General features: G+C 44.6%; 1 protein-coding gene and 1 long non-coding RNA gene across 3 annotated transcripts; one reads left to right on the forward strand and one right to left on the reverse strand.

Annotated features, from left to right (window-relative positions):
- Positions 1 to 27,894: 27,894 nt before the first annotated feature.
- LOC149985617 (uncharacterized) lies at positions 27,895 to 106,573 on the reverse strand. The gene is made up of 4 exons (XR_016496619.1): positions 105,971 to 106,573; positions 58,002 to 58,068; positions 32,250 to 32,298; positions 27,895 to 29,716 (listed from the first exon to the last, which is right to left on the reverse strand). It is a non-coding gene; the product is annotated as an uncharacterized LOC149985617 (long non-coding RNA).
- LOC110527114 (alpha-2,8-sialyltransferase 8F) lies at positions 50,212 to 65,107 on the forward strand. Of its 2 annotated transcripts, XM_021608274.3 has the most exons (7): positions 50,212 to 50,531; positions 50,968 to 51,048; positions 52,216 to 52,302; positions 57,850 to 58,107; positions 58,331 to 58,414; positions 64,402 to 64,684; positions 64,823 to 65,107. In XM_021608274.3, the coding sequence occupies exons 1-7, from the start codon at positions 50,440 to 50,442 to the stop codon at positions 64,997 to 64,999; spliced, it is 1,062 nt and encodes a 353-aa protein (XP_021463949.3). In that variant the 5' UTR covers positions 50,212 to 50,439; the 3' UTR covers positions 65,000 to 65,107. The 2 variants fall into 2 exon arrangements, with proteins under 2 accessions (XP_021463949.3, XP_090093687.1); XM_090237561.1 differs by lacking the exons at positions 50,212 to 50,531; positions 50,968 to 51,048; positions 52,216 to 52,302; positions 57,850 to 58,107; positions 58,331 to 58,414 and adding an exon at positions 62,885 to 63,206.
- Positions 106,574 to 142,142: the final 35,569 nt, after the last annotated feature.

Raw genomic sequence — 142,142 nt, forward strand, 5'->3', positions numbered from 1 at the left:
TAGGCCATCAACTGACTCACACAATGATTAACACTCTCCAAACATGTTTGCCCAATGCCAGTGTTTTACAATAGACTACCCACACACACACACACCGCTATCCCGCACACAGCCCAGCCGCCCACAATACAGCCATGGGCCCACAATAGATTACCCAGACAGTGCTGTGTGCCGTCCTCCCACAATACATTACAGTAAGTCATGCTGCCCTATCCCTTCAATAAACTAGCTTCATACAAACCATGGCCTGGAAATGTCCTTCCTCTACTGCTGCCCAGCCCTAGTCTTAAGCCCTTAGCTAGCATTACTCTCTTAGCCATTCACCCATATTCATACTGCCATTCTAGAACAACATTGAGCTCAAAAACCTGTCCAACATTGAATGTGAACTATTAATGATGGATGATGATACCGCAATACAATGCTTGAGGTTTGCCTTAATCACAGATCTAGGATCAGATTGCCCTATCCTCCGTTTCTAAAAAAATAAACATTATGGGATGACAAATATCTGACCCAGTATCAGTGGTTAGTAACTCAATTCATAGTAGGAACCATAATATGGTGATCCTCCCAACAAACACAGACCCTCCTGCAACTCATAGCATCAGAGGCTCTCTCCCAGTATCTGAGTCATTCTTGAACTGTGTTGTCATTGGTGTCATTTTCCGTCAATTCAATGTGTACATCATTTCAAGGAGATACGTAAAGGTTAATGGTAATTTGAAGAAAGGTTTTGTAAATGTTTTTAAAAAACGTAATCAGGTATGTGTAAAGGTGTATTGTGCAACACTTTTCTAATTGTACGATCCTGTTTTTGTTGGATCGTCAACAATATTTGAAGGCGAGTCATTAATATGTAATAATTATATCCTTAAAATGTTTGCTTGGGAATGATGTTACAATGAGGTTGGTAAAAATACGGTAACATATTGAAAACACCAATAACCTGTGCTTTCACACTGCACATAATGTAACACTGATGACTTGACACATTATTATTCGAAGCAACTTCAATCATGTATGACATATTTTTTTTTAAATGCCATGAAATATGTTACAATTCCTCTCCCGACACCCAATTGAAATGCAAAAGTCCGATTTTTGTATTTTCCCTGTATTGTCTGTGTTGCTTCTGTTTCCCTGCTGCACATCATTTGTTCATACCCGACAAAAGTAATACCGTAGGATTTGGTTAAGGTATATCGTGAGGCACTGTTATATTACACTTTAACAATACTGAATGGTTGTGTGTTGATAACATACCTGTAGGAAGTTTGATAACCACTTACATAGACAAAAAGGTACTGATAGTCACCGGAGTTGCCAGCAGGAGCAGTAACACCGTTAAGGAGCATTAACACCGTTAAGGAGCATTAACACCAATGATGGTAACACCAGTGAGACCATTATTTTCATCAAGAGTTCATCAATCATACAAAGATCTATGAATTGCGGGATTTCACTCATTGTTTTTCCTCATAATTATATTTTCCTTTACACAAAATGGACAAACACCAATGACACATTTGATTTAGACACGTGATATTACCAAAGATCTCTTTAAAATGGTAGTATATTGGAAAAGTGTGCAGACTCAGCATGCACCTCCATAAAGGTGGGTGTACCTCAGCCACGCTCAAGGTTCTAAATGACATCATAACCGCCATCGATAAGAGACATTACTGTGCAGCCGTATTCATCGACCTGGCCAATTCTTTCGACTCTGTCAATCACAACGTTCTTATTGGCAGACTCGACAGCCTTGGTTTCTCAAATGATTGCCTCGCCTGGTTTACCAACTACTTCTCTGATAGAGTTCAGTGTGTCAAATCGGAGGGCCTGTTGTCCGGACCTCTGACAGTCTCTATGGGTGTGCCACAGGGTTTAATTCTCGGGCCGACTCTCTTTTCTGTATACATCAATGATGTTGCTCTTGCTGCTGGTGATTCTCTGATCCACCTCTACGCAGACGACACCATTCTGTATACTTCTGGCCCCTCTTTGGACACTGTGTTAACTAACCTCCAGACGAGCTTCAATGCCATGCAACTCTCCTTCCGTGGCCTCCAACTGCTCTTAAACGCAAGTAAAACTAAATGTCGTCTTTCCTTCCAGTTCTCTGCTGCCCATGACTGGAACGAATTGCAAAAATCTCTGAAGCTGGAGACTCACATCTCCCTCACTAGCTTTAAGCACCAGCTGTCAGAGCAGCTTACAGATCACTGCACCTGTACATAGCCCATCTGTAAACAGCCTGTCTATCTACCTACCTCATCCCCATACTGGTATTTATTTATTTTGCTCCTTTGCACCCCAGTATCTCTACCTGCCCATTCATCTTCTGCACATCTACCATTCCAGTGTTTAATTGCTATATTTTAATTACTTCGCCACCATGGCCTATTTATTTCCTTAACTTACCCCATTTGCACTCACTGTATATAGACTTTTTGTTTTCTTTTGTTCTACTGTATTATTGACTGTACGTTTTGTTTATTCCATGTGTAACTCTGTTGTTGTATGTGTCGAACTGCTCTGCTTTATCTTGGCCAGGTCGCAGTTGTAAATGAGAACTTGTTCTCAACTAGCCTACCTGGTTAAATAAAGGTGAAATAAAAAATAAACATAAAAAAAAAAGCCGCTCCTTGAATGAACTATTTGCCACAGGAGGTTTTTAAAATAGCTTATTTTGTAATGACAATAACACCAATGATATTGAAGGACACGTATTCATTTTAAATTATTAAAAACATATTTTTTGTTGTTGTGGTTGATCTATTCAGTAAATGTAATGCTTTTGTTCAGTTCATGGCACTCAAAGTAATATACACTACATGTCTATTGATTTACTCAAAACATGTAACTACACATCACCATTAGGACAAGCCAATTTGCTTGCCCCTGGTATTTTCTATACCTTTTGCAGTATGAATGACATATGTTTTCTTTTTAAATAACAGTTTCATTTCTGATATTTGAAAGTGTTTTACATGGTGCCAATGGTCCAGGGACACCATTCCAACCACAAGTCAAGAATGATCCATCTCCTCTGATAGTAACTAGTAACTGTCAATGTGTCGATAGTGACGTACACAAATAGATAATAATATTGCATCTAATAACACTGTATCTAGACCCTTTTATCTTATTTTCAATCATTCTATACGGCCCACTTCTTCAAACAACTCCAAAACGACTGATAAAGGAGGTCTGTGTGGCTTCTATTGTCCTCAGTTCCTGCAGTAGTTGAACTTTCCCTTGTTCCCATTCATTCCCATTGTTCTTCAGATTGCGTTCACCCGATAACCTGCCCGTGTGAGAAGTTCACCTCTGGAGGCTACTACAGTAACACCCTGCCTCCGTCCCAAATGGCACCGTAGTCCCTTTGTAGTGCCCTACTGTAGATGGGCCCTGGTCACTCTAGTGCACTGTGAAGGGAACAGGGTGCCATTTGGGATGCATACGCTGTCATGTAAGAAGAGTGGATCTCAGTGGGAGAGACTTTGTGTCTACTCCAGGGGAGAGGAGTTGAGAAGAGCTGACCATAAACACTGAACAAAAATATGAATGTAACATGCAACATAAATGCAACATGAATTCAATAGGCCCTAATATATTGATTTCACCTGACTGGGAATACAGATATGCATCTGTTGGTCACAGATATCTTTAAAAAAAAGGTTGGGGCGTGGATCAGATAACCAGTCAGTATGTGGTGTGACCACCAGACATCACGCAGCGAGACACAACTCGTCCGCATAGAGTTGGTCAGGCTGTTCATTGTGGCCTGTGGAATGTTGTCCCACTCCTCTTCCTTCAATGACTGGGCGAAGTTGCTGGACATTGGCGGGAACTGGAACATGCTATTGTATACATTGATCCAGAGCATCCCACACATTCTCAAAGGGTGACATGTCTGGTGAGTATGCAGGCCATGGAAAAACTGGGACATTTTCAACTTCCACAAATTTTGTACAGATCATTGCGACATGGGGCCGTGCATTATCATGCTGAAACGTGAGGTGATGGCGGAGGATGAGTGGTATCACAATGGGCCTCAGGGTCGTGTCACGGTATCTGAAATGCATTCATATTGCCATCGATAAAATACAATTGTGTCCGTAGCTTATACCTGCCCATACCATAACCCCACCACCACCATGGGGCATTCTGTTCACAACGTTAACATCAGCAAACCGCTCGCACACACAACGCCATACACACTGTCTGCCATCTGCCCGGTACAGTTAAAACCGAGATTCATCCTTGATATGCATACTACTCCAGCATGTCAGTGGCCATCGAAGGTATGAAGTCGGTCATGACGCCGTCAGGTCAAGACCCTGGTGGGGACAATGAACATGCAGATGAGCTTCTGACCCACAGCAAACCCACAGTTTCATCAGCTGTCCAGGTGGTTGGTCTCAGACAAACCCACAGTTTCATCAGCTGTCCATGTGGTTGGTCTCAGACGATCCCGCAGGTGAAGAAGCCAGATGTGGAAGTTTTGGGATGGCGTGGTTACACGTGGTCTGCGGTTGTGAGGCCTGTTGGACGTACTGCCAAATTCTCTAAAACGACGTTGGATGTGGCTTATGGTAGGGAAATTAACATTCAATTCCCTGGCAACAGCTCTGCCGGACATTCCTGCAGTCAGCATGCCAATTGCACGCTCCCTCAAAACTTGGGGGAGCGTGCAATCTGTGGGATTGTGTTGTGTGACAAGACTGCACGTTTTAGAGTGGCCCTTTGTTGCCCCCAGCACAAGGTGCACCTGTGCAATGATCATGCTGTTTAATCAGCTTCTTGATATGCCACACCTCTCAGATGGATCGATTATCTTGGCAAATGAGAAATGCTCACTACAGGGACTTAAAGAATGTGTGCACAAAATTTGAGAGAAATAAGCTTTTTGTGCCTATGGAACATTTCTGGGATCTCAGCTCATGAAACATGTGACCAAAACTTGTCGCATTTATATTTTTGTTCACTATACATAAGTGTCTCTGTAGGAGGACATTGAGGCTTGTAGGGGAAAGTTCAAAGTGTTTTTGCCAATGTGTTTGATGCAACAGACACAAGCTCCATAATGTCTTCCTCAGCTGTTTCTGCTGTCCAGGGGCTGTATGGTGGTGGGGTTAGGAGGGGGAAGGAAGGGTGGTGGGAATTGGGGTTCACCACTGCTGAATCCAGATTCCTTCACAGTGGCCTCTGAAAGGTTGTGTGCATGCATGGAAATATGTGTATCCACATGTACACACACACACACACAAAGTCATGCAGAGCCACGCATATCAGCCATGACCAGGTGCACATGGGGCAGACCAGACAGAGTGCAAAGCTGCAAAGAACACCAAGTCAGGTACATAGGGGGACGGCAGTAGCTTTGAGGTTAGAGGGATGGACCAGCTGTGGGAAGGTTGCTGGTTTAATCACTGGGCCGGGCGACATACGAATGGAACTGAAACTGGCAGATGCAAGGCTTCTCATCCATTACACCATCTTTTGCTGTTGTGCCCTTAAGCAAAAACATTTAACACAACACAATTGCTCTCCATCCATGGGTGCAGCACTGTGGCTGACCCTGTGGCTCTCAATGTGTGTGTGTGTTTGCACATCTGGTGGACACTGGTGGAGTTGGGAAAGGCAGAATGCACATTTTCATTCTAATCAATAGGCAAAAGTCATACAAAAAAACAAAACATGCAGGACAGTCGGACACACACACACAAAACATTTCCCCATGTCATTGGATTTAGGTTAAACTTGGGTGAAAAAAAGACAACTTTCCTTTATGTTGATGACTTTTTGCATCAGATGGCAGGCATCAGATGGCAGGCTGCTGCTGGGTCTTTGTCTGTGTGTGTTTTGGCCAGCTACTGTTATTACACTGATAGAGGGGAACTGGGCCGGGCAGTATGTGGTGTGTCTCCTGACAGTGACACAGGTGTGTTTGATCACACTCCTTACGCTGGCCACCCACAGACCCCACCTGGCAAAACAGACAGGAGATAGAGAGATATGGTGGGAGATGGGAATATTAGTTTCTTCTTGTTGATCGTCTGGACATCATTCCTCTATCGCCACTTCAAGGAGGTTTGACATCTTTTTTAAATTTGTATTTATTTTACCCCCTTTCTTCTCCCCAATTTTCAATCTTGTCTCATCGCTGCAACTCCCGAACGGGCTCGGGAGAGGTGAAGGTGGAGTCACGCGTCCTCCGTAACATGATCCGCCTAACCGCGCTCCTTAACACCCGCCAGCTTATCCCGGAAGCCAGCCGCACCAATGTGTCAAAGGAAACACTGTTCAACTGGCGACCAGTGTCAGCACACTGGCATCCGGCCTGCCACAAGGAGTCACCAGAGCTCGATGAGTCAAGTAAAACCCCACCGGCTAAACCCTCCCCTAACCCAGATGATGCTGGGCCAATTGTGAACCGTACTATGGGACTCCCAGGCACAGCCTGGAAAATGAACCCGGGTCTGTAGTAATACCTCTAGCACTGCGCCACTCAGGAGGCCCCTTGAATTATTTTCGAAAGAACCCCAATTATGGATCTATCTGCGTTTTTTGTAAACATTTTATTATTGACATTAGCCTTGTTCTGTTCAATGTTCTCTACCGATACAGTACCCACATTCATGTTGTTAAGTATTTTTAAAAGTTTTAAAAAACATTGCTGACACCATTCAAACCAATGTTTCGGGAACTTTAAAGCCAATTATCTCAGAATTATATTTTTTGCATTTAGAACCTTACAGTCCCAAGCTCTCGAAGTCTCTCAGTGATTTAATTTGATTATTTGGGTCAGAACACCAAGAACACAATATCAACACACCAAAGGTAAAAAAAAGGAGTAAACATCAGGTGTATTCGGATGACAAAACACAGGGAGGGAGAGTGTCATGAGGAAAGAGGAAGAAAGAAATACAGAGACTGCAAAGACAGAGAGAAATGGAGCATCCAGAGTAGAGACCTCGGTGTAACGCTCATTCCTTCGACGATAAACGCAAATCCAACCATCACCCCGCGACTCGTCAGTGAAGAGCACTTTTTGCCAGTCTTGTCTGGTCCAGCGATGGTGGGTTTGTGCCCATAGGCGACGTTGTCGCCGGTGATGTCTGGTGAGGACCTGCCTTACAACAGGCCTACAAGCCCTCAGTCCAGCCTCTCTCAACCTATTGTGGACAGTCTGAGCACTGATGGAAGGATTGTGTGTTCCTGGTGTAAATCTGGCAGTTGTTGTTGCCATCCTGTACCTGTCCCATAGGTGTGATGTTCGGATGTACCGATTCTGTGCAGGTGTTGTTACACGTGGTCTGCCACTGTGAGGACAATCAGCTGTCCGTCCTGTCTCCCAGTAGCGCTGTCTTAAGCATCTCACAGCATGGACATTGCAATTTATGGCCCTGGCCTCATTTGCAGTCATCATGCCTCCTTGCAGCATGCCTAAGGCACGTTCATGCAGATGAGCAGGGAGCCTGGGCATCTTTCTTTTGGTGTTTTTCAGAGTCAGTAGAAAGGCCTCTTTTATTGTCCTAAGTTTTCCTAAGTTAATTGCCAACCGTCTGTAAGCTGTTAGTGTCTTAAACCTCTTTGGGCTAAGATCCCGCTAACGGGATCAATATGACAACAGCCAGTGAAAGTGCAGGGCGCCAAATTCAAAACAACAGAAATCCCATAATTAAAATTCCTCAAACATACAAGTATTTTACACCATTTTAAAGATACACTTCTTGTTAATCCCACCACTGTGTCCGATTTCAAAAAGGCTTTACGACGAAAGCAAACCAAACGATTATGTTAGGTGAGTGCCTAGTCACAGAGAAACACAGCCATTTTTCCAACCAAAGAGAGGAGTCACAAAAAACAGATATAGAGATAAATTAATCACTAACCTTTGATGATCTTCATCAGATGACACTCATAGGACTTCATGTTACATGTATGTTTTGTTCGATAGTTCGAAGTTCATATTTATATAAAAAAAAATCTCAGTATACATTGACACGTTATGTTCAGTAGTTCCAAAACATCTGGTGATTTTGCATAGAGCCACATAAATTTACAGAAATACTCATAATAAACATTGATAAAAGATACAACTATTATGCATGGAATTATAGATACAATTCTCCTTAATGCAACTACTGTGTCAGATTTAAAAAAAGCTTTACCGAAAAAGCACACCATGCAATAATCTGAGTACAGCACTCAGAGACCAAAACAACCCAAACAGATATCCGCCATGTTGTGTAGTCAACAGAAGTCAGGAATAGCATTATAAATATTCACTTACCTTTGATGACCTTCATCAGAATGCACTTCCAGGAATCCCAGTTCCACAATAAATGTTTGATTTGTTCGATAAAGTCAATAATTTATGTCCAAATACATCCTTTTTGTTTGCGCGTTTAGCCCAGTAATCCAAATTCATGACACACGATCACTAGGTGCAGACGAAAAGTCAAAAAGTTCCGTTACAGTCCATAGAAACATGTCAAACGATGTATAGAATCAATCTTCAGGATGTTTTTAACATAAATATTCAATAATGTTCCAACCGGAGAATTCCTTTGTCTGTAGAATTGCAATGGAACTCTATCACGTGAACGCGCGTGGTCAGCTCATGCCTCTCCTGCAGATCTCTGACTCATTCCCCTCTCATTCGCCCCCACTTCACAGTAGAAGCATCAAACAAGGTTCTAAAGACTGTTGCCATCTAGTGTAAGCCTTAGGAAGTGCAATATGACCCCATAGACACTGTGTATTCGATAGGCCAAGAGTTGAAAACTACAAACCTCAGATTTCCCACTTCCTGGTTGGATTTTCTTCTCAGGTTTTTGCCTGCCATATGAGTTCTGTTATACTCACAGACATCATTCAAACAGTTTTAGAAACTTCAGAGTGTTTTCTATCCTACTAATAGTATGCATATATTAGCAACTGGGCCTGAGTGGCAGACAGTTTACTCTGGGCACCTTATTCATCCAAGCTACTCAATACTCCCCCCAGCCATAACAAGTTAACAACTCTTCCACAGGTGCATGTTCATGAATTGTGTATGGTTCATTGAACAAGCATGGGAAACAGTGATTAAACCCTTTACAATGAAGATCTGTGAAGTTATTTGGATTTTTATGAATTATCTTTGAAAGACAGGGTCCTGAAAAAGGGACGTTTCTTTTTTTGCTGAGTTTATATCTCATCTCTCTCCTGTGGTGCCAATTGTGATGGTCTGGTGTGCTCAGCTGAGGGGCAGAGCAAGTTTTTTTTTAAATCAGTTACTTGTGACTATGGCGTCTAATGTAGTTAATTTACGTTCCTTCAGAGGAACTGTTAGAATGATGTACTAAAGAACAGCTGTTGAAGATAGCTGAACACTACCAGATTGAAATGAGTGATAAATGTCTAAAACATTCTGTTAGGATGATATTGAAGGTCAATCTGATGGAGTGGTATACTCGTTGGTACCACTGGGGCAGCCTCTGTCGGACTCGCCACCTCCCCAGCCGTCTCCCTGTTTTGTTACAGTGGCCACTCTGTCTATTACCCCTAGTAGTCTTTATTTTGAACAGCAGCAAGAACTGCTTCTGTTACAGCTAGAGCACGATCGCGTATCAGCTAGAGCACGATCGTGTTACAGCTAGAGCACGATCGTGTTACAGCTAGAGCACGATCGCGTAACAGCTAGACCATGATCGTGTTACAGCTAGAGCATGATCGTGTTACAGCTAGAGCATGATCGTGTTACAGCTAGAGCACGATTGTGTTACAGCTAGAGCAGGATCACGTTACAGCTAGAGCAGGATCACGTTACAGCTAGAGCAGGATCGCGTAACAGCTAGAGCACGATCGCGTTACAGATAGAGCAGGATCACGTTACAGCTAGAGCAGGATCGCCTAACAGCGAGAGCACGATCACGTTACAGCTAGAGCAGGATCGCGTAACAGCTAGAGCACGATCGCGTTACAGCTAGAGCAGGATCACGTTACAGCTAGAGCATGGTCGCGTTACAGCTAGAGCATGGTCGCATTACAGCTAGAGCATGGGCGTGTTACAGCTAGAGCAGGATCACGTTACAGCTAGAGCAGGATCACGTTACAGCTAGAGCATGGTCGCGTTACAGCTAGAGCACGATCACGTTACAGCTAGAGCACGATCGCGTTACAGCTAGAGCAGGATCGCGTTACAGCTAGAGCACGATCACATTACAGCTAGAGCACGGTCGTGTTACAGCTAGAGCAGGATCACGTTACAGCTAGAGCATGGTCGTGTAACAGCTAGAGCCCGATCGCGTTACAGCTAGAGCACGGTCATGTTACAGCTAGAGCAGGATCACGTTACAGCTAGAGCAGGATCACGTTACAGCTAGAGCATGGTCGCGTTACAGCTAGAGCACGATCACGTTACAGCTAGAGCACGATCGCGTTACAGCTAGAGCAGGATCACGTTACAGCTAGAGCATGGTCGCGTTACAGCTAGAGCATGATCACGTTACAGCTAGAGCACGATCGCGTAACAGCTCAAGCAGGATCACGTTACAGCTAGAGCAGGATCACATTACAGCTAGAGCAGGATCGTGTTACAGCTAGAGCACGATCACGTTACAGCTAGAGCATGGTCGCGTAACAGCTAGAGCACGATCACATTACAGCTAGAGCACGGTCGTGTTACAGCTAGAGCAGGATCACGTTACAGCTAGAGCATGGTCGTGTAACAGCTAGAGCCCGATCGCGTTACAGCTAGAGCACGGTCATGTTACAGCTAGAGCAGGATCACGTTACAGCTAGAGCAGGATCACGTTACAGCTAGAGCAGGATCGCGTAACAGCTAGAGCAGGATCACGTTACAGCTAGAGCACGGTCATGTTACAGCTAGAGCAGGATCACGTTACAGCTAGAGCACGGTCATGTTACAGCTAGAGCAGGATCACGTTACAGCTAGAGCAGGATCACGTTACAGCTAGAGCAGGATCACGTTACAGCTAGAGCACGATCACGTTACAGCTAGAGCACGATCACGTTACAGCTAGAGCACGATCACGTTACAGCTAGAGCCATTGTTACTTGTATATAGTTTACTTTACAATTCTGTGTTTCCAACAGTTTGGGGAAGGCCCTTTCCTGTTTCAGCATGACAATGTCCCTGTGCACAAAGAAAGGTCCAAACGGTAATGGTTTGTCGAGATTTGTGTGGAAGAACTTGACTGGCATGCACTGAGCCCTGACCTCAACCCCATCGAACACATTTGGGATTAATTGGAACGCCGACTGCGAGCCAGGTCTAATCACCCAACATCAGTGCCCGACCTCACTAATGCGGCTGAATGGAAGCAAGTCCCGGCAGCAATGTTCCAGCATCTAGTGGAAAGCCTTCCCAGAAGATTGGAGGCTATTATTGCAGCAAAGAGGTGGCCAACTTCATATTAATGCTCATAATTTTGGAATGAAATGTTCAACGAGCACCCAACAAGTGCTCAGCATAAGTGGGAACTCCTTCAACACTGTTGGAAAAGCATTCCAGGTGAAGCTGGTTGAGAGAATGCCAAGAGTGTGCAAATCTGTCATCAAGGCAAAGGGTGGCTACTTTGAAGAATCTCAAATATAAAATATATTTTGATGTGACATTTTTTAGGTTACTACATGATTCTGTGTTATTTCACAGTTTGATGTCTTCACTATTATTCTACAATATAGTAAAAATAAAGACCCTGGAATGAGTAGGTGTGTCCAAACCTTTGACTGGTATTGTACATTACCTCCACTTGGCCATGCTGCCATTATGAATGTACCATTGGAAGCTGCTGTGGGGTGGACGGCTGATAATAATGGCTGGAATGGAGTCTTTGGAATGGCATCAACCACATGGAAACCACATGTTTGATATCATTCCATTGACTCCATTTCAGCCATTTATTATGAGCCTTCCTCTCCTCAGCAGCCTGCAATGGAATGTACAGCTCCTCAGCATTGTCAGAGTTCTTTTGAATCAGAGTCACAAATCTTTACTGCCATTAGCCTACATTCAACACACATCCAGATAAAATACAGATAGAACCACAAGTGCATACCCATTCACGCACCATCTCACACAGTGACTGGAACATTGCCAGTGAATGGAGTACGCTACAGCCATTTCCCTAGGCGCAAGAGTAATGAGGACGTTCGGCCATCTACCACAGTATGTTAGTGCCCCCTAGTGTTTGGACTGACCTGGGAGTTAGTCTCCACCGTCCGTCTATGGGCTTATCTAACAGGTAGTATTAGACAGTCCCATTGGCCTTGAGTGATTCTAGCAGATGTTAAGGTGATAATGACTCAAACTGTTTTTCCATGGCTGAAGAGATTTTCCCAGAGTCTAAATGCACGGTCAGCTAAAAAAAACAACAGCAGAGTCTGGGAAGCCAAATGATGTGTGCTGTTTGGTGTGAGACTGATGGGGTAGTTCTCTCATTGAGATTGATAGGAAATGGAGCCATTTGGTCCAAAATGGTGGGTTAGATCCCAAATGGACTCAAATGGACTCAAAGTTGGTCCTAATAACCATAGCTCTAGGATCAGTTTTCCATTTCTCAATGGGAATGAAAATGTATCTGATGATGTATTAGTGGTTAGGGGCAACTTCAGCCTATTTCAGTTTGGCAATGGGACAGCTTAGCAGTAATGGCGGGTATCGGGTGCCCTTTGCATGCCCTTGTAAGTGTAGAAGGATCAGATCCTGTGACCTAGGACATGCCGGTATGCTTATAGGCACAGACACGGCTGTGTGCCACTTTCCAGAACTTTCTTAGACTATTTTATGTATTTACGCAGACATGTTAGTTTACAGGACATACCGTTAAGAACTCTCTCACACACACACACACACACACACACACACATGCTCACACATACAACACAGCATGATAGACTCTCACCAACAGCACTGTGTGTCTTTTGACTGTGAAGCCACTGAATGTGCTGATGGACGTTAGATGAACAGAGGATTACATGACTGGGCTCGTTATATTTCACACAGCTGTATTATTCAATCGACCTCGGTTCAAACGCTGTCCATGTATTTGCTCAAAGCATTTGAAAAGTTATCAAATAGTATTTACCCCCAGGTCTAGTGTCAAAGAACTTGTGTATGTGCACTCACACACGCACACACACACGCACACACACACACACACACACGCACGCACGCACGCACACATTTAATGTCAAGAGTGTCACTCCTCCACACACACTAATGAAATGCAGAAATGCGGGTCTGAGCAGGTGTGATGTCATCGATGTTCATGTGTGTCTGTCTATTGCCTTTGGTCTATGTATGGTTTATACTGTTTAAAACCAAAACATCTTAATAAATTTTTTTATGAGAATCAAAAAAATGCAGTAGAGCGAACCGCACTGTGAGTGATATTAGGTAAGTTGAGGAATCACGAGTACTAGGATCTCCTCCATTCCTCAATTGCCATTGACCATTGCAAACCTGTGGTTTGAATTGAACAGAGCAGACCGAAGGATATCAAGGATCTGGAAAAATTCTGTATGGAGGAATGGTCTCAGATCCCTCCCAATGTGTTCTCCAACTCATAAAACATTTTAGAAAAAGGCTCAGTAATGTTATTCTCTCAAGGGGAGGGTATTCAAAACAGGTATTGGAAACAGGGTGTGTCAATCATTTTGACAAAAATAGATTACTTCTCTGAGCAATTGTATTTGTATTATTTATCGAGGGTTCCATTCATTTTGGAGGTGAATGAACACTGGAAAGGATTATACTGGGAAAATGTACACATTTTATATATAAAAAAAAACATCCTAGATTAAGAGCTTGAAGGTGTATCCACTGCATCTCTGGGACACAATAGTATACAAGTACTCAAGTATCGCATGTATTTGCTGAAGACGTTGTAGGCCTTATGAGTCATAACGCTACCTATGTATTAGAACACACAAGGTTTGCTTCTGTGAAAAACAACCACACCCTACCCTTTGATACCGGACTTAGTAATGCTATTCAAAGCAGCTACTTCACAGTCCTGTTGATTTAGCCATTAAAGGCTAGAACGGGTTTGAAATGAAAACCAGGGGGATTATTTGTCTTGGATTGGATGTGCCCTTTAAAGTATACACTTCAATTGGGTGAAACACTTTTCCCTGGGTACGTGAACAACCTTAGTCACATGCGCCGAATACAACACAACAGGTTATTGGTTGCCTCATGGAGGGTCCATGTGGATGAGAATTTACTGAAGCACACATACATACATACACACTTGCAGGCAGAGCGGGGTGTGTGAGCGCGAGCGCCCCAAACCATGGAGCATGTCGGCTCAGGAGAGCTCGCCTCAGGCCTTTGAGAGTGAGTGCGCACAACAGAGAGAAAGAGAGAGAGAGAGAGAGAGAGTGCGGAGCATATATTCCACTGGGCACGGACGTCAATTCAACGTCTATTCCACGTTAGTTCAATGTAATTTCATTGAAATGACGTGGAAACAAACGCTGGATTCTACCAGTGTGCACAGTGGGATGTGTTTAATTGCATTCACTGAGAACTATAAATATGGCAACGCTTGGGCCTGCCGGATCCCTTTTCTGTCATGTCATTTCCCCCGTGATTTCAACATTCCCTAATCTTCTTCTTTTCTCCAGGTTGTTATTTCAAACCTGAAGTCTGTTAAGGTATATTTATGATGTCATTTGATTTTGGGACAGATCGATACTGCTAAGTGGACACCAGTAGAGGTGTGTGGGTAAAATCACTGAGGAGGCCAAGCCAGAAAACAAGCCATATTACAACCTGTGTGTGGTGATAATTGTGTTGTTTGCTCTATAACCTGTTAGTTCATATGCCTTAACGCCGTGATAATGTATACAGGCCTAAAGGCCGAGACAATAAGGAGACACAGTGGCAGAATAAATTCAACCACACCTTTGTTTCAATCACAAAACCAGAGAGCAACCTCTGTCTGGTGAAGTCCACAAAGCATATTGCAGGTATCAAGCAGTTACATGACCTACAGCATAGTCAAGCAAGTTAATGTTTCTGACATTGTCAGACCACGCAACAGCTATTGATTTAGAACCACGGAGAGTTACCGCAAGTCAGAAAGAAAACAGGAGCTGCCTCCACTATTCCAGCACCATTTCAACATCATCAAATCACCGATGCTTAGTCTAATAATGACCACTAAAAGATACCAAAAACTACTATAATTAGTCCAATCAACGTAAGCTAAATATGATGTGGCTGTCCATGGTTCTGATTTGTGTGCGTGTGCGTTCATTCACACAAGTAGAAAAAACATGTTGATTCACCCTATGCCAATGCCATCTTCCTCTCTTTCAAATCAAATCAAATCACATTTTACTAGTCACATGCGCCGAATACAACCTTACAGTGAAATGCTTACTTACGAGCACCTAATCAACAATGCAGTTAAAAAAATACGAATAAGAATAAGAAATAAAAGGAACATGTAATTAAAGAGCAGCAGTAAAATAACAATAGTGAGACTGTACAGGGAGTACTGGTACACAGTCAATGTGCGGGGGCACCGGTTTCATGTTGGCTAAAGGGTCTATCACTCTGTCATACAGTGCACACTTTTATTTTTTGTTGTCCTAGGCTAACCTGGCTAAAATGCTTGCTCGCTAGGCTAACTTCCTTTCATGGGCAACAATGAGCCAGCTAGTTAACACTGGCCCACTATATCTGCAATAGCTGTATATTGATCTTCCATCCTTTCAGGCCAGGGGCACAATGCATGAATTATGGTTGGATCAGAATCGCTGTTATAATCATTGGCCAGTACGGAGAATTAAGTAAAAACAGAAGTCCAAATCCATATCTCCATCCATGGCTGATTTAGGAAAGGGACGATTTTATCCAGCTAGCCACTGGAGGACAATGACACAATGAGATGCAGCAATTCATTTTTTTCTATCAATAACAGTTTGCTTTTGATTTGATGTGATTGGTATGAAGCCAAACCCAAACTGGCTTCCCTTGACACTTTTTTTTGGTGTGCCTGGACAATTCACAGTTGAGCTCACTCAGTTTAGCTCAATGCAGATAGTTTAATTAAAAAAACAAAAATAGCCAAAGGAGGTGAAATGCTCGCTGGCTTCCCTTGTGTTCAATGGTAGGGGTGGCAACAATATCATACTCTTTTTAACCAGACAGCATCAGGTAGATAGGCTACACATACAGAGACAGGGGGGCGCTGTTTCGCTGAATGCTGTCTTCGGTGAGACATTCAGCCTCTTGTGAATTCAAGGAAAATTATGAAACACAGAGAGACAAAGGATGCATTATTTATTTATTTATTATTATTTATTACTTCGCATCCATGAATACACGACACTGGTACAAACACACACACACACCCAGGCAAACACACAAGCACGCACACATAAAATGCACACACACACACACACACACACACACACACACACACACACACACACACACACACACACACACACACACACACACACACACACACACACACACACACACACATACACACACTGATTGCTACACCCTATTACATCCAGTCATTTTTTTTCTCAACGGTATAAAGACATCTTGGCAGATTGTTGGAACGGTGTTTAAAGTTCTTCCAGATGGACTGTTGACGTTCCTTGAAAATAACTCCTTGTTTTATTGAGGACTGCAGACTGCAGTCCGCTCCAGTAAGGGCCTAGTAGCTGAGCTGAGGGAGTCAGTGGAGGAACAGGAAAGTGAACCTATGTCTTTCCCCAACCCCTTTTCCAACATACTGGTGAAGGCTGTCAAGTACTGTATATACTGAATGAATTGGCTATGTTGTTGTTATTGTGTTTCCCGGCACTAACGTTCTGAGACACATTTTGAAAGTCGCAATGAAGAGTTGTTCTGTAAAGTGAGCTCAGACCCAAGTAGCCGTCTGTAGTTTTCTGTCATGTCATTTGGCGCTGAAGATGGGGAAAGGGGTCTGCCTCTGGTTGCCTAACCAGGGGAGTGGAAACTAATGAAGCAGGAAGGTGTACGTTACAGGAACTGGTAGTCTTATCAACCATCTAGTCCTCCAGTCCACCCACATGCAGTTCACCTCTCCTCCTCCACTGCTGGTCTTCGCTATCTTGACAGAGCGATCATTAGCGTTCTCTCCGAGCCTGTTCTCCAGTGGGGCGGGGGGTGATGAATTGTCTATTTACCCGAGCTCAAATGGTAAAATAAGTACAGAATGAGTCAGAATGAGATATTCATCCATGTTTCTCAAACGTCAAATTTCGAAGTTGTTCCAGAGTTGTTCCAGACGTCAAATTCCTATGATTTTTAAGGTTAAGTTTGGGCATTAACTCCAAATCTGCCACCCCCCCATACCCTAGTTGCTCCTAGTGGCCGGTTTCCACGTCGTCCTCAGACATGGATAGACGACAAATACTGACTTGTATCACGGGTGACCTGGCTGAGAGACCCATCGCCCATAACTCAGGGCTGATTTAAACAGCTCGTCCAGGCCGGGCCCCTGTGCCCTCAGACTGGGTCACATTGGACAGAACATGCACATGGAGAGAAACAAGCAAAGGAAGGTGTTTTATCTTACTAATGTGTCGTATCCAGGGAGGCATTACAGGATCCTCCCTACACACACGCACGCACGCACGCACACACACACACACACACACACACACACACACACACACACACACACACACACACACACACACACACACACACACACACACACACACGCGGTCACTCGGAACATAGGCACTCTCATCAACTGTACATACAGCTATTCACAGGAAGATACATAAACACAGGGAGAACAACGCTTAAACCCTCCAGAGAATAAGGATTCCTCTGCTAATAGTTATGATGTTTACACTGTCTCTCCAAGTGCAGGGTAGTGATCAGAGGCTGATGTAGGATTCTCACACATGGGTAATGTTAGTGTGTGTGCGGAGAGAAGGGAGGACGTGGTAAGGGTCAACCTACTTAATAACGTGTATCTGGTTCACAGCTGTAGTACTACCAAAATAAATTGTGTTCATAAACATACCCACAAGTCAGCTTCACCTTAACTGTTTATTTTCATCATCATTCACACCCTGATGAATGCTATTTGCTGCTGTCTTTATTATCATTCCAGATGGGGGCAATTTTGAATAGAAATAACAGCACAGCTCACTGAGTTCATAGCTAAAAAAAAAATGGAGAGAAAAACGATCTGAAAAATAATATTTATTTTCAGTATCATGATTGTAGACCATAGCGAAGGTCTCTATTGAGCTTTTAAAACACAACAAAACCACAAATCAAACATAGACAGTAGGACAAGCACACACGCGCACACAGGGACACAGAAAACACACTCACAGAGAATGCGTCAGACTGCAGTAGTTGTTTAAAGCCGCTGGAGTGTAAACAGGAAATGGCTCTACTAAAGAGCCATAGATTCGTCATCAGGTCTCCAACAGCCTCTAGTACTGCTATGGAGAACAATATAGCTGGGCACTAAGCCACAACAAATACACACAGACGTTTGTCAGCATGTCAAGGCTATACCTGTCCTCTAAGTGCGTGTGTGTGAGCGTGTATGTGTTTCTTCGCACAGCCGGGTGTGTGTGCCGGTGGTGATGGCTCTGCAGGCTGTTGTGTATGTCTGTGGTTTTCCAGTGTCTGTAAGGAGGACGGCAACAAACAAACTTGTGGTTTCTCCCTAAGAATGGAGCAATTTCCTGGTACACAGCAGGACAAACTCCTGAACAAGTTTGGACAGTTGGGGAGACCCAGCCTTGTTCCACACAGCAAGGACATCTCCTCTGGCCTTACAGGAAATGACAGACACTGTGGTATTGTGAACTCTGTGACTTCTGGCCCTGGCTGCCACTCCCTGGCACTCTGAACAGTGAAACCACACTTGAAATAGAGAGTTACTAAAAGGCCTTGGCAGTCTTTGAATGGCAAAGCCGGATGGCAACAATATGATTCATATTATTTTGGCGTAGCAAGGGGAAACGAACACAGAACACTGTTTGTGTTTTGACTGGCTGTGAGTCGTGTCTGTTAAAACAGCAGTCAATCTGGATGTTTTAGAACCTTAGGGCATAGGTGACTCAGACAAGGATATGCATACATTCTGGCAAAAACAAACTACAGTACTGTAATGTGCCAAATTATTTATTTATTTATTTTAATTTTAAGTACTCTTGACCTTGTACACTTCATTTTCAATGGATTTGTAGTCCGGTTTTGTTGGTTTAGGAGTAAAGAGTCCTTTTTCTAGTGTATGAAACCTCCTACTATGGTCTATCCTCATCTTCCCCTTGGCGGGGAGTCAGACAACACAGGGATTTGAACTGGAGATCAACCCTTGATGTTCACACACACAGTGCATTGGGAATGTTTTCAGAGCCCTTGACTTTTTCCACATTTTGTTATGTTACAGCCTTATTCTAAAATGGATTAAATAAAAACAAAATCCTCAGCACTCTACAACAACACCCCATAATGACAAGCGAAAACAGATTTTTTGCTAGTTTCTTAAACAGAAAAACAGAAATACCTTATTTACATAAGTATTCACCCCTAAAAATTGAGCATAGGTGCATCTTGTTTCCATTGATCATCAGAGCAAAAAGCAAGCCATGAGGACAAAGGGATTGTCCGTAGAGCACCGAGACAGGATTTTGTCAAAAATGTCTGCAGCATTGAAGGTTCCCAAGATCACAGTGGCCTTGATCATTCTTAAATGAAAGATGTTTGGATCCACCAAGACTCTTCCTAGAGCTGGCCGCACTGCCAAACTGAGCAATCGGGGGAGAAGGTATATAGCCCATCTGTAAATAGCCCATCCAAATACCTCATCCCCATACTGTATTTATTTATTTATTTTGCTCCTTTGCACCCCAGCATCTCTACTTGCACATTCATCTTCTGCACATCTATCACTCCAGTGTTAAATTACTATATCGTAATTACCTTGCCACTATGGCCTATTTTATTGCCTTACCTCCCTTATCTTACCTCATTTGCACACACTGTATATATACTTTTTTCTACTGTATTATTGACGGTATGTTTGTTTATTCCATGTGTAACTCCATGTTGTTGTATGTGTCGAACTGCTTTGCTTTATCTTGGCCAGGTCGCAGTTGTAAATGAGAACTTGTTCTCAAATAGCCTCCCTGGTTAAATAAATGTGAAATATATGTATATATATTTTTAAAGGGCCTTGGTCAGGGAGGTGACCAAGAACCTGATGGTCACTCTGACAGAGCTCTAGAGTTCCTGTGTGGAGATAGGAGAACCTTCCAGAAGGACAAACATTTCTGCAGCACTCCACCAATCAAGCCTTTATGGTAGAGTGGCCAGACAGAAGCCACTCCTCAGTAAAAGGCACTTAAAAACTCTCAAACAATGAGAAACAAGATTCTCTGGTCTGACAAAACCAAGATTGAACTCTTTGGCCTGAATGCCATGCGTCACGTGTGGAGGAAACCTGGTACCATCCCTACGGTGAAGCATGGTGGTGGCAGCATCCTGGTGTGGGTATTTTTCAGTGGCAGGGACTGGGAGACTAGTTAGGATCGAGGCAAAGATGAATGGAGCAGAGTACAGAGAGAACCTAGATGAAAACCTACTCCAGAGCACTCAGGACCTCAGACTGGGGCGAAGGTTCACCTTCCAAAAAAACAACGACTCTAAGCACACAGCCAAGACAACTCAGGAGTGGCTTCGGGACAAGTCTCTGAATGTCCTTTAATGGCCCAGTCAGAGCCCGGACTTGAACCCGATCTAACATCTCTGGAGAGACCTGAAAATAGCTGTGCAGTATCACTCCCCATCCAACCTGACAGCTTGAGAGGATCTGCAGAGAAAAATGGGAGAAACTCCCCAAATACAAGCGTGCCGATCTTGTAGCGTCATACCAAAGAAGTCTCGATGCTGTAATCGCTGCCAGAGGTCCTTCAACAAAGTACTTGGTAAAGGGTCCGAATACTTATGCATATGCGAAATTTCAGGTTTTATTTTTAATAAATTAGCAAAAATTTCTAAAATCCTGTTTTTGCTTTGTCATTATGGGGTATTGTTTGTCGATTGATAAGGGGGGAAAAAACTATTTCATCAATTTTACAATAAGGCCGTAACGTAACAAAATCTTAAAACGTTAAGGGGTCTGAATACTTTCCGAAGGCACTGTACAGTATAAGACACATAAATCACTCATGAACCAAGGCCCCCATCCACACACCACCTTCATATCACCTAATCCATTACAGATCACTTCAGAGTAAACCCTCAGAACATTTCATTTGAAGTGCGGCTAACTCGTTTCAAAACAGCAAATCAAAAATATTTTTTACAGCTTATTTGACCACAGTCATGATTTAAGTCTTTCTTCTTTTCAAGACTTTATCTGTGAAAAAAAAAAACTTTTTCTGCCCAGTGAAACAAAGAGCCCCTGTGTGTCTAAGGACTCTGGCAATTAGGATGAACCCTTTTATTGCTGAGTAGTTATCAGGAGAGAGCGTTTGGATAGAAAGCAGAGGAAAGGGAGAAAACATTGCCTTACTTCTAGCTATGTCCTGGTGATGTAAACACAAGGTTTAATAGGTATGGAAACCCTTCTGAACTGTCAACAATACAATAGCTAATACCATGTGTGTGTGTGGCAGTGTTTGTGTTTGTATTTGTGTTTGTGTGTGTGTGTGACTGTGTGTTTGTGTGTGTGGCAGTGTTTGTGTGTGTGTGTGTGTGTGTGTGTGTGTGTGTGTGTGTGTGTGTGTGTGTGTGTGGCAGTGTTTGTGTGTGTGTGTGTGTGTGTGTGTGTGTGTGTGTGTGTGTGTGTGTGTGTGTGTGTGTGTGTGTGTGTGTGTGTGTGTGTGTGTGTGTGTGTGTGTGTGTGGCAGTGTGTGTGTGGCAGTGTTTGTGTGTGTGTGGCAGTGTTTTTTTTGGTAGTATTTATGTGTGTCAAATCAAATAGTGCCTAACAGTAATATCTAACAAGTAATCTAACAATTCCCCAACATCTACCTAATACACCCAAATCTAAAGGGGTGAATAAGAATATGTACATGTAAGTGTATGGATGTGTGACGGCAAAGGTGCAGTAGATGGTATAAAATACAGTATATAGATGTGATAAGATACTGTCTGTAACATTATTAAAGTGGCATTATTTAGAGTGCATTGTATAAAGTGACGAGTGATCCATTTATTAAAGTGGCCAGTGATTGGGCCTCAATGTAGGCAGCAGCCTCTCTGAGTTAGTGATGGCTGTTTAACAGTCTGATGGCCTTGAGATAGAAGCTGTTTTTCAGTCTCTCGGTCCCAGCTTTGATGCACCTGTACTGACCTCGCCTTCTGGATCGTAACGGGGTGAACAGGCAGCGGCTTAGGTGGTTGTTGTGCTTGATGATCTTTTTGGTGTTCCTGTGACATCGGGTGCAGTAGGTGTCCTGGAGGGCAGGTAGTTTGTCCCTGGTGATGCGTTGTGCAGACCTCACTACCCTCTGGAGTGCCTTACGTTTGTGGGCGTACCAGGCGGTGATACAGCCCGACAGGATGCTCTCGATTGTGTATCTGTCAGGGTTTTGGGTGACAAGACAAATTTCTTCAGCCTCCTGAGGTTGAAGAGGCGCTGTTGCGCCTTCTTCACCACACTGTCTGTGTGGGTGGACCATTTCAGTTTGTCCGTGATGTGTACGCCGAGGAACTTAAAACTTTCCACCTTCTCCACTGCTGTCCCTTCGATGTGCATAGGGGGGTGCTCCCTCTGCTGTTTCCTGACGTGTGTGTGTGTGTGTGTGTGTGCGTGTGTGTGTGTGTGTGTGTGTGTGTGTGTGTGTGTGTGTGTGTGTGTGTGTGTGTGTGTGTGTGTGTGTGTGTGTGTGTGTGTGTGTGTGTGTGCGTGCGTGTGCTTTGCACCACTCCATGACTTGGCCTCAAGTTCAGCAGAGAACAGAACACCAATTTCTCCCCCGTTATCTTTGTCTCTACAAGACAGTGTGTGGGTGTGCATGCACTATGTGTACTTATCAAGACTATTGTAACTCTGTAACCTGACTACCTTGTATCTTGCGTATGTCTGTGTTATGTTTTTTAAATTTTTTATTTCACATTTATTTCACCAGGTAGGCAAGTTGAGAACAAGTTCTCATTTGCAACTGCGACCTGACCAAGATAAAGCAAAGCAGTTCGACACATACAACAACACAGAGTTACACATGGAATAAACAGATGTACAGTCAATAATACAGTCAGTAATACATAATACAGACATACAGTAAAAAAGGTCTATATACAGTATGTACAAATCAGGTAGGATAAGGGAGGTAAAGGCAATAAATAGGCCATGGTGGCGAAGTAATTACAATATAGCAATTAAACACTGAAATAGTAGATGTGCAGAAGATGAATGTGCATGTAGTGATACTGTGGTGCAAAGGAGCAAGTTAAATAATTACATACAGTATGGGGATGAGGTAGTTGGATGGGTTATATACAGATGGGCTATGTACAGGTGCAGTTATCTGTGAGCTGCTCTGACAGCTGGTGCTTAAAGCTAGTGAGGGATATTTGAGTTTCCAGCTTCAGTGATTTTTTGCCTTTCGTTCCAGTCATTGGCAGCAGAGAACTGGAAGGAAAGGCGGCCAAAGGAAGAATTGGCTTTGGGGGTGACCAGTGAGATACACCTGCTGGAGTGCGTGCTACGGGTGGGTGTTGCTATGGTGACCAGTGAGCTAAGATAAGGCGGGGCTTTACCTTGCAGAGACTTGTAGATGACCTGGAGCCAGTGTGTTTGGCGACAAGTATGAAGCGAGGGCCAGCCAACGAGAGCGTACAGGTCGCAGAGGTGGGTAGTATATGGGGCTTTGGTGACAAAACGAATGGCACTGTGATAGACTGCATACAATTTGTTGAGTAGAGTTGAGTAGAGTGTTATGTGCCAGTGGCTCTAGGTGCAGGTTGCACACTAAAAAGTCTCGGGAGTGACAAAAAGAAAACACATATCTGTCGTATCCATCCACATACAGTAGAGTTATGCCTTCAGTATTGTCCTGGCTGTCAATGCTTTCCACGCCACACTTTACATTGGTTACAATGTGATGAGTAGAAAATGAGTGGAGAAACAGTAATCTGCTGTGACTGGTTCTATCAGAGTTCCTGTAAAACTTGTATTTCTTTGCCGTGTCTTCCTGAGGGGGAGACCCAGGTTGATTTATGAGCTCATACTGTGATTGCTCTGCTGGGGTATACGGGAATTCAGAGCAGCAGTGATTTATGCTCCGAGATGGATTCCAGTCTAATAAATGTACAGATTTGTACGATTCTTTTTTTTGTTGCTTTCCTTTGAACGGACTCGGTTGTAATAAACTCCAAATTCCACTGCAATTTCCCGTCTCTCTGGTTCTGACGCACCCGTAGGAGCAACCAGCCAGGGAAAGGTTCTATGACTGGGAGATGTTATCGGCGGCTTACACATACTGTACACACAAGTGCAACACGCATGCACAGATACACTACTGGTCAAACGCTTTAGAACACCTACTCATTCAAGTGTTTTCTTTATTTTTGACTATTTTCTACATTGTAAAATAATAGTGAAGACACCAAAACAATGAAATAACACATATATAACAAATAACACATATGGAATCATGTAGTAACCAAAAATCGCCTTGATGACAGCTTTGCACACTCTTGGCATTCCCTCAAGCAGCTTCATGAGGTAGTCATCTGGAATGCATTTCAATTAACAGGTGTGCCTTGTTAAAAGTTCATTTGTGGAATTTATTTTCTTCTTAATGCATTCGATCCAATCATTTGTGTTGTGACAAGGTAGGAGTGGTATACAGAAGATATCCCTATTTGGTAAAAGACCAAGTATATATTATGGCAAGAACAGCTGAAATAAGCAAAGAGAAACAACAGTTCATCCTTACTTTAAGAAGTCATGAAGGTCAGTCAATATGGGACATTTCAAGAACTTTGGAAGTTTCTTCAAGTGCACTCGCAAAAACCATCAAGCGCTATGGTAAAACTGGCTCTCATGAGGACCGCCACAGGAACGGAAGACCCAGAGTTACCTATGCTCATTAGGGTTACCAGCCTCAGAAAATGCTTCACAGAGTTCAAGTAATAGAAACACCTCAACATCCACTGTTCAAAGGAGACTGTGTGAATCAGGCCTTCATGGTTGAATTGCTGCAAAGAAACCACTACTAAAGGACAACACTAATAAGAAGAGACTTGCTTGGGCCAAGAAACATGAGCGATGGACATTAGACCGATGGAAACTTTTTTAAATCCAACCGCCGTGTCTTTGTGAGACAAGGTGTGGGTGAACGGATGATCTGAGTATGTGTATTTCCCACCGTAGAGCATGGAGGAGAAGGTGTTATGGTGTGGGGGTGCTTTGCTGGTGACACTATCTGTGAATTATTTAGAATTCAAGGCACACTTAACCAGCATGGCTACCACAGCATTCTGCAGCGATACGCCATCCCATCTGGTTTGGGCTTAGTGGGACTATCATTTCTTTTTCAACAGGACAATGACCCAAAACACCTCCAGGCTGTGTAAGGGCTATTTTACCAAGAAGGAGAGTGATGGAGTGCTGCATCAGATGACTTGGCCTCCAAAATACCCCGACCTCAACCAAATTGAGATGGTTTGGGATGAGTCGGACAGCAGAGTGAAGGACAAGCCGCCAACAACTGCTCAGCATATGCGGGAACTCCTTCAAGACTGTTGGAAAAGCATTCCAGATAAAACTGGTTGAGAGAATGCCAAGAGTGTGCAAAGCTGTCATCAAGGCAAAAGCTGGCTATTTGAAGAGACTCAAATATACCATATATTTTCATTTGTTTAAGACTTTTTTGTTTGCTAAATGATTCCATGCGTGTCATTTCATAGTTTTATTCTACAACGTAGAAAATAGTAAAAAGAAAGAAAAACCCTTCAATGTGTAGGTGTTCTAAAACTTTTAACCGGTAGTGTACAGACACACTATTACTTGAGCATGCCCCACAGAATGGGTTGAGTGCACTTGGCCTGATGTGACCTATTGTTCCAGCCCTGAGGGAATACAGGATAAGGTTGACCAGTGTGGCAGCAAGCACCCATGAAGACTATACCTAAAACCTGCTTCTTTGACAATACTGTTCATAGATGCCAAGGCCTGCATTTATAAAGCTTCTCAGAGTAGGAACGGTGCTGATCAAGGATCAGTTCCCCTTGTCCATATAATCTTATTCATTGTTGTCTAAAAGGCACAACATGGTCAGAGTAAAAATACATTCATCATCATCATGATCATATGATACCACTGTACTGATACTGGCTGTGCAGATGTGCTCCTTTTAATTTAAATAACTCGAAACGACAACGCAATCGAGCAGTCCAAGAATATCCATTTTCATTCGATAAAAGACACTGAAAATGACTGATGTCGCCAAACTTACTTCGCTGGAGTTGCATTTTTTGCACTACCCAGTGTGTGTTTGTGTTTGTCTATGTGTGTGTGTGGAAAAACCCCAGAGCAGTGTCATAGTGAGGCTGAAGAGCTTTCCAACTCCATCATTAAATCAGCATCAGACAAGAGCCAACAGGTGACTTCAGCCCAGCTGGAGCCTGAGGGACATTCCTTTCAGCTGAGTGTTGAGATCAGGCCTCGCACTGGTGCCTACTAGCTCACACACAGTCTTGGAGAAGAACACACACACAAACAGACACTGTAGAAGAAACACACACCATCCCCCCTTTCTCTGTTCCCCCCCATCTCTCTATACGTCAGAGATAATCCTCCCACCCACCCACACACACACACACACACACACACACACACACACACACACACACACACACACACACACACACACACACTTGTGCCCTGTCATGAGGATATCTGGACCACCTTTTGAAATGCGCCTTTTGTTAAGTAAATCAGGTATTAAATGAGGTGAAAAGGAGACTGGAGTATGCCTTTAAAGAGTTATATGTAAGGGCTGGTGTTGGAATTGTTATTGAACCTAGATTAGGTTTCACTTTTGACACCTTTGGTGATGTGGAGGGGTTTTCCAGAAAAAAACAGAGTGAACAGCACTGTTAGCGACCATATATATCCAAGGAACAGTATTTATTTCTCTACAGTCTCAGTTTGCCACACTTCAGTCGCTTTTTCTTCCACCATCTCCACCTTACCTCCCTACCTAGCTCATTCCCTCATTATCATCCGCTCACACACTGTCTAACTCCGTACTGTACCTTTCTCCCACCCCATCTTTCTCTCTCCTCCACTCATCTCTCTCCTAACCCCTGGCCTCTGATAAACAGAGCTGATCCCAGGCTGCTGGGGTGAGTGTGGACTGTTTGAAGGCTTGGCCTCCTCCTTACCCAGCCTTTGTTTACACAGCCCGTTCCCTGCTGCTGATGTTTAATGTCAATATGTGTGTGTGCGCACGCGCGCGCGTGTGTGTGTGAGTGTGTGTGTGTGTGTGTGTGTGTGCATGCATTTGTGCATTAGCGTGCATGCCAGTGTGTGTGTGAGATCTAGGGTTGCTGATTACATCTCTGTTAGGGGTGTGAGGAAAACCAGGCACTTCAACATCTTGGCACACACGGTTTGGCATTTCAGTTGGGTTCTGAAAGACCACAACATTCCCGTTCGCCAAAGCCTGAGTGCAAACAGGCCCAGTGTGTGCAGGCAGGGTGTTTGAACAGTGGGTTTTTGTGGTGTCTGAGTAACGTGTGAATAAGGTCTCTCTCTCTCTGTGTTTGTGTGTGTGTGTTAATAAAGTGTGTGCACTTGCGTGCACAGTGTGTGTAGGGTATTAGAAGTATACCAGACTTATAATCTGAGTTCTGACGGTTTAAATCCATAGTGGGAAAAGGGCTTTGTACTCGTGAAAAAGACACATGATCTGAATTTATTTCAATACTGTACATGTCATTAAATTAAAGAATGGATCATTTAATACCATTCATTAGGCCTGAATGGAAAATGTGAAATGGAAAAACATATGTCATGCCGAATAAGGGCCTCTGTTACAATAACAAACTGTTATATATTCAAGTCTCAGTGGTTTGGTCTCACGACAGTAATGCTGTCAGCTCGTTTCCCAAGTCGTCGCATTTCTGTAGCTCTGCACATAAAACTGAGTTTGATAAATCTTGGGATGTAGAAGCTAAGAGGTTACACTCTGGGGTTGCTTTTATAAAGTCCCAGAGAACACACACACACAGATATAACCATACGCACGCGTACGTGCACGCAAACACGCAAACACGCAAACACACACACACACACAAACACACACACACACACACACACACACACACACACACACACACACACACACACACACACACACACACACACACACACACACACACACACACACAGCGCAAACAACTCTCTAAGGTCTTCAGCAGGCCCTATTCACCCCCAGCGTCTGCTGACTTCACAAAGAATGTAATAGCCAGGCCACATGTGTTAGCCATTTCAGCTGTTGTTTTGCGCCTGGTTGGGCCAGCAAGTAGGACTGGACACTCTCTCTGGGTCCCCCCACCCTCCCCCACCCCCTCGGGTCAGGATATCATTAAGGGGGGTGGGGGGCAAGGGGGAAACCCATCCTCAATTTCACGCTCAAAGGACTTTATGGTCAACATGGTGCCAAACCTCTCAAGTGTATTACCATTTTCAACTGCTTCTACGGTCCCCTTCAGTCCCCTGTTAGAAAACAATGCCTCTCTTTTCTGAAGGATTACCGTTCAAATGGGAAACCTTGAAATGAAGCTCAGGAGGCCCTTTAGTGTTCATGTTAATGATGCGACTACATATGCATGTGGAAAACACGTGAGGGACTGAGGTGATAGATCGAGCAGATATTTGCGTGTTTTGTTAATCTCGCAGTGCGTGTCTTTGGGTGGGCTCTGTGTGCGTGCCAGTATGTTTCCACTGTGTCAGGCAGGGCCGAGAGAGATCTCTGTGGATGTGTTGAACGGAGATGGTCCATGTAACCACGGCATTTGAAATAACACTGAAGGACGAAGGAATCCAATTCAAAGGAGGAGATCCAAGATTTAGGTGTGGTGTGGCCCCTACGTAATCAGAAATGTGAGTGCGTGTTTGTGTGCGTGCGTGTGGTTTGTTTATGTGTGTCTGTGACCCTATATTATTTAGAGTAGCATGAAAGTGTGTGTGGTATGTGTTGAGGCCTGAATAGTCTCAAAGCCTTTTTAATGTATACAGTATCTGGCCCCAATTGAAAAAGTGTGTGTGTGTGTGTGGTGTGGTTCCATTGTAAACCACACAGCCGGGCAATCAGGGCTGATGGATAGGCCTACCCTTGAGAGCAGGCCTGTTAATGCAGAGGCCTTCTCTCCCCAGTATGTCTGTTAGCCTGGGGATTATACAGCTCAGTCATCTCCGTACTCATCCTTTTACCCCCCTCGCAACCCCCCACTCACACACACACAGAGAAGGCACTGTACGCTTCATGATGAATGGCGGGATGTATGTGGGTATTTCTATAAATAAATAGGCCAATGAGTGACTTCTGGGTCTTACAGCTTCACGTGTGTAGCTGCAGCAGTGAACGTCGAGGTGCCTGCACCAGTAGAAGGGATGTGGGACATTTTCAAGTAGAACTCTTAATAGATCTCAGGTACCGTACATTGTCTGCTGATGTCCATTTGATGCGTTCGAGATTGTATCTGTGTGAGAGAGAGAGAGAGAGAGAGAGAGAGAGAGAGAGAGAGTATAGTTTGGTCCTGAATGACAGAAACTACAGAAAAGTCACACATCAAAATATAAATCCAATTCGCAAGCAGAAAGACTAGCACTGTGTAAAAAAAACAAGCACATTAATCGGTAGTAAGGCCCTCAATTAGCTTTCTGAATTGCCCTACAGGCACCAGAACATCCAATGTAAGGGAACACCCCCCTGAAATGGACAAAAATGAATGGGAACTCATTGGCACTGGACAAACCATATACACGGTGTCCAATACCACTCAATTCGGCGTAATTTCGTTCAAAGTTGATGGCAAATGCCATATGGCAAATGCCAGTTGTAACACTTTAAAAATCCAACAGGTGGCGAGCGCGCTCCACCGTGGTTTTTCATATTGCAAATGCAACACAAGTCAACATCCAAAAGCAAAATTTTTAAAAAGTGAAAACCTAGCAACTCCTTAAAAAAGTGCTTTCTGGACCGTTTTTCGAAATTCTTTCGATTGTTTTGTCAATTACACATGTGTAAGAACTGTATGAATATACTTTTGTCCAATTTTATTATCATAATTTAAAAAAAAAATGTTTTACTTGTGCATAAGGCATATGTTTTGTCCATTTGCAAATATGATTTCATAGGAAGTCAAAAGTCAAAAGTCAAAAATAGCAACATTTTTGAAAAAACTTCACACACCCTTAAAAAAGTGCTTTCTGGACCGTTTTTCGAAATTCTTTCGAATTTTGTGTCAATTACACACGTATAAGAACTGTATCAATATACTTTAGTCATATTTTATTATCATCATTTTTTAAATGTATTTTACTTGTGCATAAGGCATATGTTTTGTCCATTTGCAATATGATTTCATAGGAAGTAAAAAGTCAAAGTCAAAAGTAACTTTTTTGGGGGCCAAATGCCATAAGAAATTTGACATGCTCAAAAATCCTGCAGAAATGCAAAATTGACTGGCCTGATGAACTCGGGATGGCCAGGTAGTGATAGTTGTTCCTTTCCATCACTCGTTGTGTTGATTTCATTATGTCCATTTGGTGATATTTTTTTCACTATAGAATCATATTGCAAATGCACGTGCATTTGCAATATGTTTCAATGGGCATTTACCATCACGAATTTGGCATGCTCAAAAATCCTGCAGAAATGCAACATATACAACATATACTTAGTTTAACCTGCATTCAATACAAATTTTAGGTCAATCATTTTTTTTTGTAATACCATGAAGGCAGGCTATGGTTCAGATAGAGCCTGGTCATCAGCAATAACATACACAACAGTATCCTCGGCATACAAGTGCAGGTAAAATATTTTTTTACAGACAAGTCAATACTGTTAATGTAAATAGTAAAAAGTACAGGACCCAGAATCGGCCCCTGTGGGACACCTTTCGTAATATCCAGGAAACCTAACTTAAAACCATCAGTAGATACACATTGAGTTCTATCTGTCAAGTCATTTTAAACCAGTTAAATGCAGCCTAGTCTAGGCCAATTGAGGAAAGCCTCTGAATTAGCAGTGAGTGATCAACAGTATCAAAGGACTTTGACAGGTCAGTGAAGAGGGCAGCACAATGTTGCCTTTAATCCATACAGTTAACCACTTCATTTATAACTAGGGACGCAGCAGAGATAGTGCTGTGACCTGGTCTAAAACCCGACTGAAGTACATTTAGAATATGTTTCATAGATATGAAAGATCTTAGCTGAGAATTAATCAAGGATTCTAATATTTTAGCTAGGCAACCGTTTAGAAATAGGGCGATCATTGTTGAGGTCACCAGCTCTGTGAAGAGGGAGTACATGGTCCACCTTCTATAATCCTCAGTTTAAAGTGATGGGTTAATGACTCAACAATCAGCGATAATGGCTCAAGCATATCAGCCCCAGTGGAATTTGTTTTTACGTCAGTCTTAAGCAAGGCATCTAGCACATCACAGATAGTAAATTGTTGAAATAAAAATGCTTAGGCAGGGAAGAAGAATTTGTACGCTTCAGTGCATTTGCTGTTTTCCAAAATTGGAAGGATCACCAGCAGAGTCACTTTCTTAATGGAGATAGTACATCTGTTTCTCAATTGTCTGAAAGATTGCCAGTCCGCTACAGAGTCAGTTGTCCTTGCTTTGGCACAGTCCTGATTTCTCATCTGAATGAGCTCAAAGATCTATCTATGAATTGTTTAAAAAGTTGTTTAAAAAAGGTGTGTTTATAGATAGAGGGAGAAATAGAGAGAGAGGGAGGGAGAAAGAGAGGGAGAGAGATATAGATAGAGAGTGTGAGAGAGAGCGAGAGAGCAAGAGAGAGAAAGAAAGAGAAAGAGAGAAAGAGAGTGAGTGAGTGAGTGAGAAGCGTGAGAGAGGGAGAGAGAGAGAGGGCGAAAGCGAGAAGGAGAGTATGTGACTGTGGTGTTTGTATAGTTCGGTCTGAATGTTCTTTACCACTTTACCTTACAGTATCTTAATGATAAAACCTGTTGATCTTGCTCTGTCCCCAACTCACCCCAACACTTCAGTTCAGTTGAGTTCACTTCAGTTCAGTTGCAGCATCTCTGAGAGGGAGAATGAGAGAGAGAGGGAGAGACAGAGAGAGAGAGAGAGAGAGAGATGGGGGAGAGAGAGAGAGAGTGAGAGAAGGAAAAATAGCGAGAGATGGAAATAGAGAGAGAGAGAGAGAGAGAGAGAGAGAGAGGGAGACATATCGAGAGATGTAAATAGCCAGAGAGAAAGAGAAGGAGAGAGAGAGCGAGAGAGCGAGCGAGGGAGGGAGAAAAAGATGGCTAGAGGGAGAGTGTGTGACTGTGGGGTTTGTAATAGTTCGGTCTGAGTGTGTGTGTGTCAGTCTGCTTTCAATGTCATGAAAACCTTTTGATCTTGCTATTGTCTGTCCCCAACTCACCCCGACAATTCAGTTCAGAAGCAGCATCTCTGAGAGGGAGGGAGGGAGGGAGGGAGGGAGGGAGGGAGGGAGGGAGAGAGAGAGAGAGAAAGAGAGAAAGAGAGAGAGGGGTATTTGTATTGTTCGGTCTGAGTTTGTGTGTCAGACAGGAGCAACATCTCAACTTCTCTGGGAGGAAACTAGAGAGTGTGAGAGTATTTGTGTAGAAGTAGTGTCGTAGGGTAGTAGTAGTGTGATGGTAGTGTAGTAGTAGTGTGATAGTGGTGTGATAGTAGTGTACTAGTAGTGTAGTGGTGGTGTAGTAGTCGTTTGATAGTAGTGTAGTAGTAGTAGTAGTGTGATAGTAGTGGTGGTAGTAGTGGTAAGATAGTATTGTAGTAGTAGTGTAGTGGTGGTGTAGTAGTGATGGGATATTAGTGTTATAATGTGGTGGTAGTAGTAGTAGTAGTTGTGTGAGAGTAGTGTTGTAGTAGTAGTAGTTTAATAGTAGTGTGATTGTAGCATAGTACTAGTGCAGTAGTAGCATGATAGCAGTGTAGTAGTAGTGTGATACTAGTGTAGTAGTAGCAGTAGTATTTGTGTAGTAGTAGTACTAGTAGTCGTAGTAGTAGTCATTTGATAGTAGTGTAGTAGTAGTTGTAGTGTGATAGTAGTGGTGATAGTAGTGGTATGATAGTATTGTAGTTGTAGTGTAGTGGTGGTGTAGTAGTGATGTGATATTAGTGTTATAATGTGGTGGTAGTAGTAGTAGTAGTTGTGTGAGAGTAGTGTTTTAGTAGTAGTAGTAGTGTGATAGTAGTGGTGGTAGTAGCGGTGTGATAGCTGTGTAGTAGTATTAGTGTGATAGTAGTGGTGTTAGAAGTGATGTGATAGTAGTGCAGTAGTAGTGTAGTGGTGGTAGTAGCGGTGTGATAGTAGTAGTGTGGTAGTAGTGGTGGTAGTAGCGGTGTGATAGTAGTAGTGTGGTAGTAGTGGTGGTAGTAGCGGTGTGATAGCTGTGTAGTAGTAGTAGTGTGATAGTAGTGGTGTTAGAAGTGATGTGATAGTAGTGCAGTAGTAGTGTAGTGGTGGTGTAGTAGTGATGTGATATCAGTGTTATAATGTGGTGGTAGTAGTAGTAGTAGTAGTAGTAGTAGTAGTAGTAGTAGTAGTAGCGGTGTGATAGTAGTGTAGTAGTAGTAGTAGTAGTAGTAGTAGTAGCAGTGTAGTTGTAGTAGTAGTGTGGTAGTGGTAGTAGTAGTGTGATAGTAGTGGTGGTAGTAGCGGTGTGATAGCTGTGTAGTAGTAGTAGTGTGATAGTAGTGTGGTGGTAGTAGTAGTAGTAGTAGTAGTAGTAGTAGCTGTGTGATAGTAGTAGTAGTAGTAGTAGTAGTAGTAGTAGTAGTAGTAGTAGTAGTGTAGTTGTAGTTGTAGTAGTAGTGTGATAGTGGTAGTAGTAGTAGTGGTGTAATAGCAGTGTAGTAGTGTGATAGTAGTAGTGTAGTAGTAGTAGTAGTAGTAGTAGTAGTAGTAGTAGTAGTAGAAGTAGTGTGATAGTAGTAATAGTAGTAGTAGTAGAAGTGGTGTGATAGCAGTGTAGTAGTAGTGTGAGATTGGTAGTGTGATAGTGGTGTAGTAGTAGTGTAGTAGTAGCAGCAGTAGTAGTAGTGGTGTGATAGCAGTGTAGTAGTAGTGTGAGAGTAGTAGTGTGATAGTGTTGTGATAGTGGTGTAGTAGTAGTGTAGTAGTAGAAGCAGTAGTAGTAGTGTGATAGCAGTGTAGTAGTAGTGTAGTTGTAGTGTGATAGTAGTAGTGTGATAGTGTTGTAATCGTAGCAATAGTAGTGTGATAGCAGTGTAGTAGTAGTGTAGTAGTAGTGTGATAGTAGTAGTGTGATAGTGGTGTAATCGTAGCAGTAGTAGTGTGATAGGGGTGTGATAGTGGTGTAGTAGTAGTGTAGTAGTAGTAGTAGTAGTAGTAGTAGTAGTGTGATAGTAGTGTAGTAGTGGTGTGATAGTGGTGTGATAGTAGTGTAGTAGTAGTAGTGTAGTAGTAGTGGTGGAATATCAGTGTAGTAGTAGTGTGATAGTGGTGTGATAGAGGTGTAGAAGTAGCGTAGTAGTAGCAGTAGTAGTAGTAGTAGTAGTGTGATAGTAGTGGTGTGATAGTAGTGTAGTAGTAGTAGTAGTAGTAGTGTGATAGTAGTAGTAGTAGTGGTGTGATAGCAGTGTAGTATTAGTGTGATAGTAGTGTGACAGTGGTGTAGTAGTGGTGTGATAGTGGTGTGATAGTAGTGTAGTAGTAGTAGTGTGATAGCAGTAGCAGTAGTAGTAGTAGTAGTAGTAGTAGTAGTAGTAGTAGTAGTGTGATAGTAGTGTAGTAGTGGTGTGATAGGGGTGTGATAGTAGTTTAGTAGTAGTGTGATAGTAGGAGTAGTAGTAGTGTAGTAGTAGTGGTGGAATAGCAGTGCAGTAGTAGTGTGATAGTGGTGTGATAGTGGTGTAGTAGTAGTGTAGTAGTAGCAGTAGTAGTAGTAGTAGTAGTAGTAGTAGTGTGATAGTAGTAGTAGTAGTAGCAGTGTGATAGCAGTGGATAGTGGTGTGATAGTAGTTTAGTAGTAGTGTAGTAGTCGTGTGATAGTAGTAGTGTGATAGTGGTGTAGTAGTGGTGTGAGAGTAATAGTGTGATAGTGGTGTAGTAGTGGTGTGATAGTGGTGTGATAGTAGTGTAGTAGTAGTGTAGTAGTAGCAGTAGTAGTAGTAGTAGTAGTAGTAGTGTGATAGTAGTAGTAGTAGTAGTAGTGGTGTGATAGCAGTGTGATAGTGGTGTGATAGTAGTGTAGTAGTAGTGTAGTAGTCGTGTGATAGTAGTAGTGTGGTAGTAGTGGTGGTAGTAGCGGTGTGATAGCTGTGTAGTAGTAGTAGTGTGATAGTAGTGGTGTTAGAAGTGATGTGATAGTAGTGCAGTAGTAGTGTAGTGGTGGTATAGTAGTGATGTGGTATCAGTGTTATAATGTGGTGGTAGTAGTAGTAGTAGTAGTAGTAGTAGCTGGGTGATAGTAGTGTAGTATTAGTAGTAGTAGTAGTAGTAGTAGTAGTAGTAGTGTAGTTGTAGTAGTAGTGTGATAGTAGTAGCAGTAGTAGTTGTGTAATAGCAGTGTAGTAGTGTGATAGTAGTAGTGTAGTAGTAGTAGTAGTAGTAGTGTGATAGTAGTAATAGCAGTAGTAGTAGAAGTGGTGTGATAGCAGTGTAGTAGTAGTGTGATAGTGTTGTAATCGTAGCAATAGTACTGTGATAGCAGTGTAGTAGTAGTGTAGTAGTAGTGTGATAGTAGTAGTGTGATAGTGGTGTAATCGTAGCAGTGGTAGTGTGATAGCAGTGTAGTAGTAGTGTTGTGGTCATGTGATAGTAGTAGTGTGATAGTGGTGTAGTAGTAGTGTGATAGTATTGTGATAGGGGTGTGATAGTGGTGTAGTAGTAGTGTAGTAGTAGTAGTAGTTGTAGCAGTAGTAGTAGTAGTAGTGTGATAGTAGTGTAGTAGTGGTGTGATAGTAGGAGTAGTAGTAGTGTAGTAGTAGTGGTGGAATATCAGTGTAGTAGTAGTGTGATAGTGGTGTGATAGTGGTGTAGAAGTAGCGTAGTAGTAGCAGTAGTAGTAGTAGTAGTAGTAGTGTGATAGTAGTGTAGTAGTGGTGTGATAGTAGTGTAGTAGTAGTAGTTGTAGTGTGATAGTAGTAGTAGTAGTAGTGGTGTGATACCAGTGTAGTATTAGTGTGATAGTAGTGTGATAGTGGTGTAGTAGTGGTGTGATAGTGGTGTGATAGTAGCGTTGTAGTGCTAGTGTGAAAGCAGTAGCAGTAGTAGTAGTTGTAGTAGTAGTAGTATTAGTAGTGTGATAGTAGTGTAGTAGTGGTGTGATAGTGGTGTGATAGTAGTTTAGTAGTAGTGTGATAGTAGGAGTAGTAGTAGTGTAGTAGTAGTGGTGGAATAGCAGTGTAGTAGTAGTGTGATAGTGGTGTGATAGTGGTGTAGTAGTAGTGTAGTAGTAGCAGTAGTAGTAGTAGTAGTAGTAGTAGTAGTAGTAGCAGTAGTAGTAGTGTGATAGTAGTAGTAGTAGTAGTGGTGTGATAGCAGTGTGATAGTGGTGTGATAGTAGTGTAGTAGTAGTGTAGTAGTCGTGTGATAGTAGTAGTGTGATAGTGGTGTAGTAGTGGTGTGATAGTGGTGTGATAGTAGTGTAGTAGTAGTAGTGTGATAGTAGTAGTAGTAGTAGTTGTTGTGTGCTAGCAGTGTAGTAGTTGTGTAGTAGTACTGTTATAGTTGTGTACTAGTAGTGTGACAGTAGTTGTGTAATGGTATTGTGATAGTAGTGTACTAGTATTTGTGTACTAGTAGTAGTAGTAGTAGTAGTTTGATAGTAGTGCAGAGGTAGTGTAGTAGTAGTGTAGTGGTGGTGTAGTAGTGTGATATTGGTGTTATAATGTGGTGGTAGTAGTAGTAGTAGTAGTGTGATAGAGTGTAGTAGTAGTAGTATTAGTGTGATAGTAGTGGTGGTAGTAGTGGTGTGATAATGATGTAGTAGTAGTATTAGTGTGATAGTAGTGGTGGTAGTAGTGGTGTGATAGTAGTGTAGTAGTAGTAGTGCGATAGTAGTGGTGGTAGTAGTGGTATGATAGTAGTGTAGTAGTGGTGTAGTAGTGATATGATATTAGTGTTATAATGTGGTGGTAGTAGTAGTTGTGTGATAGTAGTGTAGTAGTAGTGTGATAGTAGTGGTGTGATAGTAGTGTAGTAGTAGTAGTAGTGTGAAAGTAGTAGTAGTGGTGTGATAGTAGTGTATTAGAAGTAGTATTGTGATAGTAGTGTAGTAGTGGTGGTGTGATAGTAGTGTAGTAGTAGTGTGATAGTAGTGGTGGTAGTAGTGGTGTGATAGTCGTGTAGTAGTAGTGTGATAGTAGTAGTAGTGTAGTAGTAGTGTGATAGTAGTGTGATAGTGGTGTGATAGTAGTCTAGTAGTTATGTAATATTAGTAGTAGTAGTAGTAGTAGTAGTAGTGTGATAGTGGTGTGATAGTAGTTTAGTAGTAGTTTAATAGTAGTAGTGGTGGTAGTAGTAGTAGTAGTAGTAGTGTTGTGTGATCTGGAGAGCAAACACCACCTCCATCCCTATGAGCGTGCCACCCTCCTCCAGGCCATGGATGAGGCATGCAATGACATCATTTCAGACCTGCTGTATGCAAGGCTTGGATTCGCCACGCTAAAAGTTTTTTTTTCCACAGATGCATGAACAACGAGGACATTTACTGCACTGTTGATGAGAACCTATGGCCAAAAATGCTCAAGACAGGCTTGATGCAACTAGTGCCCTCTAAACGTTATGTTCGTTTCATTAATTTCATTTGATTACAGTACACCTATGTTGTAATTATATCTGAAGAATATATTTTTGGTTCAATGGTTTTGAAAGATGTCTTAAATTATCACACCTGTTAAGGTTTTCTTCCGGTGAATGAGAGGAGGACCAAAATGCAGCGTGGTTATTTCGATACATCTTTAATAAAAGATAAACACGAACAATACAAAACAATACAATAAACGTAACATGAAAAACCTAAACAGCCTATTCTGGTGCAAACAAACACAGAGACAGGAACAATCACCCACGAAAAACTCAAAGAATATGGCTGCCTAAATATGGTTCCCAATCAGAGACAACGAGAAACACCTGCCTCTGATTGAGAACCACTCCAGGCAACCATAGACTTTTCTAGACAACCTCACTAACTACAATCCCATAACCTACTATAAAACCCCTGGACAAAACACACCACATAAATAACCCATGTCACACCCTGGCCTGACCAAAATAATAAAGAAAACACAAAATACTAAGACCAGGGCGTGACAACGCCTTTATTTGCGCATGGGATGGAATTTTACATTTTTGATGGGTGATATTTAATGGGTAGTGCAAGTGTATAGCCTAATGTGAAAACAGGGTAGTGTACTGTCATTTACGGTACTGTTGCATACCACATTCAGATGATAATTTTGAAACTGGTGTCTTGCATTTATTTTGCTATTGGATTAATTGGTTGTTAAAACAACTAAATTAAGAAGATATCGTTATGTTGTGTTTTGGTGAGTTGTCATGGTATTGCACAAGAAACGTATCTTTTGAATCAATGGATGTGTGGTGAAAGATGTCTCCAAACAAAAAACGAATGAAAAATAAAAAAGTGTTCAATATAAGACTGTGTAACAAGTGTTACCAGTTTGGAGTGTTGTACTAAGGGTCTAGAAAACTTACCACATACTTGTGAAAATAGCACCAAAGCAATAAAGAAAACTGTAAAGTCCTGGTGTTGACGCTAAGAAGCGAAGAGAGAGAGGAGGGGGGAGAGAACTACTTGCACTTTGTTACAACACTGTACATAGCCAATAATAAAACATTTGAAATGTCTATATTCTTTTAATGCTTTAAGCTATGCCAGATAATATTGCAAAACTTTAAATGCGTTAACACTTCTAACAATATTGACTAAATAGCAAAAATAGTTCAATTACCTTAAATGCTCAGCCCCTTGGTCACTTTCCCGTAATCGGTATTCTCGCAGCTATGGCGCTAGATTCCGAATTCCAGTATCTTAATACCCTTACAACTCTGTGTATGGACTCAATATATTGTAACTGGTACTTTGCTGTTTCCTTGTATTGCCAATCACATCTGTACCTGATGTCTCACTGAGTGACTGCCACTTTGTCTGTATTCAAGAGGCGTTTAGACCTCTGTGTTTCGTAGACTCAGTCTCGGGGTCAATAAATTCAACCAAGTATATTCAGATAGTGATCCAATAAGTACTTAGGCAAAACAATCCAGTTCTCTAATATTGGTATAGTCTAACAAAAAGAGTATAGTACAATAGTACATTTACCTGTGATGATTCTCCATATGAAGTCTGTCTCATATGTTTATGAGGATCATACTGTCTTATGATCGCTGTTCTCTTTAAACACCTTTTTACAGGGGAAGTTCCCACTGGTGCTGTAGACCTACATAACCTTAGGCCTGTGTGTTAAACGGAAGCTTCCTATTATTACCATTTAAGGTCATGCACTACTGACTCTCACATTGCTGCTTCCGTGTTACTGTTGGCTGATTCGACTCAATCATACCAGCTGGTTGTTTCTACCACTGGAGGTGGCGTAGGTGGTATGTCAAGTGTCAGCTGGGAGAAGTCTATGATAGGTATCTCCTCTGCTTCTCCCTGTTGTCCAGTTTCCTCAGGTGTGGTCCATGGTTCCATGAGGTCCCGTGAATGCCCTGTGTTGTCCCCATTGCTTGATGGAGTGGGCAGATTCTTTTCATCTCTTGTCACACCCTCTCCAGCATCTGAACACTCCTTTCTCTTAGTTCCTCGCCTCATTATTCCCCCATCATAGCATACCCCTAACATTAGCCCATCTATTCTCTGTATCATGCCCTAGCTAACCTCCTGCCCCGTCTTCCATCTTCAACCAATACCTACTCTTGAGGTACTGACTGTCCTCCGTTACGGATCTAGCAGTTATTCTGCCGTACAATAGAAGGTTTACATATGACCCATCTTTGGGCCAGTCCTCTGTTTCATCTTCTGCATATGTACAGTACTTATACTTATTACGTGTTGCACCACAAAAGCCTTTGAAACGTATGTAAAAGACCTATACCCACGTCTGGTATCTCTAATTATTTTTCCTTTGGTTATGCTAGAACAACCCTCGCACCGATGGTTCCATCCTCCCCTGGTCCTGGCTCCATCCTGTGTAATATATTTCATCGTTTAGCCCTAATAACTCTATCTTCCTCGTTTGCCTGCCCATTCTATTTCTTTACCATTATATACAACCCTCAACTTTGCCTCTTCTCTTTCTTGGGTCATTTCCCAAGCCATCCCTCTTTTTACCATTACCCTCATTTTTGGCCAATCTCTGGCTTCCTCTAAGCAACCTAAACACACACTCTCCAAATCTTTCCCTCGCCAATTTAGCCTTCCATGTAGAGTCCCCTTTACACTAAATGCACACCCTCCACATAAGTCTAGTTCCCTGGTATTTTCCCAACACAACATATGCCCCTCGCAACAGTCATTCAGGTCAGGCCTATCCATTATTTGCCAATGTTCAATGAATGTCTCCATCCTAGCCATACACCATTCTCCTAGGATCTTTGCTTCCTCATACATCTGTTCTTCCTCTGAAGCTTTCTGATTCCTATAATTCAGGGAAGATTGGTTAGACCATTATGTTATTGTCGCCTGCCTTTCTTGGCCTTCTTCTTGCCCTTCCTACTTCTGGGGTTTACCATACCTATAAGTTCATCCCCAATGTATTTCAGCTCCCTTCTCAGATCTCCTGCTGCTGCCTCACACCTTACTACTGAACTAGTAAGATCTGCAATTTTGGACCAGTTAGGTCCCTCGCCCTCATGATCTGATCCATCTCCTTGTATGGCTTTACATTGTCTTTCCTCTGTTGCCTTTAGCGCCCAGATAGGTCGCCAGGCTGGCCCCTGCGCCGTCTGCCTCCTAACTCCTGCATCTAGCAGCCCGCTAGGGCCATTGTCTTTTGAGCCACGCCCAAACCATCCTTTCATTAACTGCCTACCTCTATCTTTCTGTCTTTCCTCCTTTTCTTTCCTCGATCTCTGATTATCCTGTCTGTGCCTTGGGGTATACCTTCTTAGTCACCTTATCTTCAAACCTGGTCACTCTCCATGTTCTTCCTTACTTTCTTCTATAAGGAAAGCCGGTTATTTTCCTTGCCCCTCTACCTTTTTCTGGGCCCGTACCTCTTCCTCAGTTAATCTCCTCCTCACTCCATGTTTACTAGCTCTTGGCCTATAGATATCTCCTAACATCTGTCATGTTGTCTTGTCTCTGTCCTTTCCCTTCACCCTGTCTCCCTCTGCTGGTCGTGTCAGGTTACCTTTTCTCCCCTTCTTTCCCCCAGCTGTTCCCTGTCTCCTCCTAACTACCCATTCACCCCGTTCCCCACCTGTTCCCTTTTTCCCTCTGATTAGGTCCCTATATCTCCCTCTGTTTCTGCTCCTGTCCTTGTCGGATTCTTGTTTGTTTGTTTGTGTCATTCATGCCTGAACCAGACCATCGTCGTGTTACTGTAACCTTGTCCTGTCCTGTCGGAATCTGCCTGTCCGTCTGAGCCTACGTTTTGTTTTCGTCATTAAAGTAACTCTGTTTTGTTAATTCGCTTTTGGGTCCTCATTCACGCACCTTAACAGAAGAATCCGACCCAGAATGGACCCAGCGACTTCGGATCCTCTCCACTCAGCCGTCGAGATCCAGGGAGCGATGCTAGGCAGACACGAGCAGGAATTGTCTGCTGCTCGACATGCCGTTGAGACCCTGGCCACCCAAGTCTCCAACCTCACAGAACAGGTTCACCATCTCCGCCTCGATCCACCGGCCACTTCCAGGGCTTTCGAATCTCCGGAGCCCAGAATCAATAACCCGCCGTGTTACTCTGGGGAGCCCACTGAATGCCGCTCGTTCCTCACCCAGTGTGATATTGTGTTTTCTCTCCAGCCCAACACTTACGCCAGGAGCACTGCTCGTGTCGCCTACGTCATATCTCTCCTTACTGGACGGGCTCGTGAGTGGGGCACGGCAATCTGGGAGGCAAGGGCTGAGTGTACTAACCAGTATCAGGACTTTAAGGAGGAGATGATACGGGTTTTTGATCGATCTGTTTTTGGGGAGGAGGCTTCCAGGGCCCTGTCTTCCCTATGTCAAGGCAATCGATCCATAACAGACTACTCTATTGAGTTTCGCACTCTTGCTGCCTCCAGTGGCTGGAACGAGCCGGCTTTGCTCGCTCGTCTTCTGGAGGGTCTCCGCGCAGAGGTAAAGGATGAGATTCTCTCCCGGGAGGTTCCTTCCAGCGTGGATTCCTTGATTGAACTCGCTATTCGCATTGAGCGACGGGTTGATCTTCGTCACCGAGCTCGTGGAAAGGAGCTCGCGTTCTCCGTTGCCCCCCTCTCCGCATCACTACTATCTTCCTCTGCCGGCTCGGGAGCTGAGCCTATGCAGCTGGGAGGTATCCGCATCTCGACTAAGGAGAGGGAACGGAGAATCACCAACCGCCTCTGTCTCTATTGCGGTTCTGCTGGTCATTTTGTCACTTCATGTCCAGTAAAAGCCAGAGCTCATCAGTAAGCGGAGGGCTACTGGTGAGCGCTACTACTCCTGTCTCTCCTTCAAGATCCTGCACTACCTTGTCGGTCCATCTACGCTGGACCGGTTCGTCAGCTTCCTGCAGTGCCTTAATAGACTCTGGGGCGGAGGGCTGTTTTATGGACGAGACCTGGGCTCGGGAACATGACATTCCTCTCAGACAGTTAAGGGAGTCCACTGCCTTGTTCGCCCTGGATGGTAGTCCTCTCCCCAGGATTCAGCGTGAGACGCTACCTTTAACCCTCACTGTTTCTGGTAATCATAGCGAAACCATTTCTTTTTTGATTTTTCGTTCACCTTTTACACCTGTTGTTTTGGGCCATCCCTGGCTAGTTTGTCATAATCCTTCCATTAATTGGTCTAGTAATTCTATCCTCTCCTGGAACGTCTCTTGTCATGTGAAATGTTTAATGTCTGCTATCCCTCCTGTTTCCTCTGTCTCTTCTTCACAGGAGGAGCCTGGTGATTTGACAGGGGTGCCGGAGGAATATCACGATCTGCGCACGGTGTTCAGTCGGTCCAGGGCCACCTCTCTTCCTCCACACCGGTCGTATGATTGTAGTATTGATCTCCTTCCGGGAACCACTCCCCCCCGGGGTAGACTATACTCTCTGTCGGCCCCCGAACGTAAGGCTCTCGAGGATTATTTGTCTGTAGCTCTTGACTCCGGTACCATAGTCCCCTCCTCCTCTCCCGCCGGAGCGGGGTTTTTTTTTGTCAAGAAGAAGGACGGGTCTCTGCGCCCCTGCATAGATTATCGAGGGCTGAATGACATAACAGTTAAGAATCGTTATCCGCTTCCTCTTATGTCTTCAGCCTTCGAGATCCTGCAGGGAGCCAGGTTTTTCACTAAGTTGGACCTTCGTAACGCTTACCATCTCGTGCGCATCAGGGAGGGGGACGAGTGGAAGACGGCGTTTAACACTCCGTTAGGGCACTTTGAATACCGGGTTCTTCCTTTCGGCCTCGCTAACGCTCCAGCTGTCTTTCAGGCATTAGTCAATGATGTCCTGAGAGACATGCTGAACATCTTTGTTTTCGTTTACCTTGACGATATCCTGATTTTTTCACCGTCACTCCAGATTCATCTTCAGCACGTTCGACGTGTCCTCCAGCGCCTTTTAGAGAATTGTCTTTTTGTGAAGGCTGAGAAGTGCACTTTTCATGCCTCCTCCGTCACATTTCTCGGTTCTGTTATTTCCGCTGAAGGCATTAAGATGGATCCCGCTAAGGTCCAAGCTGTCATTGATTGGCCCGCTCCTAAGTCACGCGTCGAGCTGCAGCGCTTTCTCGGCTTCGCGAACTTCTATCGTCGTTTCATCCGTAATTTCGGTCAGGTGGCAGCTCCTCTCACAGCCCTTACTTCTGTCAAGACGTGCTTTAAGTGGTCCGTTTCCGCCCAGGGAGCTTTTGATCTCCTCAAGAATCGTTTTACATCCGCTCCTATCCTTGTTACACCTGACGTCTCTAGACAGTTCGTTGTCGAGGTTGACGCGTCAGAGGTGGGCGTGGGAGCCATTCTTTCTCAGCGCTCCCTCTCTGACGACAAGGTCCACCCATGCGCGTATTTTTCTCATCGCCTGTCCCCGTCGGAACGTAACTATGATGTGGGAAACCGCGAACTGCTCGCCATCCGGTTAGCCCTAGGCGAATGGCGACAGTGGTTGGAGGGGGCGACCGTTCCTTTTGTCGTTTGGACTGACCATAGGAACCTTGAGTACATCCGTTCTGCCAAACGTCTTAATGCGCGTCAGGCGCGTTGGGCGCTGTTTTTCGCTCGTTTCGAGTTCGTGATTTCTTATCGTCCGGGCTCTAAGAACACCAAGCCTGATGCTTTATCTCGTCTCTTCAGTTCTTCAGTAGCCTCCACTGACCCCGAGGGGATTCTCCCTGAGGGGCGTGTTGTCGGGTTGACTGTCTGGGGAATTGAGAGGCAGGTAAAGCAAGCGCTCACTCACACTCCGTCGCCGCGCGCTTGTCCTAGGAACCTTCTTTTCGTTCCCGTTCCTACTCGTCTGGCCGTTCTTCAGTGGGCTCACTCTGCCAAGTTAGCCGGCCACCCTGGCGTTCGGGGTACGCTTGCTTCCATTCGCCAGCGTTTTTGGTGGCCCACCCGGGAGCATGACACGCGTCGTTTCGTGGCTGCTTGTTCGGTCTGCGCGCAGACTAAGTCCGGTAACTCCCCTCCTGCCGGCCGTCTCAGGCCGCTTCCCATTCCCTCTCGACCGTGGTCTCACATCGCCTTAGATTTTGTCACCGGACTGCCTTCGTCAGCGGGGAAGACTGTTATTCTTACGGTTGTCGATAGGTTCTCTAAGGCGGCTCATTTCATTCCCCTTGCTAAGCTTCCTTCTGCTAAAGAGACGGCACAAATCATCATCGAGAATGTTTTCAGAATTCATGGCCTTCCGTCAGACGTCGTTTCGGACAGAGGTCCGCAATTCACGTCTCAATTTTGGAGGGAGTTTTGTCGTTTGATTGGGGCTTCCGTCAGTCTCTCTTCCGGCTTTCACCCCCAGTCTAACGGTCAAGCAGAACGGGCCAATCAGACTATTGGTCGCATCTTACGCAGCCTTTCTTTTCGCAACCCTGCGTCTTGGTCAGAACAGCTCCCCTGGGCAGAATACGCCCACAACTCGCTTCCTTCGTCTGCAACCGGGCTATCTCCTTTTCAGAGTAGCCTCGGGTACCAGCCTCCGCTGTTCTCATCTCAGTTCGCCGAGTCCAGCGTCCCCTCCGCTCAGGCTTTTGTCCAACGTTGCGAGCGCACCTGGAAGAGGGTCAGGTCTGCACTTTGCCGTTATAGGACGCAGACTGTGAGGGCTGCTAATAAACGTAGAACTAAGAGTCCTAGATATTGTCGCGGTCAGAGAGTTTGGCTCTCCACTCAGAACCTTCCCCTTAAGACGGCGTCTCGCAAGTTGACCCCGCGGTTCATTGGTCCGTTCCGTATTTCTCGGGTCATTAATCCTGTCGCAGTGCGACTTCTTCTTCCGCGATACCTTCGTCGCGTCCACCCGGTCTTCCATGTCTCTTGTGTTAAGCCCGTTCTTCGCGCCCCCGCTCGTCTTCCCCCCCCCCCCCCATCCTTGTCGAGGGCGCACCCATCTACAGGGTCCGCAGGATTTTGGACATGCGTCCTCGGGGCCGTGGTCACCAGTACCTTGTTGATTGGGAGGGGTACGGTCCGGAGGAGAGGAGTTGGGTTCCCTCTCGGGACGTGCTGGACCGTGCGCTGATCGAGGATTTCCTCCGTTGCCGCCAGGTTTCCTCCTCGAGTGCGCCAGGAGGCGCTCGGTGAGTGGGGGGGTACTGTCATGTTGTCTTGTCTCTGTCCTTTCCCTTCACCCTGTCTCCCTCTGCTGGTCGTGTCAGGTTACCTTTTCTCCCCTTCTTTCCCCCAGCTGTTCCCTGTCTCCTCCTAACTACCCATTCACCCCGTTCCCCACCTGTTCCCTTTTTCCCTCTGATTAGGTCCCTATATCTCCCTCTGTTTCTGCTCCTGTCCTTGTCGGATTCTTGTTTGTTTGTTTGTGTCATTCATGCCTGAACCAGACCATCGTCGTGTTACTGTAACCTTGTCCTGTCCTGTCGGAATCTGCCTGTCCGTCTGAGCCTACGTTTTGTTTTCGTCATTAAAGTAACTCTGTTTTGTTAATTCGCTTTTGGGTCCTCATTCACGCACCTTAACAACATCATTTCTACCCATCTGTTGTCCGTCATGCAAGCCCCTATGTTGCAATCCAACATCTTCCACTTAAGGCCAAATCTCCTGACGGTTTTCTCCAGGACTTCTAAGTCCTCTTTGGTCCAAAATTTCTCCAAGTCCCCTAGCATAACTTGGGGCTCTCTCCTTGTGTCTCTTTCCATTGTTTTTTTATTTATTTATTGTTTTACATTTTTACCCCCAATTTCGTGGTGTCCAATTGTTGTAGTAGCTACTACCTTGTCTCATCGCTACAACTCCCGTACGGGCTCGGGAGAGACGAAGGTTGAAAGTCATCTGTCCTCCGATACACAACCCAACCTAGCCGCACTGCTTCTTAACACAGCGCGCATCCAACCCGGAAGCCAGCCGCACCAATGTGTCGGAGGAAACACCGTGCACCTGGCAACCTTGGTTAGCGCGCACTGCGCCCGGCCTGCCACAGGAGTCGCTGGTGCGCGATGAGACAAGGACATCCCTACCGACCAAGCCCTCCCTAACCCGGACGACGTTAGGCCAGTTGTCTCCGAATTGTATTAACCCATAATGTTTCCCCTGTACTGGTGCCACTTGTTGTATTACCACCACAGGTACCATAGACAACATTACTATCCGTCCTTTGGATAAACCAAACCTAATCACTGCCACTAGGGTGCTAAGTATTATTGCTAACAATGTTATAACCCCCTGACCCTGCCTATTTTTCCAACCCAACATTCCCCAAATCATAATCTGTAGTAGTTGACACAAGGTCATAGCTACCTTCTCCTGAGGGTCGCTTTGAGTCAGGTCCGTGTCCTCAAAGTCGGATTGGTTGGAGGAGTTGGATGCCATTTTCTTAGGAGGTTTTTGGTAGTTTCTATGGTTTAGAAGCTTTTCTTTATTGTGTTGTACTCAGGCTGCTTAAGTCGTTTGTGCCTTATTGTGCAGAAACAGCTACCCTTTATTCACCTTCAGCCAGTGCCCCCTCATGCACTGCCTACTTCCTTTACTAGAGCTGTGCATGTTCGCGGTTGACACCTCGGCGGGTCACAAATTCGTGACCTCTAGTAGGTCTACCCGTGTTCCATCTGTCTCCCGTTGCTCTAATCGGCCAGGAGATCTTTGACGTACTCTCTCGTATACCATAGTCCATATTATTACTCCTTTGCATATTTTCCACAAGAGTTTTAGCATTAACTTTAATAACTCTCTCAGTAGTCTAAGGGTTATTTTTATTATTTTAAATAGGAATAGCCACACCTTCCTCAGTACTGCATCTACTGGAACTCCCATCCTTTTGGCGTAGCTTAGGGCAATCATAAGCGCTATGAATATCAAGATCCCTACTGTAATACTTATTCCTAGCCAGAATCTTTCTTTTATTTCTTGCCACCATGAAGTGACTTCCTCCCATTTGTCATTTATGGCTGTGACCACCTTATTTACTGGTTCCACTATTATATAATTTGCCATTTTAGCCATCCCTGTGGTAAAACCTCCCCATGCTCTAATTAACCAGTTGACTCCTAAAACATTACTCATAGTGGTGTCCTCATCTCGATACCACGTTATGCCATCTGCTCCTTCGTCCCAGAACCTTCTCTTCAATATGTTACAGTAGTTTTCCTGCCCCATAGTTTTTAACAGTTCCAAATTTCGTTTAATTATACTGCACCCTTCTGATACCGTACCATTGTCAAATAACTGTTTACACGTGGACATATTCCAAGTCAGGGTCATATTCTTATCCCGGTCTGACCCTTTTCCCCATAGGTCTCCCCATGGTTCGTCCTGTTGTGGCCACATTAGCTTTATGCCCCATTCCTTATACACTCCCATCAGCCACCTGGCGGTCATGGGTTCAAGGGTATATCTAGCCCAATCTGCTAGAGAGGGATCTGTTCTAAGGGTCTGATCCCTGGTGCCAGCTATATCCCCTTGGTTTACATGGAATTTAATGCCTCCATAGCATGCTAATTGTACGTATCCTCCGGTTAACGGAGTGGGGTCTAACGGGCATTTATCCCATCCCATTGCTATTGGGTCAAATGTTTTGGACACCGTGGTACTCTTCATACTAGTGCTGGCTTCAAAGTTTGTAATGATTGTTAATGCCTTCCTAATCATTTTACCCATGGTTGTATTCAATTTCTGTAGCATTAATCCCTGCATCCATATAAGGGTATCAGTGTTCAATCTTCCTATTGGGGGGAAACTATTTCCAAATTGATGCACATGTTCCATTTTGTCATGTGCTCTTATATGCTTTAAAATACCTCCTCCAGCCAATACTCTGGAGTGGCACGCACCCCGTGCGTTTACCATGTCTACCAACTTTTGGTTTGCGTTCTCATTCCTGCCTGAGAAGGCCGGAGCTACCCCCAGCATTCCAGGTGAAAGATAATGTCCCCCTGACCATCTATGGAAGTGGGGGATTCCTGATTCTTTCAATATGCCATGGGCTGAGATGCAATGGTATCATGCCCAGGCCTCAGTTTAATTCGCGGGGGGTCTAACCCATTGGTCATAATACTGTTGGGTGGTCTTCCCTTTTTTCCTATAGAACAGGTTATTTGGTTCTTGTCCCCAGTTCCATAATGGGGCTTTAGCACACATTCTTTGGGCCATCTCAAGGCTTTGTTGATAATTTTCTTTCAAACTCCTAAGGTCCAGTGTTGTCCATGGGGTTGACCTGGGATAGGCCAACCCTGGGTTTGTATTATTCTGTGTCGTAAGGCATACCCATCCTGAGGTGGAATATTTTATCGTTTTTTCTCCTGGCCTGGCGGAGTGGGGAATGTCATGTCCCCACACTCCACATTCCATCCGGTGGAATCTATCTAGTAAATCCTGGATACTTATAGGTCCTATTTTTTGCATACGGTAAAATAATACCCTGTGTCCCACTTGTTGTTGATTCTTCACAAAAAAATACAGTTTTATATCTTTATGTTTGAAGCCTGAAATGTGGCAAAAGGTCGCAAAGTTCAAGGGGGCCGAATACTTTCGCAAGGCACTGTACCTGCCTCTTTGTCCCTCCCTCCCTCCCTCCCCATAAAGATCCACTATGAGACCAATCCAAAGCTATATAAAACTAGAAAATGCACGGCATGCTGCCAAAGGACTTACCCTGGAGTAAAGGTGTATTGCATGTGTGTGTAACAACTCAGTATTCGACGTCCATCCATTTCTGAGGACATCCGGATATGACTTGGAAACTGGTATAAGGATCAGCCTCTGGTGCCAAAGATTGCATGTTTGAATCCAGCGATAGAAAGCTGTTTTTGAGATTTTAGTTTTAAGCCTATCCCAAACCTTGACCATTCGGACTTAATGCCAAACCTTAAGATTTCTGAGTGAATACCGAAACTTAAACCTAACCATAAAAATGCAGAGTTAATGCCTAAACTTAATCTTAAGCAATTTTAAATTTGACATTTGGAACACCTTCGAAATTTTACGTTTGAGAAACAGGGATGAATGTCTAATTCTGACGCGGGACTGCGAGTGCTTGTTGGCATTACCGACTCAAGAATTTCAGATAGGAAGATGAAGGTGACCAGGTTAATGTTTGATGAATGTTCTCATAAACACAAAGAACATTTGTTTATCTCTTTCACTCACTCTCTCTTCTCCCTCTCTATTGCTCACAATCCCCGCCCCTCTCCTCTCTCTCTTTCTGTTGGTCTGATAGTGTTATACTTTATGGTCGTGTCTGTGCCTTAAATGCAAAATACATTTAAAATCTATGTATTAGGCGACAGATGTCTTGTTCATTATAGAAAATCTGTATCTACGAGGATTAACACCTCATTCTGTAGAACACCAACTTGAGAGTGAGAAGGAACTTGATGGTAATGAATGGTTGACTGGTTATTGTGGCAGTTGGCACCATGCGTTATAGTATATATCTGGTTCTATTCATTCTGGTATGCTCTACTTCTCTGCTGTCTGTCACACTCATAAGGAGATACTACCACAAAAGGTACGTTTCTTTATTTAACGTGATTAATACAATTAACTATGGGGCAAATTTCAGATGTAAGTGGTATTTTTTCGAACACTCTTGAGTAAGGACTTACCACGGTGTTTTACCAAGAAGGCTCGGGCTTTTGTGCTTCCACCTCTACGGCCCGGTTCTAATGTCACTGAAGCCATGGCCACAGTGGACCTGCTTAGACTTGGGGCAAAGGCTAGGCCACTGGTACTTTTCAACTGGTACTTTTGGTAGGCCACTGGTACTTTTCAACTGGTACTTTTGGTAGGCCACTGGTACTTTTCAACTGGCATTTACACAACAGTGGCTATCTGTGGAAGTGTTTTGTGAAATACCATATGAACTGTGTGTGTGTGTGTGTGTGTGTGTGTGTGTGTGTGTGTGTGCGTGTGCGTGTGCGTGTGCTTGTGTGTGTGTGTGTCAGGAGTGGTGGGTTTGACCGCCATGCAGCTTTTCTCTGTAACAGACTGAGACTCAAGTTCCTCACTCTCACTTCAGCCAAGGCGTAAGTTAACACACACCACACTCAAAGAGGAACATTATCTCTGTCTGATATACACTACCGGTCCACAGTTTAAGAACACCTACTCATTCAAGGGTTTTTCTTTATTTCTTACTATTTTCTACATTGTAGTTCAATAACACATACGGAATAATGTAGTAACCAAAAAAGTGTTAAACAAATCAAAATATATTTTATATTTGAGATTCTTCAAATAGCAACCCTTTGCCTTGATGAAGCTTTGTACGCCCTTGAGCGCCAGAGAGGGAGAACGGGAGCAGGCATGACAGTACCCCCTCCTCTAGGGGCGCCATCCGGTGTCCCACCTGGGCGAGCCTGACAGGCTGGCCGAGGCATAGGCTCTGGACAAGCCGGCTGAGGCATGAAAGCCCGATGATCCCGCTGAGGCGTGGGAGCCTGACAAAACCGACTGAGGCGTGGGAGCCTGATGGGCTGCCTGAAGCATGACGTGGGGTGGGTGCAGTCTCTCAAGCCAGCTAAGGCATGGAAGCCCGACAAGCTAGCTGAGGCAACCCTGGTTCCCCCGGCGATGGCACCCGGACCCGACGTCACCAACCAAAACTCCCTGATGCTTCTTTTAGTGGATGTCAGCATTCTGTAAGGGTTGACGCTGGCAGACGAGAAGCAGGTACAAAGAGTGAACATTTAATTACCAACGGACATGGAACCGGACAGGACAGCATCTGGACATGAACACATAAGGACAATAAAGCTGATACAGGGAACAAACGGGGTATCAGACAGTTATAGACGGGGAAATCAACAAAGGGAAGGAGTCCAGGTGAGTCCAATGAGCGCTGTTGCGTGTAATGATGGTGACAGGTGTGCGTAATGAAGGGCAGCCTGGCGCCCTCGAGCGCCAGAGAGGTAGAGCGGAAGCAGTCATGAAAATATGTGTTATTTCATAGTGTTTATGTCTTCACAATCATTCCACAATGTAGAAAATAGTAAACATAAAGAAAAAACATTGAATGAGTAGCTGTTCTTAAACTTTGGACCGGTAGTGTATTTTAACCGTAAAATATATCAGAAATACAGCACGCTCACACTTTGTTTGTTTCTCTTCTTTCTTTCTTTATTTTTCTCTTTCTTTCTTTCTTTTTCTCCCCCTCACTCTCTCTTCCCCCTCCTCACTCTCCCTCTCTAAAGTATCAACACGAGTACTCTAATAATGGACGTTAGACAGTTGATGAACTGCCCTCACAGACCCAACATCACCCAGAGAGAACTCTACAGGTAATGTTTGATCACTGTAGCCTATCTGAGATCTACAGGCAATGCATGATCACGTCTCTCTCTATTTGTGCTCTAAAGATAATGTCTGATCACGTCTCTCTCTGAGCTCTGTCGGTAATGTCTGATAGACATTGCTCAGTACCTGTTTACATATTGTCATCCATTCTCTAGAACCTATTTGTTTCATTCCATATCTCTCTCAGTTCAATTCAATTCAGTGACGATATTGCCAAAGCTTACTTTGGACGTTTAAAAATATGAACATAATTAATAATAATAATCAATATTGTCAACGGAACAACAGTAACAACAATAACCAAAGGTCAAAATAACCATACATTTAACAATAACAATAAGCATAAAGGACATGTGTAGGTTGGTTGGTCTTGTCGGACAGTGTCCCTCATTTTATGGCAGGCAGCAATGTAGTGCACTGCCAAACCACAGCTCTCTGCATCCTCCCCCAATAGGACAGGTAGCCTATCCTCATCAGAAAGGTCTTTGAAACCTTGAATAAGGGGAAATTACACCCTCTAATTGTTTTACATTTTTTTCATTTTGTCAGGAAATGCAGCTCTGTCTCGGGTTCTGCTGTGGTGTAGTGGTTGCAGTGGTTGCACAGCCTTTCCTGTCTACAGGGAGCCATGTTTTCTTGTGGCTTCTCAATGGCAAGGCTGTGCTTTGTCAAGGTTTTTCTAAGGTTTTGATCAGTAACCATGGTCAAATAGTTTGCCACAGTGTACTGTCGAGTTAGGGCCAGATAACACTCCATTTTGCTTTGTGCTCGTGTTTCCCAATAAGTAATGTAGTTTTGTTTTGACTGTGTTGTAATTTGGTTTGTTCTGATTGATCGGATGTTCTGGTCCTGAGTCTTCAGTGTGTTAGTAGAACAGGTTTGTGAACTCAGTCCCAGGACCAGCTGGATGAGGGCACTCTTTTCTTTGTTCAGCTATTGGTATTGCAGGGCTTGTTAATGATATGGTGGTGGGGGGGGGGGGGGTTACTCTATTTTAGATGTTTCCAAAACTTCATTGCTCTTTTTTGAGTTGTTATTATTAGTGGATAATGGCCTTTTTCCCTGCATGCATTGTTTGTAGTTTTCATCTGGACATGTAGGAGAATGTACAAGAACTCGGCATGCAGGGTTTCAATGGAGTGTTTGTCCCATTGGGTGAAATCTTGTTTTGCAGGTGGACCCCACACCTCGCTGCCATAAAGTGCAATTGGTTCAATGACACATTCAATTAGTTTTAGCCACATTTGAATAGGTATTTAAATTTCAGTTTGGCATAGAATGCCCTCCATGCTTTCTCTCTGCATCATTAAGGTGTCCAGTTGAGATTATTTTTAAACATAAGTAATTATAGTGTGTGCAGTACTCTATGTATTTTGTAGCAATTGAGAACATTGGTCTAATTCCTAGAGATCTGGATCTTCTCTGAAAAATCATATTTTTTGTATTTTTGGGGTTTACTGCCAGGGCCCAGATCTGGCAGTACTGCTCTAGCAGGTCCAGGCTCTGCTGTAGGCCATGTGCCGTGGGTGACAGCAGGCGTAGGTCATTTTTATTTTTAATTTCACCTTTATTTAACCAGGTAGGCCAGTTGAGAACAATTTCTCATTTACAACTGCGACCTGACCAAGATAAAGCAAAGCAGTGCGACAAAAACAACAACACAGAGTTACACATAAACAAACATACAGTCAATAACACAATATAAAATATTTATATACAGTGCGTGCAAATGTAGAAGAGTAGGGAGGTAAGGCAAAAAATAAGCCATAGAGGCAAAATAATTACAATGAAGTATTACCACTGTAGTGAAAGGAGGAGGAGTTTGTTGGCTAAGATCTCGAGATACATGCTCCCATCCACACAATACATGGCCCCATCCATCCTCACCTCAATACGGTGCAGTCGTCCTGTCCCCTTTGCAGAAAAGCATCCCCAAAGAATGATGTTTCCACCTCCATGCTTCACGGTTGGGATGGTGTTCTTGGGGTTGTACTCATCCTGCTTCTTCCCCCAAACACGGCGAGTGGAGTTTAGACCAAAAAGCTCTATTTTTGTCTCATCAGACCACATGACCTTCTCCCATTCCTCCTCTGGATCATCCAGATGGTCAATGGCAAACTTCAGACGGGCCTGGACATGCGCTGGCTTGAGCAGGGAGACCTTGCGTGCGCTGCAGGATTTTAATCCATGACGGCGTAGTGTGTTACTAATGGTTTACTTTGAGACCGTGGTCCCAGCTCTCTTCAGGTCATTGACCAGGTCCTGCCGTGTCGTTCTGGGCTGATCCCTCACCTTGATAGTTGATAACCCCACGAGGTGATCATGATCATTGATAACCCCACGAGGTGAGATCTTGCATGGAGCCCCAGACCGAGGGTGATTGACCGTCATCTTTTATTTCTTCCATTTTCTAATAATTGCGCCAACAGTTGTTGCCTTCTCACCAAGCTGCTTGCCTACTGTCCTGTAGCCCATCCCAGCCTTGTGCAGGTCTACAATTTTATCCCTGATGTCCTTAGACAGCTCTCTGGTCTTGGCCATTGTGGAGAGGTTGGAGTCTGTTTGATTGAGTGCGTGGACAGGTGTCTTTTATACAGGTAACAAGTTCAAACAGGTGCAGTTAATACAGGTAATGAGTGGAGAACAGGAGGGCTAAAAGGTCTGTGAGAGCCGGAATTCTTCCTGGTTGGTAGGTGATCAAATACTTATGTCATGCAATAAAATGCAAATTAATTCCTTAAAATTCATACAATGTGATTGTCTGGATTTTTGTTTTTAGATTCCGTCTCTCACAGTTGAAGTGTACCTTTGATAAAAATTACAGACCTCTACATGCTTTGTATTTTGGAAAACCTGCAAAATCGTCAGCGTATCAAATAGTTGTTCTCCCCACTGTAGATACTTTTGTACCTGTTTCCTCCAACATCTTCACAAGGTCCTTTGCTGTTGTTCTGGGATTGATTTGCACTTATCGCACCAAAGTACGTTCATCTCTAGGAGACAGAACGCGTCTCCATCCTGAGCTGTATGACAGCTGCATGGTCCCATTGTGTTTATACTTGCGTACTATTGTTTGTACAGATAAATGTGGTACCTTCAGGCATTTGAAATTGCTCCCAAGGATGAACCAGACTTGTGTAGGTCTACAATTTGTTTTAGTATATGTAAAATTCTGACCCACTGGAATTGTGAATACAGTGAATTATAAGTGAAATAATCTGTCTGTAAACAATTGTTGGAAAAATGACTTGTGTCATGCACAAAGTCGATGTCCTAACCGACATGCCAAAACTATAGTGTGTTAACAAGAAAAGTGTGGAGTGGTTGAAAAACAAGTTTTAATGACTCCAACCTAAGTGTATGTAAACTGTAGGTCTCCAGCTTCAGTGATTTTTGCAATTCGTTCCAGTCATTGGCAGCAGAGAACTGGAAGGAAAGATAGCCAACGGAAGTGTTGGCTTTGGGGATGACCATTGAAATATACCTGCTGGAGCAAGTGCTATGGGTGGGTGTTGCTATGGTGACCAGTGAGCTGAGATAAGGCAGGGTTTTACCTAGCAAAAACTTGTAGATGACCTGGAGCCAGTGGGTTTGGCTACGAATGTTTAGCGAGGGCCAGCCAACGAGAGCATACAGGTCACAGTGGTGGGTGTATATGGGTTTTTTTGGTGACAAAATGGATGGCTTTGTGATAGAATACATCCAGTTTGCTGAGTAGAGTGTTGGAGGCTATTTTGTAAATTACATTGCCGAAGTCAAGGATCGGTAGGATAGTCAGTTTAACGAGGGTATGTTTGGCAGCATGAGTGAAGGAGGCTTTGTTGCGAAATAGGAAGCCGATTCTAGATTTCATTTCAGATTGGAGATACTTAATGTGAGTCTGGAAGGAAAATTAACCGTCTAACCAGACTCCTAGGTATTTGTAGGTTTCCACATATTCTAAGTCAGAACCGTCCAGAGTAGTGATGCTAGTCAGAAGGGCGGGTGCGGGCAGCAATCGGTTGAAGAGCATGCATTTAGTTTTACTATCATTAAAAGCAGTTGGAGGCCATGGAAGGAGTGTTGTATGGCATTGAAGCTTGTTTGGAGGTTTTTTAACACAGTGTCCAAAGAAGGGCCAGATGAATATAGAATGGTGTTGTCTGTGTAGAGGTGGATCAAAGAATCACCAGCAGCAAGGGCAACATCATTGATATATACAGAGAAAAGAGTCAGCCCAAGAATTGAACCCTGTAGCACCCCCTTAGAGACTGCCAGAGGTCCGGACATCAGGCACTCCGATTTGACACACTGAACTCTATCAGAGAAGTAGTTGGTGAACCAGGCGCAGCAGTCATTTCAGAAACCAAGGCTACTGAGTCTGCCGATAAGAATGCGATGATTGACAGAGTCGAAGGCCTTGGCCAGGTCGATGAAGAATGCTGCACAGTACTGTCTTTTATCGATGGTGGTTATGATATCGTTTAGGACCTTGAGCATGGCAGAGGTGCACCCATGACCAGCTCGGAAACCAGACTGCAGAACATCAGCTGTTTGGATTTGGGTGAAGGAGAAGCGGGGGGGCTTGAGCAAGTTGCTGTAGGTGCTGCAGAGCTGTTACCTGGGGTAGGGGTAGCCAGGTGGAAAGCATGGCCAGCTGTAGAAAAATGCTTATTGAAATGATCGATTATCGTACATTTATCGGTGGTGACAGTGTTTCCTAGCCTCAGTGCAGTGGGCAGCTGGGAGGAGGTGCTCTTATTCTCCACGGACTTTGCAGTGACCCAAAACGTTATTATTTAAGATGGTGAGGAAAGCACTTCTCATCTGCGAAGAGCAGGCATTTACCCCTAGAATTGTGGAGACTAACACCAGGGGCTGAGGATTTTTCTGGAATAGTGGGCAATTCGTTGATGTAAATATTGAAGAGTGCAGGGCTCAGATTGCAACCCTGGCGAAAGCCCCGCCTCTGGTTAAAGCACAATGTTATTTTTTTGCCAATGTTGATGCTGCACGTATTGCCATTGATTTAATTATGACATATGTTTTACCCCCTACACCACTTTCAATAACTTTGTAGAGCAGTCCTGTAGGCCAAATTGAATCAAATGCTTTTTGGAAGTCGATGAAGCAAGTGTACATTTTGTTATTATTTTGGTTGACATGTTTCTCTATCCGGGTGAGTAGGGCGCAGATATGATCGGTCATATGATGTTTTGGTATAAATCCAATTTGGTTTTTACTCAAGACATGGTGCCTATTAAGGAAGTTTAGAACTCTTACATGTATAATACTACAGAAAACCTTCCCCAAGTTACTGTTCACACAAATGTCTGTTTTGATGTTAGGGTCAAATTTGTCTCCGTTCTTAAAGATTGGGCTTTTGAGTCCTTGATTCGAGATATCAGGGAAATAACCTACACTCAGGATCAAATTAAACAGTTTTAATATGGCCAATTGAAAATGTGCACTAGTGAGTTTGAGCATCTCATCTCTCTCGCTCTCTATCCCTCTCCTGCTCTCCCTCCCTCCTCTCTCCTCTCCTATCCCAGGGTGATCTTACGTTCCTGTTGTAATGCTACAGGTGAGATGATCCTGACCAATCAGAACACTAAGTCTGGCCAAAAGATCCACTATGAGACCAACCAAAAGCTATTTAAAACGGTCGACAAGAAACTACACAGCATGCTGCCAAAAGACTTACCTTGGAGTAATGGTTTGTTGGGTCATTGTGCCGTGGTGGGAAGTGGAGGAATCCTGCAGAACAACAGCTGTGGAGCAGAGATAGACCGTGCTGATTACATCATCAGGTAACCTTCATCATTTTCACCATCACCATCATCACCATCACCATCATCCTCAACAACATCTCTCTCTTTCTCTCTCCTCCCTCACTTCACTTCTCTCTCCCCCTCTCCCCCCTGCCTCCTCTCTCTCTCCTTCCCTCCTCTCCCCTCCCCCTCTCTTTCTCTCTACACTCTCTCTCTCACCTCCCTCCTCTCTCGTTCGCTCTCTCTCTCTCACTCTCTCTAGGTTTAACCTGGGTCCGGTCACCAACAGTAAGGATGTAGGGAACAAAACCCACCTGATGACCATCAACCCCAGTCAGATCAGAAGGTGAGAGAGAGAGAGAGAGGAAGGGGACCAATGACTCACTATATGAATGGACAAAGCCAACAATCACATGGCCCCATTCATTCCTAATTGAAGACTCAATAGCACACTTGAAGCCAAGAATTTCGCTTTTAGCGTCTAAGATGACGTCTCAGGGGGGAAACTTATGTAGACATAACAGGCACAGTTTGAGCTACTCCAGGAAGTGACGTTGCAGGCTAGCTCAGTGCTGCGCCCTCTCATTGAGTATCTCAAGTTCAAGGTCGTCTGGGTACTGTAGGTTGCCAGTAGCCACTGAATTATCCTTATAACTTCTTCTGTGTGCGATTTTTAAAAAAAATCGGTGTAATAGAAGCAATTATTGGTACCACGATTGTCTTGAAAAAAATATGTACACAAACATTACCATTTCCCCATTCACTTTTAAAAGGGAACCTGTTTCCTGAAAACAATGCCTGCACTACTGGGGTCAGCATTGAACTTTGTGGCTTCAATGAGAGTTAGCTGTCGTTCTCTCCTGGAGGGGACAGAGAGAGAGGGAGGGAGGGGAGAGAGAGGGAGGAAAGGAAGAGAGACCAATTGGGATCATGATAAAGCTAACTAGAAGGTAATCTTCCATGAAGAAAAATTGTGTGTTGTTTCAGCTGGCCAACATTATTTTTATAGTTGTCTAAGAAGTGTTGAAGTTTAAAGTAAAAAAAACTGTAGTAGTAGTAGTAGTAGTAGTAGTAGTAGTAGTAGTAGTATCAGCAGCAGTAATATAAGAAGAAGTAGTAGAAGTAGTGGTAGTATATATTGCAGGGGTCTCCAACAGGTCGATTGTGAGCTACCAGTAGCTCGCAGCCTTCTGCTAACCATGTGTATGTGACAAATACAATTTTATTTGAATTGATTTGACCTATGAGTAGGTTGCCAAACAATTCTGAAAGTACATGTGTTTTTTTGACCAAGCTTCATCTCCCTGACTGATGTCTTGAGATGTTGCTTGAATATGTTCACATCATTTTCCGTCCCCATGATGCCATCTATTTTTGAAGTGCACCAGTCCCTCCTGCAGCAAAGCACCCCCACAACACGATGCTGCCACCCCCGTGCTTCATGGCTGGGTTGGTGTTCTTCGGCTTGCAAGCCTCCCCCTTTTTCCTCCAAACATAACGATGGTCATTATGGCCAAACAGTTCTATTTTTCTTTCATCAGACCAGAGGACATTTCTCCAAAAAGTACAATCTTTGTCCCCATGTGCAGTTGCAAACCGTAGTCTGGCTTTTTTATGGTGGTTTTGGAGCAGTGGCTTCTTCCTTGCTGAGCGGCCTTTCAGGTTATGTCGATATAGTACTTGTTTTACTGTGGATAAATACTGTATCAGAAATACAGCACGCTCACGCTTTTTTCTTTCTTTCTCTTCCCCTCCCTCTTGACATTATCCCACCACTAGTTATACACTATTGGCTTAAAAAGCCTAACCTAACACAATATTGCCCCTGCCTGTCTGTGTGGTGCGCATGTTTGTCTATCACTCCATGTGTAGCCAGTTGATGTGATAACCATCTTGTAGGTTGACAAAAATACTTTCCCCAACACCTTCCCAAGTAAATGTTAACTTCAAGTAGGCTTACCTGGCAGAAGTAGATCATGAGTAAGTATGTCATTTGTATCTATTATTTGTAATTTGCTAACTTTGCCATGAAATGAGCAGCAGCAGTACAGAACCATCGCTAGACCGGCACATTAAAACGGAACATTCCCGTGTACTTTCTCTTGTACACTAAGGAGCCGGGGAAGAGTTGGAGAATGTGCCTTTTTGAAAGCTCTAAAAAAAATTGTAGGTCACGAGTTGTTTCATTTTTTAAAAGTAGCTCCCATGCTAGTAAAAGTTGGAGACCCCTGATATGGTAGTAGTGAGTGTGGTGGTCGACCTAATAGTAGAAGTAGTTGAATATCTGGAAAGGTCTTGTGAAGCAAGGCTAAGTAACTATAAGTCAGAAGTCAGTGGAATTCTTAGGGTTTTGGCTAGATGTTACCCCACTGACGTTAAGGGATAACTTTTGTGTAGTTACCAAGGCATCTCTGAGGAGGACCATGTCAAGAGTTTTATAGGGCATTCTCAGGACGTCTGGGGGACCTTTGTGTAGTTCCCTGTAAGTTACCAGGACGTCATTAAGGAACATGTCAGGACGTTTGTAAGACATTCTCAATGCGTTTGTTTTACCAGCCATTAGGACGTCATGTGATGGTCCCAGATGTCCCAAATCATTGTATGCAAAGTCATTAAAAGGGGTTTTAAGGTAAGCGGGAGGTAGTACAACTAAAATTGTGTCAAAAATATTTCACCAATTATAATATGACAAAATAAATAAATCAACAACCAAAAAAATGGGCAATATGATAACATTTAACATGAGTACTTAGTAATGACTTTCAATAAATATGACCCCATCACTGAACTCACAATATCTGGATTTGAGTTTCACTTATCGTTCTGCTGCACCACAAAGTCTGTGTCATTCTCAAAAGTCCCCTACACATTCATTACCTATAATGCATCTCTGCATTTAGAAAAAGAGAGCAATCTGCACTGTTATTTTAGTTATCAGTTAATCCGACTCTCATCAATGATTTCATTGACTTATTTCAGCAATTTGATGGTTTTCTCTACAGTTGACTAATGTTGATGGGGCATATTATTATCTTTTAATGTTTCTCCTGAATAGTGGCGGACCGTGACTATACTGTAGAGGTACCAAAAATCTTCCAATAACCTGTGTTGCATCTTCTGTAGTTGGACCATTCTAGTTGTAGTGAAGGAGGAGTAATGCTTTTTGATGACATTATGAATGAATCAAACAGGCTGGACACGCTTCGGGCAGTCGCTCACACAGAGACAAAACCGGCACGGACACAAACGTGACACACAGCATAAAATAATGCGAACAGCAAAAAAAAAAACACTGTTTACACAACCTATGGTAGCCTAACACCACTATCACTAATAGCGACAACAACAGTGTCACAAAAAAAGGGACAGGCTATTGGTGCTGAAAGGACAGCAACCATAATACCTGTGCACTCCACTGAAAGAGAGTGCAGTTTTGGTCGAGCACATAGACCCGGCAGATAGACGGCAGACACACGCAGCATCCAATAATGTTAAAGAATAAGCAAGCCCATCCATTCACTCCAGTAGGCCCCAATCATAACAGTACAAAAAACACAACCATTTCATTTCCAAAATGACAAACCAGCTATTACTTCCCATTGCAAATTGTTAATCACGTTCATCACACTAACCAGTGATATAAAGAAAATGCATCAATGTTTCAGACTCATTTATTTTCAGAGACAGCTACAGCAAGCAAGCTGCAATAAAAAAAAAAACAGTGCCACTCACCAGATGATGACCATTTGAAAACTAAGTCTGTAAGTTCATCTTGAACGCGGTCATGCTAACAAATTAGCAACCGCATCCACCTTGAAGTTGATGACAACTGCTGCTGCAGCTGCCGTCGCCATTGTCGCACTACCACAACACAAGCTTGTTACTAGCGTGGGAAAACTGCCACTGTTCCTGTGCTCTTGAGTTCTCATTAGTGAGGTGTGTATGTCTTTGAGAAGGCCTGGACACATCACTTTTATTTTAAACGGTCCCACCCATTGCAAATCAAAATGTGATTGTTTCATTACACTGTCACTCCAGAATTCTGCTCTAATACAGTTGAATGTGCTGACCAGTTGCCCCTCTACAACCACTGATTATTATTTGACCCTGCTGGTCATCTATGAACGTTTTAAAATATTGAAGAACGATCTGGCCTTAATGGCTATGTACTCGTATAATCTCTCCCTGGCACAGCCAGAAGAGGACTGGCCACCCCTCAGAGCCTGGTTCCTCTCTAGGTTTATTCCTAGGTTCCTGCCTTTCTAGGGAGTTTTTCCTAGCCACTGTGCTCTTTGCGGTTTTATGATGTCTTCTGTAAGAGCACTTTGTGACATCTGCTTGATGTAAAAAGGTCTTTACAAATACATTTGATTGGATTTGAATGGCAGAGGCCTTCTGTCCAGCTTCTGAAGGCCTAGCCAATGACTGGCTGAGCTAGCTAAAATGTTCTACCCAGAGACCACCAAAGAATAACCATGATTGGATATTTTTTTCTTGAGCATTAATCTTTCTCCTTCCAACACAAACTGAAGAGATGAAATCTGAAATCCGGATTATTGAAAAGATGAAATAGAAAACTAAGATGATTTTATTGTACAATATAGAGACATTTTATTTATCCTTAGGCCTCTAAAAGGCCCTCACATTTCCCCACTGCTCTTGAACCACTATGATAAATACAATAGTATTTTTTAACAGAGTTGAGAGTTACTTTGAAATGTAGGAATTTAACATGTAGATAGAAATTTGGTAGAACTGATTTAAGTTTCCCTGCATTAAAGTCTCCGGTCACTAGGAGCGCCGCCTCTGGACGAGTGGTTTCCTGTTTGCTCATTTCCTTATACAGCTAACTGAGTGCGGTCTTAGTATCAGCATCTGTCTGTGGTGGAAATTAAACAGCCATGAAAAGTATAGTTGAAAACTCTCTAGGCAAGTAGTGTGTCCTGCAATTTATCACAATATACTCTACTTCAGGCGAGCAAAATCTAAAGACTTCCTTAGACCAGGCATCCGGCTCTTTGTCCTCTGTACCTGCGTCGCTTTCTCTTGCAAATAACAGGGATGTGGGCCCTGTCTGGTGTTCGGAGAATGTCCTGTGCGTCTTGCTTGTTGAAGAAAGAATCTGTGTCTAATCCGAGGTGAGTGATTTCTGTCCTGATATCCAGAAGCTCTTTTTTTGTCGTAAGGTACTGTTGCAGAAACATTATGTACAAAATAAGTTACAAATAACGCGCAAAAAACCCCACATAATAGCACATTTGGTTGGGCGCCCGTAAAACTGCTGCCATTTCTCCCGCTGCCATTTTATTGCACTTTATTGTTACTAGGCACCCACCCTGCAGTTGCCTTGGCAGACCTGCTCTCTCCATGGCTCTAGCCAGTGAGAGAAGCATGCTAACAAATGTTTGTGCTTTGAAACTAAATAAATACTGTCACAAAACTTTTGCTAGATTGATGATAGTGTTGCTAGACATAGCAAGTAAAGTGAACTTCAAAACGTGATGTACTATTATTGGAATTTGGAGCGCTTCTGGCATGACTTACTGCATCTTTAATGAAAGCAGTTGATGGTTTACTAAAACAGCTCTACCTCTTGATTGGTAGAAGGTATTCCTGTTCTGCTTTCAGATTAGAAAATCAGAGAAGTAGACTTTTTTGTCTAACTTTTTGGGAAAGTGGTACAAATGTCAGTTGTTTATGAAAAAGTTACTGAAAATGGTGTTAATATGGTTACAAAAAAGATTTCACACACTAACTTTTTGTTCAAGTTGATGCAAAGTGATCAAAGTAGCTGACTTGTGTGAAAAGTTGCATTGTTGCATTTATAGTGAATGGAATGTAGGAAGTGATGATGTCACAATGGAAGCTTTAGAATGTTGAATAAATCCCATGAAAGTGGATGAAGTTTAATAAGTTTAATAAAAGTTTGATCATAAATAGTATCAAAAAGTTGTATGCAAGCACACTATTCCAGACCAGTCTGCACATTTTAAATTTTGATATGGCGTTTCTAGCTTTAACGGTGTAAGAGGAGTAGCGTACTAAAGAAAAGAAGAACACAAAAAACTATAAAAAGGCCAAAGTAATTCGTAAAATATTGTGTGTGGCTGCTTTCGCAAGTCACATTAATAAGAAGTATGGAGAAGTATGAAGAAGATTTAAAGTCGGGACTTTTTCTTCACAAGTCCCGCCTAACTATAAGTAAGAAATAATTTGTACAATATCAAGAGTGTGGCTGCTGTGGTTGAATATAGATTTAAACTAATAAAAGACAACGCTTCTGTTCATCAGTAGAAGTAAAGTTAGCTAGCTAACCATTGCATGTTTCCATAGTTACCGCAACCTGACGAAGGCCCCTCTACCGTTGGCCAATCGTGTCGCAGCTTATGGGAACGCCTCCCTGCTCCTGCCGGCATTCAGCTACACAATCTGTACTAAACTGTCATTGGATGTTTACCACGCCCTTCGACCGCTGAGGCCCAATCAGAAGGTGGTATTCTTCAACCCCAATTTCATGCTTAATCTGGGCAGGAAGTGGAAAGGGCAGGGTTTAAAAGAGCGACGCCTCAGCACCGGGCTGATGCTGGCTAGTGTGGCCATGGAACTCTGCAAAGAGGTAAGGGTGTGAGTGAGTGAGTGAGTGAGTGAGTGAGTGAGTGAGTGAGTGAGTGAGTGAGTGAGTGAGTGAGTGAGTGAGTGAGTATGTGCATATTTGTGTTGTCTGTCTCTAAGTTTCTACCTGTCTCTCTGTCAGGTTCATATTTACGGTTTCTGGCCCTTCTCTCTGGATCTAAACCACAATCCTTTGCCCCATCATTACTATGACAACGTTGGCCCTAATAAAGGCGTCCACTCCATGCCTGATGAGTTCCTACTGCTACTGAAGCTACACACACAGGGAGTGCTGCAACTACACCTGGGACGCTGCTGAACACATACATACTCAAACACTCATGCACACATACACACACACACTCCATCTTTATTGTTGTGTTTTATGTTGATTTAAAAAAAAATAAACATTTTTATAATATCAGAATGTCTCTAACTCTCTCTTGTTCCCTGGCTGGCTTTATCAGTCTACTGATGGTAAATATATTGTATTTTGGCCATATGCCAAAACACACATTTATATGTTGCAGGGATTCACCACACACCCACTGCACAGGCGCATGCTTTTGGTACTATTTAAATGTTTTTAAAACCTTTTCTGTCATCTGAATAAGTAGTTTTAGGGGATTTTAACTTAATTTGGCTTACCTCGGCCTCAGACCATTTTAATAAAATGTGTCTTGACTTTAACCTGACCCTGCTAGATTCCTTCAATCTCCACCGAGTTAGTTTTTAGTTTTAGTTTTAGTTTTTTTGCGCCTCATGTGGAACGAGCTCCAAAACTTCTTAAAGTTGGTTGAGTTGGTCCCTATAGGGCAATCTAGTGTAATTGATGAGCTCAAAAAAATAAAGGGAACACTTAAACAACACAATGTAACTCCAAGTCAATCACACTTCTGTGAAATCAAACTGTCCACTTAGGAAGCAACACTGATTGACAATGCATTTCACATGCTGTTGTGCAAATGGAATAGACAACAGGTGGAAATTCTAGGCAATTAGCAAGACACCCCCAATAAAGGAGTGGTTCAGCAGGTGGTGACCACAGACCACTTCTCAGTTCCTATGCTTCCTGGCTGATGTTTTGGTCACTTTTGAATGCTGGCGGTGCTTTCACTCTAGTGGTAGCATGAGACGGAGTATACAACCCACACAAGTGGCTCAGGTAGTGCAGCTCATCCAGGATGGAACATCAATGCGAGCTGTGGCAAGAAGGTTTGCTGTGTCTGTCAGCATAGTGTCTAGAGCATGGAGGCGCTACCAGGAGACAGGCCAGTACATCAGGAGACGTGGAGGAGGCCGTAGGAGGGCAACAACCCAGCAGCAGGACCGCTACCTCCGCCTTTGTGCAAGGAGAAGCACTGCCAGAGCCCTGCAAAATGACCTCCAGCAGGCCACAAATGTGCATGTGTCTGCTCAAACGGTCAGCAACAGACTCCATGAGGGTGGTATGAGGGCCCAACGTCCACAGGTGGGGGTTGTGCTTACAGCCCAACACCGTGCAGGACGTTTGGCATTTGCCAGAGAACACCAAGATTGGCAAATTCGCCACTGGCGCCCTGTGCTCTTCACAGATGAAAGCAGGTTCACACTGAGCACGTGACAGACATGACAGAGTCTGGAGACGCCGTGGAGAACGTTCTGCTGCCTGCAACATCCTCCAGCATGACCGGTTTGGCGGTGGGTCAGTCATGGTGTGTGGTGGCATTTCTTTGGGGGGCCGCACAGCCCTCCATGTGCTCGCCAGAGGTACTCTGACTGCCATTAAGTACCGAGATGAGATCCTCAGACCCCTTGTGAGCTCATATGCTGGTGCGGTTGGCCCTCGGTTCCCCCTAATGCGAGACAATGCTAGACCTCATGTGGCTGGAGTGTATCAGCAGTTCCTGCAAGAGGAAGGCATTGATGCTATGGACTGGCCCCGCCCGTTCCCCAGACCTGAATCCAATTGAGCACATCTGGGACATCATGTCTCGCTCCATCCACCAACGCCACGTTGCACCACAGACTGTCCAGGAGTTGGCGGATGCTTTAGTCCAGGTCTGGGAGGAGATCCCTCAGGAGACCATTCGCCACCTCATCAGGAGCATGCCCAGGCGTTGTAGGGAGGTCATACAGGCATGTGGAGGCCACACACACTACTGAGCCTCATTTTGAGTTGTTTTAAGGACATTACATCAAAGTTGGATCAGCCTGTAGTGTGGTTTTCCACTTTAATTTTGAGAGTGACTCCAAATCCAGACCTCCATGGGTTGATAAATTTGATTTCCATTGATAATTTTTGTGATTTTGTTGTCAGCACATTCAACTATGTAAAGAAAAAAGTATTTAATAAGAATATTTCATTCAATCAGATCTAGGATGTGTTATTTTAGTGTTCCCTTTATTTTTTGGAGCAGTGTATATACACTGAAAAAAAATATAAACACAACGTGTAAAGTGTTGGTCCCATCTGCCCACTACACTGAGGCTAGGAAACTGTCACCACCGATAAATCCACGATAATTGAGAATTTCAATAAGCATTTTTCTACGGCTGGCCATGCTTTCCACCTGGTTACCCCTACCCTGGTCAACAGCCCTGCACCCCCCACAGCAACTCCTTCACCCAAATCCAGATAGCTGATGATCTGAAAGTGTTGCAAAATCTGGACCCCTACAAATCAGCTTTACTAGACAATCTGGACCCTCTCTTTCTAAAATGATCTGCCGCAAATGTTGCAACCCCTATTACTAGACTGTTCAACTTCTCTTTCGTATCGTCTGAGATTCCCAAAGATTGGAAAGCTGCCGCAGTCATCCCCCTCTTCAAAGGGGAGACACTCTAGACCCAAACTGTTACAGACCTATATCTATCCTACCCTGCCTTTCTAAGGTCTTCGAAAGCCAAGTTAACAAACAGATCACCGACCATTTCGAATCCCATCGTACCTTCTCCGCTATGCAATCTGGTTAGAGAACTGGTCATGGGTGCACCTCAGCCACACTCAGGATCCTAAACAATATCATAACCGCCATCGATAAAAGATAATACTGTGCAGCCGTATTCATGGACCTGGCCAAGGCTTTCGACTCTGTCATTCACCACATTCTTATCGGCAGACTCAATATCCTTGGTTTCTCAAATGACTGCCTCGCCTGGTTTACCAACTACTTCTCTGACAGAGTTCAGTGTGTCAAATCAGAGGGCCTGTTGTCCGGACCTCTGGCAGTCTCTAGGTCGGTGCCACACGGTTCAATTCTCTGGCAGACTCCTTTCTCTGTATACATCAATGATGTCGCTCGTGCTGCTGGTGCTTATCTGATCCACCTCTACGCAGACGATACCATTCTGTATACATCTGGCCCTTCTTTGGACACTGTGTTAACTAACCTCCAGACAAGCTTCAATGCCATTCAACTCTCCTTCCTTGGCCTCCAACTGCTCTTAAATGCAGGTAAAACTAAATGCATGCTCTTCAACCGATTGCTGCCTGCCCGCCCGCCAAGCATCACTACTCTGGACGGTTCTGGCTTAGAATATGTGGACAACTACAAATACCTAGGTGTCTGGTTAGACTGTAAACTCTCCTTCCAGACTCACATTAAGCATCTCCAATCCCAAATGAAATCTAATTGGCTTTCTGTTTTGCAAAACAAACATCCTTCACTCATGCTGCCAAACATACCCTCGTAAAACTGACTATCCTACCAATTCTTGACTTTGGCGATGTAATTTACAAAATAGCCTCCAACACTCTACTCAGCAAACTGGATGCAGTCTATCACAGTGCCATCCATTCTGTCACCAAAGCCCCATATACACCCACCACTGTGACCTGTATGCTCTCGTTGGCTGGCCCTCGCTTCATATTCGTAGCCAAACCCAATGACTCCAGGTCATTTAAGTCTTTACCTTATCTCAGCTCACTGATCACCATAGCAGCACCCACCCATAGCACGCCCTCCAGCATTTATATTTCACTGGTCACCCCCAAAGCCAATTCCTCATTTGGCCGCCTTTTCTTCCAGTTCTCTGCTGCCAATGACTGGAACGAATTGCAAAAATCACTGAAGCTGGAGACTCATGTCTCCCTCACTAACTTCAAGCATCAACCGTCAGAGCAGCTCACCTGACAGGTCTGGCATATCAAGAAGCATGATCATTACACAGGTGCACCTTGTGCCTTGGACAATAAAAAGCTCACACAACACAATGCCACAGATGTCTCAAGTTTTGAGGGAGCATGCAATTGGCATGCAGACTGCAGAAATGTCCACCATTTTCTCTACCATAAGCCACCTCCATTGTCGGGTTTAGAGAATTTGGCAGTACGTACAACCGGCCTCACAACCGCAGACCACATGTAACAAAGCCAGCTCAGGATCTCCACATCTGGCTTCTTCACCTGCGGTAGCGTCCGAGACCAGCCACCTGGACAGCTGATGAATCTGAGGAGTATTTCTGTCTGTAATTAAGCCGTTTAGGGGGGAAACTAATTCTGATTGGCTGGGCCTGGCTCCCCAGTGGGTGGCTTCACCCCTGCCCAGTCATGTGAAATCCATAGATTAGGGCCTAATGAATTTATTTCAATTGACTGATTTCCTTACATGAACTGTAACTCAGTAAAATAGTTGAAATTGTTGCATGTTGCGTTTATATTTTTGTTCAGTAGATGTGTATAGTGTAATTGCTCTTTATTGATGTGTTTATGCAGGGCTCATCTGCGAAAGAGACCTTGGTCTCATCATGACTCCCTGCTTAAGTAAAAGTTAAATAAAATATAAAATAACGTCATTATATTAATCAAATATTTTATTTTCTTAACAACAGTTTTGTATTCCTTTACCCGTACATAGTATCCGTGTCTTTACACAGTCGAGAGAGGGGCTAGAGAGGCTATGTCGGGAAAGACAGAAAAAACAGGTGAGATTCTGGGGTGAGACCTGTTTCCGTTACGTCTCCCTGGGAACAGAGGTTAGTCACACACACACACACACACACACACACACACCTTACATGATATCCAGGGTAGCAGTAGTTATCCTCGCAACCTCCCAAGGAAATCACTGTCAAAACAAGATACACCATGGACCAGAGGGACACATTTACATATCTTCCCAGCATTTATCATCGTCCCAAAGTTCCCACAGACAATCCTTTTCCAACCCTGTGTTTCAAGGTCTACAGGTGATGCAGTCAACATTGGCCTGTATTTCTCTTTGTTATTTTAAAATCACAGGAAGATCTGGCACTTCATTATAACTTGCACATGTTTTTCCTTGGTTACATCACCATTCCTGTCATTCAGTCCAATACAGTTTCAATACAGGTTAAGAGTCTAACAATGTGTGCACTGCACCTTTAAGACCATTCAGGTCTCTGTGTCAGTTGAGCTGATGTCTCTGCCAGGAGGCCTTAAGTGAGTGCGTGTGCGCGTGTGTGTGTGTGTGTGTGTGTGTGTGTGTGTGAAGGGGGGGGGGGGGGGGGGGGGGGGGGGGCAGGAGTTAGGTGGACAAACACAGAACAGTGGTAGAACAGCGGAGGGAGGCAAGCGAGAGAAAAGAAGAGAAAGGAAGGGAGATGATAGCCGAGAAAGGAAAGGAGAGAGATTATTATTCCACAGGCAGTTATATAACTGGCCCAGACACTGAGTCACCTCAGACAACAGAGTAAACCGAGTACAGACACACAGACAGGGAGGGTACTGGGACAGCCTATTCAGTATAGTGAATAAGGAATTAGGGCATAGCCAACACTAGGGTACTGGGACACTCTGTTTACTAGGGCGTTATATGGCATTGCCAAGAATAGTAAACAGACTAGACCAAGACATGACATAGGCAGGGGAATCAAAAGTACAACATAATCAAACAACCATACCACCATTTCCTGTGGTGTCCAATGCTAGATGGAGATGGATAAGGATTCAAGTAGAAACGTGTAGTATTTAGTCTTTGAAACAAGTTTGGTCAGGGGGATGGAGGGAAGCACGGAGGGAGGGTACACCTTAGTGACGCCACAGAGGGGCCTGTCTCTAATGGGGAAGCTGAGTTTGTTTGAGCAGCCACCCAGGGCCCAGCTCCAAATTCAATCACAGAGGATGTGGTTCAACTTCTAATTTTACCAAAACATTTTGTCTGCAGCGGCTATGTATACGCTGGGCTGAAGGGGGTTGGAGGGTAGGGGGGTGAAGGGTGAGGGGAGGTAGAGGGAAAGGGACCAGACCCCCTGACCCTCTACTGTCACTGGACAGAAATTATATAGAAATATAGAAATATTTTTTTTAAGTCTGCGGCTATATTTAAACCAGCTCGCAGCAGTCTGCCCTATTACTGAGAGAGGAATTGGACTTGTTTAGCTGGTATTCCCAGCATACTGTACTGTACAGTATGTGTAGGTACGCGTGACATGGCTTAATGGGGTGTGTGTGTCTGTGCGTGCGTGGTCCGCGTGTGCATTTGTGTGTTGGGTGAGAGAGTGTGGCTTTTCAAGGAGTAGGAAAAACACTTTTCTCAATCTGAACTATTTGTTTTCCAAACATAAATCTGCACATACTTCTTGTTTTTTACCATTCTACATCTCTTCCTCTTCTAGAGTACATTCATTGTCTGAGATATTGGAGCCCCTGGTGAGGGGGCTGTGATGGCAGTAATTTAGTAAAAAGGTGGGTAAACACCAAGGCCAACCTTTTTATGCAAATATTGAACCACTGACTTGAAGACGGTAAGACAGATAAGCTCAGTACTCGGGGAGTTAAGGAAGGAGATGAGAATGAGACGCTACTCATGGAGAAGTTAGTCGGTAGAGTAGCTTAACTGTCATGAATATTCATCCAAACACACTGTATAATCGAACACTCCCACTCTCGCCCCTCGACTCACACGACCTTTCCCTTCTCCTTTCAACTTCAACCCCCCCCCCCCTTCTCTCTTATTCTTTCTTCGTGACATTACTCTCTATCATTGCCCCATTTTTCCTAACCTTTAGCCCCTATAGTTATCTTAACTTACCCTTGTGGATTGTGTATGGAAATGGAATAGGACCATGCAACATCGTCTTCTAGACATGACAAGAGCATTTGTTTCTTTGCTACCATTACTTCCACCGACAACTCACTTTTGCATGTCTACAATTTCCGAATGTCTCCATCAATTTTCATTACCACATTTACATGCACACCAATATCCCGTTTATATTCTGGATACTCAAGCATTTTTTTTGTTTTTGAGTTGACGCATATAAAACATCATGTCCAGTTTACAATAACCCCCCCCCCAAAAAAGTGTGTATTCCAGTTATGAGAAACATAGATAAGATGCCTGGGATATGCTGATCTTAGACGGAATACTGTGGCATGGAAACATCTTATCTCGTTTACTGTCGTTTTTCGCAGTCTGTGCAGCCTGTGTGATGTTTTCATCTGATTTTCGAACAAATTACTTCAAAAAGTAAGCTACCTACGCAGTTCCATCCACCGTAGTAATTCCATGATAGTATTTTTTGCTGATGCTCCGTACTGGACTATATAGCCTACTGGCTTAGACTACTTTCACCCATAATTTAGATACATTTATGGTTATAATTTCCAACACTAGGGAGGCCATATTATATTTTTTGACATTTGATAGCTCATTTGTTTGACAACTATAGCTAGATACATGCGGCTTCTCTTCTGTCATAACTTGATGCCCAAGGGCGGGGGGATTGGGGGGAATCTAAGGGGAGACTCAGGGGATGGATGGGTGGGAGGGGGACTGATAAGCAACCACGGTTGCTGGGTGGGATGGGAAGGGGTGGGAAGGGGTGGGAAGCATGCTTTCTTCAGGGTGGGGTTGGGGGGGGGGGGGGGATGCGGGCAGGTGGATGGGGGCTGATCTTTATATGCCTTATCTAATTGTTGGGTTCCTGCAACCCCCCTTTATTTAGACAAAACAAAACAAAAAGTTGGTCACAATTTTTTTGTATTACTTGTTGCCCTAGAAGACTAAATAAAGCAGTGCTCACCAGAATAACGGCTTAAATCGATAGAATGAATGCATTAGTAATCTAGTTAACACGGTCACTAGTAAAGGATGTTTAGGAGGATGTTTAGGGGCCGTGTCGGGAAGGAAATGTAATAACTCCAAAGCAATGGAAAGATTGTTCCCATGCAAAATGTCCAAGTGTCATCAATTTGACTGGTGAGAAATCGATGAAACATGTTTCTGATAAGACTTCAGTTTGTCTTGGGTGCATAACTGAGGTGGTTGAAAATACTGTCTGCTTGCTTAACAGTGTCAAATATAACAAGTTACACATGCATTTGCATTTTTATCAAGAAATGCTCAAATAAATAAATATTTTTCCACTCCTGTTCCTGAGACAAAATTAACATTTGGTGTATTTGTTTTACTGCAAGAAATGTATAATTCTACAGGCATTAATATTATATTAGGCTACTTGTCAGAGGTTAAAGGCCTACAGTCAGTGTCTAGATTTCAGTTATTATTACATTTAACCCATATAAACTTAAATTAGGAATTTTCTGAGCAGGATATCAAAGGTGCATGTAAGCAGCCAATCCAGAATAAGATCTTAAGCGGGATATGAGCTACTACCCAGAATACCGTGCACATGTAAATGTAGTCAGTAGGTTGAAGAGATTTCTGGTGCTGACTCATTTGGAGCAGGAACCCAGGGGCCATTGACAGGCATCACTAACCCCTGCTCCACTCATCTGAGGAATACCCAGCATCACATTTAGGAATACCCAGACCATTCCTCATAAAAGCCCTGCGACCAAGATTCTCTATGAGATCATGTTTCTGCTTTCTCTCCATAGAAATGTCTCTATAGACACAAAGGCCATAATAGAGGGGGAGGATAAGTGTGTGGGCAGCCCTGCGTGAATGTGTGTTTGGGGTAAGTGTGCATGCATGGATTTTTGTATGGAGCAGTCATTGTGTGTGTGTGTGTGTGTGTGTGTGTGTGTAACACAGGAGGCTGAGTGTGCCCCTCCTGTAATGAATGGTTACCTGATCCTCGCGTCAGTCAGCCCCCTCACCCATGTGCCTTCAGACCACAATGTGTCAATCACCGCAACACACACACACACACACACACACACACACACCCTACAAATGGAGTGGCCAACGACACACATAGTGATGTGTGCTGGATTCAGAGTGATCAAGTAGCCTAACTCTCAATTCACACACACACTCATTCGCTCCGTATATCAGCACCCATGCTCTCATATACATGTGCCATTATTTCCAAATGAAATATATTTTTATTTGTCACATACGCCGAATCCAATATGTGAAGACCTTACCGTGAAATGCTCACTTACAAGCCCTTAACCAACAATGCACTTTTAAGAAAAACAAGTGTCAAGAAAAAATATTTACTAAATAAACTTAAGTTAAAAATAAAAGAGTAACAAAATAACAATAACGTGGCCATTTACAGGGGGTACCTGTACCGAGTCAACGTACGGGGGTACAGGTTAGTCGAGGTAATATGTACATGTAGGTAGGGGTAGACTATAGATAATAAACAGCGAGTAGCAGAAGTGTCAAAAAAGATGAGGGAGGTAAATGCAAATAGCCCAGGTAGCCATTTGATTAGCAGTTCAGCAGTCGTATGGCTTGGGGGTAGAAGCTGTTAAAAAGCCTTTTGGACATAGACGTGGCGCTCCGGTACCGCTTGCCGTGAGGTAGCAGAGAGAACAGTCTATGACTAGGGTGGCTGGAACACCTTGCATTATTTTTGTAATGCTGGAACGTAATCACTGCAATTCTGAATGTATGATCAAACCAACACATTCACTCAGTAGTTTTCTGTAATTATTCAAAAAGTTTTCACTCAATACTGTAGATTATTTAATAAAGTACAACAAGATTTAATAGTGGAAGTGGGTGCCTTCAAACAAGAACCTTAACTTGTAGAGAATCCACGGTTTGAATCTACAGCGCCTTCAGAAAATAGTCAAACCCGTCGACTTTTTCCACGTTTTGTTACAGCCTTATTCTAAAATTGATGTGTTTTTTTCTCATCAATCTAAACACAAACCCCATAATGACAAAGCAAAAACAGTTTTTTTGAAATGTTAGCTAATTTACAGTTGAAGTCAGAAGTTTACATGCACCTTAGCCAAATACATTTAAACTCAGTTTTTCACAATTCCTGACATTTACTCCTAGTAAAAATTCCCTGCCTTAGGTCAGTTCGGATCACAACTTAATTTTAAGAATGTGAAATGTCAGAACAATAGTAGAGAGAATTATTTATTTCAGCTTTGATTTCTTTCATCACATTCCCAGTGGGTCAGAAGTTTACATACACTAAATTAATATTTGGTAGCATTGCCTTTAAATTGTTTAACTTGGGTCAAACATTTCCGGTAGCCTTATAAAAGGTTCCCACAATAAGTTGGGGGAATTTTGGTCCATTCCCCCTTACAGATCTGGTGTAACTGAGTCAGGTTCGTAGGCTTCCTCGCTCGCACAAAACTTTTCAGTTCTGCCCACACATTGTCTATAGGATTGAGGTCAGCGCTTTGTGATGGCCACTCCAATACCTTGACTTTGTTGTCCTTAAGCCATCTTGCCACAAATATGGAAGCATGCAAGGGGTCATTGTCCATTTGGAGACCCATTTGCGACCAAGCTTTAACTTCCAGACTGATGTCTTGAGATGTTGCTTCAATATATCCACATAATTTTCCGTCATCATGATGCCATCTATTTTGTGAAGTGCACCAGTCCCTCCAACAGCAAAGCACCCCCACAACATGATGCTGCCACCCCCGTGCTTCACATTTGGGATGGTATTCTTCGGCTTACAAGCCTCCCCCTTTTTCCTCCAAACATAACGATAGTCATTATGGCCAAACAATTATATTTTTGTTTCATCAGACTGGAGGACATTTCTCCAAAAAGTACGATCTTTGTCCCCATGTGCAGTTGCAAACTGTAGTCTGGCTTTTTTATGGCGGTTTTGGAGCAGTGGCTTCTTCCTTGCTGAGTGGCCTTTCAGGCTATGTTGACATAGGACTCGTTTTACTGTTGATATATATACTTTTGTACCTGTTTCCTACAGCATCTTCACAAGGTCCTTTGCTGTTGTTCTGGGATTGATTTGCACTTTGCGCACCAAAGTATGTTCATCTCTAAGAGACAGAACTCATCTCCTTCCTGAGCGGTATGACGGCAGCGTGGTCCCATGGTGTTTATACTTGCGTACTATTGCTTGTACAGATGAACGTGGTACCTTCAGGCGTTGGGAAATTGCTCCCAAGGATGAAGCAGACTTGTGGAGGTCTGTGGCTGATTTCTTTTGATTTTCCCATGATGTCAAGCGAAGAGGCACTGCACTGAGTTTGAAGGTAGGCCTTGAAATACATCCACAAGTATACCTCCAATTGACTCAAATGATGTCAATTAGCCTATCAGAAGCTTTTAAATCCATGACATGATTTTCTGGAATTTTCCAAGCTGGAATTGTGATACAGTGAATTATAAGTGAAATAATTGGAAAAATGACTTGTGTCATGCACAAAGTAAATGTTCTAACGGACATTCCAAAACTATAGTTTGTTAACAAGAAATTTGTGGAGTGGTTGAAAAACAAGTTTTAAGGACTCCAACCTAAGTGTATGTAAACTTCCGACTCCAACTGTATTGCAAATAATCAACTGAAATATCACATTTACATAAGTTTTCAGACCCTTTACTCAGTACGATTGCTTTTCTGATTTCCGTGACCAAGTTACATGCTGCTAGCTGGACAAAATGCTATGCTAGGCTATCGATAAACTTACGCAAAGGCTTGTCTAGCTTTCGCTGTAAAGCATATTTTGAAAATCTGAGATGACAGGGTGATTTACAAAAGGCTAAGCTGTGTCTCAATATATTTCATTTGTGATTATCATGAATAGGAATATTTTCGAGGAATATTTATGTCCGTTGCGATATGCTAATTAGTGTCAGGCGGGATGGGTAGTCACTAGAGGCTAAGTGCATGTAAACTTCCGACTTCAACTGTATTGCAAATAATCAACTGAAATATCACATTTACATAAGTCTTCAGACCCTTTACTCAGTACTTTGTTGAAAAGCCTTTGGCAGCGATTACAGCATGGAGTCTTCTTGGGTATGACCACTAGCCTAGTGGTTAGCGCTTTGGGCCAGTAACCGAAAGGTTGCTAGATCGAATCCCCGAGCTGACAAGTTAAAAATATGTTGTTTTGACCCTGAACAAGGCATTTAGAGAAGTAGTCTCCCCACCTCAACACTCCTCTTCTTCCACACTCATCTCTGTCAATCTGACTGACAAGTACAATTTCTCTCTAATTCCCTATCTGGAATGGCTCTCTGCTCTCAAATGGCGGGTCAAGAGAGAAAACTCATTTGGAAGTGAAATGAAAAAAGCCACAATACTTTAGCAGGTTATGGGAACATCCTGAACATTCTGTGAGATTTAGGTTAATATCTATTTCTGTTATGGGTACATAAATGTGCTGATGATAAAAATATCAAACACACATTATTGGCATGAGCCATAAAGCAAATATCGGTACTCTCAAATAATCAAATATAAAAAAGACACAGCTCTCTTTGTCTGACGAAACGAACACACCTCAAGCGAAAAATATGTAAATCAACAAAGCTCAATACTAATCAGACATAAATCTGTAGATCTTCCAAACTAAGCAGAGAGAGCCTCTCCTTATCAATCAGTCAATCAGTCAATCAATGAATCACGTTTATTGATAAAGCCCTTTTTACATCAGTAGATGTCACAAAGTTCTATACAGAAACCTAAGCCTAAGACCCCAAACATTAAGCAATGCAGATGTAGAAGCACGGTGGCTAGTAAAAACTCCCTAGAAAGGCCAGGAACCTAGGAAGAAACCTAGAATGGAACCAGGCTCTGTGGGATGGCCAGTCCTCTTCTGGCTGTACCGGTTGGAGATTTTAAGTGTGCATGGCATTTTAAGGCCAGTTGTTCTTCAAGATGTTCAAACATTCATAGATGACCAACATGATCAACTAATAATCACAGTGGTTGTAGAGGGTGCAGTACCACAGGAGAAAATGTCAGTTGGCTTTTCATAGCCGAGCATTCAGAGGTCGAGACAGCAGGTGCGGTAGAGAGACATAGAGTCAAAAACAGCGTGTCCGGGACAAGGTAGCAGTTGAAACTGGAGCAGCAGCACAACCAGGTGGACTGGGGACAGCCAGGAGTCATCAGGCCAGGTAGTCCTGAGGCATGATCTTATGGCTCAGGTCCTCCAGGAGGGGAGAGAGGGAGAGAGAGAGACTTAGAGGGAGCAGCATGCTTACATTCACACAGGACACTAGATAAGACAGGAGATTTACACCAGATATAACAGACTGACCCTAGACCTGCGGCACATAGACTATTGAAGCATAGATACTGGAGACTGAGACAGGGGTGGGTAGGGGGACACTGTGGCCCTGTCCGAAGATACCCCCGGACAGGGCCAACCAGGCAGAATATAACCCCACCCACTTTGCCAAAGCACTGCCCCCACACACCACTACAGGGATATCAACAGACCACCAACTTACTACCCTGAGACAAGGCTGAGTGTAGCCCACCAAGATCTCGTCCACCGCACGAGCCCGAGGGGGCTCTAAACAGTACAGGAAGATCACGTCTGTGACTCAACCCACTCAAGTGAATCCCCCCTCCAAGGGATGGCATGGAAGAGCACATGTCTGATTGGTATTGAGCTTTGTTGATTGACACATTTTTAGCTTGAGGCATGCTCGTTTATGTACACTGAGTATACCAAACATTGGTCAGTCAATGTTCTGTACACCCAGTGTAGTTATATACAGTAATAGTCAAAAGTTCAGGCACACATACTCATTCAAGGGTTTTTCTTTATTTTCCCTATTTTCTACATTGTATAATACACTCCTGGAATTCTCTCAACCAGCTTCATGGGGTAATCATCTGGAATGCACTTCAATTGACAGGTTAACAAGAACTTTGAAAGTTTCTTCAAGTGCAGTCGCAAAAAACGTCAAGCGCTATCATGAAAGTGACTCTCATGAGGACCACCACAGGAAGGAAGACCCAGAGTTACCTCTGCTGCAGAGGATAAGTTCATTAGAGTTACCAGCCTCAGAAATCGGCAATTAACTGCACCTCAGATTTCAGCACAAATAAATGCTTCGCAGAGATCATGTAACAGACACATCTCAACAACACTGTTCAGAGGAGACTGCGTGAATTAGGCCTTCGTGGTTGAATTGCCGCAAAGAAACCACTACTAAAGGACACCATTATTAAGAAGAGACTTGCTTGGGCCAAGAAACACGAGCAATGAACATTAGACCGGTGGAAATCTGTCCGTTGGTCTGATGAGTCAAAATGTGAGATTTTTGCTTCCAAACATTGTGTCTTCGTGAGACGGATGATCTCCGCATGTGTGGTTCTCACGGTGAAGCATGGAGGATGAGGTGGGATGGTGTCGGGGTGCTTTGCTGGTGACACTGTCAGTGATTTATTTAGAATTCAAGGCACAGCATTTTGCAGCGATATGCCATCCCATCTGGTTTGCGCTTAGTGGGACTATCATTTGTTTTTCAACAGGACAATGACCCAACACACCTCCAGGCTGTGTAAGGGCTATTTGACCAAGAAGGAGAGTGATGGATTGCTGCATCAGATGGCCTGGCCTCCACAATCACCCGACCTCAACCCAATTGAGATGGTTTGGGATAAGTTGCACCTCAGAATGAAGGAAAAGGACCCAACAAGTGCTCAGCATATGTGGGACCTCCTTCAAGACTGTTGGAAAAGCATTCCTCATGAAGCTGGTTGAGAGAAAGCCAAGAGTGTGTAAAGCTGTCATCAAGGCAAATGGTGGCTACATTGAAGAATCTCAAATATAAAATATATTTTGATTTGTTTAACACTTTTTGGGTTACTACATGATTCCATATGTGTTATTTCATAGTGTTGATGTCTTCACTATTATTCGACAATGTAGAAAATAGTAAAAATAAAGAAAAAACCTTGAATGAGTAGGTGTGTCCAAATGTTTGACTGTTTCTATATACAGTATATATATATATATATATATGAGAAGAGAGAGAAAGGTGAGAAAGCAGAGGGAGGGGATTGCAATTCAACCTGTCGTAACACTCCAGTCAGTCAGCGCTGAAGTCATAGGACAACAGAGGAGAGTTGACCTTCTGTCCCTCAAGATGAATCTATTGTGATTTAGTATGAGGGCCTCAGCTCAAAGACAGGGCTCAACTTATCTATCTAGAGTAGTGGCTAGGGCACACAGAGAGAGCCCCAGTTCTGAGTCTATACCCCAGACCACCCATCTAACGGAAACACAAAAACTAGGCCCAAAATTAAGCCTCAGTGTTGAGAGATAAATTGGAAGGCACTAAAACTTGAGAGTTACTGTATCAACAGAACTACCACAGTCGTCAGGGGAGAAGGCTCAGCTTCACAGGGTCTGTCGCCACAACAAAATACAACCACTCAGGGGAGGCTGGAGCTGGGGTTTGAAAGGCATTCTGGGAAAACTTAAGACACGTGTCAAAAGCAGGCAATTTGCTATGTGTCAACACAGGTCGGCACTTGACGGACATTGACATCGCTGAGGACTGACCAAATAAAGAGGTTATTTTTTGAGTTGATGGAAAGAAACTGAGAAGATAGACGAGGGCCTGCATTGCTAAAGCATCTCATAGTAGGAGTGCTGATTTCAGATCAGTTTTGCATTTAAGATCACAATGAATAAGATTACATTGATGGGGGGGGCGTGATCATAGATCAAGAGACAAAGTCCAGGTCTTCATTGAGGAAGAGGTTAACTGACCTCAATGGGACTGGTTAAATAAATATTTTTTTTAAATGATCCTACTCTGAGATGCTTGATACCTACAGCCCCTTAAATTGAGAAAAAAAATGTGTAAGGACTCTAAACGTAGTGTGCCATTATGTGTACCATTACGATGAGGAAGACGATATGCACACAGACCCACACAGATTCTAACTCCTCCTGCACCATACTGTAACTGTAAAACACCCCTGCAAAGGCTAAAGCCCTCAATCTGCGTGTCTCAGACAATGATAGAGCCCCATTACTTCATTCCGAAAATTACAACCATGTGAAATATCTCCCAAGGTTCAAACATACACGGCTGGCAACCACACCACACCACATGGCAGCCGGAGCTGGGTGTATTTTTCTATTTTTTCCCCTCCTGTAGATTAGGCACTTCAAGGCTTGCCAAGCATAACACAATTGGGACAGCATTCCCGTCCACTACACTCGCAGATGTTGTCGTTTCCTTTGTTTTTCTTTTCCCTGAGCTGTTTGGTTAGTTTTTTCCCCCTTTCCGAATGTAAATGTTAAGGTCGATTTGGTATTACCTGTTCTGCTCGGACAGTTCGAATCAAAAGATTGGATGGGGAGGAGAATGCATGAGGGAAATGTAGATTTTACCCCCATGATGCGGGTTCTTCAAAACAGCGACAATGTGGTCTTCATTCCAGGTGGGTTTCAACAGCAAACGGAGTGAGGCGAGAGCTGGCGAACCCCCTCCCCAACACACATAAAGGCCCACACCACCACCACCAATACACACACACACGGTCACACACACTGCTGTACCCCCTCCACCAACGACACACACTCCCAACAACACTGTACATTACAGATCAGAACACTGACATTACTCAAGCTTTGCTGCATAGCCGGACTTCACAGGCTACTCTAATACTGTTTGCCAGTGTCCTGGTTTCTGCTAGAAAACGAAGCCTCTGCGTCATAGTGAAGTCCATCAGGGTTCTGCAGGATCATGGATAGTGGTGGATACGCCACTTCCAGGGCTCAGTAAAGTTTTGTGTTTAAGTTCTAACTTCTGAGGACCACGTATTATATTTAGGTATCCAGGCTTGAAAAGAGCTGTAAAATGCACTAGAACACAGCTTACTCCGGTAAACTCTCCCTTGTTATTTTTTGGTTTCAGCAGTGAACGCAGTCATGGAGACGAGTGTATGACATTAAACAGAGGATGTAGAACCCTGCGCTGTTTGCTCTGCTGCTGCTAGAGTTTTTCTCGATCACGTACAAACACTTTTCGAAACGATGATGTTGAGTCCACAAGACACAGAACTCAGTGGCCTTTTAGCAAAACAGTAAATGCGTTTTCAGAACGTAAATACAGTCATCAAAGCTATATTATACCGTCAGACTTACAAACACAGTCATCAAAAGAACACGACTGCCTGCAAAAAGATAAATGCAACCATATTTATCTCTTGAGTCCAAGCAGACAAAACAGAAAGTTAGTCAGTCTTTACATTTGCTTGTAGTCACTAATGATGATCAAAATTGCAAATACAACTATCCAAAGGTGGCGAATTATGGGCAATTACTCTTCCTTTATGCATATTTCTCCAAACAACTACAATTTCAACAATTTCATATTATTCCTGATGAGAAATCGAATAAAAAATAAGCACATTGTGTGCAGGCTTCATTCACCGGTATCATCGCCATCCAATTCAATGCATTCAATACATAGGCTTGTTTGCTCATGTTATTGTAGACCTTCCATTCGCACACAGAAACACAATCCACAATATAAATACCAAAGCAAAGCTCTATAATGGAAGGTCAAAATATTGGAGATGATGACTTTAGGCGTAACTCAGTTCCTTAGAAGTTACCCAAACGTAACTGATTTCACTACAGTCACAAAGACCAACTGTAGCCTGTAGTCTAGACAAATGTTCAGGAGTCATGACATACAGTAGATGTTCATCAAATGTCTCAGAGTAGGAGTGCCGATCTAGGTTCAGGAGTCATGATCTAGATTTTGCACAAGGGTCCATGTTCATAAAGCATCTCAGAGTAGGAGTGCTGATCTAGAATCAAGTCCTACGTCAGCACTCCTTTTCTGAGACAGACTATGAATACGGGCCCAGATTTTATAGAGTCTTATGTCCCCAGCTCCCCCTTGACCTGGCCTATAGCCCCGACCCATGCTACACTTCTCCACCCCTCATCTCTCAAGAGAGAAGGCCGAGGCCTTCTTTGAGATGCAGGAAATCGTCCACTTCTTAATGATTGTCAGGATTGAACAGGAAGTGACATCGCTCCCTTGGCCCCGGTGCTGCAGAAAGCAGGTCCTGTTATATGTTGCTTTTGTATCACACATGGGCCTAAATAATTCCACCCCCCTTTCCCCGTACCCCTCATTCACACAGGGTTCCTCCCTGAGGGAGCGCTAACTGGTAACTCAGAACAGATGTGGAAATGTTGTACTAAATATAACTTAAAGATATCAGTAGCAGGTCATGATGAGATTGGTGCCTCTTTGGTAAAATCAGTGTCTTCCTAGATTATTGAGCCTCCAATGTACAGTACCAGTCAAATGTTTGGACACACCTACTCATTCAATGGTTTTTGTTCATTTTTTATATTTTCTACACTGTAGAATAATAGCGAAGACATCAAAACTATGCAATAACACATTTGGAATCATGTAGTAACCAAAAAAGTGTTACTGAAATCAAAATATTCTTTATATTTGAGATTCTTCAAAGTAGCCACCCTTTTCCTAGATGACAGCTTTGTACACTCTTCGCATTCTCTCAACTAGTTTCAGGAGGTAGTCACCTGGAATGCATTTAAATTAACAGGTGTGCTGTCACGCCCTGACCCTAGTTATCTTTTATTTTATTTTATTTATTTATTTTATTTTTATTTTTTTTGGTTAGGTCAGGGTGGTTTGTTTAGTTTTTGTATTGTCTAGGGGTTTTTGTATGTCTAGGTGTTTTTGCAAGTCTAGGTGTTTATATGTCTATGGTTGCCTAGATTGGTTCTCAATCAGAGGTAGCTGTTTATCGTTGTCTCTGATTGGGGACCATATTTAGGTAGCCATATTCCTTGGGTATTTTGTGGGTTCTTATTCTATGTTTAGTTGCCTGTCTGCACTAGCCATATTAGAGGCACGGTTCGTTTTGTTGTTTTTGTATAGTTTGTTAATTGTTCTTCTTTCATTAAAGAAGTATGTACACTTACCACGCTGCACCATGGTCTCCTCCATATGACGACCATGACATGTGCCTTGTTAAAAAAAACATTGTGGAATTTCTTTCCTTAATGCGTTTGAGCCAATCAGTTGTGTTGTGACAAGGTAGGGAGGGTATACAGAAGATAGCCCTATTTGGTAAAATACCAAGTCCATATTCTGGCAAGAACAGCTCAAATAAGCAAAGAGAAACGACAGCCCAACATTACTATAAGGCATGAAGGTTAGTCAATACGGAACATTTCAAGAACTTTGTGCACTCGCAAAAACCATCAAGCCCCATGATGAAACTGGCTCTCATGAGGGCCTCCACAGGAAAGGAAGACCCAGAGTTACCTCTGCTGCACCTCAGATTGCATCTTAGATTGCACCTCAGATTGCATCCCAAATAAATGCTTCACAGAGTTCGAGTGACAGACACATCTCAACATCAACTGTACAGAGGAGACTGCGTGTGTAACGGTTTTCTTTATGAGAAGGAGAGTCGGACCAAAATGCAGCGTGTAGATTGCGATCCATGTTTTAATGAACAAACGTAAAACACGAATCAATGCAAACACTACAAAATAAAGAACGTGATGAACGTAACGAAAACCTAAAACAGCCTATCTGGTGAAAAACACATAGACAGGAACAATCACCCACAAACACACAGTGAAACCCAGGCTACCTAAATATGGTTCCCAATCAGAGACAATGACTAACACCTGCCTCTGATTGAGAACCATATCAGGCCAGACATAGAAATAGACAAACAAGACATCCAACATAGAATGCCCACCCAGTTCACGTCCTGACCAACACTAAAACAAGGAAAACACACACAAACGATGGTCAGAACGTGACAGTACCCCCCCTCCAAGGTGCGGACTCCGGACGCACAACTTAAACCTATGGGGGAGGGTGTGGGTGGGCATCTGTCCGCGGTGGCGGCTCTGGCGCTGGACGTGGACCCCACTCCATAACAGTTTTAGTCCACCTCCTTAGCGTCCCTAGATAGGTTACCCTCCTTTAAGACCGCTCGGGACAGAGGGGCAGCTCGGGACAGAGGTAGCTCGGGACTGATGGGTAGCTCAGCACTGAGAGGAAGCTCAGCACTGAGAGGAAGCTCAGCACTGAGAGGAAGCTCAGGCAGGTGGTTGGATCCGGCAGATCCTGGCTGGCTGGCGGTTCTGGAAGAGTCTGGTCGACTGGCGGATCCGGAAGAGTCTGGTCGACTGGCGGATCTGGAAGAGTCTGGTCGACTGGCGGATCTGGAAGAGTCTGGTCGACTGGCGGATCTGGAAGAGTCTGGTCGACTGGCGGATCTGGAAGAGTCTGGTCGACTGGCGGATCTGGAAGAGTCTGGTCGACTGGCGGATCTGGAAGAGTCTGGTCGACTGGCGGATCTGGAAGAGTCTGGTCGACTGGCAGATCTGGAAGAGTCTGGTCGACTGGCAGATCTGGAAGAGTCTGGTCGACTGGCAGATCTGGGAGAGTCTGGTCGACTGGCAGATCTGGGAGAGTCTGGTCGACTGGCAGATCTGGCTGCTCCATGCTGACTGGCTGCTCCATGATGACTGGCAGCTCTGGCTGCTCCATGCTGACTGGCTGCTCCATGCTGACTGGCTGCTCCATGCTGACTGGCAGCTCTGGCTGCTCCATGCTGACTGGCTGCTCCATGCTGACTGGCAGCTCTGGCTGCTCCATGCTGACTGGCTGCTCCATGCTGACTGGCAGCTCTGGCTGCTCCATGCTGACTGGCTGCTCTGGCTGCTCCATGCTGACTGGCTGCTCCATGCTGACTGGCTGCTCCATGCTGACTGGCGGCCCTGGCTGCTCCATGCTGACTGGCGGCCCTGGCTGCTCCATGCTGACTGGCGGCCCTGGCTGCTCCATGCTAACTGGCAGCTCTGGCGGCTCCTTGCAGACTGGCAGCTCTGGCGGCTCCTTGCAGACTGGCAGCTTTGGCGGCATCCTGCAGACAGGCAGCTCTGGCGGCTCCTTGCAGACTGGCAGCTCCTTACAGACTGGCAGCTCTATGCAGACTGGCAGCTCCTTGCAGACTGGCAGCTCCTTGCAGACTGGCAGCTCTATGCTAACTGGCAGCTCTATGCTAACTGGCAGCTCTATGCTAACTGGCAGCTCTATGCTAACTGGCAGTTCTGAACAGGCGGGAGACTCCGGCAGCGCTGTAGAGAAGGAAGGCTCTAACAGCGCTAAACAGGCGGGAGACTCCGACAGCGCTGGAGAGGAGGAGGGCTCCGACAGCGCTGGACAGGCGAGGCGCACTATAGGCCTGATGCGTGGTGCTGGCACTGGTGGTACTGGGCCGAGGACACGCACAGGAAGCCTGGTGCGGGGAGCTGCTACCGGAGGGCTGGGGTGTGGAGGTGGTACTGGAAAAACCGGACCGTGCAGGCGCACTGGAGCTCTTGAGCACCGAGCCTGCCCAACCTTACCTGGTTGAATGCTCACGGTCGCCCTGCCAGTGCGGCGAGGTGGAATAGCCCGCACTGGACTATGCAGGCGAACCGGAGACACCGAGCGCAAGGCTGGTGCCATGTAAACCGGCCCAAGGAGACGCACTGGGGACCAGCTGCGTAGAGCCGGCTTCATGGCATTAGCCCGGCAGACACGCGGAGCTGGAATATACCGCACCGGGCTATGTACCCGCACTGGAGACACCGTGCGCACCACTGCATAACACGGTGCCTGTCCGGTCTCTCTAGCCCCCCGGTAAGCACAGGGAGTCTGCCCAGGTCTCCTACCTGACATAGCCATACTCCCTGTTAGCCCCCTACCAAGAAATTTTTGGGGCTGCCTCTCAGGCTTCCATCCGCGTCGCCGTGCTGCCTTCTCATACCAGCGCCTCTCTGCTTTCACCGCCTCCATTCTACGGTAACCTTCCTCGCACTGCTCCAGCGAATCCCAGGCGGGCTCCGGCACTCTCCCTGGGTCGGCCGCCCACCTGTCGATCTCCTCCCAAGTAGTATACTCCATACTGTACTCCTCCTTGGGCTGTTCCTGTTGTTTCTTCTCCCGCTGCACCTTAGTGCGGCTACACTCCCCTGGTTTAGCCCAGGGTCCTCTCCCGTCGAGGATTTCCTCCCATGTCCAGAAATCCTTATTGCGCTTCTCCTCGCGCTGCTCCTGCCTGTTGACACGCTGCTTGGTCCGTTGGTGGTGGGTGATTCTGTAACGGTTTTCTTTATGAGAAGGAGAGTCGGACCAAAATGCAGCGTGTAGATTGCGATCCATGTTTTAATGAACAAACGTAAAACACGAATCAATGCAAACACTACAAAATAAAGAACGTGATGAACGTAACGAAAACCTAAAACAGCCTATCTGGTGAAAAACACATAGACAGGAACAATCACCCACAAACACACAGTGAAACCCAGGCTACCTAAATATGGTTCCCAATCAGAGACAATGACTAACACCTGCCTCTGATTGAGAACCATATCAGGCCAGACATAGAAATAGACAAACAAGACATCCAACATAGAATGCCCACCCAGTTCACGTCCTGACCAACACTAAAACAAGGAAAACACACACAAACGATGGTCAGAACGTGACAGCGTGTATCAGGCATTCATGGTCGAATTGCTGCAAAGAAGCCACTACTAAAGGACACCAATAATAAGAAGAGACTTGCTTGGGCTAAGAAACACGATCAATGGACATTAAGATTGGATCGTACTACACTGGCTCTGACACTCGTCGGATGTGGCAGGGCTTGCAACTATTACAGACTACAAAGGGAAGCACAGCTGCAAGCTGCCCAGTGACACAAGCCTACCAGATGAGCTAAATTACTTCTATGCTCGCTTCGAGGCAATTAACACTGGAGCATGCATAAGAGCATCAGCTGTTCCGGACGACTGTGTGATCACGCTCTCCGTTGCCGATGTGAGTCGGACTTTTACACAGGTCAACATTCACAAGACCGCAGGGCCAGACGTATTACCAGGACGTGTACTTTGAGCATGCTCTGATCTACTGGCAAGTGTCTTCACTGACATTTTCAACTTGTCCCTGATTGAGTCTGTAATACTAACATGTTTCAAGCAGTCCACCATAGTCTCTGTGCCCAAGAACACTAAGGTAACCTTTCTAAATGACTACTGATACATAGCACTCACGTCCGTAGCCATGAAGTGCTTTGAAAGGCTGGTCACAGCTCACATCAACACCATTATCCAAGAAACCCTAGACCCACTCCAATTTGCATACCACCCCAAAAGATCCACAGATGAGGCAATCTCTATTGCAGTCAACAATGCCGTTTCCCACCTGGACAAATGGAACACCTATGTGCGAATGTTATTCATTGACTACAGCTCAGCGTTCAACACCATAGTGCCATCAAAGCTCATCACTAAGTTAAGGACCCTGAGACTAAACACCTCCTCTGCAGCTGGATCCTGGACTTCCAGGTGGTAAAGGTAGGTAACAACACACACCTGGGGCCCTCAGGGGTGGGTGCTCAGTCCCCTCCTGTACTCAGTCCCCTCCTGTTCACTCATGACTACATGGCCAGACACGATTCCAACACCATCATCAAGCTTGCAGATGACACAACAGTGGTAGGCCTGATCACCAACAAACTATCATGGTCCAAACACACTAAGACAGTCGTGAAGAGGGCACGACAAAGCCTATTCCCCCTCAGGAGAGAGAAATTACTTGGCATGGGTCCTCAGATCCTCAATAGGTTATTTTGCTGCACCATCGAGAGCATCCTGACTGGTTGCATCACTGCCTGGTATGGCAACTGCTCAGCCTCCGACCGCAAGGCACTACAGAGGGTAGTGTGTATGGCCCAGTACATCACCAGGGCGAAGCTTCCTGACATCCAGGACCTCTACACCAGGCGGCGTCAGAGGAAGGCGCTAAAAATTGTCAAAGACTCCAGCCACCCTAGTCATAGACTTTTCTCTTTGCTACCGCACGGCAAGCGGTACCGGAGCGCCAAGTCTAGGTCCAAGAGGCTACTAAACAGCTTCTACCCCCAAGCCATAAGACTCCTGAACATCTAATCAAATGGCTACCCAGAGTATTTGCACACCCCCCCCCTCTTTTACACCACTGCTACTATCTGTTGTTATCATCTATGCATAATCACTTTAATAACTCTACCTAGCACTGAGAATGCACTTGAGAAGGTGGTAAATTACTTTTTAATGGAGTCAGACCGAGGCTCTGCATCTGTACTCATACTCCTAGACCTTAGTGCTGCTTTTGATACCATCGTTCACCATATTATTTTTGAGAGATTTCAAACCCAAATTGGTCTACATGGACAAGTTCTGGCCTTTTTTTAGATCTTATCTGTCGGAACTATATCAGTTTCTCTCTGTGGATGGTTTGTCCTCTAACAAATCAACTGTACATTTCGGTGTTCCTCAAGGCTTCGTTTTAGGAACACTATTGTTTTCACTATATATTTTACCTCTTGGTGATGTCATTTGGAAACATAATGTTAACTTTCACTGCTATGTGGACGACACACAGCTGTACATTTCAATGAAACATGGTGAAGCCCCAACATTTCCCTCCCTGGAAGCCTGTGTTTCAGACAAAATGAAGTGGATGGAGGCAAATGTTCTACTTTTAAACTCAGACAAAACAGAGATACTAGTTCTAGGTCCCAAGAAACAAAGAGATCTTCTGTTGAATCTGACATTTAATCTTTACGAACATATCAAAACTGATTCAAGGATACCTTTTTTCCCATCTACGTAACATTGCAAAAATCAAACTTTCTCTCCAAAAATGATGCAGAAAAATGCTTTTGTCACTTCTAGATTAGACTACTGCATGCTCTACTTTCCGGCTACCCGGATAAAGCAACAAATAAACTTCAGTTAGTGCTAAACATGGCTGCTAGAATCTTGACTAGAACCAAAAAACATGTATAATAATAATAATTTGATCATATTACTCCAGTGCTAGCCTCTCTACACTGGCTTCCTGTTAAGGCAAGGGCTGATTTCAAGGTTTTACTGCTATCCTACAAAGCATTACATGGGCATGCTCCTACCTACCTTTCCGATTTGGCCCTGCTGTACATACCTACACATGCGCTACTGTCACAAGACGCAGGCCTCCTTACTGTCCCTAGAATTTCTAAGCAAACAGATGGAGGCAGGAATTTCTCCTATAGAGCTCCATTTTTATGGAATGGTCTGCCTACCCATGTGAGAGACGCAGACTCGGTCTCAACCGTTAGGTCTTTATTGAAGACTCATCTCTTCAGTAGGTCCTATGATTGAGTGTAGTCTGGCCCAGGAGTGTGAAGGTGAACGGAAAGGCACCGGAGCAATGAACCGCCCTTGCAGTCTCTGCCTGGCCGGTTCCCCTCTCTCCACTGGGATTCTCTGCCTCTAACCCTATTACGGGGGCTGAGTCACTGGCTTTACTGGGGCTCTTCCATGCCATCCCTAGGAGCGGTGCATCACTTGAGTGGTTTGAGTCGCTGACATGATCTTCCTGTCTGGGTTGGCGCCCCCTCTTGGGTTGTGCCATGGGGGAGATCTTTGTGGGCTGTACTCGGCCTTGTCTCAGGATGGTAAGTTGGTGGTTGGAGATATCCCTCTATGGCTGTGGGGGCTGTGCTTTGGCAAAGTGGGTGGGGTTATATCCTGCCTGTTTGGCCCTGTCCGGGGGTATCGTCGGACTGGGTGACAGTGTCTCCCGACGCCTCCTGTCTCAGCCTCCAGTATTTAAATCAATCAGCTGATCATCAGCTGATATCTCAAAGTGCTGTACAGAAACCCAGCCTAAAACCCCAAACAGCAAGCAATGCAGGCAATGTGCTACCTGTCCCAGACCTGCTGTTTTCAACTCTCTAGAGACAGCAGGAGCAGTAGAGATACTCTGAATGATCGGCTATGAAAAGACAACTGACATTTACTCCTAAGGATGTTGACCTGTTGCACCCTCTACAACCACTGTGATTATTATTATTTGACCCTGCGGGTTATTTATGAACATTTGAACATCTTGGCCATGTTCTGTTATAATCTCCACCCGGCACAGCCAGAAGAGGACTGGCCACCCCTCATAGCCTGGTTCCTCTCTAGGTTTCTTCTTAGGTTCTGGCCTTTCTAGGGAGTTTCTCCTAGCCAACGTGCTTCTTTCTATACCTGCATTGCTTGCTGTTTGGAGTTTTAGGCTGTGTTTCTGTACAACACGGTGGTGGGTTTGGAACAGGTTTCTATGCAGCTCTATGTTCATACAGAAGAGCTTGAATTCTCTCGCATCCCTCCTGCCCCTGGTGCCGTCCTCTCTCTTTCTATGTCTCTCGTACTCTTTCCCTTTTTCTTCCTAATTATATCATCCTCTCTTCTCAATTTGTTTTCTTCATCACACATTATTCCTCCATTTCTGGTTGACTTTCTTTCCTTTTCAAAGTCATTCTCTCTGCTTGCAAATGAAGCTCTATTTATAGTATCTGTCTCCTTGGGCATGAGTTTGTTTGATGCAAAAACGCTATCTCTATTCTCGTAACTTCACCTGGCCGTTCGTGCCTCTCGGGTGGACGTGAAGTGAACCCAATTGAAATTAACCCTACTCCCCCTCCCTCCGGCAAATGTGGTTGACCGAGCGTGCCACAGCCATAGAGAACACAAACAGAACCTCACCGAAGACCCAACTTTGCTATCAACTCTATCCTTTCATTCATAATCCGGCCCTCCTCTCTCTTACACCCCGTCTCCCCCACTGATTGTCCAGGCGAGAGCTGATTGTGCCTGAAGACTTACATAGTCGGTTAGTACCTCTACCTCTACCTCACCCCCACATACCCCGTATTCTCCTCTATCCTCTCACCTCACTGCTGCCAAGCAGGTGCACACACCCTGCTCGTTATTTCACCTTCTTTTTCTACTTGATTGAACATGTTCCTGCCTCAGGGACATGGGTTCAGTTTACCCGTGAACACAGGGCCTGGCTCAAAGAGGATTAATTTACACAGCCTGGGAAAAATCAAGATGTATGTGACTTACACTTCTCCGTGTCCAACCGATGGAACAATATTGATGTTTAAAAACTGCATGAGTTTTTTTTCTCCCACTCTTTTTGGAGACAAGGAGCTCTTTTAGGGGAGGGAAGAAAATATGGTTAAGTCCTCTTGATTACAGACCTTTTTCTCCAACCCCCAGGTCAGCTGAGGGTCAAACCCCCCCAGCCCCCAATCCCTCTCTTTCTTTACAATGTTTGGTAATAGCACCCAAGAATGTATTAATCTGACATGCAGTCTGAACGATTAATTGAGGGGATCCTTTGATCAGACCACGGTATCCATGTTTGAAAAAATGTCCACCAATCAACAGTTATCAATTAGGAGAACAATGGTGTGGGGTCAGAGTTGAGGAGTGGCGGCCGGTAACTCTTTTCATTGTGTTCACTGAATTTAGTCTGCTGACCCCACAGTTTATAATCAGAGCAGCAGAGGAAGGATTAAAAACTACATTAACTATGATTAATGGGAACAATAACAAGACCACTAAACAATGACCCAGAGGCAGCTTCTAGCTTCCATGGCATCTATTGTATAAGCATCTTCGAACACTGGCCCCAGACATGCTCTTTTCTGTTCCTCACACACAAAAACACACATAAGCGTGTGAAAACACACACACACACATGCGTGTGCACTCATATACTCACAGACCTCCCTCCCTCTGTGGGCCCCCTTTATTCAAACTACAGGCCCACAAATCAAAGCTCAAGAGAGTGTGTGTGTGTGTGTGTGTGTGTGTGTGTGGGTGTGTGTCAGTGAGATGGGGCTTGCATGTCGTTTTGTGCATGTCTGTGTATGAGAATGTGTCTATACGTGTGCTTGCCCAGGCGTGTGTTTGTGTATGCACTGTATACAGGGTTGAAGTGGATCCCTCTGTAGCAGGCAGGATGTTCCCATGCTACAGCGTGTGAGGCAGCTGGCTGGACGCCTGCCAAACCAAACCTGTGGTCGGCTAGATGGAGAGCGGTACAGCCAGGGATCCAGTTTCTTTGTTTTGCTGAGAGGGAGAGGGAGAGGGAGAGGGAGAGGGAGAGGGAGAGGGAGAGAGAGAGAGAGAGAGAGAGAGAGAGAGAGAGAGAGAGAGAGAGAGAGAGAGAGAGAGAGAGAGAGAGAGAGAGAGAGAGAGAGAGAGAGAGAGAGAGAGAGAGAGAGAGAGAGAGAGAGAGAGAGAGAGAGAGAGAGAGAGAGAGAGAGAGAGAGAGAGAGAGAGAGAGAGAGAGAGAGAGAGAGAGAGAGAGAGAGAGAGAGAGAGAGAGAGAGAGAGAGAGAGAGAGAGAGAGAGAGAGAGACCAAAACAAAGGCAAAGTCTTCTCATGCTTTGTTGATTTCGAAAAAGCCTTCGACTCAATTTAGCATGAGGGTCTGCTATACAAATTGATGGAAAGTGGTGTTGGGGGGAAAAACATACAACATTACAAAAATCCATGTACACAAACAACAAGTGTGCGTTTAAAATGGGCAAAAAAGAGACAGGGATGCAGTTTAAGCCCAATCCTCAACATATACAGTAGGGCAAAAAAGTATTTAGTCAGCCACCAATTGTGCAAGTTCTCCCACTTAAAAAGATGAGAGAGGCCTGTAATTTTCATCATAGGTACACTTCAACTATGACAGACAAAATGAGAAAAAGAAATCCAGAAAATCACATTGTAGGATTTTTTATTAATTTATTTGCAAACTATGGTGAAATATAAGTATTTGGTCAATAACAAAAGTTTATCTCAATACTTTGTTATATACCCTTTGTTGGCAATGACAGAGGTCAAACATTTTCTGTAAGTCTTCACAAGGTTTTCACACACTGTTGCTGGTATTTTGGCCCATTCCTCCATGCAGATCTCCTCTAGAGCAGTGATGTTTTGGGGCTGTTGCTGGGCAACACGGACTTTCAACTCCCTCCAAAGATTTTCTATGGGGTTGAGATCTGGAGACTGGCTAGGCCACTCCAGGACCTTGAAATGCTTCTTACGAAGCCACTCCTTCGTTGCCCGGGCGGTGTGTTTGGGATCATTGTCATGCTGAAAGACCCAGCCACGTTTCATCTTCAATGCCCTTGCTGATGGAAGGAGGTTTTCACTCAAAATCTCACGATACACGGCCCCATTCATTCTTTCCTTTACACGGATCAGTCGTCCTGGTCCCTTTGCAGAAAAACAGCCCCAAAGCATGATGTTTCCACACACCATGCTTCACAGTAGGTAAGGTGTTTTTTGGCTGCAACTTGGCGTTCTTTGTCCTCCAAACACGACGAGTTGAGTTTTTACCAAAAAGTTATATTTTGGTTTCATCTGACATTCTCCCAATCTTCTTCTGGATCATCCAAATGCTCTCTAGCAAACTTCAGACGGGCCTGGACATGTACTGGCTTAAGCAGGGGGACACATCTGGCACTGCAGGATTTGAGTCCCTGGCAGAGTAGTGTGTTACTGATGGTAGGCTTTGTTACTTTGGTCCCAGCTCTCTGGAGGTCATTCACTAGGTCCCCCCATGTGGTTCTGGGATTTTTGCTCACCGTTCTTGTGATAATTTTGACCCCACGAGGTGAGATCTTGCGTGGAGCCCCAGATCGAGGGAGATTATCAGTGGTCTTGTATGTCTTCCATTTCCTAATAATTGCTCCCACAGTTGATTTCTTCAAACCAAGCTGCTTACCTATTGCAGATTCAGTCTTCCCAGCCTGGTGCAGGTCTACAACTTTGTTTCTGGTGTCCTTTGACAGCTCTTTGGTCTTGGCCATAGTGGAGTTTGGTGTGTGACTGTTTAAGGTTGTGGACAGGTGTCTTTTATACTGTTAACAAGTTCAAACAGGTCCCATTAATAGAGGTAACGAGTGGAGGACAGAGGAGCCTCTTAAAGAAGAAGTTACAGGTCTGTGAGAGCCAGAAATCTTGCTTGTTTGTAGGTGACCAAATACTTATTTTCCACCATAATTTGCAAATAAATTCATAAAAAATCCTATAATGTGATTTTCTGGATTTTGTTTCTCATTTTGTCTGTCATAGTTGAAGTGTACCTATGATGCAAATTACAGACCTCTCTCATCTTTTTAAGTGGGAGAAGTTGCACAATTGGTGAATTACTAAATACTTTTTTGCCCCACTGTATTCATTATCAACGAATTGACGAGGGCACTAGAAAAGTCTACAGCACCCGGCCTCACCCTACTGGAATCTGAAGTCAAATGTCTACTGTTTGCTGATCTGGTACTTCTGTCACCAACCAAGGAGGGCCTACAGCAGCACCTAGATCTTCTGCACAGATTCTGCCAGACCTGGGTGTCACGCCCTGACCGTAGAGATCCTTTTTTCTCCATGTTTGTTAGGTCAGGGTGTGCCTCGGGTGGGAAGTCTATGCTTTCTATTTCTTTGTTTGGGCCGGATAGGATTCTCAGTCAGGGACAGCAGTCTATTGTTGTCTCTAATTGGGAATCATAATTAGGCAGTCCTTTTTCCCTCTCATTGGTGGGATCTTATTTTTGCATTGGTTGTTATTTTGCCCTGCAGAACGTCACGTTCATATTTTGTTTTGTTGTTGTCGGTGTTCATTATAAAATAAATAGAATGAACACGTACCACGCTGCGCTTTGGTCCACTTCTTCTCATGACAATCGTGACGACGAGTTGAAACTGGGCCCTGAGAATAAATCTGACAGTAAATCTCAGTCAGACCAAAAATAATGGTGTTCCAAAAAGGTCCAGTCGCCAGGACCACAAATACAAATTCAATCTAAACACAGTTGCCCAGAGCACACAAAAAACTATAAATACCTTGGCCTAAACATCAGTGCCACAGGTAACTTCCTGTTATTTGGCCCTAAACAGAGAGTACACAGTGGCAGAATACTTGACCACTGTGACTGACACAAACTTAAGGAAAGCTTTGACTATGTACAGACTCAGTGAGCATAGCCTTGCTATTGAGAAAGGCTGCTGTAGGCAGACCTGGCTCTCAAGAGAAGACAGGCTATGTGCACACTGCCCACAGAATGAGGTGGAAACTGAGCTGCACTTCCTAACCTCCTGCCCAATGTATGACCATATTAGAGACACATATTTCCCTCAGATTACACAGATCCACAAACAATTTGAAATCAAACCCAATTTTGATAACCTCCCATATCTACTGGGTGAAATTCCGCGGTGTGCCATCACAGCAGCAAGGTTTGTGACCTGTTGTCACAAGAAAAGGTCAACCAGTGAAGAACAAACGGCATTGTAATTGCAACCCATATTTATGCTTATTTATTTTCCCTTTTGTACTTTAACCATTTGTACATCATTACAACACTGTATATATATACACATTATATGACATTTGTAATGTCTTTATACTTTTGGAGTGTAATGCTCACTGTTCATTTTTATTGTTTATTTCACTTTTGTATGTTATCTACTTCACTTGCTTTGGCAATGTTAACATATGTTTCCCATGCCAATAAAGCCCCTTGAATTTAATTGAATTAAAATAAGTGTGTGCGTGTGCATGCTGGAGTGAGGGGGGATCCGATGAATCCAATCTTCTTTGTGGATATGAGATGATGAAAGAACAGATTTGGAAGAACGTCTACGCTGTGGGATCAAACTCCTGCCAAAGTAGATGAGAGTAGATTGTTGAGATAAGCTGCGAAGGCCCCTCTCTCGTTCCCTTCTTCATGTCTCTCAAGTCCCCATCCCCCATCAACCAGACCCAGGCCTAGTCAGTCCCCCATGGGGGAGTCAGGGATATGCATCCCATATGGAAGCCATTCCACCAGGCCTCCAAGCCTCGTCGCCGCTCTGGGAATGTTTTGACTTTTAACGAGATGAGCCACTGTGATGTCACAGGGAAGATTGTGGAACACTGGCACATACGTGCAGTGTCAGGCGAGGGGGAAAGGAGAAGGGGGGGGGGGGGGGGGGGGGGGGGGGGGTGAGGAATAAAAACGCTGAGCTGACACTTCTTTTGCACCGTATCGTAAATTAGCGCGTTCCCTGATGGAAAACATTCATGCAACACAGGGCCCTGAGAGCTAAAAAAAAAACGCTGTTAAGAAATGGCGTGTGGTTTTTAGTATCGTTTCGATTGGACTGAACAAAACATCTCCTCTGCTGGTTTCCCCTCAGAGGAATAAGCCCAGAGAAGCAGATGATTTGAGAGTTTGAAATAGCACAAAGCTGCCTCCTATAAAACTCTCATACTTTTGTGACATTTGGCTGGCTCATAAAATGATGTACAGAGAAAATAAAATCTGAGGAAGAGAAACCAAGTCAACCTGGTCTCTGAATCTCATAAGGATAATTAGGTACAAATATAACCAACGTTTCCACTGTTTCATATCCTAGGGCTTTGGTGCTGTCCATTTCAATGTCTCCTGCATGGATTGTATCACGTGCGACAAAACACAAAAACACACACACTTTTTACATGCACACAAACACACATCATCTCCACTACAGTTATAGAGAACCCAGCTCATTGCTAAGTTCCCCTCAGCCTCTAAATGTCCTCAGGAGGAGGACGGGTATAGAAATGGGGCCAGTTTTTACGAGGCTGGACGGTATCAGCCGTGGCACACACCACACAGACAGGGGCCTCTGTCAAACACACCTAAATTTAAACCATTCCCAGGGCGATCCCTAACAAAGCACCAGGAAAGGACCCTGTGCTGTCACAGAGGGGGGCTGCTCTGGGCCACAACAACAGGAAACACATGTACGAAGGGAGGTAGATACAGAGAGGGCCTGGAGCGGAGAGGAACCTGGATTACTGGCTCACTGCTCCCCGGGTCAGGCCACTACTGAGTCCAGCCGGCTCAGGCTGCCCGCTGACACTTCCTCATCCGCTCCCAGGGTCAGAGTACACGACGCCTGGACTGGCCTATCAGTGCTGAGCTCAGCTCCAGGAAGTGAAGGAAAAGAGGGCAAAGCTGGGATAGATTTGGGCAGGGTTCTATCTTCTAAAGGAGTCATGGAAATAGAACAAATAGTTCACGGTAACAGTATCTAGGCCTCCGATGAGAAAGTTTGGGATGTTGTCATAAACATGCCTGGTTGTGGCCCATGACCTAGAGCAGTGTTTCCCATCTTTATTCTGAGCAAAATAATGTATTGTTGGATAGAAAAGACTGTAAAAACACCAGCAAATCAGCTCCTAGGGATTTTCATTTTGAAAATCTGTTCCAACGCATAATAGAGAGATATACAGTATGTGATCATATGCAAATGTAAGCACGGTTTGAAGTTATTATGTTTTAGTCAAATATTATATATGTTTGGTCTTCTTGTGGCCATTGAAGTCTACAAATGATTTGTAATTATGTTCCGCTCAAGAAAATAAAATTGGCCCTCAGCTGAATCTGGTTGAGGATCCCTGACCTAAAGTGTCATTCTAAGTCTGTCTCCCTTTCTAGTGTAGTACAATTCTTGATAAAAACTTTACACTGTATAACCAGCATACACTATATATACAAAAGTATGTGGACAACCCTTCAAATTTGTGGATTTGGCTATTTCAGCCAGACCTGCTGCTGACAGGTGTATAAAATCGAGCACACAGCCATGCAATCTCTATAGACAAACATTGGTAGTAGAATGGCCTTATGGAAGAGCTCAGTGACTTTCAATGTGGCACCGTCATAGGATGCCACCTTTCCAACAAGTCAGTTTGTCAAATTTCTGCCCTGCTACAGCTGTCCCGGGAAACTGTAAGTGCTGTTATTGTGAAGTGGAAATGTCTATGAGCAACAACAGCTCAGTCACGATGTGGTCGGCCACACGAGCTCACAGAACGGGACCGCCGAGTGCTGAAGTGCGTAAAAAACGACTTTCATCGGTTCCAACACTAACTACCGAGTTCCAAACTGCCTCTGGAAGCAACGTCAGCACAATGACTGTTCGACTGGAGCTTCATGAAATGGGCTTCCATGGCAGAGCAGCCGCACACAAGCCTATGATCACCATGTGCAATGGCAAGCATTGGCTGGAGTGGGGTAAAGCTTGCTGCCATTGGACTCTGGAGCAGTGGAAATGCGTTTTCTGGAGTGATGAATCACGCTTCACCATCTAGCAGTCAGTTTTTCATGGTTCGGGCTAGGTCCATTAGTTCCAGTGAAGGGAAATCTTAACGATACAGCATACAATGACATTCTAGACACTTCTGTGCTTTCAACTTTGTGGCAACAGTTTGGGGAAGGCCATTTCCTGTTTCAGCCTAACAATGTCCCGTGTACAAAGCAAGTCCATACAGAAATGGTTTGTCGAGACTGGTGTGGAAGTATTTGACTGGCCTGCACAGAGCCCTGACCTCAACCCCATCGAACACCTTTAGAACGAATTGGAACATCAACTGCTAGCGAAGCCTAATCGCCCAACATCAGTGCCCGATCTCACTAATGCTCTTGTGGCTGAATGGAAGTAAGTCCCCGCAACAATGTTCCAACATCTAGTGGAAAGCCTTCCCAGAAGAGTGGAGGCTGTTATAGAAGCAGAGGGAGGACCAGCTCCATATTAGTGCCCATGATTTTGGAATGAGATGTTCGATGAGCCGGTGTCCACATATTTTTGGCCATGTATTGTAGGTCCAACATAGGTAGTCAGAAGAAACACAGTGACCTGATACTCACATGTAAAACCAGGACAGATAAACTCCTGAGGGGCCCCAAGTTAATCTCCCAGACATCCTAGGGACTAGTCCCTGTTTACCAGTTTTGATTAAATAAGTCTCCACGTCACTAATCTTGGTTATCCAGAAGTAAAATTATTTCATGAAGTCTCCTTCACACAAGCAGAAAAAGCGTTTCAACCAAACCCCTCCCTTCCGTTAATTTCACCCATGTTTATCATGGCCAGTTTATTTATTGTTTAATCCATACATTTTTACAATATACTGTAGAACGTTTTGACTTTGTGGCTGAGGAATGTAGTGGAAACCGTTTGTCATTCGGGGCTTGAAAATCACCACACCAGTTCAAGCACCACCTTCGCCCCATCCTGATTTGTCCAAATAATTAATGACAAAAACCCAAAACCAGGAACTCCTCGTAATCACATAATTCTACGTGACCCTTGACACATTCTCGCCGTTTCATGTCCACGAGAATCTGTCCACCAGAGATTACCATGTCACTAACACAGACATCGACTCTACTTTTAAACATCTTCTCTTTGAAATTACGACTTCTGCTTTCAAAGAGAAGTGACGTGTGGAGAGTTGGTTGTCAAGTGAGTTGAGAATGGGGTATCAAGTGAGTTGAGAATGGGGTATCAAGTGAGTTGAGAATGGGGTATCAAGTGAGTTGAGAATGGGGTATCAAGTGAGTTGAGAATGGGGTATCAAGTGAGTTGAGAATGGGGTATCAAGTGAGTTGAGAATGGGGTATCAAGTGAGTTGAGAATTGGGTATCAAGTGAGTTGAGAATGGGGTATCAAGTGAGTTGAGAATGGGGTATCAAGTGAGTTGAGAATGGGGTATCAAGTGAGTTGAGAATGGGGTATCAAGTGAGTTGAGAATTGGGTATCAAGTGAGTTGAGAATTGGGTATCAAGTGAGTTGAGAATTGGGTATCAAGTGAGTTGAGAATTGGGTATCAAGTGAGTTGAGAATTGGGTATCAAGTGAGTTGAGAATTGGGTATCAAGTGAGTTGAGAATGGGGTATCAAGTGAGTTGAGAATTGGGTATCAAGTGAGTTGAGAATTGGGTATCAAGTGAGTTGAGAATGGGGTATCAAGTGAGTTGATAGCCGTACTGATGTATCCAAACCATCATCCTTATGGCTCAACTCTGTGTGTGCACTCTGTCATGCTCTGTGTGTGCACTCTGTCATGCTCTGTATGTGCACTCTGTCATGCTCTGTGTGTGCCTTCTGTCATGCTCTGTGTGTGCACTCTGTCATGCTCTGTGTGTGCACTCTGTCATGCTCTGTGTGTGCCCTCTGTCATGCTCTGTGTGTGCACTCTGTCATGCTCTGTATGTGCACTCTGTCATGCTCTATATGTGCACTCTGTCATGCTCTGTATGTGCACTCTGTCATGCTCTGTGTGTGCACTCTGTCATGCTCTGTGTGTGCACTCTGTCATGCTCTGTGTGTGCACTCTGTCATGCTCTGTGTGTGCACTCGGTCATGCTCTGTGTGCACTCTGTCATGCTCTGTGTGCATTCTGTCATGCTCTGTGTGCACTCTGTCATGCTCTGTGTGTGCACTCTGTCATGCTCTGTGTGTGCCCTCTGTCATGCTCTGTGTGTGCACTCTGTCATGCTCTGTATGTGCACTCTGTCATGCTCTATATGTGCACTCTGTCATGCTCTGTATGTGCACTCTGTCATGCTCTGTGTGTGCACTCTGTCATGCTCTGTGTGTGCACTCTGTCATGCTCTGTGTGTGCACTCTGTCATGCTCTGTGTGTGCACTCGGTCATGCTCTGTGTGCACTCTGTCATGCTCTGTGTGCATTCTGTCATGCTCTGTGTGCACTCTGTCATGCTCTGTGTGCACTCTGTCATGCTCTGTGTGTGCCCTCTGTCATGGCCTCACACAACCAGAGAGGCAGGTTTAGTCTGTTTCCCACTGAGTTTTGGGAAGGATAATCTCCTGCCTATTCCACAGTTTTAGTGCTTAGCCAATGTCAATGTTTTGCTGAGGAGTAAGTACAGCAGAAGAAACAAGCCAAAAGGCTTTGGCGAGCAGGGGAAGTGCCCTTGCTTCCTGACCCATCATAATAACACTAACACATTCAGCAACAGGTGGGGGGTCTGTAATTGAATTATGTCTTCACTTCAGATTCCCTCTGCGGCACTGATCGTTTTGTGTCAGGCAAGTGTGTAGGCTACACACCCCTGTTAGTTGTCACAGGAAAAAACATGCCAGCAAGCAAGACACACACTTTACTTTAGGGTCGATATGGGATTGTCTTATTGGGACTTGATTGAGTACAATCCCACGTTCACATGGTTCTCACCTTGTCGTGAACAGACCTTCTGTAATCATTATGAATAAGAACTCCTATCCGAAAGAATAGTCTGAATAGTCTGCATGAGGATGGACAGAGCTGAGAGGAGACCACCACAGAGTGGACAAGTGAAGGGGGTTTTGAGAAAAATACATTTTTGAACATCCAGCCTACACTCCACAGTATCCATGGCAATTAAAAAGGCTCTCGTTCTTCAAAGCAATGACAGTTTAATGGCAGTCACTGATGGACCCCACGGTGTAGCCTACACTGTCCATCCAGCTGTAGAAGGAGGAAGTGGAGAGCACAAGTGTACAGGCACACATTGAGGCACACTTCCCTATACTAGAGAGCAATAAGGGTTCCTTTAGCATTCTCTGTCTCTGTCCCCCTGTTTCTGCCCCTTCGCTTAGCCATACAATCCATGCACAAGCAAAACCTTGACAACTGACAAGCTGCCTTGGAGCCAATGTGTGAGCGATGTGCAGCCTACCTAGGAATGAGTCATAGCCATTTCAATGGCTGAAGGAAATCAGAGTTTGCAATATGAAAGCAAGTCACTGGCAAGCACTGGCCCAACACACTCCAAAGAGCACCTGAGACCTGATTTATCTTTTGGGATGATGTTTGGGTATGAGCAATATTGGAAAACAATTGTAATTGAGCATTTAGAGTTATTTAATTTGAATACAATTGCCAGTAGTTAATCAACTTCAAATGTATAGCTTTTGAAAGTTCATGCTGTTGTCTTACAAGTAATGTCAACAAGTCAACACAAACATGGATGTTATTTTGATGACATAAGACGATACACTATACTATTTATATTAGCCTCCCACTCTCACCACCTCTCTTCAATGCAAAGACCATATTACACTCTTAAAAAAGAAGGTGCTATCTACTGTAGAACCAAAAAGGGTTCTCCCCATAGGAGAACCATTTGAAGAACCCATTTTGGTTCCAGGTAGATCCCTTTCCACAGGGAGTTCTACATGGAACCCAAAATATTTCTACCTGGAACCAAAATGGGTTCCTATCAGAACCCTTTTGGAACCCTTTTTTTTAAGAGTGTAGGACATGATGGCATCCGGATGAATTTCTGTCTGATCCTCAATCTCATTTCCCCTTAGCAGGGTGAAAGCCAGGTTTAGCAAACATTGGAAGTCACTAGTTTCAAAGTAGGGGACACACATCCAGTGGCTTTCAGGTGCAGGGTCAACGCATGAAGTGGAATACAATAGGTGCCGGTACTAACTTTGGGTGCTGCCGCAGTGTTGTGGTGCTAAGGCAAATGAAGATCTTCGGATCACTGTGGGAGCATCTATCAGTGTGCAGGTATTTATCTTTATTTCATTAGTTTAAATCAACAGCACTCAATGAGTTCTGAAAGATTGAGATGTAAGACGGCACTCTAAATCACAACCATTTTGGTCTCAAATGCGCCTAAATATTTTGCTGTGCGCTTAGTGAAAAGAATCACCCAGATGAAAATTGTTGTAAAGAAGAGAATTCGCTTTATGGCGCTCCGAGTGCCATAGAGAAAATAAATGAGCGCCGATTCGTGACTATCATGGTTGCACCTTTACTACAGATGAAATGGCTTGTTTCTAGTCCAACCCAACTCTAAATGTATGACCCATATTACCGGGAATAGTTGTTTTCTTTCTATCGCGGCTTAGTAGACCATTCTAAAACAACACAAATGTACGTGGTGCTCCTAACTTTCTTATGTTGGTGACAACAGCGGTAGCAACGAAAAATGTCAACTTGAGCACTGGACATACAGTTGAGGTCGGAAGTTTACAGACACCTTAGACAAATACATTTGAAGTCAGTTTTTCACAATTCCTGACATTTAATCCTAGTAAAAATTCCCTGTCTTAGGTCAGTTAGGATCACCACTTTATTTTAAGAATGTGAAATGTCAGAATAATAGTAGAGAGAATTATTTATTTCAGCTTTTATTTCTTTCATCACATTCCCAGTGGGTCAGAGGTTTACATACAGTCAATTAGTATTTGGTAGCATTGCCTTTAAATTGTTTAACTTGGGTCAAACGTTTCCGGCAGCCTTCCTAAAGGTTCCCACAACAATTTGGGTGAATTTTGGCCAATTCCTCCTGACAGAGCTGGTGTAACTGAGTCAGGTTTGTAGGCCTCCTTGCTCGCACACACTTTTTCAGTTCTGCTCACAAATTGTCTAAACAATTGAGGTCAGGGCTTTGTGATGGCCACTCCAATACCTTGACTTTGTTGTCCTTAAGCCATCTTGCCACAACTTTGGATGTATGCTTGGGGTCATTGTCCATTTGGAAAACCCATTTGCGACCAAGCTTTAATTTCCTGACTGATGTCTTGAGATGTTGCTTCAATATATCCACATCATTGTCCGTCCTCATAATGCCATCTATTTTGTGAAGTGCACCAGTCCCTCCTGCAGAAAAGCACCCCCACAACATGATGCAGCCACCCCCATGCTTCACGGTTGGGATGGTGTTCTTTGGCTTACAAGCCTCAATGATCGTCATTATGGCCAAATAGCTCTATTTTTGTTTCATCAGACCAGAGGACACTTCTCCATAAAGTACGATCTTTGTCCCCGTGTGCAGCTGCAAACTGTAGTCTGGCTTTTTATGGCGGTTTTGGAGCAGTGGCTTCTTCCTTGCTGAGCGGCCTTTGAGGTTACGTCGATGTTACGGATACAGGTATCCTGTGTGTATTTGTTTTCTCTTCTTCTGCCCTAGTCACAGGTGGCAGTAATCAGTCGCCAATCAGTCGCCAATCTGAAGACACACCTGCTCCTTTTCTCTTACCCAATCACATCCCCTTTCCCTTGGTTTAAAAGAATCCCAATCAGTTGCCACTAGAGATATTTCTCTTTTGTTTTTGCACCTACATGTCACATTTGTCCGTTATTATTTGAGTATGTATTGTTGTGGTGTATGACTGTTTGTTGGTGGGGAAAGGGGATACATTGCCAAGTCGCCCATGGACATAGATTACCCGTAGGAACATTTTGACTAAGTACCCTAGTTAGAACTGGGCGGACCACTGGGCGGACCACCCACTGTATTTTATTGGTTACTTAGCTTGCTGTTCATGAAGCAGGCTTAGGTTTTTTTAAAATATATTTATTAGTTCTTGCCTTGGATCCAGCTCAGCCCCCCTCCCCCCCTCTCAGTGTTCCTTTTCACTGTTATGATTTGCATGAGACATGTTACGGGTCTCGTTTCCATCCCCACTAGACTGCAGGGCCAAAGGGGTTCGTAACATTTGATATAGGACTCGTTTTACTGTGGAAATAGATATTTTGTACCTGTTTTCTACAGCATCTTCACAAGGTCTTTTGCTGTTGTTCTTGGATTGATTTGCACTTTTCTCACCAAACTACGTTCATCTCTAGGAGACAGAACGCGTCTCCTTCCTGGGCAGTATGGCGGCTGTGTGGTCCCATGGTGTTTATACTTGCATACTATTGTTTGTACAGATGAACGTGGTACCTTCAGGCGTCTGTAAATTTGCTCCCAAGGATGAACCAGACTTGTGGAGGTCTACAAAAAAAATTCTGAGGTCTTGGCTGATTTCTTTTAATTTTCCCATGATGTCAAGAAAAGAGGAACTGAGTTTGAAGGTAGGCTTTGAAATACATCCACAGGTACACCTCCAATTGACTGAAACTATGTCAATTAGCCTATCAGAAGCTTCTAAAGCCATGACATAATGTTCTGGAATTTTCCAAGCTGTTTAAAGGCACAGTCAACTTAGTGTATGTTAACTTCTGACCCACTGGAATTGTGATACAGTGAATTATAAGTGAAATCATTTGTCTGTAAACAATTGTTGGGAAAATGACTTGTGTCATGCACAAAGTAGATGTCCTAACCGACTTGCCAAAACGACAGTTTGTTAACAAGAAATTTGTGGAGTGGTTGATTTTTTTTTTTTTTAATGACTCCAACCTAAGTTATGTAAACTTCCGACTTCAATTGTAAAGGATTATGATAAATACTGCTTTGATGTCATACAAGCAAACCACACACCTGTGAGTCCAGAAGTGTACATTTCCATGTACAAAAACATACCATTTACATTGTTAAAGTTTACCTGGTGTCATTCTCTGGTTTGTTCTGAGCAGAATAAGCCTATGTTAGTCATATTGTGAAGAACAATTGTTGCCAAAGACGCACTTGAATGCACTCATAACTCCATTATTTGCGCACCAAATGACTGTTTTTCTCTATAGTGCCTTATACTGTAAGATCATATTTTTTTTCAAATGTAATTTTACCTCCTTTTTCGTGATATCCAATTGCGAACCAATTCGCCAATCTTGTCTCATCGCTGCAACTCCCCAACGGGCTCGGCGAAGGTCGAGTCATGCGTCCTCCAAAACATGACCCGACTAACCGCGCTCCTTAACACCCGCTCTCTTAACCCGGAGGCCAGCTGCACCAATGTTTCAGAGGAAACTCCGTTCAATTGACGACCGAGGTCAGCCTGTAGGCACCAGGCCCACCACAAGGAGTCGCTAGACTGAGCCAAGTAAAGCCCCCCGGCTAAACCATCTTCTAACCCGGACCACGCTGGGCCAAGTGTGCGCCGTCCTATGGGACTCCCGGTCACTCCCGGGATCGAACCCCAGGCTGTAGTGACGCCGCAACACTGCGACACGGTGCCTTAGATAGAATAAGCTTTCAAATGGAGACTAGGGACATACCTAAAAGAGATGCAGTTTAATCCAGTCTCTTGCACACCTCTCTCTCTCTCTCCCTCTCTCTCTTCCCACCTCTCTCGATCTCTTGTGTTCTCTTTCTTAATCTCTATATCCCCCTTTTCTCTCTCTCTCCCTCTCTACTCTCCTTCTCTCTCACTCACTCACTCTTTCTCTCTCTCCCCCTCTACTTCCTATCTTCCCATCTCCTCTGTCTCCTCTCTGTTTGGAGCCTAATGGAAATGCTATTCCAAGAGTAATGAAAATAAACACTGGCCTTGGGAATCAACGTCCATCCAAGAGCAACTCGTCCATGAAGCAACATCACCGTTATATAATGGGACTCATTTGAGGAGTTCACATCACAGTTTATTTTATTTAATATCACATTTTATTTAACTTTCCTTAAATAGGATCTTATTGGGTTGCATGGCCTGGGTGGTGGGTGGTGGCTGATGGTGGAAGGATGAAGGGATGGAATAATGGTGTGGGGTGGTATGTATTGGATTGGGAATGACCTCCTTCCATTACCCTAGAGCCCTCAAGCTCAACTCTGGACCCCGAAGCCAGTTCCACTGCATTTTTTCATTGTTCCCCTCTAATCAGGGACTGATTTAGACCTGGGATACCAGGTGGGTCCATTTAATTATCAGGTAGAACAGAAAACCAGCAAGCCCCGGACCTCATAGGGTAAGAGTTGAATACCCCTACTCTAGAGTATATGAATACACAGCACATTTTGGCCCTGGAGTCACACAAAAAAACTACTGGACACAAAATAAAATGTGTCTGTTTTTTAGCTGGTCTGACTGGCCTCCATTTTTAAAAACTGTTGGACAGATTTGTGTAGGAATGAGATTTTGAAGTAGTCTGCCAAACTGTAAGACATTTGTAAATTACTTTGTAAATTGTTGTGTAAACTCTAAAACATTCATGAACTTTTAAAGAACTCTCAAAGCACTACTCTAAAATAAAAAACGGTAAAAAGGAGGAACCCAGAGACCGCTTGGAGGCATTTCCGTTACTGCATGAATTCTAAAAGATTTTTGCAGATATTTGGCCACAGAGTTACTCAGCATGTCCAAAATCAATCTAGGATTGCAGCGGACAGAAATAAAAGGCTGTGACCACGTGTAGATAAATCTATTCTGAATGTCACTGACGGGAGAGAGGATTGGGATTCAGTCCACTGATACCACAAACAGTCGAGACCATGTCCTGGGGTTCTTAAACTTCTCAACTCAAGGCCCAAATGAGAAATTGACTGTCCTCCCATGACCCAAATCATCCTCAAATGACCCAAATGAAAGAGATATAGTGTGTTATTAGAAATTTATTTTTATAACGTGCGACCCACTTCTCACATGCCCAGGACCCACTTTGGGTCCCGAGAAACCCTGCGGCTAGTCCACTAGGATTTTGGATGTTTACAATGTCTACATGACCTTGTCACCTCAAAACATAATCAGCATGCACACTCCCACACAGCAAGGCCACTGAGCACATACAGTATGTCAGTTCAACATTTAGTTTTGAATTTCATTTGGTTGAGTTGTCAACTCATGTGAGTTCAACGTGAAATCAACAATTATTGAAGTGAAAAAAATACTACATTGCCTTATTTTGATTACTTTTTTTCACATCTAATCAGATTTCCACGTTGATTGAACGTCATCACATAGATAATTTGTTTGTTGAAATGATGTGCAAACAACATTGATTCAACCAGTTTTTGCCTAGCGGGACGTGTGTTGATGAGCCACAACATATCTTGGGCACGAGCTGACATTGAATCAAGACAGCTGGGAGGATGGGGAGGAGGAATGTGTGTGTGTGTGTGTGTGTGTGTGTGTGGCATGCATTCCTGTGCACTGTTTATGTTGACAACCAGCTGCAATAGGATTTTGAGTTTGCTCAATATTTGGGTATATAGCTTCACCAACATACATTCTCAAGTTGAATTGTATGTCCACTCAAATTCAAATTTTAGTTTGAGTGAACATGCAATTCAACTCAGAAATTATTCTACCTTATTTGCATATTTTCCAGTGTAAAATATAACTATTTATGACAATACATTACATATATCATAAGGTCTTTCTTTGAGGGTCTAGTTACACCGTAACACAGTGGTCTGAAACTCCTGGTTCACAGGCCACATCAAGGCTGCAAGTCACATTATGCTGGCTTGCAAAGTGATGTGTAATTCCTATTGGAATCCAGCTAGAGTGAGGATATCCAACAATTGAAACTTTCAACCACTCTCAACCTGCATTGAGAATGACTGCCGGGGTAAGGAAGATTGATTATTGAGACTACCTAAATCATATAAACTGGAACAGTCATCTCAGTAACACGTGCAAAAAGTCAAACTACTAACAGATAGTTTAGAAAAGTGTATGTTATTTATGTTTGTGTAGTATAAAATTAATCAACCAATCAATGCACATGCAAAAAGACAGGTATTGAAACAAACATTTCTGACAATCAAACTGCAATAGAGCATGCTGGGAAATATACGAATAATGGGTGTGGTTTTGAGCAAACATGAATTTGTAGTTTTACTCAACAAGCTTGTTCAAATTCACATAACGCTGATTAATCTATTGGTTCAAGTTAGCTTTTTACAGTGTGTGTTTTACAGTGTGTTAAGTCAGCCCAGCCTTGTCTCCCACACACCTACACCAAAATGTACTGTCTGTCTGACCGGACGCCTGTGTGATTATCAAGAGGATACTCCGCAGGATTCCACACGGCTCCTTGTGGCAGTCGTAATGACATCAGCGGACAAGCCATGATGCATGACAATATGAACCGCTCATAATAGCATAATCAATGGATGGCCTTGTCTGTTGACTTCCCCTCGTCTAGTTCCTTCTTAAGGAATCGTGTCGCTCTCTCATTCCCGCCTTGCTCCTTCCTCCATGTCTCCCTCTATCACCATTACTCTACCTCTCCCCTCTCTCCATAGGTGGGAAGCTCAGATAGGACTTTAGCCCATAATCCCTGGTCTCAGTGAGCTGAGATGGGAAGTGATGGGAAGTGAGAAGTATGTGAACACGAGGTCCCCCCTTAAGCCTCAGTGATTGGGGATAAGAGGGTTTGTGGGGGCGTCTCAGCATGCTGAAACACCATCCCTGCACTACATATAACCCATCTCTCTAGCTCTAGTTCCACATCTGCAGCCGCTCACATTTTTTATGTCCTGGCTTGATGAGCCACAACACATGTTGGGCCCGGGTAGACATTGAATCAACAGTGCTGGGTGGATGGGGAGGGGTGTGTGTGTGTGTGTGTGTGTGTGTGTGTGTGTGTGTGTGTGTGTGTGTGTGTGTGTGCGTGGGCACGTGTGTGTATGTTTATCAGGAGGGGGAGATGTTCTTGGCTGAAGCACAGTCAGGAATCAGACATCTCTTTCTGCCAAGGAGAAGTTTAACTATATTCTGCTTATTCTCTTGGCAGGAGTCCACAGAGTAAATCATCTCCAGTATTTAAGTGGTATTGCTCTTGTCCTCTGTATCTCAACAAGACTTCACAAAGCTACAAAGTCAAAGGTTATGCAGCTATGTTATATTGGGTCAACATATGGAGACAAATGAACTCAATGCGCTTATGTAGATCATATAAAGAACGTTTTGTTAAGGACCTCCAACACAGACTAAATAACCTTCTGTGATTCAGGGACGTTGCTATTGCAGAATTAGTTAAACAATCTGGCTCCAAGTGATTGGCTATAACAAGAGCCCAGAGTTTTTCCTGTTCAGATCACATGGGCAGGAAAAACGTCTGACCCTAATCACAATCAACCCACAGCTGTAGCTTCGACCAACATACGCATGATTCAAACGAAATCACATTTGATTCATCACATGCTTGGTAAACAACAGGTGTAGACTAACAGTGAAATGCGGACTTACAGGCCCTTCCCAACGATACAGAGAGAAAGAAAATAGAGAAATAATTGAAAAAGTAATAACATGTAGTAATAAAAGTAACAATAAATACACAATGTGTAATGATAACTTGACCATATACACAGGGTACCAGTGCCGAGTTGATGTGAAGGGGTGCGAGGTAATCAAGGTAGATATGTATCTATAACTAGGAATAAAGTGACTAGGCAACAGGACATATAATGAACAGTCGCAGAAGCGAATGTCATGAGTCAAAAAAAGTGGAAAAAGGGTCAATGCAGATAGTCCGGGTAGCTATTTGTTTAACTACTGCATTTAACTAACTACTTAGCAGTCTTATGGTTTGGGGGTAGAAGCTGTTCAGGGTCCTGTTGGTTCCAGACTTACATCTGTACCGCTTGCGTGTGGTAGCAGAGAGAACAGCCCATGACTAGGGTGACTGGAGTTTTTTTTTTTTTTAATTTAGGGTCTTCCTCTGTCACCGCCTGGTATAGAGGTCCTGGATGGTCATGCAGCCAGTCAAGATGCTCTCAATGGTGCAGCTAAATAACTTTTTAGGATCTGAGGGCCCATGCCAAATCTTTTCTGCCTCCTGAGGGGGAAGAGACGTTGTCGTACCCTCTTCACGGCTGTGTTGTTGTGTTTGGACCATGATAGATCCTTAGTGATGTGGACACCGAGGAACTTGAAGCTCTCGACCCACTCCACCCCGTCGATGTGAATGGGGGCGTGCTCGGCCCTCCGATTCCTGTAGTCCATGATCAGCTCCTTTGTCTTGCTGACGTTGTTGTCTTGGCACCACAATGCCAGGTCTCTGCCCTCCTCCCTATAGGCTGTCTCATGGTCGTCGGTGATCAGGCCTACCACTGTCGTGTCGTCAGAAAACTTAATGATGGTATTGGAGTCATGCGCAGATACACAGTCACGGGTGAACAGGGAGTTCATAAGCCATATTTGACCTTACAGTGCCAGACTTGGCCCGACCACCACCCTACTCCAGTCACCAGCTAGCATCCATCCATCCAGGTCCATCTGAATCCCTTGGCCTGTGAGCCTGTGAGCCAGGGGGCAGACCAGGCTGAGTCTCCAGGAGCTGGGTCTTGAGGGCATTGGAGGTGAGGTTGCTCAGTGACCAAGGGATCATTACAGAGGGATTAGTACATGGGATCATCCAGGGCTTACACAGCAGGCAGCTGTTCTGGACAGAGGGGCAGGGGGCTGGCGCTGGAGTGGGCTACCCTGGGAACCCAAAGGCTAAGCTGGAACTGCCCCCCACACACACTTTCCCCCCACCTGTGAGAAACCCCCACTCCCCTCCCTCTAGGGGCCAGTGTTGTGTCTGAGAGGACAGTGGACATGGGGTGTAGGCCATTACGGCTCCTCCAGAAGACCCATGTGTCTACATTGTCACTGTGGGGCTTTGTGGAACACTGTCTTTGGGGAGGATTGGGCAACGGCTGCTGTGTCTATCTTGGCGGTGGGAAAGGAGATGGTGATGTTGGTGGTGTGGGCAAAGAGGAATGTGAGGAAGGGTCAGAGCAGGGTAGAGAGGATCAACAGGAGGGATTGGAGGGTTAACACTGTGCAGGCCACAGACAGGGCTCAAACACACCAGGGCTGGCCTTGGGAGCACAGAGGTGTCTTTCTCATTTTGGAATTGAACTAATAAATTAAATGTACGCAATGTTCAAGGACTTTCACAATCAACATTTTCAACAACAAAAAAAATATTTAAATGTTTTTGGGAACATCTTCACAGTCTAAATAAACAAAATAATTTTTACCGTTGGGATAATATTGTACCATTAATAGGAGTACTAACACCAATGATGGTAACATCAATGAGATCATTTAGGTTATTGAGGATTTTCTTTCATGGAGGCCACAGATCAAATCGAAGGTCATTAACCCTTTAAAGATAATTGAAGTGATTATTTTGTGCTCACAATGCTATTTCCCTTCATGTAAACTGAGTAACCCCAAGTGAAACTTTGGATTTAGACACACCAAATGATCAATGGAATCCACATTTTATGACAAACACTCAAAGTAGTATTTGGGCCCGGGTCTGAGGGAAACCACATGCACACACCAACACACCTATCTTGCCAATTTCTTTATTAGTGGGCAGCACATTCACTGGCTCTGAGGCTGGCTGATGCTGGCTGTGGTCGCGGCTGAGGAGAGAGTGAGGCCGCCTATAAAGACACTGATTGTTGCCCTGCATTTCCCCTCGGCTCTTTAAAACAGGCTCCTGGCCTCCCTTCCCTGGCACTGAGCACAGTGTCTACTTGGCCCAAAATGGCTCCAGCTCCGAGCCCAAACCCCCAGTTGCACCACTTACAGTAATCACAGCACATTATTGGGAATTCAATAAAAAAACAAATAACAGGCGCTAAATCTTTCACCCTAATGACAGGGTTGAGTGCTGGGGATTGGGGTGGGGGATTGGGGGTGGGAGAGCCCCTAGAATTAGTGAGAGCGGGAAGGTGGGAAAAGTACAGTCTCTGGACTCTGAGTTATGACCGCACAGTGACCACTAATGGACACTGCTCGCTCTTGATCGGAATCTTGGTTTGATTTGTGAGGTTTCAGGGTCGTTAACGGTCCAATCCTCTGGATCCCGGGACCTAGTACAACTCGTCCACTCCTCTACCCCTCCATCCTTTCATCTCACTGTCAGATGACCCCTCCTCAGCCCTGCTCTGTGGCCCCTAGCCAGAGGTATAGGAAGTGGGGTCTATGGAGAAGGTAACACCCATTAGGCCAGAACTTTCGAGGACTTCAATTCTCAAAACACATAATCGGGGATTCACGGACATGATTGTTGTCATGGACGTGTCTCCCCTGCAGTGCTGTGGCCATTGAGCACATGTGTAATCACAGACACTATGTGAGTATTTTGTGTTAGTGGAGCCTCTCTCTCACTATTTGAATCCTGTTTGGAGGGGAACCGCTAAAGCCTACCAGCTGTTTCAAATTGTTCTTCTTTGAGCCCCCCCCCCCCCTTCCCTCCATCCTTCCCCATCACCACTGGCACTACCACTACCACTCCCTCCATCCAAACATACACACTCACACACTCAACCCTCTCCACATGCGCGCAGCCAGAACGTGCACCTGATCCCCTGGATCACAGGGAGGGTGGGGGAGAACAGAGCACATATGATTGGCCTGTCACTGTTGGTGGTGTGGTGATTGGATTGGCTGATGCCATCCACACACACTACCACTCCCGTAGAACTAACGGAATAAATTCCACAAAAATGTGGACTTTGTTCTCAATACAATACGCACAGTGTGTGTGTGTGTGTGTGCATATGAGTGTGTGCGTGCGTGGTGTATGTGCGTTGGTGTGTGTGTCTGTGCGTGCCCGTGTGTGTGTACGTCTGTCCATCTTTGGATGTGTGTCTGGGCATGGTCAAAGAGCTCTATTCAGTGACCCTTGTGAAACTGTATATCAGTGGAGGTGAGCCCATCACACTCCTAGGTGTCACCATACCCATCCTTTCAATAACGGGGGCTGTTGAGATAGCTAGTGCAGGGTGTTCGTTCTGGTTGTCCAATGTCCACTGAACTGTTGACTGTTGAAAAACACTACTTAAGGCTGTTTTCTCTGGGATTGTTGGGCAAACACGCAGGTACACAACCGACAAATGCAGCTAGCATGAGTTGAACATGGCCCTCTGCTGTGTAGAGCAGTTCTGTGTCTCCCATTCCGACCGTGTGTGAGTGAGACTGAGAGTGACACAGTACCGTATACTGTGGCATACCACACATTCCCTGGACCTGTCACTCCTTCAACACAGCAACAGACACTCGCACAAACTACGACATCAGCGCACAGACACCAAGAAACACTTATCCTAGGCATTAAGCCTCCACATCCACATACGTAAACATACAATTCACATACATAAACATACTACTCTAATCCATGTAATGTTTCTCCCACATACATTTGCATATTCAATACTTTTACACGTTTGTACCATCGCATTACGTGCCCCAGACTAAGCCTGAACATTTCAAGGTAAAGTCTGTGATGTTCTTGGTTGGAACACAGCAGCAGCACACAAAGCATCTTTGTTCAGGTAGCTCAGTGCTCAGGGAGGAATAAAGATAAACAAACATTCTTTGGGGGAGATGAAAGAGAGCTGGAGTGATTGTAGGAGAGGGAGTGAGCGATAAGATCTGACCCTTATTATGTGGAAAAGAGCTGCTTTATGGCAGACAGGGTGTGGGACACCCAACCCTCCCCTAACCCAGCCCTTCCCTAACCCAGCCCTTCCCAAACCCAACCCTCCTCTAACCCAGCCCTTCCCTAACCCAGCCCTTCCCTAACCCAACCCTCCCATAACCCAACCCTCCCCTAACCCAACCCTCCCATAACCCAGCCCTCCCCTAACCCAGCCCTTCCATAACCCAGACCTACCCTAACCCAGGCCACCTCTAACACAGCCCTTCCCTAACCCAGTCCTCCCCTAACCCAGCCCTACCCTAACCCAGGCCACCCCTAACCCAGCTCTCCCCTAACCCAGCCCACCCCTAACCCAGCCCACCCCTAACCCAGCCCTCCCCTAACCCAGCCCTCCCATAACCCAGCCCTCCCATAAGCCAGCCCTCCCATAAGCCAGCCCCTCCGGAACCCAGCCCTCCCCTAACCCAGCCCTCCCATAATCCAGCCCTCCCATAACCCCGCCCTTCCCTAACCCAGGCCACCCCTAACCCAGCCCTTCCCTAACCCAGGCCACTCCTAACCCATCCCTCCATTAACCCAGCCGAGTCCACCCCTAACCAAACCCTGCCCTAACCCAGCCCTCCCATAACCCAGCCCTACCCTAACCCAGGTCACCCCTAACCCAGCCCTACCCTAACCCAGGCCACCCCTAACCCAGCCCTCCCCTAACCCAGCCCTTCCCTAACCCAGCCCTCCCCTAACCCAGCCCTACCTTAACCCAGACCTACCCTAAACAAACCCTTCCATAACCCAGCCCACCCTTAACCGAACCCTCCCATAGCCCAGCCCAGTCCACCCCTAACCCACCCCTCTCCTCACCCAGCCCAGCCCAGCCCAGCCCAACCCAACCCACCCCTAACCAAAGCCTCTTCTAACCCAGCCCTCCCATAACCCAGCCCACCCCAAACCCAACCCAACCCAACCCTCCCCTAACCCAACCCCCCCCTTAACCGATCCCTCCCCTAACCTAATCCATCCCTCCCTTAACCCAGCCGAGTCCACCCCTAACCCAGCCCTCCCCTAACCCAGCCCAGCCCAGCCCAACCCAACCCACCCCTAACCAAAGCCTCTTCTAACCCAGCCCTCCCATAACCCAGCCCACCCCAAACCCAACCCAACCCAACCCAACCCTCCCCTAACCCAACCCTCCCCTAACCCAACCCTCCCCTAACCCAGCCCTTCCCTAACCCAGCCCTTCCCAAACCCAACCCTCCTCTAACCCAGCCCTCCCCTAACCCAGCCCAGCCCAGCCCAACCCAACCCACCCCTAACCAAAGCCTCTTCTAACCCAGCCCTCCCATAACCCAGCCCACCCCAAACCCAACCCAACCCAACCCAACCCTACCCTAACCCAGGCCACCCCTAACCCATCCCTTCCCTAACCCAACCCTCCCCTAACCCAGCCCTTCCATAACCCAGCCCTTCCATAACCCAGCCCTTCCATAACTCAGCCCTTCCATAACTCAGCCCTTCCATAACCCAGCCCTTCCATAACCCAGCCCTTCCATAACTCAGCCCTTCCATAACCCAGCCCTTCCATAACTCAGCCCTTCCATAACCCAGCCCTTCCATAACCCAGCCCTTCCATAACCCAGCCCTTCCATAACCCAGCCCTCCCATAACCCAGCCCTTCCATAACCCAGCCCTTCCATAACTCAGCCCTTCCATAACCCAGCCCTTCCATAACCCAGCCCTTCCCTAACCCAGCCCTTCCATAACCCAGCCCTAACATAACCCAGGCCACCCCTAACCCAGCCCTACCCTAACCCAGGCCACCCCTAACCCATCCCTCCCCTAACCCAACCCTCCCCTAACCCAGCCCTTCCATAACCCACCCCTCCCCTAACCCAGCCCTCCCCTAACCCAGCCCTTCCATAATCCAGTCCTCCCCTAACCCAGCCCTCCCCTAACCCAGTCCTTCCCTAACCCAGCCCTCCCATAACCCAGCCCAACCCTCCTCTAACCAAAACCTCCCCTAACCCAGCCCTCTGGCGCTATACATCCGGACCCTATAAAGGACTACCATGATTCAATATTTACGGTAAAATGCTTTGGGGCTTACTGTCAAAAGAACTATCAACAGAGACAGTGACAAGAGGTGATAAAATTGACTCATCAATTAATGTTTGCCTTGAGTTAACTGTACTAGGAAGAAAAGGTTATATGAGAGTTTCTTTGTGGCGAGGATGGGTTGCATGGTGTGTGTACTGTGTAGAGGTGTTGTAGTACAAAGGGTCAACAGGGTAAATTCTACCACAACCTTAGCTTACATCATAGACCATAAAACCAAGAAGGCTCTCATGCTTGTTGTGGAGATGAGCAAATAGGGGTAATGTGCTCTCTTTCGCTCTCTCCTATTCCTTTCTCTTTCTTTTTCTAGTTCTCCCTCTCTGGGGCTTGAGGGGGATTTAGCAGGATCAGTCTGTCCTGCTGCAGCCAATCAGAACGATCCCATAGTCCTTTGTGCTCTTCAGAAGTGCCTTTTTTTTTGTTATGCGTACTCAGTGGACCACACAATTCCAACACATGCAAGGAATATCACATGCATGAGCATGCACAGGAGGATTCAAACACTTAGGAACTATGCATTATCCAGCTGTACATCGTCTATATAGTAATAGGACTCCATGTGCTCTTGTTGAACATGCGGAGTACATGCTGTGCCTCCCTTTCTCATCTTCAATCCCTTGTTATTTCCCTATCCCTGGCTGGCTCCCCCTCTCATTCTATGCTCTGTTGCCTCTCACTCTGCCTGATGGGGATTGCTGTCTGTTTCTAGGGCTCAGCGATAGTTTCATATTGTGGCGGGGGTGGTGTGATATGTTACAGATGTGTGAGGGGAGGAGGAGTGTGTGTGTGTGGGTGTGTGTGTGTGTGTGTGTGTGTGTGTGTGCACATTTGCATGCTTATATGGTTGTGTGTGACTGTAAGCTCAGACATACTGCATATGTGTGAGAGTCATGATGCTTTACAGTGGTGTGTTACTCTGTTTACAACCAGGTCGATAGATAGAGAAGTCTCCTGAAGCGAAGCCGCAACTCTCAGCTCTCCACCTCACACACACACACACGCGCACGCACGCACAACGCTCTCTCTCCCTCGTCTGAAAGAGGCTACGTGCAGAGCAGGAGCAGTGAGTGTGTATTTCCTGCCAAACACTTCCCTCCACATTCCCGCACACACACTACACTCCTCTTTGCCTTCCCACACACTCTCCCTCACCCATGCCGAGAGCTTAAGCCACACTGAACCAAACTCGCAGGGGTATCCACGCTGTGTCTGCAACACAGGACCCAACCTGCTTACCCATCCACTTATTAACCAATCAAAATCCTCTGGAAATCCCAGATAATCCTTGATAAATCCTCTAGAAGCCCTTTATAAACACTCTAGGAGTTTACTTCATGCTCTGCCCATCAAGCTCTGATTTTCCAACTGCCTGAGAAAAAGGAGGAAAGTATATCAAAACACAGGCTATGCCCAAGCAGTCACAGGCACAGTCCTGCTTCATCTGAGTCACTGTGTTAATGGGAGTGGGTGAGGACGCACTGGTAGAATGGATACACTGGATGTGCTTTATGCTATAATATAGGTAAGGCCAGGAGTGTTTACTGACTATGTGCAGTGTGAGTGTGAGTGTGGATACACTGATATCAAAAAATGCATATCACGTTTTATTTGTCACATGCGCCTGAATACAACAGGTGAAGACATTACAGTGAAATGCTTACTTACAAGCCCTTAACCAACAATGCAGTTTTAAGAAAATGACCTAAAAGAAATAAGAAATAAAAGTAACAAATAATTAAAGAGCAGCAGAAAAATAACAATAGGGAGGCTATATACAGGGGGTACCGGTAGGTACACAGTAAATGTGCGGGGGCAACGGTTAGTCGAGGTAATTGAGGTAATATGTACATGTAGGTAGAGTTATGTTATGAGACACTGGATAAACTGAATGTACTTTGTGTCATGAGTAGGGGCCAGGAGTTATGCCTGACCATGTGACCTAATTGGAGGAAACTCCAGGCCCCAAAGTAATTATAGGCTTTGCGAAGGGCCAAGAGTTTCTCCTAGTCAAGAAAAAGGGTCCAAGATGAGAATTCCTTGGTAAGCCTACTGTAACCTCCCTTCTCTCTATCTCTCTCTGGTTACATTTGTCCCTGACTGTGCTCCAGACTGGCCTGACTGCAGGACTAGGTGTCTGTCAGTACCTGGAGTGCCACTCACTCCCCCACCTCCACCTTCTCCCCTCTGGTGAAACACAGAGAAACCTGCACTGATTACACAGGACAGGGCCTGTTCGGAACACACACACATTCGCTTTTTACAAACACACACGCGCACGCACACACACTTGTCAAACTACACCCTATCCCTCTCGCTCAACTCTCACTCAACTCCAAACACAGACATACACTTCGAGGAAACTCATAGTTGTAGGCACATGAACAGCTACATACTCTGTAAATGATATTCCATTTCAAACAGTCTCCATTCATAAATTATATTTGGGGCCCAGGTTGACTATTATAGACTATTATCATTTGCATTAATGTCTCTATTCAAAGAGCCCAGGGAGAACTTCTGACCAATGTTGTCACTCTAACAGAGAGGGAGGTTGAGAAACAGACTAGGGGAAAATGTATTGTTTGAGAGAAGGAGAGATAATGACAATAAAAGAGGGAGAGAGAGAGAGAGGAACAGATAGAGAGAGGGTGGAAAACAGAGGGGGGAGAGGGAGCGAGAAACAGAGGGAGAGAGAGAGAGAGAGAGAGAGAGAGAGAGAGAGAGAGAGAGAGACACTATGCTGCTGACCCAGTTCCTGGCTCTGTATTCTCTATTTCTAGTGGGCGTTTCGAGTGCCATGGGACTCAGGATGTCACGAATCTCACAAAATCCCACATAGGCTTCACTTCTTCTAGTTTCTCTCCAGCACTATGGATGGATAGTGTGAATCAAAAGCACTGGAAGTCATCCTGTGTGTGTGTGTGTGTGTGTGTGTGTGTGTGTGTGTGTGTGTGTGTGTGTGTGTGTGTGTGTGTGTGTGTGTGTGTGTGTGTGTGTGTGTGTGTGTGTGTGTGTGTGTGTGTGTGTGTGTTTGTATCTGCATGGCTTACAGTTGATCCAGAGGAAGGGAGCGACTGAAAGATGGAGAGGGGGAGATAGAGAGAGAGAGAGAGAGAGAGGGGGAGAAGGAAGGAAAGGAGAGAGGTGCTTCAGGCTCTGGATCGTGTGTGTCTCTGGCTCCCCCCTTGGGAATGCTGGGGTTTTACTCAGGCATGTCTCTCTGTTTGTCATCGGTCTTATCTGCCAGTCATTCCACAAATGGAGACCAGATGCCCTGGAGCAATCCCACACAAAGTTAATTTGTGCAGTACGCACAGAAAGAAGACCTAATTACATAACACCAGCTTCTCTCAACGGAACAGCTGGGCTCGTGCCAGGGTTTCCTAAATCAAAAGAACAGGACACATGAACAATCCAGATACACACAGATACACACTCCTGCACGCACACACACACAGATGCAATGATGTAGTGACGGGGAAATGGAACACAATTAGTTTGAGACCTTGGAGTGAACAACGCCTAATCAGCTGAGAACATGGAGTCATGGTCCAAGAATAGACAGAGAGAGAGAGAGAAAAAGTGCACTGTCACTGAGACCACAGCACAATGCCTGTCCTAGATGTAGTCATGCAGAGAGAGAGAGAGAGAGAGAGAGAGAGGTTGGTGGCTTGATCTGATTGGATGCCCCCACGGACTGACTGGTGCTGATTGGTTGATTGGTTCTACTGAAGGAGACCCAGCCAAGCCAACCATTTCCATGTGGCAACATGCATTATTATGAGAACATTTTGTCCTCTGATGTCATCATGCTTTTCACGGCTGGGCCGTAAGCCACGTCAGCGGTTAGCTTTGGGTGCTGCTCCCTCCAAACCGCCCCATAAACACTGAGAGGAATCGTTGGGAAGTCCAGCTTTGACGTCACCCCATTGAAGTTAGCATTTTAAACAGTTACGGTTAGGATTAGGTAAGGGTTATGGTTAAGGTTAGGCTTATGTTAAGGATACAGGACATGGTTAGGAATAGGGTTTACTTCTCACAAATAAAGTTTTGATACATTTGATCAAATAGCTAAATGTAGTCCAGAAAACATTCATCAGAGACTAAAACCAAAAGTTGGGTATTTGCTTCTGCTAACGGAAGCCTTATATTCGGAAACCAGTGGAAGCGTAGTGGAGACATTGTCGTAGTGGAGACATTGTCGTAGTGGAGACATTGAGTCTGAGCTGGAGTACCTACGAAGGTTTCTGCTGCTTTGAATCTCTGATCTCTCTCTGGGCTCAGCTAGTGTCGACTGATCCTCTCCCGCTGGCTAGAGCAGACTGACTTTGGCACCATTGGCAAAGTGTGTCTCCCCATGCAGAGTCACTAGTCTCAATCTAGTCTCAACCTGATAGTCTGCATCCCCTGGCCTCACTTAGAATAGACCACCTGTCTGTCTGCAGTGGATGCCAAGGGAAGCGGGAGCACTTTACTTGACACCCAGCGTCATAACAGGTTATGGCACGGTCATAACCATGTCATAATATGTCATAACAGGTGACAAAACGTGTCATAATATGCTCATAGCACTGTCATGACACATATATTTACACCTGTTGTGACATACTGTATATTGCGTTTTTATGGATGTTTATTTTATGGCTGGTTTTATACCTACATAAGAGTGTCAAACCCCATTATTTGGAATCATGAGAGAATGCCAAGATTGTGCAAAGCTGCCATCAAGGAAAAGGGTGACTACTTTGAAGAATCTCAAATATAAAATATATTTAGATTTGTTTAACACTTTTTTTGGTTACTACATGATTCCATATTTGTTGTTTCATCATTTTGATGTCTTCACTATTATTCACCAATGTAGAAAATTGTCAAAATAAAGAAAACCTTGGAATGATAGGTGTGTCCAAACGTTTGAATGGTACTGCATATAGAGACGGTTTAGTTTAGTTAGGCTTCATTTTAGGCTTAGTTAGGCTTCATTTTAGGCTTAGTTAGGCTTCATTTTAGGCTTAGTTAGGCTTCATTTTTTGTTGTTGAAATAAACGTGTTTCCTGAACTTTCTTATATCTCTCAGATATAGGACAGACACTTCAGAACAAACGTCCTTGTGATTTCTTTGGGAACTATCTGTTGTTCCATGTAGTGAATCTGTTATTCATTGCGTTCGTATGGGCTAATAGCAGTAATGTCAAAATCATTTTTCTGCAAAATACATTTGGAATATATTTTTTTATTCTTCAAGGGGTCTTAAAATGCTAAATCAAATAACGAAATTATCCTTGGTATGGCCTTCTTAAAACAATTCCATATAGCTTAGTAGAACACCTCCCCCTGCTTTACAGGGTTTAGACTCTTATGAGTTTTAAAGTGGAAAACGGTGCTGCAATAGTGGAGGTTGCTGCTGTTTTCTTTGCGACATGCGGTGACTCTCTGGGGTTCTAAATCAAAAGTTGTTTAGTAGACCGAAAGTCTCGGAAACATTAACTTGCTATACCATGTTGTAGGTCATGTAACTAGTGCACAAAAGGTGGGCCTTAACACGGAAGTATGTTTGTGTGTGTGTGTGTGTGTGTGTGTGTGTGCGCGCCTGCCTCTCTGCTTGAAGTCAGTGAACTCCATGGGGAGCCCTGATAAAGTGAGTGCTGTCATAAACTCTCTTTCTCAGCAAACTCTGTGTCCTTTTGCCAGCCCTGCAATGTGATTGACTACCCAGCAGGCCTGCCTGTCTGCCTGTAGTTTTCTGGGTGAGTGGGTACGTCTAAGGGGAAGACAGCGGGTAACTCATGCCCCCGGCCATAGGGCAGTAAATTAGGCAGGGGGGTCTGAGGGGGGCTAGAAGGTCAAAGGGATGCCTCCAGGCCTGCGTTGCATCCTGAGGATCTCACCCTCCTCGCCCATCAATCAGCAGTGCGACATGGTGGAATTCTCACATCATAACTCAGGGGTTAAACACTCCTGCTCCTCCTCCGCACAAATGAGGTGATCCTAGGTGCAGCAAGACAATCTGTTTGCACATGTTGACCTTTAGATAGTCAACTGTGATTGGTCGGTTCTTTGGGTGAAACCCAAAATCGCTAGGTATTTTCTGTTTCGGCAGCAACTTCTAAGTCTCTGGAGAGGGTTGACTGCACGTGAGTGATAGTGTGTGTGTGTGTGTGGGGGGGGGGGGGGGGGGGCTCCCTTGGTTGAGATGAGTAGATACTGTATAAAAAGAACAATACAAATACTGACATAAACTCAGCAAAAAAGAAACGTCCTCTCATTGTCAACTGCGTTTATTTTCAGCGAACTTAACATGTAAATATTTGTATTAACATAAGATTCAACAACTGAGACATACACTGAACAAGTTCCACAGACATGTGACTAACAGAAATGGAACAATGTGAACCCTGAACAAAGGGGGTTCAAAATCCAAAGTAACAGTCAGTATCTGGTGTGGCCACTAGCTGCATTAAGTACTGCAGTGCATCTCCTACTCATGACCTGCACCAGATTTGCTGTGAGATGTTACCCCACACTTACACCAAGGCACCTGCAAGTTCCCGGACATTTCTGGGGGAATTGGCCCTTGCCCTCACCCTCTGATCCAACAGGTCCCAGACGTGCTCAATGGGATTGAGATCCGGGCTCTTCACTTGCCATGGCAGAACACTGACATTCCTGTCTTGCAGGAAATTACACACAGAATGAGCAGTATTGCTGGTGGCATTGTTATGCTGGTGGGTCATGTCAGGATGAGCCTGCAGGAAGGGTACCACATGAGGGAGGAGGATGTCTTCCCTGTAACGCACTGCGTTGAGATTGCCTGCAATGACAACAAGCTCAGTCCGATGACTGAGACACACCACCCCAGACCATGACAGACCCTCCACCTCCAAATCGATTCCGCTCCAGGGTACAGGCCTCGGTGTAACGCTCATTCCTTCGACGATAAACGCGAATCCGACCATCACCCCTGGTGAGACAAAACCGCGACTCGTCAGTAAAGAGCACTTTTTGCCAGTCCTGTTTGGTCCAGCGACGGTGGGTTTGTGCCCATAGGTGACATTGTTGCCAGTGATGTCTGGTGAGGACCTGCCTTACAACAGGCCTACAAGCCCTCAGTCCAGCCTCTCTCAGCCTATTGCGGACAGTCTGAGCCCTGATGGAGGGAATGTGCGTTCCTGGTGTAACTCGGGCAGTTGTTGTTGCCATCCTGTATCTGTTCCGCAGGTGTGATGTTCGGATGTACCGATCCTGTGCAGGTGATGTTACACGTGGTCTGCCACTGCGAGGATGGTCAGCTGTCCATCCTGTCTCCCTGTAGCGCTGTCTTAGGCGTCTCACAGTACAGACATTGCAATTTATTGCCCTGGCCACATCTGCAGTTCTCATGGCTCCTTGCAGCATGCCTAAGGCACGTTCACGCAGATGAGCAGGGACCCTGGGCATCTTTCTTTTGGTGTTTTTCAGAGTCAGTAGAAAGGCCTCTTTAGTGTCCTAAGTTTTCATAACTGTGAAGTTAATTGCCTACCATCTGTAAGCTTTTAGTGTCTTAACGACCGTTCCACAGGTGCATGTTCATTAAAAGCATGGGAAACAGTGTTTAAACACTTTACAATGAAGGTCTGTGACAGGATTTTTACAAATTATCTTTGAAAGACAGGGTCCTGAATGAGTGACGATTCTTTTTTTGCTGAGTTTATAGTGTATGCAAAAAAAAAAATTGAATGTGTTTCCCAACTCATAAAACACTTTTGAAAAAGGCTTATCGCCCTTATCCTCGCAAGGTGAGGTATTGAAAACAGGGGTGTCAATATTTTTTGCAAAAAAAATACTACTCGTTAAACAATATCTCTTTCTGTGAGCAATTGTATTAGTATAAAAATGTATAATCCCCCCCCCCCCCCCCAAAAAAATGCAAACGATATGGCTCAGTATTAGTATTATTTATTTTATAAAGTATTATTTTCTCATCTTTATCAAGGGTGCCAATGATTTGGACCTGTGTGTTTGTGTGTGTGTGTGTGTGTGTGTGTGTGTGTCTTTCACAGTTTAACAGACACAGAGAAGCATGGTAAGACCTGTACTTCTGATCATATTATAATTGTTTTGCTGTCCATGTCCAAATCATTTAAAAGCAGCTTCATTGAGCTACCCTTTAAATAACATATTGCTCAATCAACAACACCACAAAGTGGAAAATCAGATCCATTAGTATTTTAACTTAGTCATCCCTTTAAGCCCATCCTAGATGAAAGGAGAGGGTGATGCTTTGTACATTTTGAACCTGCAAGCTCTTAGACCAGCAGGTTATTTACAACCTTTCAATTAGCCAACCATTTTACACCTGGAGCTGTAGTCTAAGGGGACTTTGGTGAGCAGGTTAATGACTTAATGAGAGCATTGAGAGCATTAAGGTTGGGGCCGTATCATGGAAAACTCCATCGGGCCCTTCCTGCATGCCCTACAGACCTACAGCCGCCTACCAAGCTGCTTAAGAGCAGCTATGATCTATTCACCTTAGGGGCTCAGGACAAGGTATCAATTATCGCTACACACACACATACGCACACACATGCACAGAGTGACACACACACACGTGTACACGTACACAGACACACACACGCGCACACACAGACAGACACACACACACACTGCAAACACACATGCGAACGCACACACACAATGACACAGAAACAGACACACACACAAACATGTGCACACACACACATGCGCATGCACGCACGCACACACACAGACACACACCCACACATAAACAGATACAGCCCTGCCCTGAGAGGGTATGACATCTGATCTCAATGTGTCCTACTCCAATGTTGAACTAATCAGCTTTCAGCATGTGTCCCTCTCTCGTGGGCGTGACCTGTTGTGTTTTAGATCCAAAATGGATAACAGGTTGTTTTGCTTTTTCCTTCACTAAATTCATTTAGCTAACATACATGTGGTCTCTGTGTTTTATCGCAACCATCCATAAGGTCATAATGTTCAACCATGACATGCAGGCTGTTTTTCTCCCAGTTGAGTTACAGATCACAGTAAAAATACAAGAAACCTGATCTCACCGTTAGGTATTATTTCCAGCATCTACTGGACCCAACATGGCTGTACGACCAATTTCTGGAAAATACTTAAATGTGAAAATGGTTGGCTTAGCAGACTCCTGCTCCCCATAAAGATTGGGCTTGAGTGAAAATCACACAGTACTAAACATTCATATGAACAGGATTAATGTGTTCATACTTTCAGTATTTAATGTCTGACTGATGTGCAAAAGCATCTGATTTCACCATCACTATCACTATTCAAAAACATATATAGATATATTTTAATAGGACTAAAGCGTGAAAAAAGATCATCTACAGAGAGATAGATAGTCAAAGTCTATTTGTGTTCATGTATTTCTAAAGTGTTGTGAGGACAGACGCTGGGATACAAGAAGCTAGTACAGGGAGTGAATATTGAATAAATAACAGACTTGAAACAAAACACAGACAAGGGAAACATACTGACTAGAGGATGAAACTGAGGAAGAGACAGATATAGGGGAGGCAATCAATGAACTAATGGAGTCCAGGTGAGTTCAATGAAGCACTGATGCGCGTAACGATGGTGACAGGTGCGCATAATTATGGGCAGCGGAGGGGGAGCGGGAGCAGGTGTGACAGTACCCCAAACCCCCCCCCCCCACCCCACCCCACCCCACCCCCTCTAGGGGCACCACCCGGCGGCGTCCCACCTGGGCGAGCCTGAAAAGCCGGCTGAGGTGTGGAATCTCAACGAGCCGGCTGAGGCTTGGGAGACTGACGAGCCGGCTTAGGCAGAGCGTGGGATGGGAGCCTGCCGAGCCAACCGAGGCAAGAAAACCTCTCAAGCCAGCTAAGGCGTGGAAGCCTGACGAGCCAGCTGAGGCATCCCAGGCGTGACAAGTGTCTCTGTTTTAGCAGTGGTAGGAGGCCGTGGTCCAGGGAGAACGCGAACATTGGCATCAGTTTGGAAGGTATTGCCACCAGGTGCAGGAGGGCACTAGCAGGCATGTAGCAGGATTAGACTGGGCACAGTGACTGTAACACTCCGGGGTTAGAGGAGCCTCTCATCTACTGCTACATGAGTGCTGAGAGACTGGTAGGTGGAAGAGTGGGGTCTGGATTCCTCAGATGAACACACACACGTACGCACACACACACCTACAGTAGGAACCCACCGAAGAGGGTGCAAATGGGGGGCACATAAAGCCCGAACCCTCAAGGAATAAAAGTTGATGACCTGTAGTCAGAGGTACATGATTCAGACTGAGCCACCATGGAGGCAGCTGCTGCTGCAGCCTGGTGCTCCAGAGGTACGCTGTGTACTTCTGGTAGCGCCTTACACATGATCTAAAGAGCCAGGCATTTCCCTCGCAGACATTTCTGCGGGCGACTGTAGCTCTTTAGTGGTTACACTCCAGACGCAAAAGCAAATCTCAGGCCCTCATTAGTTGGCACAGATGATTCAGCCCCTTTCATAAGGCTGCACACAGGCACACACACCGACACAGACACACTCTCCCTTCGCCCCTCTCAGCCCTTATACACCTCATACATCTCACATGCAAGCCCCCAGCATCTCAGCATATTACAGTGGGATAAGATTACTGGCCCATTTGACAATGGTCAACATCGCTGTCAGCTGGATTGTGAGAGACAAGGCAAACAATGTTCTCAGAATATACAACATTGATGTTCCAGGCGCGTTTTATGGGACGTTGCAAGAACATTCATTCATATGTCCAGTTTTCTGAGGGTTCGGAGAACATTCCATCAACATCCCACCAAACATCTAAAACAGGTTAACATTCACAAGGCTGCAGGGCCGATTATCAGGACCAGCTGGCAAGTGTCTTCACTGACATTTTCAACCTCTCTCTGACCCAGTCTGTAACACCTACGTGTTTCAAGCAGACCACCATAGTACCTGTGCCCAAGAACACCAAGGTAACCTGTTTGAATGACTTTCGCCACGTAGCGCTCACATCTGTTTCCATGAAACGCTTCGAAAGGCTGATCATGGCTCACATCAACACCATCATCCCAGACACACTGTACCCACTCCAATGGTGTTCAACACCATAGCGCCGTCCAAGCTCATCACTAAGCTAAGGACTCTGGGATTGAACACCTCCCTTTGCAACTGGATCCTGGACTTCCTGATGGGCTGCCCCCCAGGTGGTGATGGCAGGCAACAACACATCTGCCACGCTGACCCTCAACACGGGCTCCCCTCAAGGGTGCGTGGCCAGTCCCTGTACTCCCTGTTCACCCACAACTGCATGGCCGCGCACGACTCCAACACCATCATTTAAGTTTGTCGACGACATGAAGGTGGTAGGCCTGATCATCGATGACGATGATGAGACGGCCTATAGGGAAGAGGTCAGCGACCTGGCAGTGTGGTGCCAGAACAACAACTTCTCCCTCAACGTCAGCAAGACAAAGGAGCTGATCGTGGACTACAAGAAACAGAGGGCTGAACACACCCCTATTCACATTGACGGGCCTTTAGTGGCTCGGGTCGAGAGCTCCAAGTTCCTCGGATCACTAAGGATCATAGTCCACAGACACCAACACAGTGGGTTAAATAGTTAACCAAATAGCTACCCAAACTATCTGCATGAACCCTTTTTGCACTAACCTTTTTGACTCATCACATGCGCTGCTGCTACTGTTTACTATCTGTCATTTTATCCTAGTAACATATCTACGTCAATGCATTATTACTATACAGAAAGTCCTTCAATTGTTTAAATAAGTCAATCAAAATCACTTATGAGAAAATAGTCAAGTTTTCCTCCAACCCCTTTCCATGTGTGGTACGGACGTGGGTGAGGCCAGGTCTACATAAGGGTGCTAATTTTAAAAAAAAATCACAAAAGCTCTGACGAAGGCCGTGAGGCTGATATGTAAGCTTATTAAATATCAGTGATACTACCAAGAGCAGTGTGCGGTTTCCTTTTTCCTTCAACTTGTTCAACTGTTGCCATGCACCCGCAAAGAGATTGCGCAGATGTGCGAGTGCCTTTTGAATTACGTATCGTAGACTCGTCAACAGAGATGTTAGCTTGTTCCAGATATTTCTGTAAGTCTTTAGATGACATTCTAGGATTCTTCTTAACCTCATTGAGCATTCTGCGCTGTGCTCTTGCAGTCCTTTTTGCAGGATGGCCACTCCTAGGGAGAGTAGCAACAGTGCTGAACTTTCTCCATTTATAGACAATTGGTCTTATGGTGGACTAATGAACATCAAGGCTTTTAGAGATACTTTTGTGACCCTTTCCAGCTTTATGCAAGTCAACAATTTTTCATCTTGGGTCTCCAGAGTTCTATTTTGTTCGAGGCATGGTTCACATCAGGCAATGCTTCTTTTGAATACAAACTCACATTTTGTGAGTGTTTTTTATAAGGCAGGGCATCTCTAACCAACATCTCCAATCTCGTCTCAATGATTGTACTCCAGGTTAGCTGACTCCTGCCTCCAATTAGCTTTTGGAGAGGTCATTAGCCCAGCGGTTCACATACTTTTCCCGACCTACTGTCACGGATCCCTCCGGAACTTTCATTTCGCACACCTGTCCCCTATTCCCACTGATTAGTACTTGTATAAGTGTGCCCTTTGGTTTCCATTGGGCAGTCCGTCATTGTTACAATGTCTGTTGGTGCGTGTGAGTACCTGTGCTGTGTGTTTTGGCTTTCGTGCCATTGCGGTTTGCGCAGATGATTACGGGTCTCATCCCGTGTGTTAATCATTCTGCACTTGTTATTTATTCGAGATACTCCTCGCTCTTTTGTTTGGGTTTCTACCCTGTGTTTTGTATGATGTTTGGTATTCGTCCCCGTGCCTTTACATGGGACGCCGTAATTTGTGTGTCATTGAAAACCCTATTATACATTCTTGCTCCTGTCTCCCGAATCATTCTTACCCCACCCACACTGTGAATGTTTAAATGATGTATTCAATATCGACAAAAATACAATCATTTGTGTTATTAGTTTAAGCAGACTGTGTTTGTCCGTTGCTGTGACTTAGATGAAGATCAGATCCAATTTTATGACCAATTCATGCAGACATCCAGATAATTCCAAAGGGTTCACATACTTTTTCTTGCCACTGTAAATGGAGTGAATGGGATTTACCTACAGAACAATATGAAATGCTCTGTGACAAGGTTGATGCCTGACATAGACAGTGGCGCAGCAGGAAGATCTGAATGCCGCGATCCAAGAAGTTGTACATTCAACTCCCAGGTGAGGACATGTGGAATAATAATGACTGCATAAATTAACATGCACAATGTAATCATGTGTGTGTCAAATATGCAAGTTGAAAACACAATGTTAAAAGCTGTGTGTGGGTATCTCTAAAATGTTCAACAGACAAAAAGGGCTGTGCATGGATCAGTGGTTCACCAATCAGTGATTGGCTCTGCAAGATGTAATAGGTGATTTTTTTTGTTGACAATGTTTTTCCAACCTTCCCATGAAATGTGTCTGGAACATGAATATCTTAAGTTCTGAGAACATGGTAACCACATTCTGGGTAAGTTCTATTTGACATTAAGGGAATGGTCTCTTGGAAATATTCCTTGGACATCACGGGAACATGCCTATGAAAATGTAAATTACCCAATTCGCTTATTTTATTTAACTAGGCAAATCAGTTAAGAACAAACTCTTATTTTACAATGACAGCCTACCCCGGCCAAACGCTCCCCTAAACACGGACGACGCTTGGCCATTTGTGTGCCACTCTATGGGACTCCCGATCATGGCCACTTGTGATACAGCCCGGGATGGAACCAGGGTCTGTAGTGACCCCTCTAGCACTGAGATGTAGTGCCTTAGACTGCTGCGCCACTCTGGAGTGAACATTCTCTAAAATGTCTGCTTTCAATGTGTCCTACTTCCCTCAGCATGTGCGCTTCAGATACAAAATTAATTTCAGGTTGTTTTGTTTTCTCCTTGTAACGGGTACGCTAGGAGTCGGGAAGCAAGTAAAGGGAGTGCATTTAATAATAAATGGAACAAAACAAGAAAACGTAGCGTACAGAAATAACACAGGAACAGAATCAACACCGCATGGGGAAAGAACCAAAGGGAGTGGCAGATTTAGGGGAGGTAATCAGCAAGGTGATGGAGTCCAGGTGTGTCTCATGAGACACAGGTGCTTAACGATAGTGGCAGGTGTGCGTAATAATGAGTAAACTGGCGACGTGAAGCGCCGGAGAGGGGGAGTGGGTGTGAAAACGTGGCACTCCTGCCCTAAATCAGCACAATCATCCATTAGGCCCATTAGGAAAAGACCTCTGAGGTCAATGAGAAAACGGTAACTGCCAAACACGTTGGCTCTGCAGACTCCTCTTCCCCATAAAGATTGTGTAGGAGTGAAAAACACACAGCACTATACATTTCAGCTGTGGTTATACTTACATATAGGATTTTTGTGTTCATACTTTTAACGCTTTTATGTCTGACTGATGTGCAAATGCATCTGATTTCACCATCACCATCCCTAATCAAAAACATCATTTTTGAAAACAAAAAAACAGGACAACAACGTGAAAAAAGAACGAAGCTTGTTGACGTTTATGTGTGTTCATGCCTTTCTAAAGTGTCTCTGTTTTAGCAGTGGTAGGAGGTCGTGGTCCAGGGAGAGAGCGAACATTGGCATCAATTTGGAAGGTATTGCCACCAGGTGCAGGAGGGCACTAGCAGGCATGTAGCAGGATTAGACTGGGCACAGTGACTGTAACACTCCAGGGTGTTACTGCTACATGAGTGCTGAGAGACTGGCAGGTGGAAGAGTGGGGTCTGGATTCCTCAGATGAACACGTACGTACACACACACACACACACACACACACACACACACACACCTACAGTAGGAACCCGCCGAAAAGGGTGCAAATGGGGGGCACATAAAGCCTGAAACCTCAAGAAATAAAAGTTGATGACCTGTAGTCAGAGGTACATGATTCAGACTGAGCCACCATGGAGGCAGCTGCTGCTGCAGCCTGGTTCTCCAGAGGTACGCTGTGTACTTCTGGTAGCGCCTTACACATGATCTAAAGAGCCAGGCATTTCCCTCGCAGACATTTATGCGGGCGACTGTAGCTCTTTAGTGGTTACACTCCAGACGCAAAAGCAAATCTCAGGCCCTCATTAGTTGGCACAGATGATTCAGTCCCTTCATTAAGACTGTCGGTGAGCAGAGAGAGAGAGAGAGAGAGAGAGAGAGAGAGAGAGAGAGAGAGAGAGAGAGAGAGAGAGAGAGAGAGAGAGAGAGAGCGAGAGAGAGAGAGAGAGAGAGAGAGAGAGAGAGAGAGAGAGAGACCCACTCAGAGAATGGGGGAAACTTGTCAAGAGTGGGGTACAGATGTAGGATCTTAATTTGAGCCAGTTTGCTACAGCAGGAAAATAATCCTGCAGAAACAGGAAATGTGAATTATTATGTGGATTATAATTAATGAAAATGTTTCATTTTCGTAGGGGTTGATACAAGTCAAGTCTGAAATTTTTCATGGAAATTACAAACTGTAGAAGCCATTTTAAACCTTGAATTCACAACAAGTTAGCATTCCTGCCGTGCAGGAAAATTCTCAGCAACAAAATAGTGATCAAATTAAGATCATACACCTGTAGCAGCGTAGTCATTGTGGGTGTGAGAGCACTATGACCATGGTTATAAAGGTTATGATGACCTTTTGGCCTCCATGCCAGGGGTCATGTCGCGGAGCTGCAGGTAACCACAGGCGTGAAATCACCATAAAAGTGTGTTTTACAGGTAGGGGTCAAAATTCACAAGGCAGTGTACCATAATACATGGCAACTTCTTTAATAACTGACTGTGTTGTTAGCCCTGGAATGAATGTAGAGGGAGAGAATTAGAAGTACAGAAGTACAGAGGAAGGAGTCAGAGATCTGGCCACAAAAGGAAAAGCGACGTGAGAGATTTTCCTTGAGTCTCTATGGGCATTCATTAAACTCTGTTATTAAACACGATTCTATAATTGATGCAGCCAAAGGAATCTTAAAAAAATATGCTTAGTCCCCAAAGCCCCTCCACACTGCTGGCCCGCCCAAAACCCAAAACACCTGAGGCATTCTGGGATTTAAACCCCCCCCCCCCAAAAGAAAACTCCCTTCTAGTCCTTATCCCCATCCAGCCCCATTAAGAGCCAGCACCAGGAGGAAACACCCACTTCCTCCACATTCCTGAAGGATTTTCCATACAGCCTATAGTAAACAAACTCTAGCGAACAAAGAACCGAAAAAAATAACACGTTAATGTTATTTCCTTTGGCGTAGTAAATCAAACTTGAGCACAGGGATTTTTATTTTGTGAGTTCAGAGAGCTAGTTACCAGCAGGAGCGGCAGGGGAACAGATGAAGGCACTGCTAGAAGAGGAAGGCCTCCTTATCAGATTTCAGCATATGTTGTTCACTGACTTGTCAAAATCTGGGCATGAACTTGAGAAGAGACAGAGACAGAGCCTGAACTTGAGGAGAGAGAGAGAGAGAGAGAGAGAGAGAGAGAGAAAGAGAGAGAGAGAGAGAAAAAGAGGAAAAAACAGAGGGGGGGTGGGCAAGTAAGAAGAGTTAAACAGCCAGTTGAGCTGTTAACTGACAGCAAGTAGGAACAGGTGACAGACAGCACTAGTGTAGTGATGAGAAGGAAAGGTACCCCCCTTATCTGGGCATGGACTCTGCAAGGTGTGAAAAGCATTCATTTTATATTTACAATTTAGTCATTCAGAAGACATTTTCATTCTTTGTCATACTGGCCCCCCTTGGAAATTGAATCCACAACCCTGGAGTTGCAAGTGCCATGCTCTACCAACTGAGCCACTGTGCTGGCTCTGCTGGCCCATGTTGACTCCAATGCTTCCCACAATTGTTTCAAGTTGGCTGGATGTCCTTTGGGTGGTAGACCATAACTTGATACACACAGGAAACTGTTGAGCATGAAAAACACAGCAGCGTTGCAGTTCTTGACACAAACCGGTGCGCCTGGAAGCTACTACCATACCCCGTTCAAAGGCACTTAAATCTTTTGTCTTGCCCATTCACCCTCTAAATGGCACACATACACAATCCATGTCTCAATTGTCTCAAGGCTTAAAAATCCTTCTTTAACCTGTCTCCTCCCCTTCATCTACACAAGTGACATCAATAAGGGATCATAACTTCACCTGTATTCACCTGGTCAATCTGTCATGGAAAGAGCAGGTGTTCTTAATGTTTTGTATATTCAGTGTATATTTTAAACATCTGTAACAGAGGACATAGTCACATAACATAAGTATGAATTACTCATCTATAGCACATTTCTGACTTAGTGGCCCTTCATGGGCCTTTTGCACAATCCCTCTGGCATAGGCCAGGGAGAGCAGATCCTGCCTCAGCTTGCAGAGCAGTTGCGCTTTGTTTCGACACTGGAATGTACTATTGAGAAAGCGCTTCACCACAAACCCTCCCAGCCATTCCACCCCGTAATCATATCCAGTCTGCTAACCCCCATCCCGTCTCCAATCTCCAAGCTCTCAAACACACACACAAACACACACACACACACACACACACACACACACACACACGCCAACTAGAAGAAACTTTACATCATGCAGCTTAATAACTGTACAGGATGACAAACACATCGCACAACATAACAGAGATGCACACTAGGATCAAAGCTTCCAGATTAAGCTATGTGGACTTATGGGGTAGGCTATATGAGATGTCCTTGTGCTGATTAAAAATCAATAGAGTGGGTTGTCTGTCCATGATGGGTTCATGATACACCATATTGTTTTATCTTTAAAATTACACAGCCACACACGGGCACACACACATACTCTCTCTCTCTCTCTCTCTCTCTCTCTCACACACACACACACACATACTCTCTCTCTCTCTCTCTCTCTCTCACACACACACACATACATACTCTCTCTCTCTCTCTCTCTCTCTCTCTCTCTCTCTCTCTCTCTCTCTCACACACACACACACACACACACACACACACACACACACACACACACACACACAGTATGGCACAAAAACATGGGAAAGACAGTGAGCAATCATGCAAGGCTTTCCTCCAATCTCAGGGCAACCACATCTCTCCATCTCTCCATCTGACTGGGTATCATCACTTCTGTTCCATCTTACCATCTCTCCCTCCATACTTCTAGACCCCATTCCCTCCTGAACTCCCTCTATTGCCAGGTCTAGCAAGCAGAAGGTCTGGAAACTGACTGCGGGGCTGTTTTGCTGGCTTTCAATAAATTCCTGACTCCCACCCGTTTTTAAAACCGCAGCTTCGATTACACAAGACAAGCCTCGAAATACTGAGTCACCAAAAGGTGTTTTTAATAATTATAGATATATACATCTGTCAAATCAGGAACATCTGCTGCAAATTTACAGAAAAAGCCCAAAACATTCCTAAAATAGGAGTGACTCACACATAGACTTACACTGTTCCATTGTCGGTACCGGCCCATTTGCAGGCTGTTTTTTTAGCTGGCCACAGCTGCGGAAATGAATATCGAATGTGGTTCTGCTCTCATAAATCAAAACCGTTCAGAGTGTTCTGGGTTTCTTTCCTCTGATAAAACAGAATTCACAGGATAGCGTGCATTACTAGGACCAAAGTCATCTGAACTCTTTCCTTGGACCTCTTTTCAACATGACCTGAGGTCAGGGTGAGAAGAGAATGAGTTGAATATCTTGATTATAGAGTGTATACATGTTGGACCAGGAGTGAAGATAAATGTACAGGTCAGGTGAGACAGGCGGAAGAGAGGGGTGTGAAGGAGAGAGACACACCACATCAGAAAATGCACAACTCAATCAATAGGTCATGTGAATAATATGAGAAAGGGGAAAGTTGCTGCAACTCTATCTATTAATCATCTATTAATTTACCTTACAATTACAGTAATCTAGCCAGGATTTCCAGAGTATTTGCAATAATAAGAGTATTTGCAACACAGTGTAGCACAAAATGAATCAGTAGTACTCCTCATATCATGACACATGGAGTACTCCATCCATTCCACCAACTGCCCAGAGCAGTACTCCATGCAGGCCCTCTCTGTGAACACCCAGACTCCACCTCTGGCTTGTACTGTATCTCTGGGCCTGGCCTGAAGCTGAGGGGAGTCATGCTCAAATAAATGTCTGTGAATAAGACCTCTCAACCATGCCAGCAAGTTCCGACATAAGAGATGGACTATATCAGAATCACTGTTCTGTCCTCCTCCTTATATGTAAGTATTACTTGACAGGCAGCTAAACACCTTCTCAACATTAAGACTCTGGACACAGGATATCAATTTGTCCTCAGGTTTATTGGCATGAAAAGGGTGAAACTGAGACAAGAAGACAATAATCACTCAAATTGCCTTGTTCACGATAGGCTTGTTCTGGAGTAAGATAAAAAAAACAGTACAGCAGAACAGATATAACAGAACGGCAGTTAGATAGACTAATACAACCAAAGGAGCCCAATGGATTCATAAAAAGTGAGCATGGTCTGACATGAGGAAACAAGTCATTATGTGTAGTTAACATGTAAACCAATAGAGACAAAATGAACTAGCATCTTTAAATCGCGCCATCATTCTCATCAAAAACAACATCAGGTAAGAAGTTAAATGTGTTAAGTACCAACAATGCTATCAAGGGCATATGCTTGCTAACTTCCTGTTTACTATGGTCACATGACAGGTGAGGTCAAGGTCAGAAAAAGTTGAATACTGCTTATTGACAACTGCCAGCAGGGGGAGACAAACACTCCCAAATGGTAAATTCATACTAATGTAACAGAACAATCACTCAGAAGTACACAGGACTTTTCTTGAACATGTGACCTACCAGAATAAACTCTGGGCCCTGGTTATAACGTATCCGGGCCATAGGAATTAGACTTCGGCAGATTATAGAGAAAATGGGAACATGGTTTAGAACAGTGGTTCCCAAACTTGTTATAGTCCCGTACCCCTTCAAGCTCTCAACGTCCAGCTGCGTACCCCCTCTGGCACCAGGGTCAGTGCACTCGCAAATGTTGTTTTTTGCCATCATTGTAAGCCTGCCACACACAGACACACTATACGATACATTTATTAAACATAAGAATGAGGTTGAGTTTTTGTCACAACCCAGAGCGTGGGAAGTGCCAAGGAGCTCTTATAGGACCAGGGCACAAATAATAATACAATAATAATCAATAATTTTGCTTTTTATTTAACAATTTTACGTATAAAACCTTTTTGTTCATCAAAAATGTGGAATAACTCACCACAGGTTAATGAGAAGAGTGTGCTTGAAGGGGGCTGAGAATCCACTCTCACATAATGGTTGCAAAGGGCATCAGTGTCTTAACAGTGCGACTTTCCAAGGCAGGATACTCTGATTGCAGCCCAATCCAGAAATCTGGCAGTGGCTTCTGGTTAAATTCAATTTTCACAGAACCGCTTGCTGCAATTTCGATGAGGCTCTCTTGTTCAGATATCGGTAAGTGGACTGGAGGCAGGGCATGGTGGGATAACGAATCCAGTTGTATGTGTCATCCGTTTTCGGGAAAGTACCTGTGTAATTGCGCACCCATCTCTCTTAGGTACTTTGCTATATCACATTTGACGCTGTCCATAATCTAGAGTTCATTTGCACACAAAAAAATCATACAACGATGGAAAGACCTGTGTGTTGTCCTTGTTAATGCAAGAGCTCTTCATAATTGTAGCCTCAATTTTGTCCAGCACATTGAATATAGTTGCGGAGAGTCCCTGTAATCCTAGATTCAGATCATTCAGGTGAGAAAAAAACATCACTCAGGTAGGGTGATGACGAGGAACTCGTCATCATGCAAGCAGTCAGACAAGCGAAAATGATGGTCAGTAAAGAAAACTTTAAGCTTGTCTCTCAATTTAAAAAAAATGGGCAATACTTTGCCCCTTGATGACCAGCATATGTTGTAAAAGTGTTACATGGTCGCTGCCCTTATCATTGCATAGCGCAGAAAATACACAAGATTTCAGGAGCCTTGTTTTAACAAAGTTAACCATTTTCACTGTAGTGTCCAGAACGTCTTTCAAGCTGTCAGGCATTCCCTTGGCATCAACAGCCTCTCGGTGGATGCTGCAGTGTACCCAAGTGGCGTTAGGAGCAACTGCTTGCACGTGCGTTACCCCTCCACTATGTCTTCCTGTCATGGCCTTTGCGCAATCAGTACAGATACCAACACATCTTGACCACCAACGTCCATTTGATGTCACAAAACTGTCCAATACTCTATAAATATCCTCTCCTGTTGTCCTAGTATCCAGTGGTTTGCAGAAGAGAATGTCTTCCTTAATTGACCCCCCATAAACGTAATGGACACATATACCAGGAGCTGTGCCAGGCTTGCCACGTCTGTTGACTCATCCAGCTGTAATGCATTTTATTCACTGGCTTGTAAGCGAAGCAGTAATTGTTTCTAAACATCACCTGCCATGTCACAGATTTGTTGTGAAACAGTGTAGTTTTTTGGTCTTTTCCCCCCAGCATTGTCCCAGCCATATCCTCTGCAGCAGGAAGAATTAAGTCCTCCACAATGGTATGGGGCTTGCTTGTCCTAGCCACTCGGTAGCTCACCATATAAGACTCTTCTAGCCCCTTCTTATTAATGGTATCTGTTGCTTTTATACATGTCTTACTATTTGAAAGTCGTCTTAATTCTCGCTCAAAACACTCCTGTGGCTTATTTTTCAAATTGCCATGTTTTGTTTCTAAATGTCTGCCCAAGACTGAAGGTTTCATCGAGTTGTGAGATAGTACTTTTGCACATACGACACACTGTGGCTGAGGGAAGGCACTACTCCCAATATAAGTGAACTCCAAATCAATGTATTTCTCATCATATTTGCGCCTCTTCGATGGTCCAACATCCCTGTCTGTTGTTTGGTGCTTTCCCGGGTAAGGGGGCAGTAGCTCTTCGGCTGCATCAGATTCACAACTGTCAGTGTCCAAGCTACCTGGGCTAACAACAAATGTAGAATTACTGATGCTAGCATTGGAAGTGCTTGTGGAAGCAGAACAACTTGTGTCATCGACAGGTGCAGGTGTAGTACTGCTGGTAGTAGCAGTGCTACCAGTAGAGCTGGTATGTGTCTCTATGGACGCGGGCCTCACTTTTTTTAACCATTTATCAATTTTCGAGCAAACGGAATGAGCAGCAGCTACATTTGGCTACATACAGACAGTGTAATTCCCACGAGAGAGTAATGGTTAATGTGATTGGATGTTAATTATTTGACTAGGCTACCTGTATTTCACATTGTGATGTTATTTCGCTGAACACTAGATGGTTGAATTTTATTTTTGGCAGTGAAATGAGGCTACTCAGGTGAGAAAAAACCTTACCCAAATGTACAGCCCCATTGGAAAATAGAAATGGACTGTTTGAAAATGTGATTAAAGAAAAAAAACAAATGTGAATCACATTTTTATTTGGCGTACACGGCATTGCGTGTTCCCCAGTTTGGGAAAACCTGGTCTAGACTAAAGTCCTGTTGAACTGATTGGAATTGTGTGATGGAGGCTGTGCAGGTGTAGGGCCATGTCGCAGGGGCCAGGGGCCAGAACTCCTGCCTGGGGAAACAGCACTCCAGCATGGTTCTCGCTCTCTGGGATTAAGTCAGATCAAACGCTGTCCAAACGTTGTCCTAACCAAGCGGCGGGACCAAACCAACAGCCAACCTCTGGCCTGTAGCAGAGCACAATGGGCCTGGGCGCTTGTTGGTGTAACAGGTCTGAGGGATACGTTGGTGGGGCCCACTCTGATGCCCGGGGGTAGAGGCAAGGACTGTGTGTGTGAGAAGGGGTTTGATTCATTCCATTAAAGCCAGGGTAATCGCCGGCCGTGATCGCTGAGAACACAGAGGGAGACAGAGACAGCGGGCCAACGTCAAAGGATGGGAGCTGATCACAGTGTAACAGCTCTCATGCATCACTGAGTGATGTGCATGCCTCACATGACACAGCTAGACAGTTAGTCTCCCTCCATTGCAGGACACATCTCCTATTTCAGCCCAGCTAAACAGGCACCTGCTCTATAGCTCTCGTCTTAACTCTCATCTTTCATGTAGAGCGCTTAGATTGGACCTTTATTCAAATCCATGGTGGGTGATTAGCAGCTTTGACGACACACTCTGTACCAGGAGAGCAAGGCCTTGGTACACTTAGTTATCCTGAAAGCATATCCACGACAACCTGACAGCTTAGAAAACGTTTGGCTCTCCTTGCACATGGGCCTGGGTACAGCGTGTGCAAGTGCTTATTTGTGTCTGTGTGTGTGATTAACTAACGAACACAGGCATGTTTTGCCCCGGCAGTTGGCACCAGCAGCATAGCAACAGCAGCAGTGGCTTATTAAGACGAGCAGATTTGCAGTTCATCCTCTGCCGTAATTGGCAGTTCTTCTGGGAGTGATAATGCAACAGTGTCAGCCACAGGTCCCTGTGGTCTGTAATTAATGTCCATGTAGGACCCACGACGTGTGTGTGTTAGTGTGCATGTTTGTATGTGTGTGCTGGCAGGCACGTGCGTTTGTGTGTGAATGCCATCCGTGGGTGGCATAATGACAGAGCCCCTGTGAAGTCCCCAGAATGTTTGCATTAGCTCCAGCACCCGGACCTATTATGGCAGGGACAACAACCCCCACAGCAGTGGAAGAAGTGATGTCATGTCAGCCCTCTCCTTCCACCTTCACACCCCCACTAGCCAGGGTGGATCAGATCAGACGCTGGCACGCTGACAGTGGGGAGAGAGGGCTACCTTAGCAGAAACTAAAAACACGTACTCTTCCTTCTCTTTGCTCTAGGGCCTGACTGAGTTGGGCACAAGCGGGTGTTCTGAATAGGCCATTCATGTACAAATAAAACAGCATGAATAAAACAGCTGGTGGATGAATGTGGTGCCAGTGCTGCCAATACATATTGTATACACGTCCAGTAACAAGTGTTATCATAGTCGCAAGGTGTTAGATAAATGATCATGTGAAAGTCACAAGAGAAGTGATCAACTGTTTTCGGTGACCAGTGTTTTCCAAAAGTAGAATAGCCAAATAGAAAAAGTAGCCAGCCAAGGAGTTTCAGGCTTGGGGATACTGGCAGTGCATGCCCTTTGGTGGCCTCTGGTACATTCTAATGCCTTGATCCATCAGAAATACACAGCTAAATGATTGAATACTTATCTAGTTTACCGCCCAGATTGGTAAAATTATTTGTTGTATTGAGCAGAAAGACATTACTATATAATTCAAATGAAATGTGTGAATTCAGTGTGTTGTTAGTTGTTTTGGATATCGTCTTGGTCTAGGCCTCACTCAGCCTTTCTGAACTGACTCAGCAAGGTTCTCATGAAATAGCTTCCCGGACAACCCTGACAATCTGGATGAGCTCATCGTTCTGGCCATCCGGATTGACATCCGGCTTCAGGAACGTCGTCGTGATAGGTCGGAGGGGTTCCGAGTGGTCTCCAGTGTTTCAGGTCCCGCTGAGGGAGTCGCTCCTTCGGTTGTTCCACTGCCTTGGTTCTGTACCCCGTCAGAGTTCTCAAATCGGCTCTGGTTCCCCTTCATATCCTTCAGAGGAACCGATGCAATTGGGACGCACCAGACTTTTTGCTCTGGAGAGAAGGCGCAGGACTAACGAACAACATTGTCTTTACTGTGGACTGTCTGGACACTTCCGATCCTCCTGTCTCGAGCCGACGGGAAACAGGATGACTCGTCAGTAGACGGGAGAATACGGTACGCACCTTGCTTCTGGCCAACCTGTGGTGAGACAATGGGCAGTTGGCTACCGGCTGTTTTCTGGATCGCACATTATCTCGCCAACAGGGGCTGCCTCTGACTGGACATTTTGTTGTCGGTCACTGCGCTGGATGGTCATCCCCTAGGGTCTGGGAAGGTGAAGCAACTCACCATGCCAATTCAGCTACTAGTTCTGGATTACCATCTGGAATTTATCCAGGTACATCTGGTGGACTCTCCTAAGCTTCCCCTGGTTCTTGGACATCCGTGGCTTTCTATCCATAATCCTCAAATTGACTCACCCTCAGGAAGGGTCCTGGGATGGAATCTTTCATGCCAGCTCACCTTCCAGCAAGTTTCTCCTCATCTTTCTGGTCCTGCTCATCTGGAGGCTTCCGATGCTCCTGTTCCGCCGGCTGGGGATGACAAACCTAATCTTTCCCGTATACCTCGGGATTACTGGGATCTCGGTCAGGTCTTCTGCAAACAAAGGGCCAGTGAACTGCCTCCTCACAGGTCCTACGATTGTGCCATCGACCTCCTGCCCGGCACTACTCCTCCGAGAGGAGAGCTGTATTCTCTCTCAGGTCCAGAGACTGCAGCCATGAACAGATATATTAAGGAAGCCCTGGTGGCTGATTTCATTTGGCCGTTCACGTCACCTGCAGGAGCTGTTTTTTTCTTT

The sequence above is a fragment of the Oncorhynchus mykiss genome, chromosome 1 (genome assembly GCF_057628025.1).
Source record: "Oncorhynchus mykiss isolate SJ-2025 chromosome 1, ASM5762802v1, whole genome shotgun sequence".
Classification (NCBI taxonomy): Eukaryota; Metazoa; Chordata; class Actinopteri; order Salmoniformes; family Salmonidae; genus Oncorhynchus; species Oncorhynchus mykiss.

Coding starts and splice junctions, on each gene's coding strand:
- LOC110527114 (XM_021608274.3), top strand. CDS start 50,440: ATGCGTTATAGTATATATCTGGTTCTATTCATTCTGGTATGCTCTACT. Junction 50,532..50,967: donor AGGAGATACTACCACAAAAG/GTACGTTTCTTT, acceptor TGTGTGTGTCAG/GAGTGGTGGGTTTGACCGCC. Junction 51,049..52,215: donor ACTCTCACTTCAGCCAAGGC/GTAAGTTAACAC, acceptor CCCTCTCTAAAG/TATCAACACGAGTACTCTAA.